Source organism: Neopelma chrysocephalum, unplaced genomic scaffold (genome assembly GCF_003984885.1).
Source record: "Neopelma chrysocephalum unplaced genomic scaffold, ASM398488v2 Primary Assembly neopelma1_24, whole genome shotgun sequence".
In the NCBI taxonomy this organism is placed as follows: Eukaryota; Metazoa; Chordata; class Aves; order Passeriformes; family Pipridae; genus Neopelma; species Neopelma chrysocephalum.
Window position 1 is genome coordinate 6,516,164 of NW_020897693.1, and position 144,179 is coordinate 6,660,342.

Consider the following 144,179-nt stretch of genomic DNA (forward strand, 5'->3'; position numbering starts at 1 on the left):
TTGGTCTGCTGTTACATGAATTCCTGTGTTTTACTGTGCATAAATACAAAGCAAACAAATCCACAAAGCTGTCCCATGCTCCAAAACCATAAGTTCGATAATCAGTACATTTAAAACATGGTTCTGAACTCTTCATTAATTCCAATACATAATATCAGAAGATGATAAAATTATGACTCTTTATTATTTTTAGATAATGAAATCTTACCTAAGAAGAAATCAAATTGCATCTAAATTGGCTTTGAACTAGTTTCAGTTCTTGTTTGCTAGTTGTGGCATTAAGGGAAAAGGAATAAAAGGAGCAGCTCATTTAGTAGGCAAAGAAATACATTAAAGTGTGTGTTGAGTAACCTGATTCCTGTGGCTTTTTATCTACTTTCTCTACTTCATTAATGTAACATGGACCAGAGAAAGTGCACCAAAGCCAAGTGCATGTGGCACTCAAGAGCAGATGGGTTCTGCTGCAGGCAGAGTCTAGCATATAATTCTAGAAATCTGTTTGCGGTTATTGGGAAGAGGCTGTGTTAAAGAATATCTTTTACTTCTCACTTCCTTTTCTTTCATACACATTTTCCCTCCAACGCTTACAGGAGAGAACAGAATTCTCAGTGAAAATATTACTAGTTTTCCATCATTTCATTAGAAATGAAACACTTGTTGCAGCAAGAAACACAATCCACAGGGACAAATTACAAAGGCAGAAAAGAGATCTTTTTAATGACTTACTGTTAACAGACTTCTCAAAGCAGTCAGAAAAGGCCCTTTTTCATCTGAGACAGTTTCTCGCCTGGTATGGGCAGCTTCTAAAGCTTCTGACATAAGATATGCAAACCTGAAGAATGATGGGGAGAGAGACAGCAGCAGATGGGAAAGGGAAAAGAAAAAAGGTAACAGTGATAGGAAGAGGGAAGAGAAAACGAAGAAACATAATGTAAGGAAGCAACTTTAATCACAAGGAAAAAAAAGAGCGAAAAAAGAAGAGGAATAAACATGGAAAAGGCTCCACATTGTGAATTCATACTAATAAATTTTATCAGAAGCTATGGAAACCATCCATACAGGTTAGCTTCATGCTGCATTCAGTTCATGTTTTACTCATGCCTTTCATTACTCTAGTCCTGACACCTGGTTCAATGGGTCGGGGCCAATGCTCCGTGCTGAGCACGGACAACCTTTGCCGTTTCCCATGGGGAGCACGCGGTTCCCCGCGGGCTGGCTGCACTCGGTCCGTGCGCGTTTCCAGGAGCGCCGGGAGCAGCCCCGGCTCCTCTCGCCCTGGGGTGAGGCGCAGCCTTAAACCGCACCCCACCGCGAAAGTCCCGGCTCCTGCTCAGACACCGGGACACGAATCATTTCCTGAATAATAGAATCATAGAATCAACCGGGTTGGAAAAGATCCTCGAGATCAAGTTCAGCCGTTGATCCAACACCGCCGTGGTTACTAGACCATGGCCCTAAGTGCCACATTCAGTCTCATCTGGTGAATCCATCACCTCTCTGGGCAGCCCATTCCAATGTCGGATTACCCTCTCTGTAAAAAATTTCTTCCTAATATCCAACCTAAACCTCCCCTGGCAGAGAAGCCCAGAAAGGCGGAAAAGTGGAAATAAACTCGAGGAGGCGGCGAGGTCAGCGGCGGCACAGGCGGGGAGGAGAAGGGAGAAGCGATAGCGGGGCCGCTCGGCTGCAGGGATGCAGCCGGCCCGGGGCTGCACAGCGAGGGGCGGTGTCCGGGGTGGGCGCTGGGGTAGGGTAGGGTAGGGTAGGGTAGGGTAGGGTAGGGCAGGGCCGGGGGGCGGAGGGCGGGCGGCTGATAAACCCCCAGTCCGCCCCGCCCGGAAGGGCGGGATGAGCTCCAGGCGCAGGTAGTGGCCGGAGCTCTGTGGGAAGCTGCAGCTGCCCTCCAGGGGTCCCGCATGGAGACCCGGCTCCTGCTCGGGGCGCTGCTGTGCGTCTGGCTGCCGTCGGGTGAGCTCCTGCCGGGCAGGGCGCGGGGATGGGGTGGGGTGGGATGGGATGGGAGAGAGGACAGGGCAGTCCTGGCCATCGCTAACTTACCGCCTTTGCCTTCCAGCCTTGTCTCCATGGGGCGCCTGGGCGCAGCTCCCTGCCGACGGGGATGTGCCGCTCCGCAGGTAAGAGCCGGCCAGGGCACAGCAGGGCTCCTTCCCCGCCGCCGTGATGCGCGGTGGGAGGGCCGGGCCGGGTGGGCTGCCCGGGCCGAGCCAACCCTGCCTTGTTCTCTGCCCGCAGCCGAGGCAGCGCCGGGGGACCTCGGACAGGAGAGGGCCTCTCCGCGGCGATGCAGGTATGGGGGGACAGCAGGGCGCTGTGATGGGGCGGCTGGCGGGCACGACGGGGCCGGGAGCTGCGGCACCTCCTCGGAGAGGCTGGGATGTGCAGCTTCCCTCCGAGGAGCCCCGGGAGGAGAGCATCGACCGAGATGCGACCAGGGCTGATGAGGTGATGCGGTGCCGTCGCTCATGGCCCCAGGTAGTGGCAGGTTTGCCCGGCGAGACCCCTCTGAGGGGGCAAGTGGCGTCGGATCGAGGGATGGCTGTGCTGGCTGTCATCAGGATAATGTGCATCTCAAATCTTGCTTGAATATATCTGTACATTACTGTGATACCATCAATATTTCTGGTAGCTGTTCTCTGTAATTCTTAAAGACTTGTCCTCGAATGTGTATTTTATCCCACTCACGAGGAGTGTCATTTATGAATGAAAGAAAACTTGGGGTTTGAAGTGTTTAAGCAGTCAGGGAAAACTGTGTGGTTGTATCTAGGGCTTCAGCTCCTTCAGAAAGTTGTTTGTTGTACGAAGCATCCTTGCTCGAGGGAAAGCTGAGGTCTGGTCTAGCTCATCCAGCAACAATTGCATTGTGGGAGCCTTTTTGCTTCTCAGTAAGAGTAAGTGACCTGGCAGTATCAGATCACTACAGCTCAGCACTCAGGTTTTTGGATGTGGTTTATCTTGGCAACTCGTCTATATCACTCATGGCACGTTGCTGAAATGTAATTAGGGTGTGTGGTTCCTGCTCCCTTGTTTGAGGGTGGGAAAAGGAAAGTTTGCTTTGTTGTCCTTGTTTGTGACTCCACAGAGGAGTTGCCTTTCTTTCTGCTTTCTTCCTGCTCTTTCTGGGAAAAGCTCAGCAAAGAAAAAAATGTCACATAACTGCAAACAGGTAATGAAATCAACCAGCAATAACAGCAAATGCTCATAGATTGAGGTTCTCCCCCTAAGAATTCAAGAAATAGCAATAGACTCTTTGTTTCCTTCTCTGTTAGCCTACTGAGCAGGAATCTTCAGTAAGAAATATCTTTAGATGACTGGAAAAAGAAAAAAGAACTATTGCAGTCTTGAGTAGAGTGACTGTACTTTTTATTTTAGAATGGAGTTTTTTGATAATGTTGTAGTGAGCAAATATGAAGCAGTGAGCTTACTAAAACTGGTAAATTTACTGATAGACTCTGAAGAGATTTTTAAATGTCTTGGTTTTAGCTGCTGATTTATTTATTCTTTCTGAAAGGAGTCTGGAATGGCAATTTATAACACCTCATCTACTACAATGTCCTTATCTCGGAACAGGAGACTTCACAATATGAAATGTGGACCATCCAGTAAGTTATTTATGTTTCCACATGAAATCTCTTGAACTTTATTTTCTGCATAATTTAATTATTTTTTAGAAAGAAAAAGCCCTAAAATAACTAATACAAGTCTTTGTGGTAAAGGAGGTCTGCTCTGATCAATCTTTAAGATCCATAGCAGTGGGATACTTTGTTATAGGGTTTAACATAGCTTTAAGTTTACACCTGGTTCTGGTTTGAAAGATTGTCTCTAACTGCAGTTTTTCTAATAAAAACCTTTTACTAGGGAAATCTGCTCTTGTAGTGATATACCTAAATAGGTGGATTGCTACTGGGTGCCATTAAATTGTCTGCCCTGTACCTCTCCTGTGCTTGGAGGTTTTTTGTTTGCTATGTTTTTGCTGAGGTGATCTATGGATGCTCTTCGTGTGTATAATCTGTGGGTTAGCAAGATAGGGTACCTTAGCCACCAGCTTGCAGTGGTGGGTATTTTCTTGAGGAATGTGTGTGTTGGTTTTTTGTTTCATCTTATTTTCACAAATGAAGTGGACAGGCTTAAAATATCTTTGCTGAAGGGTAAAGATCCTCTGTGTTAGCTTTACAGAAAGGTCCATGTCATGCTTGTTCTGTACAAGGAGAAGTATGAGGCAAAATAATTCCCAGTAATTTTAGTTAGTGGTGCGAAACCTCTAGTTTCTCTTCAGTTAGCCTGATGGATTGCATTGGATGTGGGACCTACCTGATAGTGAATAGTGTGGATTTGTACTCCACAGCTTTATAGCACAAAAGGCAAGATGTGTGGAATGGACTCATCAGTTGTGGTTAGGGTTGTGTCATCTTCAGAAGCTTTTAATATCTTTAATACACACTATTTTCAGAAGCTTTTGGGAAGTGTGCAGCTGGATGTGGAGGAACAGTGCAAAAGTTTAGAGAAGTGTAGTATTGCTCAAATAAGGACTATTACCTATGAACCTCTCTCCAGTATATGAAAAAGTCATATATGTTGCGTATGATAAAATTCCTTTACAAATATAGCAGTCTATACTAGTAAAACGTCCTCTCTTTTTGAGGGTTGCATTGGCTTACTGATCAAGAAGTACTTATGATTTCATTTTTTAAAAACTAAATAAAGCAGCTTACAAAGAGAAGATAAGTAAATCATGCTGAGAAATTTGCTGCCATAATAATAATTTGTTTCCCTGGGTTTATTTTTTTTCTAGTCAAAACTCCTTTAACGGGTCTAGTGGATTTCATTTTTTGCTTCAGAGCAACCAGCTGGGAAAAACCTTTTAAGATATGTTGTGTTGCTGTTCAAGTGTGCAATAAAACACACGTACATAAATCCTTTGCAAGGCTTCTATTAAAAAACTCTTGCAAAGGTTTATGTGCAAGTTTAGTGCCTCTTAAACAGCCCTAATACTTAAGAAAGGGGAGAAAAAAATTAGAACAAGGGAGAATGAAATGGGTAGAAAATTTCTCATGCTAACTCATTGCATGTCTAAGCTTCTGAAGGAGGATGCAGTTACAATGGCAAAAAATAGATTTCATTGCTCTCTGCAGACGTAATAGTACAGCCTTTTTGGTTTTTTCTAACTCATATTTCTATGAGGCAAAAACATTACGTGTGGATTTTCCATTTCTGATGTACTTGGTTTGGAAAGACAATGTTTTTGAAGACCTGCTTTAAAAGTTATTAATGATTGCCCGTACTTGAAGGCAAATAAAATTAGTCTTATTAAACTTTTTAAGCAGTGTAATACCCAGACCTGGGAGTTTCCTTTTTAAATTCCAGTAAACTCTGTGTGGGAAATGGAATGCATTGTTGTCTGTGTGTGAAAGACATATTGAAAAACAAAACAAAAGAATAACCTGATCTGCTTCATACAAGAGTTTCGATATCATGCTCCAAATACTTAGAAAAATAGTTTCATTTTGGCCTCTCCAATTTGAAGAGATGCAAGCTGCTATAAATCTGCCCATGGACTGGGATTTGCACCCATTTGAGGATATATGAAATAGTAAAGGGTTTTTTTTTTGTTAAAGAAACAACTCGCCAAACACTAAAAAGCAGAACAAGAAACAAATCCAAAAAAACCCCAAAACAGAACAGCAAGGTAGGCTGTCAGCTGCTCTCCCTGGCTTAGCAATGTCTCTAAGAAAATAATCTTTGAAATAAAACTATAGTAGTATGAAATATAAGTTCATTATAGTCACAGGCAATTCTTGTTGCAATAATATTTTTTCTTGCTTTCAGTAGCTCTATGGAGATAAACCAACATGTTCTATGTGGAATGAGTGCATGACTTGTGCAACAGATCTCTTTACCTTTGTGTAGTATTAGTCATCTGAAAGCAGTTCAGAAAGTGAGGTCATGTCTTATCTGTCAGTGAAACAAAAAGGTTGCTACAGCACAAACAAATGCCAAGAGATAAATTCTTGTGTTAGTTTCTTCTACCTAGGGAGCATGGCATTTAAAATGTTTATTGTAATAATTGGCAAAGCTAACACATAGTTTACATAGCTGTTAAACTTCTGACTTTTTTCTGCACAAATCAGTTTTTCATGTAAAATTAAAACAACAATAAATGAAGTTAAAAAACCAAACCCCAAACAGAAGACTGCAGAGCTAATATAAAGACAGGCAAAACAAATTATTTGTGGAAGTATTCAAACTACTGCTGAGAATTTATAATATGTTAAACACTTCAAATTTCTTGTGTTGAAATGCTGTAGCAGGCGTGAGTCACTGTTACTATAGAAGATACTTGTCCCTTAAAATGTGTGCTTGAAGACTGATTTGAGGACATGCACAAGAGCAGAACATCTGCAGCTAACTGGAAGGCTCTTGGGATTGAAGGGTTAAAATTGCATCCTACTCATTCACCTCAGAATCCCGAAGAAAATTTTAGATCCAGCGTGGCCCAGGGCTGTATTGCATCCTATAGAAGCATGTGCCATCTGCCTGCCATTGCAGGCAGATACTTTCACAGACTATGAAGTTGAAGGGCAAAAGATAATGCAAGAAATACTTGCTGTGTTATTTCTCCACAGTCAAAGGCAGCGGAAAGCTCTTAATGAAAGATTGCACCTAGAGAAAGTGTGTGATGGAAATTATGCAGAGTTACAAAATATAAAATTTGAAGAATGTTGACAGCAAAAATTTAAATATTCCATTTTAAGCATAACTTTACTTTTTTTTTATGTGTCACTGTACGTCTAACATAAGCTTCTTGAAAATTTTTATCCTGATCTGCTTTTCTTTTTCACTTTTCCATTTCAGAATAAAGATTAATTTTTAATTAATTGATCATTTTAGTACTTTTACCTTCAGACAAACCTCCCTCCTACACTTGCATGGAATTTTAAAAAATGTCATTTTTTTAAAGAATCCTGAAAAATATTTCTTTTTCTATTTTTGTCTATTTCTGTAAATGACTCTCTGGGGCTCTAAAACTGTTTGGGTCAAAGTTGATGTATAGGCACAATCGTATGAACTGAGGGCACAGGTTGGATCTTGTATTTACCTTACTTAAGTAAAACTTTATCACTTTCAGATCTCTAAATTAGTCTTTCATACTTAAACTTTTCTGTCCAAGTGAGTCTAGTAATCGATATCGTGGGAAGAAACCTGTCTCTATTGCTTTGCATTAAACTATTTTTTTTCATACCATGTCTTAAAAAACAGTAACAAAATACAGAATTTCAACACTAGTGAGTACTTAATGTTTTACAGAAAAATAACCTATAGGAAGGTCCACCTCAGCCACAGCTCTTCAAGAATTAGATGTGATGGTGATAATGGTGTATTACAGTGAGGTCAAAACTGAGTTGGAGCATCTGTATTCACATGATGGTTAAAGCAAAATCAACTATCTCAAAATTGATGTGCATGGTAATCTCAGTAGTCAGTTGTGTTCTTGAATGAAAGTGCAATAGATGTCTCTGATTTAGTATCTTAACTTTTGTGTGGAATACATATACATGCTTGCCTTGCAGTTAGATCTTTGTGCTCTGAGGGGTGAGACTGGTTCTTTAGTGACCGTATCTCACTTCATGCTGAAGGGCTTCACACCACATAAATTACTTTGAGCTGTACTTATTTTATTCTTCATAGACATTAGATCAGAAGAATAAATCATGGATAAGCAAGCCAGGACATAGAGTTCATTTGCAACTGAAATAAATTCAAGAGGTCTTAAGTACTCATTAGAGAAGAAGTAATGCAAGAAAGTAAAATAAACTGTGTGCACAATATCATAGATGCAATATATGTATCTATAATAATATTTCAAAATAAATGTGTATTTTGATGAAGATGCAAGATGGCTTTGAACAGTTATCCTGATGCTCCTAAAGCATGTCTCTTCAGAGAACACAAGAAGTAGTCGCTTGTGTGAAGGTGGACACTAATCTCCAGAAACCCTTGCAGTGAAGTGCAAACAGCCTAGATTACAGTCACACTTTTTCAGAGGCTCTGATAAATAATGGGTTTAAGGTTCAGCTACTGCTTCTAGAATGGCAGCACTGGCCTCAAGGCTCTTACTGCCTGAAGAATTTAAAAGGGGGATGAACTGAAAAGGAGGTTCATGCACCCAAGGGACTAATGTAACCCTATCTGCATATTGTGCAGCCTATTCAGTAATTACCAGATGGTTAGAATATTTAAGCTGTGAGAACAGAGAAGAACTCCAGCCTGTGTTACAAGGTGAACCCAAGTCTTTAGCCTGCTCAATAAAGAGGGAATTTGGGATGAGTAGCTTCATGACTGCAGTGGTCATATTCTGCAGGTTGTAGTGGCAACAGGTTAGAAATCCCTTAATTACCTACGTGAGTCAAATTGTATTACTTAGGTCTACCATTTTCTGCTAGAAAAGTCTCACAAGTTTTCAGTTTCAGATTCCAACCCAATGCACTCAACTGGCATAATGTCAAAGGGGAAAGAGGAGCTGAGAACTTTTTAGTAGGTGTCACTTTCAGGTAAATGAAAGCCACAATATTCTTCCATAACTTTTCCCAATTCTAGTTTTCATTTAGTCTTGATGTTTTTTTCCTTTTCTGCAGGTATTAAAATGTTTCTCACATCTCTGGGGCAGACATGACATAACCTTTCCATAAACTTTTCTATTTGACATGGTCATATGGATTAGCTTAGTTAGGGAGCTTATATTCTTTTAATGACAAAGATCAGAATTTGTTCCTGATATTCTAGGAAGTATTTCTGCATTAATTGAGTGGAGTTATATGATTAAAGGAGGCCACTTTGTTTGCAGTAGTAGGAGCACTAAATGTGATCTGAAACAATGCTGCTTTTCTCAGTACATGCCTAAGGATAACTATTATTTGCACACACAGCTCTTCTATGCAGTGTAAGGAAACATACTTTACAGTGATGTAAACGGATATAAAGAAATATAAGAGCTATGATTATCATATTTTCTTAGAATCTTACATACTCAGAAGAAAACTTCGTAAAGAAGAAAACACTCATCACTGAGTCATTTCACCTCCAATTCAGATTTGATTAACTTCCTTTCTCTCTAAAAGAGAGCCAGGGAGATCCTTCCTGATGACAACAAGGGCCCCCAGGCCAGCTGACTCTGTTCACAATCTGAATATACATGGCTTGAAGCAGGTTACCTGAGCCACACTTAGAGGGGAATCATTCAACCTGAAACATCAAAAGGGGGCTAACTTCCTCTACAGCCAAGAGGAACATGACTTGCAGTCTAATTGCGCATTATTGTAACTGGACAGGCAATAGGGCAGAATCTTAGAGAAGCAAAGAATGGAGACCTGAGCTCTGGTTACTCAAGTCTCACAATGCTCAAGATGAAAGAGCAGAATGTCTGCCACTCTTGACAAGAGGAACAAGGCTTTTGCATTATTGTCAAGATTGGTCACTGTGAGTATGTAAATGAGACTGCTCAGTCAGAGTGAGTAGGAACCTTTCTACATGCTGCTTGCATTAGTTTTTATTGAACTTGGGCTGGCCAGGCAGGGAAAGGAGCATTGCCTTTTGCTTTGTCTACCTGCTTTGTTCTTTTCAGCATGGCCTCTATTTTTTTTTCTTTTTTTTTTGGTGTATATATGGGGTGCATGTTGAAAACAAAGGTATCAAAATTAATTGTTTAGATATTTTTAAAGTCTTCAAATAACTAAGTAGTATTTATAAGGTGATTGCAAATGGAAATAGCACTAATAAAATGTTCTGTCAAATTTTGTCGGAACTTAGTAAGGATTCTGTAAACTTGTAACTGAAGAGAGTATTTTGTAAAAATCACGTGACTTTAAGTAGATGAACACTTGAGATTTTTTTCTTTAATTATATTTTGCTGTAATATTCTTGATGTCTTCCTCATTCTAACATTATGGTATTTAGCATGGCATAATGATAATGTCTTGAAATTGGAAGAGAGTAGGTTTAGATTAGATATTAAAATGAAATTCTTTACTGTGAGGATGGTGAGGCACTGCAACAGGTTGCCCAGGGAAGTTGTGGATGCCCCATCCCTGGAAGTCTTCAAGGCCAGGCTGCATGGGGCTTTGAGTGACCTGGTCTAGTGCAAGGTGTGCCTGCCCATGGCAGGGGGATTGGAATAGATGATCTTAAAGGTCCCTTCTAATGCAAACCATTCTATGGTTCTATGATTATTTTTCAAGAATGATGTGTTTATAAAGATAAAGAAAAGAAGACTGAGTCTTTAGTTTGTCTCTTCCTGAAACTGTTTCTTCTGAGCAACTTGTCTGCAACAAATGCAATCTCAGTTTGTGTTCTAAAGTGCAAAAATTACGTAATTATGTAATAGGCAATTATTAAAATTCAAATCCTTTCCTAAAAAAACTTTATAAGAACAAATATTAGCAAAATAAGTGAAGAGATCACAATTGTTAAAAAAAGATTCAAGCACAAAGTTTTAATTTAGTAGCAAGAAACTTTGTTTCTGCTTGTGCACATCTTTCCTTAAACTGTGAAAACTTGTTTGGTCATATTTTGATGGGGATCTTCCCAGGGAAAATAAAAAACCCAGCACCTCCCTGCCCCAAGCCCAAACATGTCAAGTTGCAAGTCAGGGATCTGTGTCTTTATGGATAGTGTTTGTGAAGCTGCAAGATAGAAGGAGGACAGGCAGGTGAAAGATATACAACTGGCATCTAAACATTCGTATTTCTAATGTATTGTATTTGCTCTTATCCTGGCAGAGCTTATCCATAGGGTGTTACTAGTATAAGTAAGGATATAGGCACTGTGCTTTTTTGTTGTGCAGTACTTGTTCACTTCATCTATTCATTGCTTAGGGGACTGAAAACATGTCAGACTAACAGCCAACCATTTTGATTTGGCTTCTCTACATATGTAATATATTTGCTAAACTGACTGTATGTTTTGAAGTGAAACTTTCACAGTATTTTTCCTTTTTGTGGAGGCCAGTTGGATTCTCCAGGGCCCTTTAATGCTAAGTCAGCATCTCCTGTCATTCATGTAGTGAATTTCCACTTTGGTGAAAGCACTGGTTCTTAAGAAAGAAAATTATCATAATTTATTTTTAATATGCCTTGGTTTTTTTCCACTCAGATTCACTTACATGTTTTAATGGAGGTGAGTGTGTCTACAGGGAGCTGTGCAACTGCAGTCGATTTAATGCAACTGGACCGAGATGCCAGACAGGTGTGTAAAAAGAGAAAACTAACTGCAATTCCGGGATTGTACTTGGGTTCCCACAGCTACAAGAATTACTACCCTCTGCCTAAAGGTTCTTTCGTGCTCTAACGTTTTTCCTTCCGATTCTTCTAAGTGATAATATTTCACAGTACGCCACATATACTGGGCCATGTCAACTAGAGTGTGAATTAAAAAAAACCCCAGTGCTATGTCTAAAGCGACTCTCCTTTTGTTAGTGTATAACACAGGTGCTGAAAGAGATCATATATGCAGAACATGGGGCCAGTATAATTTTGAAACTTTTGATGGACTCTATTATTATTTTTCTGGGAAATCTTCATACGCACTTGTGAGACATGCGGAAGCAGATGAACAGAGCTTTTCCATACAGGTAGGGAACCATGCTTCTACATTCCTTTTAAATGTTATTGGATGTGCTAATGATGTATTAATTTTAAGAGATTAAAAATCGCTTGAGATAATACTATGGGGTTGTAGAATGTAAGATAAATGTAATTCTTATGTTTTGTGGGCTGCCAGTTACCACAGCACAAAATGTAAACAACTGGAATAAAACTGATGTGTGTACTGCCAAAGCTTGCTTTGTTTGCACAAAGCTGTGAAAAGACCACAGCTATGAAAACATAACTCAGTTTTTTTGTGCTAGAGTGGGACCAAACTATTTGTTCACTGCTGAGTGTGGGATTGGGGGTATTAGTTGTATGACATGCAGATTGCAAAGAATTTGATTAAAAACTTGACTTTGACACTAGTGTTTTTATTTGGCAGGTGAATAATGATCCTGAATGCCATTCTTCTCCTTATTCCTGCAAAAGGTCCATTAGTTTATTCTTTTCTGGAGATGAACAGATAAAGATGAGCAGTGAAGTCACCTATAAAGGCTTTGGGTAATTCCAGTCATTTTCTGATGCTCTAGTTACATTAGAATTAATGTCATGGTAACATTTTGATAGCAAAGATGTAAACTTATTTGTTGGTAGCTTAAAAAAGTATCCAGACCACAAATGCAATAATTACTCCCCATCTACGGAGTAGTGTCTGAGGAAGGTGATAACTGAATTGGTGTTATATAGTATTAAGAAGTATAACCATTGACATTCATCCTTTGATTTTTGCTGTTATTTGCAACTTCATTTGGTTTAGTGGAGTTAGTCAATATTTACATCAGGAATTTTCAGATGCATGAGGCAGTCATTACATCAGCAAGTAATTTATTTTTAATGGTTATATTTTGTAATGTAATGTTATTTTTGATTCTGTGTCATTTCAGAGTACGATTACCTCATATTATTGGAAACTTACACATCCAGAAACTAGCTGGATACTTCCTAGTCAGGCACCAGTATGCCTTTACTCTGGCATGGGATGGTACATCTGCAGTATACATCAAAATGGCACCAGAGTACCTGGGCAAAACTCATGGACTGTGTGGAAACAATAATGCTATTCTGCAGGATGACCTTGAAACTAGTTATGGTGAGTATTTAAGATGCTTCCTGTTGTATAATGTGGGGGATTTTTTCAGGTGAAATAAATATTACTTTGCTTAGTTTTTAATTATAATGCTAATTGAATTTAAGATGAATAACTTTTGTAATGGAAAATACGATGTGGAAATACTTCTGTAAGGTGATACTGTTAGCGAAGAGGATCAGTTTTATTACAGTTGGGGCTGTGGGGAGGAATATCTTAAAAAAACTGTCTTGCTCAATTACCTGCAATGGCATTTGTACTTCAGTTTCTTGGGACCTGAAAGGTAAAATCTGATTTTAAATGTTTGCTGTTCTCTTAGCAATTTTTCAGCCTGTGGAAGCCTGAGATGTTGCTATTGGAAATAAATCAGTAATTACTAAATCAAATAAATGAAAACTGTCAAATCCTGTTTGATCTGGCATTTCATTTATGATAACACTGTCAGAATTAACTAGTGATCCTTCATTATTAACTTCAGACACTTCCAAGAGTCTTGGCTTTCAGTAAATACTGAGTGAAGACCTCAATAAAATAAACAGGGAAAGAAAAACAGGTCTCTTGAAAGGTATTTCAAGTTAGGCTATAAAAACTTCTGGAAATCATTGCTTTGGGCTGTTTAGCTCTTTGCTTCCCTTTAACATTAGGATATTTCTGTAGCGTACTACTCCAAAGCTCAGAGTAGATGTGCTGGGTTTCCTCTGTTGTTTGTGCATGCCACTCAGTTTCAGAAAGCACCAACCCTGCACTGTTGATAGTCATTACCCACACTGAATCCTTTGCTCACTAAATCAAATTGCTTATATTAATACCAAGGTCAATAGCTCGTTGCCCCAGAGACTTTCCTGCATACTCTCACCTTTCTCAGTGTCTCAGTCACATTAAACTGTGATTGTAGCACAAGTCTAAATACACTGCATATGAGCTTCATCCAGTTAGCTTGGGGAGCAGTTGCCATGAAGATATGGCAAGACATGCATTTGTGGGTAATCCAAGCAGTAATCAGTGTCACCACTTGTCCATGATGGATGATAGTATTAATGATTAGCTAGTTTCACTCTAGCATGGACATTTCTACCTATGTTAAGTGTCACACCCTACTTGGCTAATGCAGACAATCATTTTGAACTGTTGCAGTGACCTATGAATGCCTCATCTTTCTTGGTTTTACGCTCTCTGTTGGGAGTTTCATTTAAAATAGAAGCATAGACCCATATATATACAGTTTATTAAAGCTTTTTTTTTTTCTGATTGATGGACTAAGGGAGGCATGGCCTTCCTCACTTAAAGCCCTTCCTTGCCAAATAGCCTGAGTAAGCTGCCTTCTGCTATTCTAAAACCCTTTCTGTAGTTCCTTTTAAAAGTATTTTTTGCTTCTTGGAAGTACCAGATCGATTTCAGCTGTTTCATTTAGTAGTAAGAAGGGATGGGTGTTCTCTTCTTAATGTGTTTTGATTATTGAGATGTTTCCCTGGGAAATCCTATAGAGACGCTGTTATTCTTCCAAGTCACTGTGTGACTGTATGTGTGTGTCTTGTTTAGGAAAACTGACAGATGATGTAACTGAATTCGTAGAGAGTTGGCAGGAAAATCCTCCACAAGGAACACCCAACTGGGATAAATCTCTTCTCAATGAACCACCGTGCCTGACACAAACCCATGAATCTCTACAGGTTTGGATCAACACAAAAACATTACTACAATAGCTGGTGATTCTAATTAGAGCAAGAATTTGACTTAATGCTTTGAAGGAGACTGGAAATATTCAATCTCACTGGAAATATTCAAAGCTCTTTGGAGAGATGAATTAAAATGATTGCTGCAGCAGATCTTCTCTTGTCGTCCCATCCTGCCCCCCCTTTTCTTCTGTATTTCTTGATCTTTTCAAATATTATATTATCTGCATAGCAGCCAATAGAAGTGTTTGAAAATGAAGCTAAATTAGTGAAAAGTTGTAAAATAGGCTTATGTTCTAGAACTAGTTCCCATTCCTTCCCTTAGGAAGCATAGAAAGAAGCAGGGACACAAAACTAGAATGAGAGCACAGTTAATTTGTCAGTGTTTAAAAATGAATCATTGTTACTTTTGTCCATAACACTGAAGTAATTTTTCCTTCTAAGTAGTATTTTCAGGATATAACCCTTAAATGAAGTGCTTTGAAACTAAAGCTGATGACAAGCATGGTTTAGTTCTGTTGTCTTTTACTGTGTAATTTAATTAAAATGAAGACCTTTTCCAGGTTATTTTGGCTTAGTTGTAGTTCCCTTGGGGAAGGAATGTGTTTTACTACCACTGGTATGATACTGGTTATGGATACTCTGGCATGTAGAGCAATATGTTGCTAGACACTCCTTCTAGCTGGTGAGAGGAAAGTGATTCCTAGTCACAGATGTCTGTTCTGATTTTCCATAGTATTCTATTATATTCAGCTTATGTTTATTTTTTAAAAACTTCTCTTCACAACAGCTGTCTCTTTCATTTCAGAGGACATATGCTCTGTGCAATATCCTGTTACATCCCCCATTTAAACAATGTCATGAATATGTGAGTCCTCTTTCTTTTATGGCAAGCTGCACAAATGATCTTTGCATGTAAGTGAATGTTTTTGGGTAATAACAAAACTATTATAAAAAAGAAGTCCTTCTATCATGAGAATGAATTGTAAATGTTAACGGAACTGATTTGTATCTTTTTCTGCATATTTGTTTCTATCTGACATTATTATTTTGTCTTTGCTCACTTGTTCTAGTTTTACTGCAGTGGAACACTGTGGAGTTGTTCCTATTTTCTTTGGCATAAAGGGGACCAAAGTCAGGCCATGATATCTTCATAATTTGTTAATGTATCTCCCATGAATATGGCACCTGTTTTGATTCTGAGTGTGCAACATCCTTAGTATTAGTATAGTATTACTATAATGAAAAGTAATAGTGAAAAGGTCATTTTGGCATCTGGAAGCCATATGGTAATCCATTGTAAAGAGAAATTTGATTACTATTTGAACTTATGCTAACATATCACAACCTGCTATGCTCCTTGTCCAAGCAACTTTTACCAGTTAAATCAACAGGCAGGACAGAAGGTAATTTCCATTCGCAGTACCATGGTGACTCACTGGTGGAAATCTTACACTTTCTTGTGAGTTTTCTGCAGGGTGCTAGCCCTTTTGTAAAACTCAAGACCTTTATTCAAGTCTGTTTATACTGCTGTATGTCTGTCTTTCATGGATTTATTCAAGAAATTTGTGTGGGGTCTCAAATATATTGGTATTCATATTGATGATCTGTGGCAAAATGTCTAATCCATTAAAGACTTTTAACCTAGCCCAGCAGCACAGTACAGTTTTAAAGTAGGTTCAGACAAGATGGTTGTATGCAATGCAGGAGCATTCATGAGGTTATGATTGCATGTTTGAATGTAGGTAGAAAATAATATGTCAATTTTTGTTTGTGTAAGGTCAGCAGTTGATAATGCAACTTGGTGTCGAGCACTAACTGAATATGCCAGAGCGTGTGCCCAAGCAGGGAAGCCACTTCATGGATGGCGTGTGCACTTCGAGCAGTGTGGTACGTAGATGCTTTCGTACTTGCAAGTGCTGCTTATTAGCTGCATTTTGAAAAGGATGCTCTTCATAGTTTTACTTTATTGTCCTTCCTCCTATTTTGGATTCATATAGCTCTTAATGAAACTGTTGAGTGAATGAAACTCACGTCAAGGCTACATAAATGAGATGGGACTTCTCTTTCATGTGTATAAATTGTACGGAATATATTTAAAGTACTGAGCTTATTACAATGTGATTTAAGAGCCTTCTTACTAAATGAGATATTTTTAAAGATGATTAACCATTTTTATTTTCATAGAGCTACTCTTTCAAATGTCCAGATCTTCATGGCTTTCTGATATGTGTGTCATGAGTCTTAAAAATAAATTCAAATTACACTTGCGTAAGTGTTCGTTATATAAGTCACGTAAAGTAAGTTTGAAAGAGATTATCTAATTTGTTCACCTGCCTGTAACACAGGACCCAAACTGCTTTGTCATCCAGGACAGATTTCCCCAATGGTTCCAAAAATCTCTGTTCTGACTGTGATGGTCTGAGTGTCTGAATAGCTCTGCTGTGAGAAAATTTCTGAGTCTCCCTTGGTGTAATTTAAGATTATTCCTTCTTAAAGCACCTTTAATGGACAAAATGTGAATATATATAAATATGTATCAATTCTGCGAGTGTGTGTGTGTTATGAAAGCCATTTCTCTAGACAACAGATACTCAATTGACTTGCCAAAAAGTAAATACCTGAAAGGAACATGTGCAATCTATTGAAGCCCTGAGGCATTACCACAATACCTTTTCTCTACCTGTTTCTATTTTTTAGTCATTACCTGTACTGAACCCTTGACCTACAATGAATGCATCAACTGCTGTCCTGTTTCATGTCATCAGCAATCACAATGCATTGACAGTGAGCTTTCCTGTGTTGATGGATGTTACTGTCCAGATGGTAAGTTTTGCTTCTCCAATACGTATTGTTTAATTCCATATAACTTTGAGGTTGTTTTTCCCCAAGTTTACGTCTCTATACGGCCTGACTAGACTAAAGCATTCCCAGGAGCTCTTTATAAACGAAGTGCCAATGGTGTGTGGATGAATGACCTTATTTTCCTTAGTGACAACAACCCTTTCCTCCTCCTAACAAGTAGCAATGGATTTCAGCACAGATGCACATTCTAGCTGTACAGACCCACAATTTGAATGAAAAATGGTGTTTGCTCTCTTGTTACAGGACAACCATCCTCCTGATTGTGGTGGTTGCTACTTGGTTTTTGAGGAGAGGGAGGATTGTTTTGGTGGGTTGGGTTTTGATTTTTGTGTTTGTTTTGTTTGCTTGTGGTTTTTTGGTTTTTTTCTGCATTTTTTTTCCTGAATACTGCCTGCAAGGTTACAGAGCTTAGGAGAGCTCAAAAACATGCCGTAAGTAAAACTCATTTATATGGCCATAAACAGGTTTTCATACTGAGGTTCTTACACTGTTGTATGGTTCTGGCAAGTGATGTATTTACTGTGTGGCCTATAGCAAAACTTTACCCTCATCACCAAAATAGACCGTTGATGTCCAGTTTTCCTTTAGTTACTGCTTCTCTTGGGTACATAACTCTATATAAAAGAGGATAGAGGGAGTTATGCCATGGATCTTAAAAGTCATGCCTCTTATATATACCCTGATTATTTATAAGTTTAATCATCTTTATTATTTATTAATAATTTTACATTTTATGGGTTGTAAAGCCTTTTAGCTTCTGGGTCTCTAATAACAAAATAATAAACCAACCAGAAAACACCAAAGCAAAAACCTGTTTCAGTAAAATAAGGACCAAAGAGTACCTTAAAATGGGCAAAGATTTGTAAATGTGTTTAAAAAATAAACCAAAGGTACTCAAAGAAGTGTGGCTTGTGTATTTAGTTTTGGGGTTTCTTTGTGTGTGTGGTTTCCTTCCCCTCTCACCCAGTATTAAATATTTATTATTCATACTATATTTAGTGTATCTCAGGCAATTTAGTGATTTGATCCATGTAATATAATTTGTTAAATATAATTCAAATGCACTTTATTTTTGGTGACAATTACTAACTACTAGTCTAGAGTATATTAGCATACAAGACTATTTGTGTTGTTCTTGAATATACTTAGTAGTGCTCTGTCAGTCATTTGCAGGGATATTTCTCTTTTTTCTTGTTATTTTATTTATTCTAGGCTTAATTTATGAAAATGAATTGTGTGTCAAACCTATGGACTGTCCTTGTGACTACCATGGAAGTTTCTTTGAAATGGGTTCAGTGGTTTTTGAGGAATGTAATAACTGGTGAGTAGTTTTGCTTTTTATGCTGTGGACTTCATCCTTTTGTGGTCTTAAGACACAACTTCTTCAAGGCCTATTTCAGTTGGACATAACAAGCCTAACGTAAGCGTGACACTAAGCTGATGTTTTGAGAATTTCAAAGGTGATTTTATACATTTGAAAGAAAAATCGATAGGAAGAGAAAGTGCCTTTTATTGGATCACCTTTATTGAAGAAAATGGATGAGCTTGCAGATGCACATCCTTTTTTTTCCACAAGAATTCTATTTTTAAGTCATAGGATTCAAATTGCATGTGTTTTTTCTTCTCAGTTTTATTACTCCTTAACTTTTTTAATGGTTATTAAGGATCTAATAAGAAATTAAAGTGTTACTGGATGCATGGATGAAATTTCACCTTATTGTATCTTCATGACAAGTTCTTGCCATAGCTTTCAGGCATTCTAATGACTGTGATATCTCTGTTGTACCCTTTTGTAAGATGCAAGACACTTGGTGCTCATTTCACAGAGAAGGAATCCAGGAAGAACAACTGAGGGACAACTGTATGTAATTCACAAAATAAAAGTATGAAACCTTTTTGTTTTGATTTCAGCACCTGCACTGGAGGAAAGTGGATCTGTACAAATCTTACGTGTCCAGGTATGTGAAAGTCTTGAATACTTAACTTTTTGATAACTGAATTCTTCAGGTAAAATATTATGATATTTCACTACGTAATTTGCATTTTATTTCTATCTACATATAAATGCATCTACAGACTAAGTAGATTAAATATTAAAATGGTCTAAATAGCAGGCATCTGCCTTTCAGCTTAGTGCAGCCCATGCATCACCATAATGTCTCTGGTAGATGACACTACCTGGTCATTTATTTTCTTCAACCAAATTTTCCACTGCAACCCTCACTTGACATCATTATGGCAAGTTTAATTTATTTTATTCAGTATTCCTGGCTTATCAGCTAACAGTGGGAATGCTTAATGTTTCTGAAAATCGTTTTAAGAGCCACAAATCAAATACCCACAATGTAAGGATTACACATATTATTGCTTCTTTTTGGGGGAAGAGATGTTGAGGTATCCCGGCCAGGCATCAGGTACAAACCCCAATACAAAAGCAAGGATAAGGTTCAGCTCTTTAACTGTATTTCTAGTGCCTGGTTGTATTATGAATACAATTTCATGAATTATAGAATATTATCACAGTCTATAAACCCTACAGGAGTAATACCTGTTGAGAGTACACTGTCTTTGCTGCGTACTTAAATGCATTGCTTATTGTGTTTGTCAGCTGAATGCTCAGTTTCAGGAGACACACATTTCATGACCTTTGATGGGCGCAAATACACTTTCCAAGCTCCCTGCCAGTATATTCTAGCCAAGAGCCGTACATCTGGAGCATTTACCGTATCCTTGCAAAATGCTCCTTGTGGACAGGTAAGTCTTAGAATTTTCTTATAGTGTTTATATCTTGAAGGGTCTATTATTTGGTGAAAAAAGTATTAAAAAAAAAAAAGGCAAGCAAGCTACCTGCAACTGCATATAATAAATAGTAGCAAAAACTTTCTGTAATGATGTAGTTGGACAGCAACAGAGCAGAGAAAGTCTGTATGTAAATTCTCGTGTTTGCTTGGGATAATAGGAAAGATTATGCTAGTGTTCTGATTCACTGTTCACTGAGGTCATTCAATAGCATGTGGGGGTTCATGCAGTACACCCTGGATGATGACTTCGTTTCTTGAGCTTTCTGAGTACATCTTTTTGAACTTGCAGCCAGCACAAAGACTGCTGCTTATTACTGCTTGAAGGAAGAATGACTTCAGTATAGATTTCTCTTTTGTCTTTGTTCTTGCAACTTGAAATTTCCTTTTACTTATGTTGATATGAAAACATTTGGTTAGGTTTTTGGGCAGCTCTCTCAGATTTGTTTATATAAATGCATTTGTCTTACTGTTGCTAAGCTGGTAGCCTTTACAGTTGTTTTCAACCAAACATCCATGTGTGTGTAGGTAGCTGATACTAACAGTGCTACTAAAGGTGATATTAAGGGTGCTCCTACTTTATATTTGAAGGTTTCTGGTACTGTACACAGAAATTGCCAGATGTTTCATCTGCCTTATATCCAAGACCCATTTTCTTTCCTTTGTTGTGTATGTGAATTTCTGAGTGTGTATTATAAAGCTATGTGTAAGGTATGGAACACTGGTAAGATTTTTGACTGCATTTTCATTACAGTCTTGATAGGATGAGAAGCATAGTTGACTGAGAAGCATATGAGAAGCATATTTGACTGAGTTGAGCCATTTTCTGGAATCAGGCTTTTCTCACTGACTGAGTTCTACATGTGTTTGTAAGGGCAGAATTTGGCCCACATTTGTATTAGGGTCATGATGCCACTGTGGATGCCTACTTACTAAGTTGCTGGACTTGCAGTAGGGAAAAGATTTTGTATCTTGGCCAAATTTCTCTTCTGTCTCTAATGGTCTTCTGTAATGATTTTTACTTAGAAGCAACTGTACAGGTGTTTGAAGTGTATATCGCCTTAAACATAACATTGCTGTAATTCTAGACCACCTACTTACTATATGTTAGGCCTATATTGTTACATAATTCACATAAAATCAGATTTAGTGCTATTACTTTGTACTTCTGTGGAGGTAGCTACTTATGTTTCATTGTATCAGTTTTCTTTTGTGTTCTAAATAAATACATGATCCTGCAAGTCCTTTTACATTAATGATTGCAGTCACTCTTCTCTGCAGCTTATATTGTTCATGCACTAGAGATTTCCTTGGGAAGAAATGGTTATGTAAGTTGTCATGCTACACTTTCTAAAGGCACATTTCAGTAGTCGTTTTGTATTTCTGCACTAAATCCTACTTCTCTGTATGACAGAAAATACATTTAAGCAGAAAGAATTCTTATTAAAAGTGGCAGTGGCAAGTTTTTTTTATAATAGGAATTACGTATTTGCGATCCGGGTAAGAGATGGGAGACTGAGTGCAGGGAATCCCCTCATCTCAGTGATAAAAGTTGAAAGGCAAGAAAAATAGCTTAACTGGATAGAGACGAAATATATTTTACAACTAGATGATCCTCAAGTAAATGTCTCTTTTATGGTTCCTAGGAGAAATGTCTAAAGACACCAGGTGAGCTATGTGACAGGGCTTAGAAGTTACCACTGTTGAAAAAGTGGATTCCTGTGTTGCAAATACAGCTGCTTTAAAATGCTCTAATAGCCTTTAGCTCTTTGAGGTAGAAGCATTACAGTGGGGGCTGTGAAATGAGATCTTGGCAAGGACATGCACACTAAAAGAACTTCTAGACTTTAACCTCTGTGTGCATTGTTCTTTGGATTGGGAAGAATCTAGTGATCCTGCTAGTATTTCCTGTTTATGGGAAGATTGGGAGTGTTTCAAGATACAATATATTTGGTTAGTGTTACAGTTCCCCACTTCAAGTGCATATTTGACTTAGCTTGTTTTTATTTTAATAAGTTTAATTAGCTTCATTCTGGGCTAAATTTGGAATCCTGAGGATCTGATTAAGTTAGTATCATCTAGAAGAAAAAAAATAAAAATAAGAGCTTTGAAAAAAAACATAAACATAGCTGTAAATCTGTTCAGTCAGTGTCATGTTCTCAGAATTTTGCAAAGTCCAAGAAGCTTGAGAAAGGTGGTTGTATATAGTGTAGCTGTACTATATCATTGAAGAAAAGCAAAGGAAATCTCCAGAGAAACACTCTGGGCAACTCTTTCATCAAATGAGAGTTGAGACCTGAATGACTTCTTGCAGAAGCCCACAGTGAGGAACCTTCCAACCTGACCTGTTGAAAATTCCATCAATGAACAACAGAGGTCTGGAGCAAACACCTGCTGTGGTAATGTGCAGGATATGAATATGTATCTCATTCCTTGCGTTACAGAACAATTATTCTGTGTGCAAACCAGACAGAATTGTGCCTTTTGATTTAGTTGTTCTGGTTACTTTTTGCTGGGGAAAGTGAAAACTGAGTTAGTTGGCTTTCTGCAGCACTGGTGAGACTGCAAAGTGCTTTGTACTAACTCTTGCTTTCTTCTTCACCATGACTTAGCAACTCTGCTTAATGGTGTCTCTGTGTCAAAGTGGTTTGTAGGTGCAAAAACAAATTCTCTTGGCTTTTACTACCTATTGGGCTTCGTACTTCACATAGCCTTTAACAAAGGTAACCTAATCAGTCTCTGATAGGTATAGGCCTTTACAGAGGTTTGAGTGAAGCATTCTGGATGTTAACAGTCAGATGAGTGATCAGAGGATTATGTGATATGTTCCAGGGGTAACTTAGTTATCAGTGTACAAGTGGTAAGAGGGTAGTGAGAACAGTTTGTGTAGTATAAGGCAAGAATGTGGGTTTTTTTCAATGCAGCTATTTGAGTGTCTAATTATCAACTAGCTGGTACTACTTGGCAGAAGAGTGCTTTTCAGTTCCCCAGGCACCGTCCATTATCTTTTTTCCCATTTATAAAAATTAATGAATTGAAATGGGAAGCTAAAAGATTTGTAATGTGGAATCTCATATTTCTTGATGGTTTGAGATTTTATGTGCTTCTTTAAAAAAGCCTTATCACTCCCATCTTATTCAAGCAGATTAAAAAATGTGGAAAGAAAATACCTGGGGAGATTTTAGCTTTCTGAATCACAAAGAATCCAGTCATCTGAAGCCTTAGAGCTGGTGACATAAACAGTCATCAGGCAACAAGTTATTTGAAAACGATGTGAAATTTTGTTTAAGCACTTTTTGGAAGGAGAATCAGTCAAGTGATCAGCACAGCTTAACCTTACCTGAGTTTCAGGTGACAACCTCGCTGGCTTTGTAGTTTGTATGATGAGAAGGTCTTCTGAATATAGATTTTTTTTTTTTTTTGAAGTGTCTAGTGAGAGAAATGGCCATTTCTGTGAAAACACCTGCTGAAAGCTGGCAGGGGCAGTGCTGTGAAAGAAACAGTTCATTGGAACAGAGAACAATTGTCAGGCTGAATTTCTCCTTCAGTTTCAGCACGAAGGAATAATAAAGCTGCTGTTGATATCCTGTACTAATGTATATACTACGGAGGGTTGTTTTCTTGGCTCTGGTCTCCTATGCATGTCACCTGCCATTCTTTCATCTTCAGCTTCTTAAAAAGCCAACAGTGTCATCAATTTATAGCTGTTGTTTCTGAATGAAATGCACAAAAACCTAACTTTTTAAGTAAAGAGGCAAGACAGCAAGATACGCTACAAGGCTTGACTTCACAAGGCAGATGTCTGTCTTCACTGTCAGTCCAGGGGAGCTGGTTGAGCTGATGAAATATCTCTAGTTATTTTTATAATCTGCTGTTTTCATTTGCTAGTTTCATTTTATCATTTCAGCTGTTGGTGAAAGATCACTGTTGAATTAGTCTCTAGAGACAGGGAAATTCTGCATGTAGTTTCTGATCTTTGCATACTACTGTGTGTATTTATGTGTCCATGGTACTTGAAGAGCTGACAAATGATCTCTCTTTGCTAGTTCAGCATCTGTGAAATCCATGTGGTAGTGTTCAGAGATCCTTGCAGCACTAGTAATGGTTTTCATCAAGCAGGGCAACATTTGCCTTGTATTAGACAAGTCCCAGTGAAAGTCAGAGTTGAATAAAAGTGTAAATCTGTGAACTGAGCATCATAATCTCTTTGCTCTGTGAATGGTGCTATTCACTGTATAATTTTGCTGTTTGTGCAACTGTCCAAAGGTCATTTTAACTATATCTGTTTCAGTGCCTCTTTCAGCACTGAAGATTCTTAAAATTTCACAGTTTCGTCATCAGTTACGCCTTCACTGAAGGCAGTGGAGCTGAACAATGCAACCTCCTATACCTGTGCTGAACATTTCTGGACTGCAGCACCGTTCCAGATCCAATCAATGGGAAATTTTCTGCAGTGAGACCTAGACTGCTCTTTGACCAAGTCATTTCAGACATGTCTGTATATGTTCTGGTATATAAGACAGTTTGGGAATTGTGCTGAAATCGGTGTTAATAATAGAGATATTTTTGTTATGACATTATGAGATGTTGAAGATGCATAACTGAGATGAGAGTAAAATGAACAAATAATGTGACCAAAGTGACCAGACCCAATTTTTGTCATTGTTCTTGAATACCTGTTGAATGTTTACAGGGTCTTGCAGGGAAGGAGGCTGAACAGAAGAAACAGCAGTTGAGTGCTTTCCCATTTCATCTGTAGATGGCAGAGAATGGACAGTCTCTCAGCTTTATCCAGCTACACCAAGCCAGTGTAAATAAGCTGATGTCTCAGAAGCTATAGTAGAGAGATTTGAGTGTAGCAGGAGTGGCAGAAACCTAATTTTTTCCTAGAACAAGGAGAAAGTAAAATGTGGACTGGGATTATGATGTCTTTCAACATGAAGCAAGGTCAATTACAGAATGCTGACATGGTATAGTTCAAGTCATCTTTCAATCCACCTCTGTGCCTGATTCTCTGTGATAGAACATTTTTCTTTTTAAAAAATTAATTAGTGATCAGATTAATTCTTTTAAGAAAAATCTGTTAATCTACTGTGATTTGATAAACATGCTTTAACAAGCATTCTTCCCGCATTGGCATTGAGAGCCAAAGTACCTGTATTTACTCTGGAAGGTGGAAGTCCTGTCCTGGAAACTTTAATTGGATTGTCTACTGTTAGTCATCTGTCCAACTTGTTTCCAAGTTATTTGGTAAAAGTGTATTTGCTGCTGTGGCGTGTTGCAAGTATTCAATATTCAGTAGCCCTCAGACTTGTGCTGCTTTCCACATGTGATGTGATGTCTAGTCGAAGATGACTACAGTAACAGTTAAATAGTTTGGGACTTCACCAAGGTACCCATCAGTTTCAGTAGTTGACTGAGTGAAAAAAACCCCAACCTAAAAAACTTAGAATAAGTACACAATAAGTGACTTTTGTTTTGATGAAAGCAGTTAACTTGAATTCAATTCTTGGTCTTTAAGCTGCTCTGAAATTTCTTGCTGTAGGGCATGTAGCTTCTTTATGTTGTGAAACTTTTGCACATAAGTCTAAATATTTTTGCTTTTTAGAATTTCAGTCAATTAGCTGCTGTTGGTTCCACTGAAGAGAGTGGATGTAGAAATACCTAATAAGGATGATTTAGTTTTTTTTTTTTTTTAGTATGTTTTATCTGGACTACAGTGCAGTATTCCTTTTCATATCTGTATGTCATTTTGACTTAGAGAAGTGAAATGAAAATGAGAATAAGCATGGTAGTAAATGGTAGTAACAATAAACAAGTCAGGCCTGTTGGATATTGTGAAATTGTATGCTCCATGATGCTGCCTTTCTTTCACCAATATTCATCCATGGAGCTTATGAACATGCTCCACAACTCCTCAGAAATAATGAACTTAAATGCTGTTTTAAATAATGATTCACAAGATACTTCTGTCTTTCGTTATTGTTTGCCTTCAAAAGAATTTTGTATCTTAAATATGCTTTAAAAGAACCTGGGTGTATCAGAACACTTTAATGTACAGACTTGGATTTCAGTGCACTGCTCTACAGATAATGCAGCCTTGTTTGTGAGCAGTAACTCAGCCTCAGTGGGTCTTTAGTCAGGGGGTTCCATGAATTGCAGGTGTCTTGGTACTAAGCTATGTGAGAATTGTTTCCATTTCTCTTTACAAATCCCACTTTTGAGCTGTATTTGCATAGCAGGTTAGAGTTATTGTTAAAAATATATGGGAAATCATTCAAAATACTAAGTTTTCTTTCTTAGCTGTAAAGCTGTATATTTTACAAGTGCACTCTGCTAAGAAGCAAGGTATAACTTAAAACTTTCATTCCCCACTAAGTATACCTTTACTTGTTTGTTTTCCTCTTACTTGTAGAACCAGGATGGATCATGTATCCAATCAGTCAGCCTTATTCTTAAGCAGGATCCCAAGAGGCAAGTGACTCTGACTCATTCAGGAGATGTTTTGATATATGACCAATACAAAATTAACCTACCTTATGCAGATGGTAAGGAATGATATATAAGCATATAATTCTTATCAAACACTAAAGAATTATTTTATTGATGTTTGTTTACTGTCAATATTGCTAACATACTGAAGTTAAATGGCATGGTTTAGTATTAATGTTGTTAATTTTTTATTAATGTTTTGCCAATTAACTGCTGACATATTTTTTACATAATAGGAGTTGTACATTAGCTGTGTTGGGCTGGTGACTCTTAAGTTAAGACTGTGTTTGTTCTAACAAGTCCACATGCCACCCCTTACACTTGCAAGGTTGGTTAGTTCTTTTTTGAGGGGGAATTAGTTTCTCTGATTCTTGAACTCAATAATCTCTTTTCCCTTTTTGGTAAGCAGTTCAAGTAAATGTAGGTGAAAGGAGCCCTCTTGCCCCTTACAGATAAACTACAGATTTTCAGATCCAAAATTTATTTTGATCCTTTTTTTTTCTTTCAGTTTTTAAATCTTTCCCTCTCAAAGATATCAGTTATTCTACTTATGAATATGTGACTGTGTTCTGTGAGATTTAGCGTTAGCTTTAATGAGAGCTTTTTAATGAAATAATTAGTACATTTGATGTCTGCAAGACCTTGACTCTCTGTGAATTTCACAAAAATGTATAGGCTTTAATATAGGAAGAATGTGCCTGGTGTTAGGATTACTTTGTCTACAAGAAGTGGTCTGCAATGCTTGTATCTTTAAATTGATTTCATTTAGTTTACTTTCATGAACATTTCAGTGAACTCTGGATGCATTTTAAAAAAGTGGTGACTCTCACAAGTTTCTTATTTTCTTCTAAAAAGTTTGAATCAGTATAACCTTGCATGAAAAATCAATGATTAGGGGAAAATAGGGTCTTAATAAGAAAAAATGCAAGTCTAGATAAAAATTATATGAACCAAAACCAGTGAAATGACAAGAAACAAAATGTAAATTACAAACAGGTTTCCTTTGCCTTTCAACAATCTGTTTTTACTCACCAGAATTATTTGAAATACGGAAAGTGTCCTCTGTATTTCTGCAAGTAAAGACACACATTGGATTACAGATCCTGTACGACAGAGAAGGACTGAGGCTTTACCTTCAAGTGGATGAACGGTGGAAGGACGATACCACGGGCCTTTGTGGAACCTTCAATGGGAATACAGAGGATGATTTTTTGTATGAATAGCTGCAAGATTTCTATTTTCCAGTATATGAATGTCTACAGTTAGTAGTAGATCAAGTGTGTACTGAAGCTGAATGGATAGATAGCAAGAATAATCTATTTTGCAGTTTTCAGTTAGTGAGATGGATAGTAGGCTTGAGTTTGCTAACAGAAAATCTGCATGATATCAAGCCAGGTTTTGGTTAAAATATTTTAATATAAAAATACAGCAAAATATGTAGAGTGCTCAAGGGCTAATTTATCTGAAAGATTTTGTTCAAAATATGAAGTGACTTACATAAGGAACTTTCTGCCTTGCTGCAAGCCTCTCTTTTTCCAGCTCCTATTTTCTGTTGCAATTTCTAACCTGCTGCCTCTGACAGAGTCTCCATTGTTCAGTACCTGCAGGCCAGCAACAGGAATTGGCTGTTGCCTGAGCTTCTCTTTGTTGTGATGCAGTGAAAGGTGGTCAGAGCTGCCTGAGCACTATAGTCAAGATTACTGTTTGTCCAGCTTCTTTGCAACATATTTCTCAGAGATACTAGAGAGCAAATTTGCTTCTGAGGGATTAGAGCAGCCAGATAGAACTACGAGAAGAACGGGAATGTAGAGCATGACAGAATATTTCTTTTACCAGTATAGGAAAAGAAAGAATAGGAGAACTTTTTTCTCTCAAAACAGTTGGATTTTTTCTAAATCAAGAGTAATTGAAAAATGAGAAAACTTTCCGTTATAGTTCCCATTTGGAAACACATACACACACAAATGTGCCAGTGGAATTTTGAACAAATTCTATCTTACTGATTAATAAGTATTATCAGAATATTATTTATATCATCATGGCTAGGCTTCGCGAACAAAGATTTGGGAAGGGCTCTACCCACGTTTCTTGCAAGCGCGTTGGTGGCTAAAAAGGCCAATACGAGAAAGGCAAGTCTGGTTGCAAAAGACACAGCAGAAAGACTCCTTAGATGGTATATTCTGCAAGGCTCGATTCTTTCTGCGTTGTCTTTTCTCCTCAAGTGTGATCCTGCGTGCTTTCTCAAAAGCATCAGCAGCGTTATAAATGGTGTGTCTCCAGGTCTCCCGATTGGAGGCCAGAGTAGACCAGTTATGGTGATCAATATGCCCAAGGCTGAGTTGTTGCTTCAGGGAGTCCTTGTATCTTTTCTTTGGGGCTCCTCTCTTGCGGCAGCCAGTGGCAAGTTCACCATAAAGCAGGATCTTAGGGAGGCGGTGGTCCTTCATCCTAGAGACGTGCCCTGCCCAACGCAGCTGTGTTCTCAGCAACATGGCCTCAATACTTGTGATTGCTGCCTGTTCAAGAACAGATGTATTGGTCACATAATCTGACCAGTGGATGTTTAGGATTGTGCGGAGGCAGCGTTGATGGAAGCGTTCTAGAAGACGCAGGTGGTGGCGGTAGATGACCCATGATTCGGAGCCATATAAAAGAGTAGACAGCACTATGGCTCTGTAAACACTGATCTTGGTACTTTTCTTCAAGTGTTTATTTTGCCAGACTCTTTTATGAAGCTTTCCAAAAGCACTATATGCCTTCGCTAACCTGTTATCTATCTCCCCGTCAATCTTACCATCCGAGGAGATGAGGCTAGGAAATATATAGACAAAATCTCAATAAAGAGATTATTTACTTAAAACTACTTAAAATATTTCTTTTTGACAAGTAGTTTGGTAGTGTGTTTTTGATGACAGTCTTTGGATTGTTCTCATATAAGTGAGAAGTTGTTCGATAGTTTGGTATTTGCAGAAAAAAGTCCTTAAACTTGGGAAGTTATGAATTGTGCTGAGACATGACACAGACTATGGTGTACAGGACTTTTGATTTGTGTACAAAAAAACCTGATCCATGCCAGATTTGGGAGACTTGCCATAGACAGTAGTGTCTTTTGCAACACCTCCACAGCCAGCTGTTTTACCAGCAGAAATACTACTGGTTGTGTGCCTAAGGCACTCTTTTCCTTGGACTGAAACACCCCATATTTAAATGCACAGTTTTGATCATTCTCCCACAATATTACTGTGCCTTGGTTACTTTGATCACAGTCTTTATCATTCAGCTTCTATTGCCCCTCTAATTACCTGGGCCTCATGAGTGTCTGTTAAATTGCTTTTGCAGTTATATTTCTGAATGCTTATATTTCTTTCCCTTCCTCTTCCTTGCAGAGAGTAAAGAGCATGGAAATACAGCTATCCAGAAACAGACAGGAAAATATAGGTAGAGGATAGAGAAAAATGGATCAGATATCACTGAGGAAGCAAAAGTAGGAATAAGAGAGTGCAGACTGTCAGGACAGTGGTGTGCCTTCCTTCTCTCTTATAAAAATGGGACTTGGTCTATTTTGATCTTTCCTTCCGTATCTAACAGCTCTAGTTCACATCTTGCCTTTCCTTCCTGGGCCTTTGCCTGGAAAGAAAGAAGAGTCCTGAAGCTTAAGCTGACAGTGCTTTAGAGGAGAGAGCATGAGAATATGGAGCAGTACAAGGGGAGCTTTAATCGACATGGTAGAACTGAGACCATTCTGTACATTCATTGTATCTTTTCTGACTGAACTCTGTTTTGTAAAAGATCTCCAGTTGGAGTAACTGAAAGCACTCCAGAGCTGTTTGGAAACACGTGGAAGACTTCATCGGCGTGCATTGTTGTGCATGATAGTTCACAAATGGATCCCTGTGATATTCATCTGCAGGCAGGTGGGCAGTGAAGGCCAATTGTTATTGACAAATTACTTTCTACTTAGTACATCTGTGCCCATTTTCCTAGTTGGATCAGGTAAAGTAATAACCAGTCCTACCCACTGAAATAATTATTACTTACAGGTAGCATGTGCTAAGTTCAATCCCCTAAGAAATCGTACTGTGTATTGTTTAAGGATTTTGGGATACTTGCAGAGGCACTTGAAATACCCCCTTTTTATTTCTGGTTTTCAGTTATGCTTCATTAAGTTAGACACGCATTAAAGGTTGATAGTATATCTAGTATTGGTGATGCTGCTAGTTAAGATGGAAACTAAAAACTATTACAGCATTCACTTTTGAAAATACTGAAAAATTAAATACTTGATTTAGTTGTCTACTATTGAAGAGGATGAGTAGGAGAAAAATGCTGATGCACTGACAGTCTTTAGACTCAGCTAAAAGGGTCCAGTTGGGGAAATATGCTAGTGGCTGATGCCATGAGGACCACAGATGGTCACTAAGTCATCCTTTAATAATGATGAACTTCGTAGATCGTCAGTTATGTCCATTTCACAGTTCCTACCACATCTTGTCTTCGTCTCTACACACTTGTTGAAACATAAAGGTAAAATGTTAAGAGTTTACCTGTACTTTCAGCAGTGCTAGGGAATCATCGTGCTTTTGCTACAACAGCATCTGTCTTTTGAGTAGTTATACAATAGGCAGTATTAAGAAGCTGTATTCTTTGTAACAGGATTGGATGTGAATGTAGAAAGAATTAGCCTGTATAGGAAGTCAGAAATTCTGGAAAAGGGATTTTGAAGTCCTGGTTAATACATTATGTCTTTTTGGTGGTAAATTTATCTCTTTATTGGTATGCTAATATAGCATATTATTTATTTTTACCACTATTGCACAACTATTTAATTCATTCAGAATTGAGATATTCAGGTGAGTGCTGTGTTTGGAGCTTCTTACACAGCTGTTTGATACTGCTCTTGCTCTCCTGTGTGACAAGCCAGCAGCTCTGGTTCTGGGTGCAGCCTATGCAACTGAAGCAATGGGTAATAGATTATTCTTTAAAATACTGACCTATTGAAATATTTATTGGAAATAACTTAAGCTAAAGTGATGAACTTAAGCTAAAGTGATATGTAATGAAATGTGTGTTCATCAAAGGCACTGGTTAGTTTAAGCACCTCTTGCCTAACTCACCTCCCTGAATCAGTTTAAAGGTAGAAGACTTGACTGTAGGCACTGTCTGTGTATTGTAAAGTTTTCTGAATACCTTAAAATCATACCAAGAACAAGCTCAATACTATGAGCAGCTAACTTTTTTTTTCTGCTGTACGGTTGTATAGATATCAAAGATAAAAAGATTACATGGCAGAAGTATATAACCATGACCAGTTGCATTGTATAGAAAACACTTTTTGTTCCAAGTCTTTTTAAACTCCTTCACTGAAACAGTGTTTAATCTGTTATTTGTGTAGCCTCTTATGCAGCGGAAGCTTGTAGCATCCTTACGAAAGATCTTTTTGCTCCATGCTACCCCTATTTGAGTCCTGTTCCCTATTTTGAGCAGTGCAGAAGAGACACTTGCAAATGTGGACAGACTTGTTTTTGCTCTGCTCTGGCCCATTACGCTCATCATTGCCGAAGGTTCGGAGTTGTAATAGATTTCAGAGGAGCTGTCCCAGAGTGTGGTGAGTTTCCTTTCACTTCTAGCCTTAAATAGTTACTGTTGGAGGGCTTTAGAATGAATTTGGAAAATAAAATTAAATTAATATAATCTTTTAAATGAAAAGAGTATTAATCCCAGCATGATCTTTTGCACACAGGACAAGGTTCTTTTTTGTCAGGACAGAATTTAGTATCAGTGTTCTTAGAGAATTGCTCCTTTACGGTTTACTTTCTTTAATTCTTGATTTGTGAAACGTTGCAAAGATTTTATTTTTAAGTAGTTGGAGGGCTTCTAATGTGCACAGAATTAAAAATATGCCTGAATCTCTTATGCCATTGCGTATCTCATACCATGTAGATATTATTCATGAGCTGCATATATAGATTTGTTTGTTTCCTCATAGGTGCTAGGTTTATCTAATTCTTTAAATGAATGAGGTGAAAAATTATGGCGATGTATTTAGCAGTTTTAGTTGGATTACTGCCAACTCCCTGCTGTCTGACAGTCTGTCTTAGCTTATACTCTTACTGTCAGATGCTGAAATACACAGAGTGCTTAAGTGTGTTGAAAATTGGTATTGTTGATGTGTAGTTTAAAATGAATAGAAGAATATAAATGTCGTAAAGGTAGCTGAAGGTGACATCTTTTATCTGCTTTATAAAGCCTCACAAGTAGAGGAGTGGGATAATATTATTAAGTTTTTTCGTTTATATTAACCTCTAGTGATGCAAAAGATATTGATAGGACATGTAGTGCCCTCACGTACATTTTTTAAAAATTATAGAATTGGAAACCCTATAAAACAACCCGAAACTGGTAGCCCTGATGTTTCAGTAGGTTTGGCTCTATTAACAAGGCTTTTCTAAGGAACATTCAAGAATTTAAGATCTAGTAGTTGTTGTCACATCCTTACATCACATCACAACATTATCCATGTATTGCATGATAAAGACGATTTAGGAAAGTTGGTCCAGTTTAAGTTTCTGTATGTATATCTGAAAAACTGGCTTGCTTGCATTCATTTTGGCATGAATGGCTATGTCCACTATGACTGAATGAGTCATTCGAACCATTTGATTTTTTTACTTTTCTAGAAGCAAGTATAGTTTTCCTGTAATATATTCTAAAATTCATGCTTCTAGGGTTTAAAATATGTGAATCTTTTTAGTATTTCAAGAACTTCAGATTTTTTTTTCTAGTAGCGTAGGAGACATATATATATAGATAAATAAAGATATATAAAAGAAATTTTAAGATGGTGGTGTGCAACATCTGCAAAGTACATACATTTTATGTATTGCTTTCAATGTTTTATTTAAGATGCTCTGGGTTTCCAAAAGCCCATGCACAAGGGCCAAGCATTTTCAGAGTTAAGAGGCAAAAAGGCCTCAGTTGTTCGGTTTCCCCAGTGTAAATCTGGATTAACTGCACAGGCTCATCGCACTTGTTATTACTGTGGATTTACATCTTTGTAGTTTACACCACATAGTGCCAAGATAGCAATTTTAGTGGAATTTAATGTGATTGGGAATGAAAGAATGGAGATGTTTATCAGAAAAGTGTTGGGAGGTCCTTGAGTCTCTTGCACCGTAATTTGAGAGACTTGTTTCATTTGGACAGCTCTTTCATGTGAAGATACAAAGGAGTACAGTACTTGTGTATCTACCTGTGGCAGAACCTGCCAAGCACTGTCTGTGCCAGAGACATGCAGCAGTGATTGTGTTGAAGGCTGTGCTTGTCCCTCTGGAATGTATTTGAATTCCAAGACTGAACGGTGTGTACAGAGGTAGGTAAAGTTGTGGTTCTGATAGTCACACTCACTCTTTTAGACCACTGCATTTGCAAGTCAGAGTGAAAAGCTGATAAACATGTAATGTTGTAGATGACATGCATCTGTAAACTTGTCAGGGTCTTAGAATGATACAGAACTGATGTCTATGTTGATAAAAAATAGCTCCTCTATAATATGGACACTTGTCCAACATCATCAACACTAGTTGTTACATATTGTCTGGGTTTTGGTATATGAAAAATAGGAAGCATAAGGTTCTACTTTCTTACTGATTCGGTTTGGATGTGCTTGAGTTATATGGCAGTATTGAGACCAATTACTTGTTTTTTAAAAAAACCCAACCAACTGCAAAATGCCCAGCCAACCAAAAAAAAACCTCACCAAAAGCAATGAAGCAACTGATTGAAATTTGAACAGCAGTTACATCAGTGGGATTTTTTTTTTCTTTCTTCAGTTTGGGTTAATCAGTTTCATGTTTTTCTCTACTCCAGGAATGAATGCCCATGTTATTTTCAAGGAATTGACTATCCCCCTGGAGAAATTGTTATGACGTCTTTAGGTAAATGGTAAGATACAAACTGTGTTTTCTCATGACTAAATGGTGTCACTTTAAGAGTTCTGTCAAATCATTCTGGCTAGCATGCTGGGTTTTGTTCTTTTGGTATTTTTTTTAATGAAACACACGGAGTAAAGGTACACCTGTTTTCTATGCATATTTGACAGAGGTTCTTTAGAACTTAACTAAAAGCAGAACAGGACAAATAATGTTTGTGATGGATATCACAAGTATTATCAGCATAATACTTCGGTTTGTCATATAGACCATATAAGAGATTGGTATTGTCGGACACCTCTTGCAATAGGGGCACTTAAACACATACACTCGTTTTCGCTTATGTCATCAGTCCATAAATACTGATCATTGTAAGTCTATATCTTGATCATCAACTTGGCTCATTTTTACCTTAGGGCAGATTTCCTGGAGAGTGTCAGGCAGCCCATTCTGCATATGGGGCTGTGCAAAGGCTGGATGCAGTGTTGCCTTTGGTACTGCTTTGCCTGTCGCCTGGGTTATACTGTAGAGTCCTTGAGAACTTTCCCTGCAGGGCTTCGGGGTCCAAACACAACTCCAAATGTATTCACAGAATGGCTGTGGCACATGCAGAATTTGATTCTGAATCTGCTGACTAGCTGTAAGGACACTGGGGATGTCTTAGCCATTGCAAAGAATGGAAGAATAGTGCTGGAGTTCATGGGCTCAGGTTCTCTAGTGAAGCACAGGACATGAAATGAAGCCAGTACTGCTTGTTTTCCCTGACAACGAGTTGCAACCAGAGCTACTACCATTTTGTAAAAGTACTGGACCATTTTGGCTTGGATTAGACAGGAGCAGTCAGTGTTAGGTTTCTCGGTGCTTCCCTGCATAGAGTATCTTGTTAGGGTTGACTTTTCTGCAGTTTTGAACTGTTTCATGTAGGGGGAAAAATGTTTTGTCTGTTCCTATCTGTGTGGTATTGTGCCTATGCGAGTGGGTAAACATGCTACAACTTTATGATAGAGTAACTGAAAATTTTTATTTTGAATATTTGATTAGCTTGGAATTGTTTGAAATTTTTTAGGTTCTGATTATGAACTGTAGTTCCAGATGGTTCTGATAATAGCCGCAGTAGGCTGTGATTTCAGATTCCTATCATTTTGCTGAAGCAAAATTACTTTGAGACAGCTGAGGATGAAATTTAGCAATTGCTTCACTGTTTCCTTCTGTGAGCCAGTAACACTAAAGTAATTGAAACATTCATTTTGTTATAAATGAGATGGAAATCCATGATCTTGTCAGATATTTGCTGGTAGATACCTGTTTGTGATTCATGCTAGGAGTGGTTGAGAGAAGAACAAGTTACCAATCTGCTGTTACTATGTTGTGCTTGGGTAAAAGTCACTCTAATACAAAATATTATTGCAGTCACAATAACTTGTGATTGTATTATAGTCAACATTGGGGTTTTGCCTTCAACTGTGGGATAACTTAAGAACTGTTGGTGTCATCAAGATTTTCACCTGAACTTGTAACTTGCTTTATAGCAGAGTTCTATGTTCATGGTGAGAAAAATGGAGTGTTAAGAATGTTCATACATGAGTACATACCCACAGTTTGCTGTAACCTATGCATATGTGTGTTTAGGGTTTGGTTTTGTTGCTATTGCTCCTTGCATTTTTATTTTAGAGAATGACAATTTTTTTAATTTCATGGTTTGGTTTATTATTACTGCATTGATATTTAGGGAGCAGTATAGTGGTATATTCCTGTATGTATTCTTTTGTCAGGCCAGCTATCTTAACTCATAATAACATTATATATAAAGCAAAAGTTTGAAGTGTAACTGATATTCTTCATGTGTTAAAGCAATGCACACTTTATCCACCATTCTAATGTTCAATGCAAACATTTATACGGTTACTTTTTAGTGACTTATACTGCATGCTTCATTATTAAATAGAAAACATTAGTATTTCAGATCTTCCCGGCTCTCATTATATCTCTGTATATTTTTATTGCAGCCATTGCAGTGATGGAGTAATGAATTGTGATAACAACGTAATAGGTGAGTGAAGAGAGAGGAAAAAGATACTTCAAGTCCAATGAATACATATTCTCCAATCTCTGTGGAACCTCTTGTCTGTAGTAGAAGATTGTGCAATGTGTACAAATTAATAACTTCCAGGAGAGGATCCATAATTTAGGAATTATATGGCTGTGTATTTGAAAACAAGGCTGGTGCAAAGCAGCAGTATAACTGTTCAAAATGCTGTTAAATCTGAGCAACTTTTTTCCCCAGTGCTTTCAAATATTATTTATTTAATTTTTTTTGATTGCTAATGCAGATAAGCTTAGCTGCATAATAAACAGCAGACTTTCAGTAGAGCAAACAAAGATTAGCTTTGCCCCATAAAACACGAGTGTAGGAATTGAATACTGGCATATCCTCAGTCTAAATTTATTGCACACGCTTACAGAATACAAAATTGTAGCTATGAAGACCAATGTGTTTGTCAATTTTTCCCGCAGCACACAACTGCCCAGTTGGACAGATTTATATTAACTGCACAAGTAATCCACAAGTTGATCCTGAACTCAGCAGAGAGAGAACTTGTGAAAATCAGCTGCTAAACCTCACTTTCTCAGCACACCTTCCTTGTGTGTCAGGTTGTGTCTGCCCACCGGGGTGAGTACAGACAGATGTGCATCTTTTGGTGCACAAACATAAATGACTACCTTCAATAGTGATTGAGTAATTAATTCTGCTGAGGTTTTCTACTCAGCAGAATTCTACTTGGAGAATGTGAATTGTCAAAGGGTGAGCATCCAACTTGTGAAGACACCGTGATTTTGTCAGTTGAAGTCATAATAAATGCTAAACCAAGAGGCAAGTGGAGCCAAAGGTCTAATACTTCACAATAATAAAGCCAGAATAGCAAAATGGCAATGAAATAATGTGATTCAATCCTTGTAGTGCAGCAGAACTGTTTACATATTTTTTTCAGTTATCTAAGCTCTTATTTTATTATTTTGCTGACAGAAACGTGTTTCTTCATTTATAGGCATAATTTTCAATATTCTCTCCCTCAAAAGGATCTTTAAAGTTTTGGGAATTTACATTGATAATACGCAGATGAACTTTTGTTGTGTTTTGAAATTAAACACTGTATTGTTGAGAGATTTTTGAGTATAAAAATAACAGTGTGTTTAAGTTATGCTGGTTTTGATGGGATTTAGTTTCTTGAGCACATAGCTTGAAGGTTTTGAGTATTATCACTTTAAAATTATTGTTTATACCTTGTGAGCCACCTCAAAACAAAGAGTAAAAGCCAGAACCTCACTTGATCTGGGTTGAAATAGCTCAGTTGAAGTCTGTGGACTCGTACTGATTGATGTGTAGATATTTCTATGTCATGATTAAAGGTTGCTACTCAGAATTCTTCAAAACCAGTGGCTACCTACAGCAGCGCTATATGACTGACAACTCAGATCATATAAACCTTTTATTCTCTGTTATTTTACTGTGCATAACCTCTGAGGCTGTGAACTATTCTGCTGCTTCCTGGTGTAAGTTAGTTCTGGAATTTAAACAATTAAAAATATTTTTAGTGTTGGAAGGCTCACTGTCAAGTGTTAGTGATCCCAAAGCTCTGATAATATGGCTGTATATTTAAAGGAGGCAGAGTTTTATGATTTCCTAGGAACAAAAATAGAAAATGAAAAAGTTTCATCTTTACTTTGACAAACTGAATTCTGTTCTCTTAAGGCTGTACGCTACCTGTAAAGATACTCATATAGACTTTTTTGGGTTTTTTGGGGGGAATGGGGGAAACACAAGGAGAGGTTTGTTTGGTTTTCAAAATTTTATCCTCAGTGCTTAAGGTAGAACTAGGAAACAGTGTTAGGAGCCTAGGATTTGAACTAGAGTTTGAACTAGAATCTGTACTGAAGAAGTAGAAATTACAAAGTTATTTGCAAGCTTGTCAAAACTGATGTCTTTTAAATATTCAGCTCTAGTGGTCTGATATTGCTGGTATATTTATGTTTTTATTTGAGATTACTTTAGGAAAAATTGAGATAGTCCTGAAAGTGCGTGTTTTTAGGTGTACTTTTGGAAACATGAGAGACTTCTGCTATGCCTTAACCACGCAGGTTTTTTATTTAGACAACGAATCCTAATGGTTTAGGAATTTTAATAATAGTTGCTTTTGGATAGCATCTGTTAGAACTGAATAGCCCTAACATTTTAAGTCAGTCACTGAATTCACACTCCAGTGATTTGTACTGCAGATTGACCACATTAGAGTCAGAGCAATACAGTAAGGTAAATCTAAATTGTTGGAAGTGAAAGATAGATGAAATACCATTGCTTTCACACAGTACCTTATCCCGTGTTGATAACAGTTCAAGTAGTGCAGAATTCAAATGCACTGTGAATTTGTGCAACTTTAAAATCACCTTTCTAGGCAATCAGTTCTTGCTGGTGAAATATAAAACTGAGGTGAAACAGCCACAGAATTTCTTTGATCTTAATGTTAGTTTTTTACCTGAAATAATTAATCTTAGTCCTTTATTCATGCTTTTGCTCCTTTTTGAGATCTTTTATCTGTTTATCTTGATTCATTACCTGTAAGCTAAACAGACTTAAGTAGTAATGAAATCAGTTTAATGTATTTGATTAGGTAAACTAATGAAATCAGTGAAATGAAGTGAATATGTCACAGTTAAGAAACCTGTATTGGAAACTACATTTTTTCATGAGGAAGGCCCTTTCTGATCTGTTTAGTGGGCTGATTATTCTTCAGTGATACCATGAAAGGTACTTAACACAAAGAGAAGCAAAGAACCTCTTTTTACAGAAAAGATGTTAGAATTTCAAGACAATATTTTTATTTTGCAGTCTTATTTTTCTAGTGTCTGGAGTCTGAAATATTCCTTCAAGTACTTCACTATTTCTAGCATTCCTTCTTTCTTGTGCTCAGAATACATTCTAATGGTCCTTGCATAAGGTGGAGATTAAATATAAAATAAGTAGATCACAGGGAAAAGTAGCAGTTGTCTCCAAGTGTGCTTCATTTGTCCTTCTTTTTAGTCTGTAGTGAGTAAATCAGATGCAACTAACCATGCTTAAGTAAATATTTAAATTCACAGGAGATCATTCTATCGGTTACAGTTCTTATGGTATAAAAATTATGATTATACACTTTCCCTCTGTTTTAGAAGTTGTTGAGGTTACTTTCTAATCTTGGTCTACCCTGCTTTGCTTGACATATTTAATGGTTTTTAAGATTTTATTTGTTTTTTCTCACTGTTTTTCATCTGTCACTATTTAGATGGAAATTTCCTATATTTCTGTGCTGCATTTCAGAAAAATAATTAATACTCTGTTTACAGCACAGTTCATAACCTTTCAAGTTCAATCTTTGAATTACATTTTCTGCTTCTGGGTTGCTATGACTCAAGTGATTTTGCCCTCCTTAACTATACACAACGTGCATGATTTGACATGAAGACAGAATCTATAATCAGACTGCAGAAGAAACAAAGAGCAAAGACAGAGTGAAAGAAAAAGAGAGGAAAACCAGTAGTATCTTCCTATATTTCTGCATACTATGTGATGTTTGCCACAAATGGACGTGTGCTGGTTGATACCCTTCCTTTTCCATGGTCTCCACTCAGATCAGTAATGATCTCTGAAACAACCAGCTTCTGTGCGTTGTTCCTTATAGCCTGCTCTTAGTGTTGCTGCCGAGAAAAAGTCATTTTCCTGAAGGAATTAATTGTGTTTTCTCACTTCCCCCACTGACGTCATTTTACCCTCTGAGTGCAGCATGAATTGGATTTAACTGATCTATACTTCATAAAGTGTACAGTATAGAATCTGTACTGTAGATACAATGTGTATAGTTTTGGGGGGGTATTATAACAGCTGGAGTCAATGACCTTAGAGATCATTTCTAACCTAAATGATTCTATGGTTCTAAGAGGAGCCCTGTCGGCTTTTTGAAGACAGATGCTTTTATTTGGACTGTGTCACGTGAATTGTTCTGTGATATACATTAGTATGTATTTTAGATCATCTTATCCATACACATTTCCATTAACTGAAATATTTAGTAATTTCCATTTATATTTTACATTAATGCCACCTTGTTGGAAAAAACAAGAGACCCTCCAGCCCCTAAATATGAATGATAAATAAGAATTCTGAGAGTTATGTCAATAACTTGCACTACAAATTGTCCCAGATGCAGAGTAATGTTTTCTGTTACTTCTGTTGCATCTACCTATTAGATCTTCCTTATTTTTTCCCTTTTGTGGTTCTATTCCCTCTATAAGCTATGTTAATTAAACCATCTGCTTACAATTAACCTAAAAAGAGGAGTCTCTGCTAACTTCTCAGTATTTTGAAGCAAAGGAAATTGTTGTCATGATTAACTTCGTTTGAACTTTAAATCATAGCCAAGCTTCTCTTCCTAATCACGGTTATAAAACTGGCTGTAATTTTCTCCTTGTTTCAATGACTTTTTTCCCCCATCAATGTTAGTAGTGCAAGGCAATAAAAAATGAATTCTCAGCTGGCTACTAGTAGTGATTATCTGTCACTTAATTTCTCACAGCTCAGCAACATCCAATACCCAACTTGATATTTTATGGAGTGTCAACAGGCTTACAAAGAAAGCAACATCATTACCAATTATTCATTACAATTACCAAGAACAGATATTTTGTGATCACAATTCAAAGTATGAAAGGAACACTTATATACTATTTTGAAATAGTGTGCTCCGTTTTTCCAAGGATGTATATTTATTTATATGGTCTGTGAGCCTGCTTGAACCTCAAGAATACTAGACAGAATTGCTGTATCAAAGTTTTCTTTTTTTTCCCTCTCCACTATATTCTTTAATTGCCTATAACTGTGAGAGCCACCTTTTTAAGCAGCATCTCTTAAAATTTTTTTTCTTATGTATATTTTGGAAAAACGAAACCAATCCCTCTATCCCAGAAAAACATTTCATTTTATCAACTTTACACCCACGGATTTCTGCAGATGTGGCTTGTGGTTAACAGTTCACAAAATGGGAAAAGTTAACAGGGATTTGTATTTTCTTGATGCCAAACTGTGTGCAATTTATGCAATGTTTTCTTTCCAAAAAGTTCAGTGTTGGCACACTGAGTTACAGTCATTAAGACTGAAATCTGTGGGACCAGATTTTGATTCTAGTGTTCCAGTGTCTGCCTCAGTTTCTCTTCTGAATTAGTGGTGTGGAGTTACAAGGCAACAGTCTCTGGTGTGGTGGGACAACACTACCTCTGCAGACAACTGTTATCACTTATGGCAGAGAATATTATCTTTTGTGCTGAAACTGGACTCTACTAGATTTGGGGTAATTTAACATAATAAGAATTTTTCTCTGTTCCTTTTTTCATCACTTATTGCTCTCACAAAACAAAACTATGAAAAGATAGTAAATTCAAGGCTGTAGTATCCTGTAATTGCAATGAAGTTTTGTAACTAAGGAATATCATGCCAGATTTTCTTTCCAAACATCTCTAAATTATCACAGTATTTCTGTGATGGTGTACTGTATCAAATAACACATAAGGAGCTTTGGAAGGTTTTCTCAAAAAACCCCCAACAACTCATCACTTTCTAATTTTCACAAAGAAAACAATGAATTTTTTCATCTTATAAACATGCCAATGGACAAACCAACCTAGTAATGGGGTAAGAATGCAGTTGAGTTTCAAATATTTTAGAAAACTATCTTTATTGAAGTAATTATGTTGACTGTGTTATGTCTTAAAATATGTCTCTGTAGATGAAATCAAAGTCCTGTGCTTTTGGTGTGTGTTTAATATCCTTTTTCAAAAGGCCTACTCCTCCTCAGTTTAAACTCAGAATTTATTGCTTTTGGTATAAAATAGAAAGTGTGTTCTGTTCAAACCTCTCTTCTGGATGGCCCTGTTGTTGCTATCAGGCTAAATATTTTTAATATTTTGCTTCATCTGTTTTAGGCAGTGTTTTGGAGAGGTCTGTCAGGAAGATTTAATGTTTTCCAGGCAAATCCCTCCATGGATACCATCATAGCTATGCACTCCACTATTTCCTCAGGAAAATACAATTCTGTTACAAAGAATACATCAACATTCCTGTATTTGGGTGCTTCAGTATTCACACTGAATCTTATGCTGTTTTCCATTTCTGATGGCTGTACAACCACAGGATGCTAAAGGTGCTGGATTGGAGCTCATTTCCAAAGAATACACCTGTTGCAGTGCCATCACAAGACAACCCTGTTCTTTTCCATCCTCTCCTTCTCGCCGGACTTGCAGCTTTCTTTGATACATTTCAGTGTTCCTTATTTCCTCTTTCAATACTTCCAAAACCCTCTTGGTTACTTACTTTCTAGTTTACGCTATCTGCAAACAAATCTCTAGGTTTTTTTTCTGTACTTGTATTCAATTAACAGTGAAACTTCACCAGCATAATTCAGATTCTTGAGCACCTTCTGTCTTCTGACTTATTTTTAAGAGAAGCACTAAACTCTGTCATTGCTTTGAAAGGAATACTTCTGTTACCTTTGTAGTTACTTTATGAAATTATTTTTATTACAAAAATGTGTTATTTATCTAAACTTGTTAATTAAATCAAAAAAATGTTATACTAAAATACCATTAGTGTATTTCACTTCTTGTGAGTTTCTTTGAGAGGAGTAGAGGATTTTAAATCAGTCAAGCCATCTTTTTGGAGTTTGTTTTGTTTAATTTTTAATTTCCACTAAAATTTAAGCAGATACTTGATCTGATTGTTAAAAAAAAAGAGATGATGTTATTTACTGTCAATGATAAGTAAGTCCATTGTCCCACCACCTCTGGTTAAATCATCTTTGTTGAAAACTACTTCAGCTATATAACTTAATTCTGTCATCTGACACATAAGTTACCATCTTCTTTTACTGTGGATTCAGAATTTGGAGTCAAGGAATATAGTTTGATCTGTATCTGCAAATATACATTGATTCTCCCAGAAACATAATTAATAAAAATAGGTCCATGTCTCCGCCCAGAGCATGCAATTCGTTTCAGAAGAACTGGTGCTGACAGAGTAGGAAGAGCTTGTAGTATCCTCTTGGCCATTCACATACAGCAATTTTTGGTATCTCAGTTTCCCCTGGAGTCCTGCCTTACATGATTTTTAGCACTGAATTGTACTCACAGCATTCTTAAAGGAAATTAGGATGAAACACAGGATGTTGCATTGAAACCCATACCCATATTTTATGCAGCTCTAAGTATAACATAATTTTGCTCTTTTCTGTCTACAACAATCAGTAGCTGTGTGAAGGCAGAAACTTCTTTCTGTTTGAGGATACTTTGGAGGAAGCACAGGCAATGAAAAAGCCAAATTTCAGGTGCCTGTGTGGGAAAGGTTGCAGAATATGGGAAGCTGGAGGAATCCGTCATCTACTTCTTGCTCTTGTTTTTCTTACTCTCGCGTACCTTTGGTCTTTAAGCTGCTGCTGCCATTTCTGTTTATGGCCTGCTCTGCTTAGCACCAGTATGGTGCTGATGGTACAGCTGATTGCAGGGGAGTTTCCCAATCCAGGAGGAAGCTGCACAAGTGCAGCATCAGTTAAAGCATCAAAATCAGTCATGAACATTGAAGGATATAGCAAGGATACTAAAAGGCTTCCAAACATTCTACGAAATTACTTAATATTTTGGTATAATAAGCTAGGAGAAAGGGGAAGAAGAGGTGGACTATAAAGAGCTCCCCAACAAGAAAGAAAACACTCCACTGGATTATAGTAACTCTCCCTGTCTAGACAATGAGTGAACAACAGTTAAGCCTTTAGGTGCTATGATAACGTTCCTACACATCTGCTTTTCTTGCAAAATTTGTTCATCTTTTTTTCTGGTTAGGCAAGTCAGGGGTGGTGGTGGAATTCTGGTGTTAGAAATGGCTTATTTCATTCTTTTTTACTTCCCTTAAACTCTTATTACAGACGTTTGTAGGCAGATTTGTGAAACTGTCAGAGAGCAAATTTGTTGTTGGGGCAAAAGTACTCGTGGCTGCAAAAATCAGTTGACAGTAGGCTGCTGCCTGAGAGAGGGGAAGGAGCTCGTGCAATACATAACCTGTTGAGAACTGCTCTGCTGGAAACTGGGAGAGAGTTATTTTTTTTTTGTGTTCTGGTCCAGATCTCTGTGCTTTGCAGAAGCAAAGAAGGGTTTTGTGATTCACAGGTGACGTGTTGCTTCTAATGATGCCAATAATTATTTCCAAGACTATTTACATATTTTTGTGTATGTGAGTGAAGAAAACTACAGGTAACAATGAGATAATAATGGAAGTGAACATTCAGCGTGGTGAAGTGTGATAGCTGTCCTTGTGTCTTTGCAGTAAGTATAACCATCAAGAAAAATTTCAAATACTTCAAAGAGAAGCTGTGCAAGGCCTCTCTGTAGGGTATTTGTGGTGAATTCTTAGATCACTGAAATCTATCCATTTGCTTGGCTTTACAAGAGAGAGAGCTGTTATCACTTTTTCTTTTAATCCAGTGTAATAACATGAGGGAAAAACTGCATTTAGTGTTACCTTGTCAGTGTGATCTCTTTGTGTCTGAATGTGCCCTCTTCAGTTCTGGGGAGCTTTTCAGTCTCACAGTTGATTGTCTCCAAGTGACACAATACTTGAAATAAGTATGGGTTACAAAGAACAATTTACATACCCTGGAGGAAAAAGAACAGTTTTTAAGTTTAATGGGGGAGGGGGTTTATGATCTGTGTGTTCCCATTAAGAAGCACTACAGAGTTGTAAATTTCTGTCTGATAAATAAGACACTGAAGAGGAGTCTAAGTCATAGTATCCGAAATACCAGTTCATTAATATGAGTAAGTAAAATATTCCATGATAAGATCTTTTCCTTTAAGATACCAGGGAAACAAAACAGTATCGTCATCCTGTTTGTCACACGTGTTCCTCACACCTACGATTTCTTGCCCATGGTGCAGCATCTTGCCCAAATTACAGTTCTACACGTCAGAAACACCAAATCTGTGTTCTTAAGAAAACTGTTAGGAACACAGGCAAACCTGTATGAAACTTAAATTACTACAGAAATGTACTGGAATTCTAAACACACCTTGGAAAAAAAAATCTTATCAACCCGACAGCACTGTTTTCAGGGACTGTTTATTTCTCAATACAAATACATTTCAAATGTTAGAAACAAGGATAATCATAGATTGCACGGTGCCTGTAAGGAATCCTTTTACTATGTCACTGGCATGTTAGTTGTTCCAGCTGATTATGTTATATCAAGCGGGATCCTGCATAGGATCAAAAGGAGCTGGAGCCACAGCAGTTGGAGTGAAAGACGCTGCTGCCGCTTGTCAAGAGTTTGTTTCACAACTGTCATTTGGCAGATTGATTTAAGATAACAGGTGTTCTTTTATCGGTTGTTGAACCTTTAGGTCCTATACTGGTATCTTTTTGCCTATCCAGTAGCATTACAATATTTATTTTTTTTTATAGAAGAAACACAACTTTCTTGGGTTCAGTGAAAATATAGTTTTTTAATAAAATAATTCAATACTTCTGGTGTATTTCCTAATATTTGTAGAATCCACTTGAGGTCTCTCTTTAACTTTCATACTCACGTATTTCAGATTTTCTGGTTATTATTAAAAGCTACAAACATTTTACTTTAAAATTTAGACCAGTTGCTTTATTTAGTCTTGCTGGGCAAGAATTCCTCTGTTCTTTCTCTATTAAAGCAATCTTTTTAACAGTTGTGGGTTGTTTTTTTTTCTTTTAAATCTGTTACTCTAGGAGTTGTGATTATAAGCAAAAATTTATAGCATTAGTCTTGAACTGTAAATAGCTGTGCATATGATTATCTATGTTCAATGAAAATCTCCTTTAAAGACTAGGAGGATATTTCTGCCAATAAAATGAAGTATATTTGTAATTGCTTCCATGAAGGTGCCTGTCATACAGAAATACATACTCAATTTCATGCAACCAGGATAGCTCTTTTGATATTGATTGAATTATTCACAGAGCAAGCTACAGGAAAACTATGCAGCAAATTAAAACCCTTTAAATTAGGTAGAGAAAAGAAGAGAACCAGAAGAAGTCCTCGTTTAAAAATTCTTAGACTAAATAAGCCACCGATTTTTGATATTAAGAGCATATACCACTAGAACAAAGGGCCATGATGGCTCCCATATCTCATGAGTGATCTCTTTGCTTAAGTTAAATACAAGTTAATTGGCTGATTTACAAGAAATTTGGAGAAATTTAGAGGATTTCTAGAAATTCTTAGTTTCCCTGAACTTAAAATTTTTGTTAATGAATCAAGTCTTCACAGGGTTAGTGATTGAAGTGCTAGAGCCCAAAGTGCTGGTACTTAGTAAAGAGAACATATTCAGGTACCTGTGAAAGGAATGTATCAAATTGCTCATACATAATTAGTAATAAAATTGTGCCTTTTCAATTTCAGAAGTTTTAAAATATTATTTGCTTTTCACTAATAATAATGCTAGTGATTTGAAGATTGTATCTAGATTGTATCTAGATAGCATCTATACTGCTGCTGAATTTGCATTTTTGTTCTTTTTTTGACAGTCTTGTTAAACATGGGGAAGTGTGCTTGGATGCAGATGAATGTCCATGTTCATGGAAAGGAAAGGAATATTTTCCGGGTGACAAAGTAATTTCTTCCTGTCATACCTGGTAAGCAGAGGTCTCTTTAAGTGATTATTTCATTTTAGTTATTTTTTTGTAGATTGATTTTTCCTTCATGTGTTTTAATCATAAATTTCACGGCAGATTATGGTAAATCATCTACTTTGATTTTGTATTTACATTTCTTCAAAGAGGTATTAAAATGACATTGGATTAGCGTTTGTTGTTTCAGCGAGCTTTTACATAACAAAATAATAGCTATTTGGGATTTTCTTTTAAAAAAAGCTTGATTTAGAAAAAAGTTTGGGTTTTTTTGTTGTCAAGGTCGTCTAAACTAATATTCAATGGCTAGTGTTCCTAAAGTAGAGGAAAAGTACTTATATAACACCTTAGTGACACTTGTTAGAGCTTCTTCTTTATTAATTTTCGTATTTAGCATTGAATCTGAGCAGTCTAGCAACCCAAATATAACCCTGTAGCCATAAGTGTACACCCACTACAATGATAATTTAAGGAGAGTACTGAGCAACATTGTGTACTGAGCATGGTAGCAGACAAATTGATTGCTAATTTTGCATATGTGGATAACTGATGAATCAATTGGCTTTAAAAGGAGGTGTTCCAATAGGCAAGGTTTGATAGGATCACTCAAATACATGCAGAAACCTATTCCTTTTACTATCCAGTGTTGTAAATGCAGCATATAGGTACAGCTATGTTACCCTGTGAAGTTTTCTTGAGCACTCAGTAGAATGTGTTACATTACCATTTTAATAAGCTTTACAAGAGTGTGACAATATTCCACATCTGCATGATCCTGAAACAAACTTTTTTCTTAATGGTCCCCATCTGTTTTCTTCTCTGACCACAGCTGAATGTTGCAAGCTGGCACTGAGCAGTGCTATTTGTCTTACCAGAGCCTCAGAAAAATCAGCTGTCAAGCACAGAGGTACTGAGGTAGTGGTGTAGCCTCCAGATTCTCTCCAGAGCAGTTCCTTCCTTTTGTCCCTTTCTTGTAGCTCACCAGGAACATGTAACTGGGGTCACCTGGTGAACTGCTGCTCCTGGCCTGCACAGCTTAGTGTAGCCTGGCACAGTGAAGGCTTCTCCAGTCAGCACTAGTCACTGCCTTGTCTGGATGTCGTTGCCCCCTCCAGCCTTGTGCTGACTGCCTACCTCTGCCTCTCGTCAGGTCCTCAGTATCTGCTCTAGAAGAGATTTGTAGCCCTTTGGTCGACTGGTGAAGCGACTTACAAGCCATCTCCACTGGGCAGGCAGGTAAAGCGACCGGGTTATTCACCCCCTTATTTCCAAAGGCCTCTCCATTTGGACCTAGTGTGGGATTGCTTGCATCAGAAAGAGTTTATTAGATCCCATTTAATCTGTATGAGACTTCACCAAAGGCAGCTGCAGTGCAGGCAGAAAGACACTGGATATTTAGCTTTCTCTCTTTTTTTTTCTCAGGCCAGGCTCATTAATTCATGTACAGATCTTTAAGGCTGTCATGGTTTTTCTAGTTTTCCATGTCCAGAAGCAAAGATAGATTAAGTGATAATAGCTTTTGGCAATCAGTTGTCTTCTGACAGATGGGAGTCTGCGACAAGCTCTGCTTCATACAAAGCATATGAAGTCTTTGAGTCTACTGTATGTGTGTGCAGGGGTGCATCTGATATGTTAAAGGAAATGTTCAAAGCATGAGAATACTTCTGTGCAAACAAACCCACTTAGGCACTCATAGCAGTTATAATTTAGTGTTTTTTAGTGCAGAGAATTAGTGTACATTGATATTAAATATAATCTTACTCATATATGATATAGTATTAAAAACATAACTATTAATCTGATTTATCTATTGAACAGTAAAATGGCAAATAAAATAATTTCTTAAGTTGGCAAAACTACCAGTGAAGTGCCAGGAACTTTCAGCTCAAGCTCTGGGTTCTTACTGAACTGTGGTTCTAGGTTTTCCATTTTTTGTTTTAGTGCAAGTGCCTGAAATTTTTTGCATGTGCTGTCAAGGTTCTAACACAAAAGGTTCTAATGCTGAGGGTATCACAGCATTTTGGTGCTGTGCTGTGCAAGGTAAGATGGGTGATGCAGTGCTGGTTTGCTGTCATATGTTGAGACCACTGAGCATCTGTTGGTTAGTGTCCATGGGCTGCTGAATTGGGCCTTCTGTTCTTAAACAAATACTTCTTGGAAATATGTTTTTTTAAAAAGCTCATCGAAGTTTGGAAGATGCTGATAGTTCTGCTTTTCTGAGTAGGGCTCTCTAGATTCTAATAGCTAAATGTTAGTTCACTTAGTATGAAACAAGCCTGGTGCAGAGGACTTTGAAGACATTGTGTACCTCCTAATCCCTCCCTTCTGACTGTAAACATGTTAAGACTCCTGGAAAAAGGAAAGTATGAAAAGGAGCTCCCTCCTCTTTACATGTTAAGAAATGTTTCCGCATGAGTCCTTAACAGATCGGCATGTGGAGGAGGATTTGAATAAGCCAAGAGTAAAATTAAAATCTAATGTCTCACAGAGAACATGAGAAGCAGCACTTAGTCTTTCAGTCCAAATATAATTCCTTCCGTCTGCCTCTCTTGATCAGCTTGATTAGGTTCCTGCCTTAGGTGCTGCTTTGAGGTGACTAGGGTTAGCTGGGCGAGCCCTGCTGCTATCTCGTTGTGCTTTGGTACAGCAAACACTTCTTGTCATACTTTTAACTTATTTTAGCCATGTACTTAGTGTATTTATATATGTACCTATGCAAAACACAAGTGCTGGGGCCAAATCAATGATGGGATAAGCAGAGTCTTCAAAAATCTGGACAAAGATTGCATGTTGCTGCAAGTTGCCTGATAAGGGAACAGGAGGAAGACGATATTAGTAGTTGGAGCTGCTCAGATTTTCTAGATATTTGCTGCTATTTTGAAAACAGTGGTGTTCTGACCCTATGATAGCAATATGAACAGAAAAGGAAAAATTATAATGACAAAAAGTTATACTGAGAAAAAACTTCATACTGCTTGGTACTTCAGTATATGAGATGCCAAATGTTAGCAATTTATCCAGTATTTCCGTAAGTCAGATTAATACTTTAGGTGTAAAATATGAAACGTTCATTTAATGAGGAAATTAAAAATCTATTTTTTTTAAAAGTAAACTTAGATACCATAATTACATCTCCTGCTGTATTTAGTTTAACCTGTATTTATAAATATACCTGTAGTAAAGCTGTATCGGGGCTCCAGCTCTGCTGTCTTTATCAAGAGAAGTTTTTTAAGTATCCAGGTCATTTAGAAACATAAAAATAACATTTTAAAGATTACTTATGGGTACAGGAAATAAAATTATATCCACTATTTATAAAACTTATGTAGTTTCTGAAAATGTAATTTAGATTGCAAGAGGGTGATGCAGAAAGAGGTATAATATCCAATGCTGCAAAGCCTCTTAAAAAGCAAAGGGAATTCAGGAAAGTCTGAACAATAACTTAGTATATGTGTGATGAAAGCCCTTTGATGCTTAAGGTGGCCATAGACAGAACTTGAACTATTCTGGAAGCCCCTGAGATGTTAGGCTACAGTTTGGGGGTGACAATATGTAGACATCAGGAAAAAAAATAAATCCAACAGCCCAAAACATGGTTCTTTCAAGGAATCTAAAAACCAAAATAATGCTACTGAAATGTTTCCTCTGTAATTCTGTGAAATTCTCATTCAAGCAGAGAATGCATAAAGACTGGAGTAACAGGACATGTTATTTTTTGATTCTAAGATTCAACTTGTATAGAAAAAAGTGTTCAGTGAAAACCTGACAAAGAAAGCTTTGTCCTTGTGGCATGTTATTGATGTGCCAGTAGAAGATAAATTGTATTACTTTGGGTGATATTTTTTTTTCTTGTTTTGATGTCTATATTTTCTGGAGCCTATAAATTCTAGCAGAATAAGAAGCATAGACAGTATGAGTTCAATATGTACATTTTTTTTTCCAGAGAATCAGTTTATGTATGTTGCTTTTGGACAAGGTTTCAAAATGCTTCTGTCCACACTCATCACACTTGCATGGCTTTTATTTTTTTACTTCTCAGTGTAATAGCTGTAATAATTTTTCTGGGCTTGCAGCTGATATTACTGTTATTGGTCATACATTTTTCAGCATTTGCCAGCATGGATCATTTCAGTGCACCTTCCACCCTTGCCCATCAATGTGTACTGCGTACGGGGACCGGCATTACAGAACGTTTGATGGACTAACTTTTGACTTCGTTGGAACTTGTAAGGTTTACCTAGTTAAGGTGAGATTTTTTTGGTAAAGCCTCTCTAAAACTGGATTTAAAACTATCTCTTAAAATCTACCATTCTGCTTATTTCCTATCTGTACATTCTATTGGGTCCTACATACTGGTTTTTTCATTTTTGATGTTGTCTAGAATTTGAATCATACATAGTATAATAAATATACACTGAGGTTTCTGCTAATTGAACTTTGTATATATACATATTTATATTAGTATATTTAAAATTGGTCCTTTCGTTTTTTTTTTTTTCAGGGTACTTCTTCAACCAGTCTTTCTGTTATTATAGAGAATATTGACTGCTTTAGTACTGGAATCATTTGCAGAAAAAACATTTTCATTAATGTTGGAAAATCTTTTTTAGTATTTGATGATGAGACAGGAAATCCAGTAAGTTTCAGTTTTTACCACTGATCAGAAAGTAGTGTATGTACTTCTATGGGTGTTTCTTCCTTTCATTACCAAAAACACTGTGCCACTTCAGTAGCAAAGGTGTAAATATCTTTACTGTGAATGCTGATCATATCTGTATTTTTCAATGGAAATATTAAACAAAATCTTGTCTGTATTTGACAAAAGTGTTAGTTGAGATATTGTAGCTCTTTTGTTTAGACTTGATTCCTGTTTAATAGCTTAGGAAAAATCCAGATGTTTTGAAGTCAGTGGGAATTTTAAGTCCACTAGAACTAAGAGTTTAGTCTGCTCTGGAATGTATAAGAGGAATATTTTATACAGTTAAAAAAAACCCCAAATTACAGCCCCTGGTATACTCTATAGCCTGAATGTAATTTTTATTTTGGCCAAACTGCAAATTCTATTGCTGCAAGCATTTAGTATTTCTAGTAATTTTAGTATAAATGGTACTATTTACAGTTTATAGACTGACTATTTAAAGGAAGTTGAATCTCTCTGTTTGAGATATTGTGTAGTTAAACCAGACATCTTAGTCCATGCTACAAATAAATTGGAATCTGATTGTTATTGGATGGAGAGATGAAAGCTTTATGTAAATAAGATTGTAATCTATGGACATGTTTGGACTGTTCCTTATTTCAGGACGTTCTTCCATGTGTCTTTATTACCTATCCATAGTAGAAAAAAAGGCAGGTGGCTGAGACTGAATTAGGTATAGTTGAGTGGAAAATCATAATCAGGAACCTTAAAACTACTCTTATACCTCCCAGATGAACCATTAACATTTTAATTTTCACTCTGATTGCCGTTACCCATCCTGTAAATTTGATAATCAACTTTTAAAATAGGGAAGTCATAAAAATACAATACAGTTCACAATCAAAATCCAGACCCCTTTTGCTTGAGCATTTGTCCCTGTGTGGCCTTCTATCTGCTTTTGGACCTACGTCTGAGAACCATGTAGTTCATTTTATTTAGGCATTTCATTTCCTGTCAAGTGAACATGAAGACATTGCTTCCATTATAAGTTCCTTTGTCTTATTTTGAACAGAGCTTATCTAGTTACATAGACCACGTACAAAAAATGCAGTTATGGAAAGCTGGGTTTTTCACTGTTGTTCATTTTCCTGATGAACATATCACCATTCTTTGGGATCAGAGAACAACAGTTCATGTCCAGATGGGTCATCAGTGGCAGGTAGGTGAAAGTCAATGCTCTTATTGCCATTTCTTTGAGGTGTTTATGTAAATCTCATTAAATAAGACATATCATTATACAGAGAATAGAAAATGTGTCAGAAATCAAGGAGAGAAACATTCAAACTACCTTGTCAATTACAATATTTATTCTCATTTATATTTTTTTTTTTTAGTTACTCTTACCATATAGCTGCTGTAACAACAGAAACAAATATCTCTGGGGAAAAATTCTCCTTCAGTACTCATTCCTTACATGACTGGAGCAGGTGTTATTTTGCTGAAGCAAAAGAAAAGCACGTAACTGGCTAACAGCTCACTTCTCTGAACAAAAAATCATCTCCTTTCTCAAAGGCTTGGAGATACATAGTTGAAAGGGAATAATACTGGCATTGTCAAAATAAAATATTCTCCATAGCTTTATTATCACGAAAAACTGAATTGTTTTGGGTGAAATTTAGCTAAAGAAGGGTCAAAACCTGACAAATTTATAATTAAATAACTGCAAACAAAAGTTCTGAAAGTTGTTATGGATGGTAGTATTTTGTCGTGTGAAAATGTTTTTATATATGTATATGTGTGTGTGTGTATTTTTTTTCCCCCAGGGTGAATTGACTGGATTATGTGGAAATTTTGATTTGAAGACAGTAAACGAATTGAGGACTCCAGATAATTTTGAATTAACAAACTCCCAAGAGTTTGGAAACAGCTGGACAGCTGTAGAGGTACATAGTAAATAAAATGTGTTTGTGTGTATATGTGTCATATAATTTATCTAGAATGAAATCAGAAATTCATTCCTGGAAGTATCAGTCAGGCAGCAATGCAAATGACAATATCAGGAGTTGTTACAGATGCCATAATCTGTTAAGGAAAAGAAAATAATCACCTTTTTTTGCCTTGACAGTGCAATAGTGTAGAGAAAAATGCTGTACAATATTCTGAACATTTTTGAATACATTTGAACAGTAAAGTAGTAATTTTTTTGCTTAATAGAAGAGTTGTGGGTTCACTTTAGACTGTGTTGTCAGTTTAGCTGATCTTTCATATCTGGGAAATATTTAACTGTGCAGACCTAACAATGGAAAGAAAAGAATTCTTTCCATATGCTGTAAAGTTAAAAACTGAATTTTTTTTTTAATGTCACATGTCTAGTGGTGTTCACAGAAATGTCCCTTCCTAGTAGTTAGAGAAAAAATATCTGATTTCTGACGCTTCTATTGTGCATTGTCCAAGTGACCCTTGTTATTTATGTAAGCGAGACTGTTCAGGTGTAAGGACTGCAGGTTGGGACTGCCTGGCAACTCTGGTTAGACCTATATGTACAAGTGTGTTTTTCTGTTGCTTTCAGATAAACAAAATGTTTTTTTAGCTTGTGTAATTTTCCTTTTCTTCAGATTAGCATCACCTTTTAATTCTATATCTTAGTCCTGCTTTAGTTTCATAAGCAATACATTTGTTTCATGGTTTACATCTCTTAAAAAAACCGCAGAAGAACTATGCTTTGCAAGTTCAAACACAAAGTAGTTACGAAAAAGGTTTCTCACCTTAATTTTGCTTTCTGGTTAAGTGTGTTGACAGCTCTGACATTCGAAATCCATGCAGTTTGAATCCCCTTAGAGAACCATTTGCCAAGAAGGAATGTGGAATACTATTAAGTGAAGCATTTGAAGCTTGCCATCCAGTGGTGAGTCGTGGTCATGTATAGAAACAAGTGAAGGCGAACATGTCAGTAGAGAAAAATGTTACTTTTAAACTTGAAGCACTTCAAATCTTCATCTTGTCTTCCGTTTCATAATCATTTTGACTAACAAAAGAGAACACAAAGAAGGTCTAACCCATACCTATTCTGATTCTAAAATGTGAATGTTTAACTGGGCTGTCTGCACTTAGCTGATGTAGACAGGAAGTGACTTTGGCACCAGTTTAGTCTTCTACAATATGGGTAGTCCTAGTAGTCTCCTTTGTAATTAATGCAGACAAAAATACACCCATTTTGAGGTGTTTTGTTTTTTTTTTATTACAAGCATTATTTGCCTTATTTTCCTCAAATGTATTATATAGCACACACATTTTTCACACAAATGTAAATAAATTGACATTTATGTAGGCAGTATCAGATGTGAAGAACTCATTCCTAGGAAAAAAAAGGGCATATATCTTCTCACTCAGGCAACCACCTAAGGCAGTAAATGAGCCACTCAACATGTTGTGGCAGTCAATCATCTCATGTTCACTTGGAGCATGTGGGAGAAGCTCTTTTCCAGTGGTAGGTCTTACATGTAAAATTACACATCCCAAGATGTTCAGGTATTGAGACTGCGTGCATGGCTTAAAAGTTTGAAAATACTGTAATGGCAAAATGACAAATTCTCTTGTGAGATTGTCTGATAATATGAAGAGAATGAACCACTCTCACATGAAGAGTTGTCCATCTACTGTATTATTTCTTACATTTTATGTGTGTCTAACTTTCTCAACACTTCTGAGGTTTATTGATTAGTGATCAGCTTAGAAAGTCTTATTTCGTAAGTTTCTCTATAGTTTATTAGGGCTTAAATATTACAAAACCATGCAAAACACAAGCTCACATCAACATGTTAGCGTGCCTGTTCTTAATGGGTTATTGATTTAATTCTGTTATTAAGTGCTGGACAAGATGTGTTCTAATAAACCTTTCTTCTTGTCTTTCAGGAAGCACTTAAAGTAAATGTTTATTGCTTCAAAGTTTGATGTATTAACTTCTGAAAGAGTCATAGCTTTGTATCAAGGTGTTGGTTGGCAGTGTCTATATGAGTATTTTTGATAAGTGATATTTTCGTTTCCAGATTGACGTCACCTGGTTTTATTCCAACTGCTTGACAGATACGTGTGGTTGTAACCAAGGAGGTGACTGTGAGTGTTTCTGTACAAGTGTATCAGCATATGCCCATCAGTGCTGCCAGCATGGAGTTGCAGTAGACTGGAGGTCCCCTAGAGTGTGTCGTAAGTTTACTTAAACCAGCATTGCCCATGGCTGCTACTGCCTGCATGCATGAGAGACAGACCTGAAAAATCAATCACATCAGAGTACCTGGGCCATGAATTGAATGACTAAGCCACACTGGTAGGAAGATGAGTTGGTACCTCTCACTCTGATTTCATTTTGGTGGATTATGTTCTTGCTGTATTTGTGAGCAGTACTTTTCTGTTTTTAATTCCTAGCCCTATGATGTGAAAGGAAAAGTAATGGGAGGTCTATATTAGGGTACAGCATGCATCCCCCAAACCAAAGGTACAAAGTTAACAGCTCAAGCTGTTTCTGTTTTCAGCAGGACTTTACTTCTCATTAAGGTCTAGGAAACACAGCTGCCTTACTAGAGGCCCCAGATCAAGTGTGAAATATAAAGGTCTTCTGAAGAAAAACAGTAGGTTATAAGCATGACCTTACTATCCTTATCCAACAATGCTTACAAGTTGTAAAACAATCTAAGGCCTTTTTCTATATAGTGGAAATGCCTAATATGAGACAATCATTTCCCCAAAAATGTGATAAAAAAGGACAGGATATAAAGAATGGGAGGAAACAAGCAGTTTTCTAACTTTGCAGTTGCACAGAGAGAGTATGCAGCTTGCTCAGTCACACAGCAAATTGGCCACAGAGTGAATGGATTACTCTTAAATTTTGATAGAAAAGGTTTGTGTGTTTTAGTGAGAGCATGGAAAAACAACGAAGCTCAGTCTTAGCCACTAGAGGTCACAAAAAGACAACTCTATGTATGTAAGCTTAGTATTTTCTGCTAGGAAGCAATGCTTTCTTTATATCAGTGTAGTTTAAATTAGTATTTAACCTAAAGCAATGAAGTAAATATTTGGCAATAATTTTTTAATAAATCTTTGTGTATGATCTAATTTGGTCAAGCTTTTGGCTTACATCTTAATTGTAAAGGGTAATAGAAAACCAGTTTATCTGCAGAATGCCTATTAACTGCATTTATTTTCTTTTTTTTAGCATATGATTGTGAATATTTCAACAAAGGTAAGTCCTAAAGGAGTTGATAAAATGTCACTAAAATCTTTGGTTTCTTTATATAAATCTTAGAACTTTGTATAAAAATAATTGTGTTAATGAAAACACTTGTGAATGTTTTATTTTTTATATAGCCGAGATCCTGTTTTACTGGTTTATTTTTCTTTTTCAAAGGCTTTTAATGTCATAATTTTTTTTTTTTTTATTCCTGGACCTTTCCCAACAGCATATGTTTAGCTAATTTTCTTTGCAGTGATGGACCATGATTAAACAACTAAATCATAAAGTAATTAATAGACTATTCAACTAAATAGTACTAGGGGCACTACTTGCTTAAGACATAATGCAGTTCAAAGCTAATCTCCAGTGGGTCTGTTAAATCACTGATGATCTCCTGTGCAGCCTCCAGAGGGAGGTAGCTGTTAAGGTGTGACAACTTTTTGTCTCCAAACGGGGAATAACTCTCCATTTAGGTATGTCTGGCCTAGCCTTAAGTTCCTAAGCAGCAAGCATTGCTGCTGCATAGGGTGGCTCTCAGCAAGGGGTGCAAAACTTCTACAAGGTGCTGGAGTAAACCTTGAATCCACACTGGCTGCTGTACTGCCCTGTTAGCACTGGAATCCATCTTCAGACTATTTTAAAGTTACATTGCCAGTGTCTGCATAGTTAGACGTGGCATGCAAGCCAGCCTGATGTGAGGAATGGTCAGGACTCCTGCTATTTATTCTAGAACTCTTTTTATCAAGCTCATGTAGAAGCCTATCTATCCACATGGTTTGTGGTATTTTGGTCTTCTTTTAAAAAGACTCAATATTGCAGCAGCTCACCCCCAGAAACATCTCAGAGAGGGACCAAGTTTAAATTAGAAGAGACCTGTGCAGTTTTCCAGGCCCAAACAATATGGCCAAGAAATCTGCATTTTCTTGTACACTGACTGCTGAAAAGATTTTGAGTGGGGTCAAATTGCTAATGCATGGGAATTTCATCTAGATCACTATCTAAGCCTCTAAATTAATTTAAATAAAGGAGAGTTGAACATAAGAGGTGATTGAAGTTTTACATTTCATGTTTGGTTTGTTTTTTTTGTTTTGTTTTGTTTTATAAATGAAATACATCTAGTCTGATACTAGATGATCTTAGTGCAGTTTTAACATTGAAAGTACAGCGCCTCTAACATCTATGATAATCGTCAAGCTAGATGATAACACATACTTTTAAGGTGTGTTATTAGTTTTGTTTGTTACTGAACTCTCACTGATAGAAATTAGTTGAAAGAGTGGAGAGTTTGTGCATGTGACCAACTTTGTAATAAGCATGTTTATCATATACTTCTTACTTTGTATCTTGTTTGCTAATCCAACTTATCAGTATTCAACATACGATGTTTCAGAGCTGCCAGTGGGGGAAAAAACCCATCTCCATGCTGAAGGTTTACTTGTCTACCTCACTTATAGCATTACCTAGAATTACTTAGTTTTGGAGAGAGGAAGGTTAAGGCATTGTCTTAGACCAGAGTGATGTTTTCTCTGTGTAACTTTGTCATGAATCCAGAGTGACATAGTTCCAGTCTTGCTAGGAAGCAGAACCTATTGTCTTTGGAAAGGGAGAATTCTCAGCTGGTGGCTGTGGTCTCTCAGGTTTTGGATGGGCCTGAGATATGAGATTAAAGATATAATAATATTTCTAGAACACTGGATGTTTTAAGTAATAATTTTAAAAATGTTTTTCAACTCCCTGTGCTGAAGGTGACGAGGTATCATTGTACACGTTTAAGTGAGCATGGACTTCTGTCCTAACAGGTTACTTTTTTAAAGCTTTAGAATCTAAAACTCTCGATGTAGTGCAGCCTCCTTAGGATTTCAAAATTCTTAATAAATTTTAAGGTTAGTGAGAACAAGAATATGAAGGCAGGCTGAAAATTGCAGTCCAAACTTTTAACGTCTTTGAACAGATTTTAAAGGTCAATGGTATTAGCTGTGACTATCAGCTGAGAAGTTCTGGGACACTTGTGTCTCAGATATATGCTTACCTGGCTCGTGAGTAAAATTGTAATGAGGTGAATTGCTAAGGTGTGGTCTAAAATGCCTGATTTTAACAGAGAACTGTAGTTTCAAACATTCAAAAATAAACTTTAACATATTTTTCTGCAGTGAAATTGGAACTAAATGAGAAGGTGTGACATTTTAAGATTTGTGAAATCATAACTTTGCATGCTTTTGACATTTTTTACTTGTAGGTAAAATAGGACCATTCCTTTGCTTATTATGCCAATTTCTTCCTGTCTTACTTCCCAGTGGTTATGTTTATGTCTCCACTGTTTGATACTTGATGACAACAAACTTTTATTCCCTGCAAAATGCCTCACACATTAGACACTAATAAAATAGATTTTAAAGAATAGTAAGAGGCATATAATCAGTTTGACCATACAAATAAACAATTTAGAGGGATCCTAGGGGGGGTCTACAGACATACTATTTACTTCTTAGTCAAATAACGGAGGGGTCAGCTAACTTTATTAAAGTAACTATGAAACCAAAGCAGATGAGAGGGGCGAGAAAGAAAAACTAATCTTGAGTCTTGAAAATTGAAGGTAGGTATTCTTGACAGTTTTCAGAACAGGTATTTTCTAAGAGAGTTTGACTTTATTCTGACTGTCATTATAGTTTAGTCCATGGCACCTAGAGCTATTTTCAGAGTGGTGAGATGTGTTTTTCATTATGTGCTCTGTCCTAATGTTTAGAGCTCAAGCATTTATGACACTTGACATGAAAGATAATTGTTTTTCTCTCAACAGCTCTGGGAAAGGGCCCGTACAAGCTGGTCAGCTATTTGGATGGAAAATTTCTGATGGCAGTGAAATCGATGGATGGTGTTGTTTTCCCAGTGAGAGAAGAAGATACTCTTCCTGGACATGCAGTGAGCTTTATGTTGACTTCAGGACTTTATAAACCCAAAGCACATGGTAAAGTCACAGTAACCTAGCATCTTAGTAAGACAGAGCAAATTCTGCCCTTGAATACGAGCTTATGTTTAAGAATAGACCTGGGTCAAAAAAATCTTTTCTTTATCTGCCAGCTGAATGTGCACTCAGTGTCTGCCAAAATTTTCATTTGGTTGGTTTTAGTTGGATGATCACAGCTTTGTAAACAGATACCTTTAGTTGAAAAGCAAGAGCCTCCCCCAACCTTGAGAAGCATCAAACTGGTATTGTAGCCCAGTGCTCCAGATATGTGTTGCTCCCTTTACCTCTCTTCTGCCAAAACTGGGACATGGGAAAGAATGGGAGAGAAATGTTGCAAGAAAAGTGCTCCCTACTTCACTCGCTCTGCCACCATTGCTCATTGTCTGCCCGCTTGTACAGAGATGCCCACTGGCACTTACCTGTGCTTTGTAAGGCTGATACTACAAATTTGTGTCCTTCAGGTCCTGACTTAGGTTTCCCCTCAGGGAGCATGGTGCTTATTCAGCAGACAAAAGATGTCTTGCACACCTTCAGACAGGTGGAGAAAACTTAAAAGAGTATATTCAGCATTTGTGGCATTAATTAATTAATGGCTAGAGTCTTCTGCATACACAACTTTAATACACACAGCACTTGAGTCTCAATAGAATTTTACTGCCCAGAGTCCCCAGATCAGCTCTTTGGACAGCCTGAAGGACCATCTTTGTGTAAGCAAAGGAGGGATATGGATCAGTTGAAAAAATGACAAGCATTTGATTACTAATACTGCTGTCTGTAGAACTGATACAAGAACTCATGTAACAGAATATCTAGGGCCAGATTTCTTTTATTAGTCATAGTTTTGAGGCACTTGTGCATTGCATTCAATTTATGTTTGGAAAGGGAAGGTCAGTTGTACTGCTCTATTCCCATATAAAAATCTCCTGCTCAAAATTTAACCTGGCAAATAGAATTTGTGCTTTATAGTCCAATTTGAACAAATGGAATTTCATCATTTGGTCATGGAGGAGTTTGTATGATCAATATGATATATCATTCATAGAAAATTCTTGATTCTTTAGTGCCTCAGCAAAATGCAGGGCTTCTCTCAGTTTCAGGCCATTCGTGGACATTGGAGAGTATTGGACGTTGATGCACTGATTGGTAACATAGCAGGTGTTAAAAATCATGCTGACTGTCCATTGTTACTTCTCTAATAGATTCTTGGTCCAGACAAATAATAAAAACACATTCACTAGTGCTGCTAGGTTTTTCAGATTAATTGAAGTTCAAATCCTCAGAAAACAAGGTGGTCTTCCAGAAGTGTTATGCCAGAATGTGATAATGTGTCCTTTTAATAGAAATATTTGTTTTCTATGCATTCTTTTTTTCTTTTTTTTTTTTGAGTAATGTTGCCCAGTCCTAGAGTGTTAATTGATTTTACAGTACTTTAATGACTGTATTCAAGAGAATAGCAGAGTTTACAGCAAAATAGAATGAAGTAATTCTGTGAGCAACAGATGCCTGTAACAGGCTCAAAGTCTGCTGCTCTGCAATTGGTTGTACAGAGGCTGCTTGAAATCAGCAGTGCTGTTTGCAGGATAAGGTATCATGAGGGGACATTTGCCAGAAAACAGACTTTGCTGGGACATTTTTAGAGGAAGGGGTAGGGACCTGAATGCAAAATATGTTTTCGTAATTTGTTTTTAATGAAACGCTGAGCTCTTAAGCTATAAATTCCTGATGGCAAATGTTACTTGTAAAGCTAGTCAAATGAAGTTTAAATTTTTATTAAATAAATGGTTTAGCAAAGACTGTAAATTAAGTTCTGCTTGACTGCAGGGCTATATTCCTTTATCCTGGTGTGGGCAAATGTCTTAATCTCCTTGTATTCCTCTTGAAATCTGTAGAGTATTTAGAAAAGTAAATATCCTTCACAATCTAGCACTCTGAAATCCATACATAGTGTATTTGCTTACAAGATTCAGGCTGTTTTCACTGGAAAGGCCCAAGTCAGTTTTCATTCCTCACACTACTAATATCAGTAGTGGTACATCAGAATGAGCTTAGTTTATTATGCATATATCAACAAGTAAATGAGTTCTGTGTATTTTATTTTGTTTTTCAGATTCCAACTTGATTTCATTTGAAACAGCTGAGAGACCAAACTATTTTCTTCATTTGGTCTCCAATAATACTCTTGTTCTTTCTAAATGGAAAAAAACTGAAGAGTTTCACAACAGGTCTACATTTGTCATTCACAAGAATACATGGCTTTCAGGATACAGTTCCTTTGAGTCATTTGCAAAACCAGGATATTTCATCCACATTTCATCCTCTTCAGTTGAGCTTTTGAAGTACCATCATTCAGAGGAATTCAGACTGTCAACCCTTTTTAAACTTGTAGGTAGGTGATTAAAATTTAATATTATGAGCAGCAGTTTGCTCCCTGTGAAAATCCAGCCTAAATGGTGTTGATATTTTTGGAGGTTATGAGATTACTTACTTCTCCCCTACCTCACAGGGACCTGTGGGTACTCTGTGATGTGCAGGGTCAAAATCTAAAAAGGTTCTAAAATCCCTGAGCGTTGTAATGAAGATGAGATTCTGTTTTCTTGTGAAAAGCCAGTAAATAGCTTGACATACAGTTGGTTTTGTTTGTTTGTTTGTTTTGTTTTGCCAGCTGGTTTTGGAAATACATATCCTGGTGTATAGTTTGTGGGCAATACTGGCCATGTAGATGGTAACAAAATTCTTAAGGAGTAGAAAATTTGTGCTCATGAATAATCAATTAACGAAGGGAATAGAAAAGAATGGAATGGATCTCTAAAAGTTAAGGTCTGTGGATGACGTTTTCTCCTCCTCTCCTTTTGCCTGCTGCCAAGAGAGAGATTTCTGTACAGTGCATTCTCATTCCATGCTTTATGGCCTCCTCAGAAGTCATGTTTCCCGTGAAAAACACCTTGACTTTTATCCACTACCCACTCCGAGATGCTCTGCCTTTTGGGATGTTAACCCCTAGTATTTGAGTCATCATCTAGTTGGAGGTATTCACCTTTTCTTGAGGATCTAGATGTCCATTTCCCTGATGTTTCTTGAGCAGCTACAGCTCTTGAATACAAACCGCAGACTGCTGTGAGAGTGTTTCCACCTATTTGAGAGATTGCCATTCCCATAATAGTTCCATTCCACTGAGACTTTAGGATGAGAAATGAAGGAGATACTCACTCCTAGGAGCATTCATAGGAGCTGGCTGCAGAAGTTGCTCCTACACGAACTGATAAAGAAAACACATTAAAAAAAACTATTTATCAATCAAGATCTTTCTGTTTTAGATTATTAAGGAAAAGAAATAATTGGAATAACTGTCTTTACGTATTCCTAAACACTTGGGAACCATGTGCTGACATGAAGGTGGCCTTAGCGGTCAAGAAAAAGATGCAAGAAGTTATATAGGCCTATAAAAGAAAGCAGAACAGATTATCCAAGAAACCACTGTTTGCTTTAGCTTCTGCTTGCCTTGATGTATCAGATACATCAGACGTATTCATATCACTTTATGAAATTCAGTGACAACCACTACTTGCTGAATCCACTGGCTATTGTGTGGTATATAAACTTCCAAGATCACTGCAAGTGTTTATTTTTATGTTCTAAAGCTTTTTATTGTGCTTTAGTTTTAAATGGATTAGCAATTTGTTTATTTGGGTAACAGGAGTATTTTAATAAGTATTCCTGGCAATACCATTTTTAAAAATTATCTCTTCATTCTCTGACACTGAAATTGTTTTACGAACAAAGAAAGAAAATGAAATATTGTATCAAATGAAGCATGGCCTGGCCGTGTTTTACAGCGACCATGTTGAATCTTGGCACAGACAAACCTGAAGCAGCCTCTGACTTCTATGATAGAAGAGGCCAACTGTATGCCTCGTGGAGCTTCTTGTTATCAAAACATTGAATTAAAGTGTTAATGCTGTCATTGTGAATCTGCTGGTGTTTTGCACTACATTATGCTGACAGCCTAATGCAGCTGTTGACTGGCACACTCCAACTTCAGAAAAATGACAGATTTTGTCATTGCCAAATGCCTGTTGCCTCTTGACAAATGCTTGTAATCGCAGAGCTGTTGAGGTTTTTGGACAGCAGAATTATAGAGCTAATGCTATTACCAGGATGTTCATACAACATTTCAAGCAAGGAACTTTTTTTGGACATAACAAAAATATCTCCTCGGTCTTTTATCTTTGAGGTAGGAATGAAGAACGTTAAAACATGTTCCAATTCTCAGTGGTCGTCCATTAACACAGAATGGTATGTCTTTTCAAGTGTGAAGTCTTTACCCTCCAGTCATTGTACCAAAAAATCCTGTCTATGCCAATGGAAAACTAAAACAATTTACCTCAGCAAGTAGGATCAGATCAAATGATCAAGAGGTATTTCATTAATCGCCACATCCGAGGGCTTGGGTTTCAGAGTTTTATAAGCAGAGAAACATAGGGCTCGAATCTTTCTCCAGTGTACTTTCACAAGGGCCAGGCTGCTGATGTAGGGTAATTACATGGTCTAAAAATACAGCAGCATTTGTTTAAGTTAATGGAAAAGTTACACCAGCTCCAGAGTGCGCAGGCAAAAGCATATTGAGTTTCCTGCTGACTATTGTAAATGCTTTACATATTAGATCAGAAACTCTGGAACAGCTATTCCTGCGGAATCACAGGATAAATATCGGGAGCAGAATAATAGGCCCAGTAAATCCCCTTGGCCAGAAAGTTCCTCATGAGACTTCTTCATGCTGTGACGCACATTCAAAAGGAAGAATTTTAAATGACCTGATCACCACAGCAATAGATGCATATCTGTTTAAAGTCAGCTGACGAGTCACTTTTTCCAGTTTCATCACGATAAATATTGTCGCATTGGAATACTTTGGCTATAAATTGCACTATATAATAGCACATGGGCTAAGGCTGCAAAGTGTTTTCCATGAGAAGTCACTTCAGCTTTTAAATTGAGTTATGTTCGTTATACTTAGATTTGTCTGCTGTCCTGTTCCCACAAACATTTGAGGAAATTGAGTTGATAACTGAATTTTAATATCTAGCCTATACTTACTCACAAGAAAATACATTTTTGCATTCTATTCAGGAATTTTTACTGGCAAATGGGTTGGTATGCATTCAGTCAAAAGAAAGATGGCACTTGGCCTACCAGATGGACAAGCACAGAGGTGTCATGTAAGAGTGATCAATTCACATTTGAAATTGTTGGGGAATCAGTGTATGTAGGGAATTGATGATCTTTTTATGGATGTAGCTGCAGTCATGTGCTCAAGCTAGTTACCTTTTATCTTTCATATAATTATCACCCCTTTAAGATCACTATGGGTTATTTTTGTGTATGTTATAAAAATGTGACTTGCCCTATACAAATTTTGCAACAAAGTTCTTAGTAATGTTAGTTATGTGCTTTAATAGCTAACTCGCTGTAAACATACAGCCTGTTTTAGAGAGTTTTCAGCTAAAATTAAAAGCTCAAGATACAGGCACACTGTTTGATACAGAGCATTTTTGGTTCCTTTTAATGTTAGTATCTTAATTAACTGGATCACATTTGGGAACACAATACAAAACTGAAAATTTAATAAATTTTAATGAAAAACCTTTTTTTTTTTGCAAAACTATCTTTCCACCTTAAGCCAGATTTATACATAATAACATTGACTGTTTTAACTTCAACTTACTCTTATCCTGTTCCATGAGTAGAATTAATTTTCTAGAATGTCCTGTTTTACTCATAATGAGTTGCTGTTGAGTTTAACTTGAGCTCATGTGCTTTGTTGGCCCAAAAGATCATGACATGGGCCCTGGGACTGGATAATGCTGAGCAACTGCTGTTGAACCTGCAAATCCAGGGTGTGTCACTGAGCACATCTGCTTGGTAGCTCACAGAATCAGACTGAGGTTACTGTAGAAAAACGTTTTACCCCCCATTTTCAACTGCATAGGAGGAGATTAAACAGTTAACATTGTAATAGTAAACTGAACCGTAAGTATTTGAGAGGTAGATAATTACACTTTTCTTTCACTGATGTTTTGGCTGGGCACGAAGTTTAGTTTTTCCAATGATATTTGCTTACATTTCTTGTTGAAGAAACTTAGAAGTCATGAGCAGAGTTTGCTGGTAGTTTGTGTACGTTAAGTGGGTAGATAGGATTTCATGTTTCTAAACTTGTAACTGAGGAGATAGGCAATCTAAGTTACTAAGCAGAGTTTTGCTACCGTTATAAATAGAACTAATTCTGAAGCAATTTTTGTACCTATTAAATTTTTTTGGAGTTTGGGGGAAAGCTAGCAAAACAGAAAAAAGTATCAGGTAAGAGTGAAGATCCAAGTAGTTAATTTTTTTCATTATTTTTTAAACCCTGTTTTTATATACAGCCTTTTATTAACATTAGAACGTTTCAACTTTTAGGGTTTACTCTTAAGTAAATTGCCATTTTTGGGGGCATAATCTGCAATTAATCATAATATACAGATTCTAACAATGGCAAATTTTGTGAGGTAAAATCATAGAAAAGCAAGACGGTCTGGACTTGTGAACTTCAGGAATTGTCAACACCAAAAAAGTGGCCAAGCTACTAAGAAAGGTGGTTGTGACTCAACAGAATACCACAGTCTGTCAGTGATAAAAAATTAAAATTCTTCATTAAATGGTAACAACTGTTCTTGTTGTCACAGTATTACTTTTGAAAAAAAATCCTTAGTTACAGGGAAGAAAATGCTTCTCTTATGTCCAAGAAAGTGAGAAAGCAATGGAATTGGGGAATATCTTTTAATATATCGTCTTTGGCAGTGCATATACCTGCATTCATACAAAAGCTTTCTGCAGTACTATAGTATGTTGATATGCTCAGCTCCTGTTAGGTAGGAGAACTGTGGGCTCAGTTGGTGTGTCAACTGCAGCAACTGCCACCCAGGACATAATTCACCATTTTGTAAAGGATTTGCTGTGTCACCAAACAGAAGACACATGCTGGTAGACTTCACTAGGAGACACATGGATATTTTCAAATGCCATGACGAATCCTTTTGAGGAACACATGCCTGATATCAGAAGCTTGATTCATTGTCTGTAAACTGTGTATCATTCTTTTGTTGTGACTGAACTTTACTGTTGCATAGGGTACAGTAATCTCGTATTAATGATTGCTGGAGGGGGAATTTAAGTATTAAAAAAATGGGAAGCATGTGGTGGAGGTGGCTGATTAGCATCCTGGCTAGCCTAAAGAATTCATGCCATGACACTGGCAAAATTCAGAGTTTCTGTGCTGTGGTGGTTTCAGTCATGGGAATTGCAGTATTGTAGTAACAAAGCTGAGGCTGGTCTGATATGGAAGGTAATGTCTAAAATCAATACAGAGACTGAAAGGAATATTTCCCTTAGTTTAGGGAGACAGGTGCTTGAATGGCTTTAAAGCACATTGTTACTGCTTTTCCTTATACGTTAGAGATTAAATGATTGTGGGTATTGGGGTCACAGTTAATATACAGATTACTGAGAAAAGCAAAATAACCTATATTTTAGCTAGGTACTTTATTTTTCTCTTTGCTTATTCTTGATTTCATGTTAGTTCAGACCATGGCTCTGTGCCTCTTTCTCCTCCTCTGCATTTTCTGTCTAATCTCTACTTCATCTTAACTTTTTAAGCAGGAACTGCATCCTCATAGAATCATAGAATATCCTGAGTTGGAAGGGACGTGGACACACAAGGGTCATCCAAGTCCTACTCCTGGTCCTTCACAGGACAACCCCAAGAATCACACCATGTGCCTGAAAGCATTGTCCAAACACTTGAACTCTGTCAGGCTTGGTGCTGTGACCACTTCCCTGGGGAGCCTGTTCCAGTGCCCAGCCACCCTCTGGGGGAAGAACCTTTTCCCTATATTTAACATAAATGTCTTCTGACACAGCTTCAGACCATTCCCTTGGATCCTGTCACTGGTCACCGCAGAGAAGAGATCAGTGCCTGCCCCTCCTCTTCCCCTCACAATGAGGTCTCTCCACAGTCTCCTCTTCTCCAGGCTGAACAGACCAAGTGCCCTCAGCCACTCCTCACACAGCTTCCCCTCAAGGCCCTTCACCATCTTCATTGCCCTCCTTTGGACACTTTCTAATCATATATTGTGGTCTTAAGGTTAGGCCGTACCAGTGCAGAGTAGAGGTTGTTTTCATGCTGTGTTTTTTGTTTTGTTTTGTTTTACAGTGGCTTGTGCAGTCATTGTTAGGTCCTTGGGATGCTTAGGCATTTCAGAAGTGATGTTTACAGTAGTAAAAACTTTAAATATGATAAATGACTGAAGTTCTCCTAATGCTTGAAAGGCATTTTCTAATAATTCATAACAAAGCACAGATTTCACTATACCTCATGGGTTTACTGAGACATACTGAAAACTTTCAGAGATAATGGAAAACAATGCAATATTTTCAACTCTTGCTGTGGGGATTTGGTGTGCTCTGTAATGTAATTTATATACTAATACATGCTAATACATCTTGGACTGGCATACTCAATTCTCTAAGATCCCTTGACTGGAAAACAAAATGTCAGCTGGTTCTACAGCTCTTTGAAAGCAATTTTTATGATCAGGTTTGTGAATTCATCTGTTGTCCATAGTTCTTTCTGGAGAAGTAAGGGCAAAATTTGCAGACAAGCATGACTTCATTCTTGACTCAAAGCAGTGTTTATGAACCGCTCAACAAATGCTATGCCTTTATGTAGAAATTCGCCCTAATTCCTACCAAGGCATGCAACACCACCAAACTCTGTGAACTTAATCTGTAAAAAAGCTTGAGGAAAGCATGGCTATCATTTCATAAAGTTTATTTGGAGAATGGGAGATGGTATGTTAATCCCAGCACTTAAAGTGTTAATTCACGATCACTGTTCTGCTAAATTGAGAAACTATCATTCTTCTTTGGGTTACAGTATGTCCTCTGCAAAGCTTGTACCTTTATTGTGTTTCAGACTTATTCTGTGGTTAATGGTGAGTTTTGTGGCAAGAGTTAAAAGTTGTGGATTGGTCTCTGCACTTAATCTAGGGTAGACTGATGAATGAGATTTCCTGGATTCCACTAGGCTTTACTGTTATTGCTGGTTGTTACTATTGTTGGTGATTGCCTCTGCCAGCAGGTCTCTAATGTATTCTGCCTTTCTGTCATGTATCTTCTTTTGTTCTTAAACCTTATCGCTCTGACCAGTCAGTGCGTACGAAACCCTATACATCAGTCAGAAAAATGTATGGAAATAATTCCTTAATTCCTCCAGTAGATTTTAAGTAACTAAAATTGATTTCAGTAGAAGGGGTCACAGAAGAATTCGGTGACATGTACTTAATTTCTTATGGGAACATAAATTCATAAAAGCATTTGTTACTGTCATAAGAATAATGTTTTTAAAAGCGATGACAAGTTACGTCTGCAGATAAAGTGAGATGTAAAAGGGGTAACACTAGATGGCAACATACACATCCTTTTGTCTGAGTTTGACTTATATTTTTAAGACAATTATTTGTATTTTAAAAGAAGACATTAATGGTTAATAATGATAGAGAGATAATTAATTGTAAGTACAGATGTCCCTAAATTTCAGGAAGAACAATTTCTTAAGATCTTCACAGAAAAATGGACTGTCTTCAAGAAGATGTAAAAGAACTACTTTCTTTGTATCTCAGTCAGGCAAAGATCAGCAAAACTTAAAAGAAAAAATACTTTAAAAGATCAAAAATGGAAACTCTTTCTAAGCAGTTAGCATTTTCTTTCTGGTGATTAATGTAATTAAGAGCAGTTATTCTTTGTAGGGTCTGAACAACATTACTCTAAGCTCAGGTTTACCAGTTCAGAGGAGACCCATATATCATGATGGTGTCTTCTGGAGGCATAAATGTAGGGAAGGGTCACTGCCCTGCCCTACTGCTACTAGAAGGAGCTGGGGTGGGCTGTCACAGTTCAGGTACTGAAGTCCAGATATATTGTGTAAATCTTGCAGGTGCTGGAAGAGCACTGGCCTAATGTAGTATTGTGTGGGAAACTGTTCTGCAGGCAGAAGGGGAGGGCTGGAGTGAAAAAGAAAGTGTGATAGTGCATTTGAACATAAAAGTGTGTGTCACCCACATGATGATTGCCATAAATTTGTTCCTCTCAGATTTTACACTCTGTTTCTTCTTTACATTAATTTTGTAAAGTTTCTGCATAATTTAGTAAGTACTAAAAGTATAACTGATCTTTATTTCTGTTTATTCTTACTTTGAAGTTTAACTCTTCCTCTATCTGAACTTGTACTTTGGGTTCTCATTATGTGACTTGGAAATCTTTCAGTAAGCACCATCTGCACAGATGCTCTGAAGTCAGGTTGGGGTGGTTTTTTGTTGTATTTTGGTTGAGTTAGGTTTGGGATTTTTTTTTTTAATTTGCCATAGAGTTTAATTACTGGTACCAGTTTCATTTACTGGTACTGGTATTTTGTGTGGTGCAGTATATGTTTTAAGCTTTGCAAGACTACGTGTTTCATCTTAAGTGAGTTGCTTTGTTCATTATGGAAGCAGTTAGAATTTCCGATTCAGAATATTTTGAGGTTTTGAATGAATTTCTCTTGGAGTGGCTATCTTGTATGGCTTTTGAGAAGATCAGCTGTTAAGATATACTGCTTTAAAGAGCCTTAGTTGGCATAATTTCTGATTACTTTGAAATGGTGTTTTGTTTTGGCTTTTAAAATACAATTGTATTGTACAAGTTATGTATACCTTTGTGTTATATCAGCAAATTTTACACATGAAGTAAGCAATTGTTATGATAGCCTATGCTATAAAGTGTATCAGTGCATCCAAATAGTGCTTTTAGTGTTGATTCTAATAGCAATAATTGTACAGAAGCATCATAATCTTAATTTTACACTTTGTTTGAATAACCAAACATATAGTTTTGTTGATATAGTTTTAAAACTTAAAAGCAACAGCTCTAACTTGTCTGGTTTTAATTTTCCTATGGTTGTAATATACAGTAAATGTGGCTAATTCAATGATTTTTTTTTTTATTCTGTAAACTGTAAAACACACTGTAGAGCAAGCATACTCTAATATATGCTGCGTAAATGTAAACTGATTTTCTATTTTAAAAACTTTAGTAGTTAAAAATATTACCAATTTTATTTGTAGAGGAAACAGGTAGAAATAGTAGCAGACTTAGAGCTGCAGTGAATGTAAAACATGTCTCTTAGGGATACGTATCTCTGTGTGTTTCTAGAAATATATAACAGATCTTTGTTGGTTTTCAGATGTCAAATTTAAATTTCTGTCCCGTTCTACTTGTGAATGGCATTATGATGCCTGTACAAGCCCTTGTTTCAAGACATGTAGAGACCCTTTTGGAAAAAACTGTCAAACAGTACCAAAGTAAGTATCTGTATTTTTATGGAAAAGTGTGTAATTTGGGCAGTATACTTTAGCAGGTTAGTAGGAATATAAGTGACCAGATATAGGCTTAGTATATCAGGACTGTGTTCTTGTGTAAGGAGGTAAGGCAAAGAGAAAAGAAATAGAATAAAACCTGCTGGTGCAGCTACATAAAAGTGACATTTCCGTCGTTAGTGTACCATCAGATTGTGGAATGACTAGTATATTTGTATGTATACAGCCTGGGGGTGGTATTAATAAAGAAAGGTTATTACAAGTTTGTTTCAAATAGTTGTGCCCCTACATTTCCATTATCTCATAGCAACAGCCATATCTGTACTTGCTTTTTGTTCCCAGTTGGAATTTTTGATAAGCCTGATAAAACTGGCATTTGGATTTTCGCGTATAAAAATGTTTGGTGTCTCTTAAGCAATAGTATTCACTACTGAACCTGTGACTGTTAATTTCAAAGGCTGAGTATCACAGAGTTTATGCTTTAGCTTAGGTCTGAGTGAGAATGGAAGTCATGGCAATGACATTTTGAAGGAGTACACTGAGGTGAACCAGACATACTTTAAATATAAATTCCATTTTTCTAAAATTAAATTCTCAATCCGGAAGATACTGTTCATCTAGTTAATAATAACTGTTTTTCTTTTAGAGTGGAAGGATGTATCCCTGCCTGCCCTCTCAATATGTTGCTGGATGAAATCACTCAAAGATGCGTGTATTTTGAAGACTGTATGTCTGAAAAAATGATATATTTTATGTATTATACTTAGCTTATTAATTTCTTAGTTCTTTACTCATAATTTCAAATATCAGTGCCTTAGTTACGTGAATCTTGAGCTCACTAAACATACACTTTTGTTAAAATAATTTCATTCGTCAAAAATATGAGACAAATTTTAAACTAAGAAAGGTGTTCTTGCTTCAAAACATTTCAGTAACATTATATTTCAAGCAAATGATTGAATGAATTTATTTTTTAATTTTTCTACGAGCTTTAGAAGTTTAAAGGCAATTGAAGAGATCGGTTCTATGAGTTAACCTGTAACTAAGCTAACTTCATCACTATAATTATTCATAAATTTCAGACTGTTTTCTTGTGTCTGATTTCAGGCATTGAACCTGCAGATGATATTCCACCTTTGCCTCCCAGCATTCAAACACCAGCAGTTCAACACATAACATCAAGTGCAAGTTTGGCATCGATCAGTGAAGTGTTAACTTCGTTTCATGTACCTGAAGCAAAGGACGTGGAAACAACACTTGCTGCAAAATTGCAGCTTACTGCAACTACAGGGAAAACTGAATTTTCAGCTGTTACATCTAGTACAACACTTCCAACAATAAGTTTATCATCAAACATTTCATCACAGTCAACAGAAATGACATCTGGGGGAAGCACTACAGCAATATCTGGGACAACAAAATCTAGTGTAAGCTTGTTTGCTTCTGTTGACACTTCTCCTGTGTTTCCATCAGCTGTCAGTTCAGAAACTTCCACAAAGATACAAGTGATCAGTAGTGGTTCCACTAAACTATTGAGGGCCACAGAACCTCAGACACTAACTGCTACATATGCAGTGACTACAAGCACAGAATCAGAAAGCAAACCAATTGCTACTTCTATTTTTACTGGGACACCGCTCATACTTAGAACAACAGAAATGCCAGTCAAAACTAAAACAGTGGAAATATCAGAAATAGCCATAAGAACACTTCCCACAAAAGAAGCACAAGTGAAGCCAGAAGGAGTTATAAGGTTTACACCCAGTTCATTTGAATCAATAACAGATAAAACTACTGCCTATGTGCCACAGTTTTCCAGATCACCACCTCTGGATGTGCCTTCATATACAACACCAGTAAACTTAACAGGAACTTTGGAAGGGACAAAAATCAGCGTAGAACAGTCTTTTAGCACAGTAACTAATGTTACAGTAACATCAGTTTCTCCTATGCTCACTACTTCATCTTTATTAAAACCAGTGTCTTCAGCAACAGCTGTTTTAACCAAGGAAACTGTGAAGACAACATTTTCACCAACATCTATGCCATCTATTTCATTAGGAAAGGCAACTATAGAACCTCCTTTTGTAATGGTTCAGCACCTGACTGGTACTCCAGAGGTACCTTTCACTACAACTCTAGGTCCAAAGAAGACAACTGTACAAACTCAAGAGAGATCATCAGAAACAACTTTATCATTTGCAACTCATAAAAAGGAAATTCCCAAAACAACATCTCATGTGGAGCATACATCAGGTTCCTATTTCCCTCCATATTCGCTATACCCTAGTTCTACAACTGAAAAATTTTTCACTCTTTCTACAAAAAGACCTTCAGTATCTGTTCCTACTCCTGCTTCTCCAGCTTCAGGTGAATTTAAAAAAACATTTAAAACTGTTTCGACTACAGGTTACCCCTCATACACAGTTCTAAATACAACACAGTTCCTGACTACATTATACACGAAGTATCCTGTTGTGGCTGAGACTATCAGAGTGACACCTTTGTCTGTTAAGGAAACATCCAGAATAACATCCCCTCCTGAATTAGCAGCAAAGACAACTTTGTTTTCTGGAAAAGCATCTACTGAATACAAGTCAACTCTGGTTTCAAGTACAGCGAAGACAAGCACTTCAGCATATTCAGGTAGTGTTACCACATCAGAAATGAAAACCAAAGAAACCACCACAGTTCCTTTTGTAGCTACAGAAAGAGAATCATCTCAAAGAACATCCGTCACTGGATCTCCACTTGCTCTCCTTAGTGGGACTGAAACCACATTCTTGACAACACAGCCTGATAAATCAGAAGTGGAAAGTATTACTACCATCTCTACTAGAAAGCCATCTGCCTTGACTTTTTCACCATCAAGTTCTCTAATCCCTTTAAACATTTCTCTTCCTTCACTACCCTCAGATGGAAAAGAAATATCTCTGACAACTCTCAGTCCCATGCATACATCCCATGAAACAATCTCTTTGTACCCAAGAACAACGATAGAAAAATCTATGTTAACAACAAAGACCTCTCCAGTCCTGACTTTCTCTATTTTATCCACTATAACACAACAATCAAGTCTAGTAACAACGGTATCACCAAGCAAAGCCATTTTGAATATCACTAATGCCACAATCTCCCCATCCTCTGAATTGAGCAGCCAGCTCACAACAACCACAAAAGTAATGACAGGCAAAGAAAAACCCTCTCTGTCCCCTTCCGTTGTACTTCCAGTAACAAAGTCTTCTTACACTTTCTCTGCCTCTCAGTATCTAGGAGATAAATCAGTTTCTTCACCTTTAACACAACGGATACCAGAAGTAACAACCAGACCAAAATATTCAATAGAAACTAAAACAGTTTCTACAGCACTGAAACCTGCAGTCCAAAGTATAACAGATACAGTGAAACTTACAGCAGCTGCAGCTCAGCCATCCCTGCCCCCATCTTCAGCAGGCCCCTTCTCTTGGCAGACATCTTCAGTACAGACCACAAAGACCATGGTTATACCACATTTTTCTACTCAGAAGATTATGGAACTTGATCATCGGACTTCTGAACCTTCCCTGATGAGCCAGAGCATTACCCCAGTTTACCAATATCCTGCAGAAACACTAACAAAATCCACCGATCAGCCACAACATGTCTTTAGCACGACTGAAGCTACAGCAAAACTGCCTTCCTTATACCCCTTAATGACCTCGCTACCAGAGGGCATTCATTCAAGTATATTGCCTTCCTCAGTAGGTCCTACAAAAGTTATTTTACCAACTGAAAAATATTTGCATTTAACTGATTCGGTCACGCAGCCACATGAATTGAGAACTTCTGTTTTGCAGTCTACAGTCCCAACTAGAACAACAGCTGACTTTATTTTTGGCACCAAAATTCCCTCTTTCTCACCAAAAGTGCTTGCAACTTCCTCTTCTTTAACAACAATTAAAAAGGAGCCATTTCCTTCATTTTCCACACAAAAGGCAGCTACGGATCTAAAATTCACACACCAGGCCTTGTTTTCTGAATCACTTGATTCAAGACAAACACTTGAAACAACCTCATCTTCACCAGGTCCTAAGTCAACCTCTTCAATGGTTTTGTTACCAGAAACAACAGAAATTCCCATTGTGATGGGGGGTGGGCCATCCACATCAACAAGCAAAAGCGATACAGAGAAAACTGCAGTGTTACCTAAGCAGGTCACACCTTCAGCCACCACCTTCAGTTCCACGTTTGTAGCAAGTACAGCTGCAGCTTCAGCCTCTTCAATGATAAGCAGTGCTGGGCAAAATCTTAGTATTGCATCAGCAATTTTAGGCAAAGCAGAAGCGGTCACAGAACCCATCACAAGTGCTATGAAGCCCACTTCTGTTACTTCAGAAGCAACAGGAGCTGTGCCCCTTGACACAGTAAAATCTGAAGAGCCACAATTACCAACACAAGTCCAACCTGTTCTTACTCAGGGTGTTACTGTTACCCCAGAAACACCTCAGACATTTTACTCTCCATATTTCACAAACAAAACTTCAGTTCTGTCTACTATACATTCATCTCCTGAATCAAAACCATTTTCTTCTACAGCTGCATCATCAGTCAGTACTACTCAAAGTTCAAAACCTGAAATATCATCTGAGATGCAAACACCTTCTGTGAGTTCACTGCTAATGATACCTGATCATCCAAATGACACAACAGCTCCATCAGTTTCCTCATTTGCCTATTTATCTACCAAACCACTTCGTGACTTGACTATAACACTTTCTGATGGACTGGCAACAGCTGAAGCCGTGTCAAGAGTCACAGCATCACCTTTTATGGTGCCTCAAGAAACAGCAACTCTTCAAACTTGTACAGTGAGTAGCTATAAGTATTTATCTGTCTGTTTTGGAATATGTCTTTTACACACCAATTAAAAAAAATTGTGAGCCATACCTTGATCTTTAGAATTTAAAATATCTGTATCAAGCAGGAAGCCCAATTATGTTATCAATTACATCTGAAATCTTGGATGATTTCATTGCGCAAAATGTTTTTTTTTCTAAATGCTATACTGTACTCAGTTTTGTTCCTCAGTTTGCTGAGGTGTGACTGTTACAAGAGTTTTTTGGCAAAAATGGTGCTTTTATATACTTTTGTCATGTCACTCTCCTTAAAATATATCTTTCCAGAGATCCCTGTTATTATGCCTGCTTGTGCCCTTCCGTATTTTTCCTTTTCAACTTTTTTCAAAGTAAAGTTAAAAATTCAGTAGTGCTGTTCTCACCTTTACAACAGGACAGCAGTGTTAATGTGTCCTCAGAATGGTCATGTTTTCAACATGCTCTTCACTTGTAGCTTCTATGAGTGTCATAGGGATCAACAGGTATTCTGTACCTGAAGAATGTGAACCCCTTTTTTAAACAAAAACTTCACAATATTGTGATACTAGATTGATAAGAATGGTAACCTGTGTCTTTTATTAAATGTGCCTTAGCCAATCACAGAGAATGAGTGCATAAAACACATTTGCTTGGATGGACAACTGATCCAAGTTAATAAGTCCCAGAACTGCCCATACAATGCAACTCAACCCAGCTGTGGACTTTTAGGATTTGCCACTCAAGTGAATGGTGACAAATGCTGCCCAAAGTGGGAATGTGCATGTAAGTTTTAATTATGTACCTTTGAAGTGAATTCAGGTAACAATTTAATGCATGTGTAAGAAGGCTAAGAACTGACACTTCTGTACCATAGCATAGAAATAGAAGATGCACACTGTAGGGGTTACTCATTGTCTAATGGAAGTTATAATTCTAGTTGTACATCCAGGGAAATTAAATCAAAATGCTCTTTTAATTTAGGATATTCCTCTTACTCAACTTTAGGTATCTGCAGTAAATATGTCCAAGTCTGACTTAGACCCATCTTGTCATTGGTCTAATCAGGGGACACTTAATCAATATAGTCAGTGGATTCTTTGGTTCATTTTATATCTACTTGAGGATGAGAAGATTCCCCAGACTGTTATCTCTGTTAGCAGTTTGGGGATTCTGTACAGTAGTCACTCCCATCAGTTACCTGGAATTGGGGAGAAGGAATCCAAACCTTGAAGACAGTTTGATTTAGTACATAATAGCAAGGAAAGTATGCAGAGATAAGCAATTGGAGTTTCCAGTTGTGCTCTAAAGTTTGAAAGAACTTGGAGTAGAACTCCAAGCCCTTTGAAACACAAAAGCTTTAGCAATGAGACTGGGAAATAGAAACTTTCCACCTTAGGAACAAGATGAGAAGGGAACTAAGGATCTGGTGGGAACTACTGTCATTCATGATTTTTCCTAATTTAGCATTTGTGAAAGTTGCAAACCCTTGCTGGCAAGATCTGTAAGGATAACTGCAGAAGTCTGCAAGTTGTCCCCCTGAGATATGCAGGATTTGACTCTGCTGTCCATTTACAGAGATGAAACAGTATCAAATATAGCTGAAAATATGTGTTGCATATATGAAACTCTAGTAAGCTAATCTTCTAAAATTCATTTGTTTATCTTCATATTTTGTAATATTTACTGAAATTCTAAAATAAGTTAGAAAAAAATTTACTGGTTTTTTTCCCTCAGGTCGTTGCACCATTTTCTCTGATCTGAGCATTGTAACCTATGATGGAAATCATTTGGCTTTATTCAAAGAAGCATCCTACATTGTTAGTCAAACTCAAGATGAAACTATAACCATCCATGTCCTTGACTGTAGAATGGTAACTAACATTTATCAGCTAACAGAAGGTGTTTGGTACTACTAGTAAGATATATCTTAAAAGCAAGAGCATAGTAATACTACAGAGTTGTGGTTGTTATTCACTTCTGTGCAATATCTATGAATTGTACTTGCATTTTACAACACTCACAGTTTGTATAACACTTTATCACCTGACTGCATATGCATAGTTGCTTCTGAGACAGCTGGAAGATGAGAAGTAGATCCATGTTATTTTATTGTATGTGCAATAGAGACAAGGTGGTGAGAGATTAAGTGGATACGCAGCACCAGTCACTTCTGTGAGTGCTGTCACCTAACAAATACCACCATAGTTGGTATTTATCACCAGTGTATTTCAATGCATGATTTTTACCTATGTTCATGTGGAGATATGCACACTGAAAACAGCAATCTTCAGAGCCATAAAAGACTGTAGGAATGCCAGACCGAATTGGATCACCCTGTGCATTCTGAGTCTCTGACATGGGAGGAAGGGAGAAACCCTAGTGGGCATCCTGTCTAATGGGTAGTGTGGATTGGCTTCTGTCATGAAAAGTTAATTTCTTATGAGCCTTTACAAAACTCTTTAAATTCCAGTCTCTTCCATGAAAGCTAGGTAATTTTGTTATCCATATAAATGTCCATTACAAAGTTTGGTCCCAAGTAGCACCTTATGGAAGTTAATTTCAAGAGTTCAGTATGATTGATTTGAAAAAGATGTGTTTATGACTTTCAGATTTGCTTTCCTGTTGCATTCAGTACTTTCTGGTTTGTTCAGTGCCTTTTAGCTCAGGAATTATGCATGTATTTCTGATCCATTACTTCTGTACTGTACATATATCACAGAGATACATCATTCCCAGTCTCATTCTTGCTCACCTTCAGGCAGGGAGTTCATATTCTTTGGTGTCCAAACAACTAGTCCACTGATTTTCTTTCCCCTGAAAACCTGTATTTCTGTTGTAATTGTATCAATTGTATAAATTGATTGTATCATACAATCAAAAGATTGTATGATACAGTACAGTTGCTGAAAACAAGGGGTTCACAGTAGTTTCCTTGTTTATTTTACAAGAATGCTGTCCAGATAAACTTTGTAGTCCTGACTTGAAGCTGTAATCAGTAATGGATTTCCTTTCTTAATAATATATCCCCCAAAAATCCTTAATTTCCCAGTGCCTAAAAAGGGTAAGCAGCTAACATGGAAAGACTTTGCACATCATGACTATGGTTAATGTATTTTTGCTTTCTCCACAGAGTAATTCAAATTCAACTTCTTTGTGCCTGGCAACGTTGAATCTAACCTATGTATCAAACCAAATTATTATCAATCGTTTAAGTAGAAAAGTAAGTATTATGAAGCTTTTTCTTTTTCTTTTAGATAACATCTTACTTCTGTAATCAACTGCCTTCTCACATGCATACTGAGGATTAATATAGAACAAAAAAGGTCATATAACTTGTTGATTTCGTAATTTAGTAAACTCCTACTAAATTCAGAGAGCCAAACTGTCATATAAGGACAGTTACTGAGGTAAGTCACAGAGTAAGGCACATAAACTCTTAGTCCCTTTGGTGCCTATATTACCTTTGTTGAGGAGAGCCTGACTTCTTTTGAAATTGGTTATGATTTAGATTTCTAAGCTGCTGAGAATCTGGCCTTAGTTCTTCTACCCGACAATTAACCTCTCTTCTGCCTGTCTTTTAGATAACAGTAAATTCAAGATCTGCTTGGCCTACTGTTAGAAAATATGGGTACAAAGTTGAAGATTCAGGCTTCAAGTATGCGGTTGAGACCCCATCAAAAATCAGAATTCAGTGGTTTCACAATACAGGTGTGATGATTATTGAGTTTAATAGTAGCAGAGAACCAAGCACTTTGGGACTATGTGGTAAGTATAGACTAGTGTAAGCAATAAAGGCATTCAGGTGCTTTGCTAGGGAGACACATTTTCCTAATTATATAAAATATTTATTGCAGGATCTGTCCCAAAAGAGTTATTGCAGATCATTGCAAAGTTTAAGATACTATTAAAATGAGTCTATTATTAATTTTTTTTAGTTCTATCCCTGTAATCACTTTTTGCCCCTAGTGTTGCTCCTGTCTGTAACCTGTTTGAATCCCAGACGTGATTGCTGTAACCAAATCCAAATAAATAAGACAGGTATAAGTCCATAATGTCAAATAGGTCCTTTACAGGTATAGCATTTGATATCCATCTGATAGGAAGTGATATGTGCTATTTTCAGTTTCTAAAGGTCAGGTTTCTCAGGAAATGTTAACTTGAGAGAACTAATCTTTGTTTATCTGTTGGAGGAAATAGTTCAGAGGGAATTTCTTAATAGTAACAGGTTAAATAAACATCATGTTGCACTCTGTTAGGTCAGTTCAATAGTTTTGCCTACTTTTTTTCTTTCTAAAAAGCATAACCTTGAATAAGCTATGGGTGTTATAGCCTTTGCAAGCATGTATTTGTTGATGTAAATCCCCACTGTGTTAGCTGAATCTGTAAATTTATCTGCTGTAAATTGGAGCTGGAAAATGGGATTAAAGAGATCATATAATTGCAGTGGATATCTTTCCAGTTTCAGAAAGGGCAAATGCCTGGAGCTCAGTATCAAATACCAGCGATAGCTCAGTCCAGTTTCAAGTCCTGAAGACAGTAAAGTGCTTCTCACAAAGTTTGAATTCGTGCCATTTTGAAATTGGATTATTATCTGTAATTTGCCCTAACTTTTGTTTTCAGAACCGTTCTTGCTCTCTTTGTCTAGTTGTTATTGTGATTAGATCAAACAGAAACAAGAAAGTAAAGACTGTGGTTTTTTTAGTAAGCCTGATTCAAGTTATCCAGAAAGTTTCTTTTGCCTTTATGTGTTTGATTACTGTGATAGGGAGCACTGAGAACACTATATTCCTGGTTTACAAGGCATTTTGACTAGAGGACAACACATTTCTGTGGATGATGTTGCAAGTACAACTTCTTCAGAGAATGTGCTGTGTATTTCTGATATTCCTCTCTGACTGGGATTCTCTGCGTAGGTCTGCCTGCACTGTGCTGTCTGGTGCAACTTACAGAGCCTGCTTTAAGTGAGCTTCTTGTGGTGCATCTTTTCAGGCTAAATTAGTCTACCCTGATCTCCTATGCTTTCTGTGTAATTCTGCTACTTGTATTTGACCTTTCTCAGATGTCTTTCAGCTGAACTGCAGTATTGGTAGATACTGATTTCTCAGCTTCATGGAAATGCTAAACCTCAAGACACTATTGCAGTTTTGTGGTACAATCCTCCCTTGGAAGGATTCATGTCAGAGACAACAGTGTGTTTTATAGTACAAGGGTTGGCCAAATGTGGCAGCTGGTGAAGAGCTGGTAGGGGAGAGGAGGGGTTTGGGAAGGGAACATTGACATCTCTACAGCAAAACTGGTGAAAGAGAGTACAAGAATGTCAGTTTTAGCTGTAACCAGATCCTGCCAAGACAAATGTGAAGCCTTAGTTTTGCTGTGTTAAATCTCCTTGTCAGTGTATAAGAGAAGTGAAAAAAGATATCCCTGACATGACAGCAATCCTTTGAAGTCTTTCAAAACCATCAAGTACTTCCTATCTGTGTTGCAGATAGGAACCTCAAAAGGTTCAACCAGAAACATTTTTTATCAGATAAAGGTTACAGTTTGAAAAGCTGTTTTACTCTTTGAATGCCTGTTGCTGTATCTCTGATTGTCAATGACTTGCTCTTGTCATAAGGGATTGTGAAAAATGGTAAAACAGACCAGTTCTTTAGAAAAGAGTGAAATCCACAAATAGTTTTTGAACAGATAAAGATTTAGGATTGTGTTTGTGGAGACTTCAGAAAAAAACATTCTAAAAGTCTGATATAAAAGTCTCAGAAACTGATTAGGAAGAAAGAACTGGGGTCTCATCCATCATTCTGCTTTTCTTCTACCTGCTATCTTTTAAAGGACCTTCTGAGGAGGCTACTGTAATATTTGGATGTTCTGTGTTGACCAAACTCACCCTCCATGTTACATTGCTTCTTTTGCTCCAAAGTGTTTCAAAACTGCCAGCTATCTTAGCTAAAACGGGGGGGTGGGGGGAAAGGTGATACTGCCTTCTGAGAAGCAAATATAGAAAAGTTGGATTTTTTTTTTCTCCTACTGAGTGGTAATATAGATATACCTGGAAGTGCCAAAAGCTGCACTTCTATGGTAGCTCTTCAGCCAACAGATGCTTAAGATTGCTCAGAAGCATAAGTAGAATGATACAGTATGAAATACTGTATGATACAGTATGATACAGTCTGAATACAGTATTAGATAAGCATCTTTGCATTTTATGGGAGTTCCCTTTTCTTACAACATTTACAGTTTTAATTTGTTGCTATACACAGAGGTACTTTGTAACCTTTTTTAAAATAGATTTTTGTTTAGTGCCTGTGCAACTGAGGGGTGAAGTTTTGTGCCATAGCTGGGCTTTCTGAACAGCTCTTTGATATGCAATAGATTTCCACTCATAGATGCATCTTTACTTTTGTTTTTCTTAATTTTTCTGAAATTTGTGTGTTTTGATCCTACCAAAGGCTTTCTACATCTGTTGTAGGTTGCGATACTGTTATGTTGTATAAGATTTTATAAAGCTATTTACTTGTTTGAATATACCACTTCAAATATTCTTCAGAATGAACCACATGGTGTTAACCTTTCTTTTCCTTCTGGTGATTCACAGGGTTTTGTGATAGAACCTTGGAAAACGACTTGATGCTACCCAACAGGACAGTTTTAAGCAAAAGCAGTTCACCATCGACTTTTATAGACAGCTGGCAAGTGCCAGACACATTAAAGTATGCTGGAGAAGACAGGCATCAGGAAACTAATTGCTCACTCACAGACTGCTCAGAGTGCTTAAGAATGGTGTTGAACCAGACCTTCAGCAGCTGTCATCCTTATGTATGTTAACTATTTCGAAGCTTACACTTTGAGAGAGCTGCAGTTCAGATATAATCTTGCATACTTGATAATTTCATTAATGTGAGACTGCATGTAAACACATCTATTGAATGAGATGTATACTTTATCTTGTATCTACAGTTGCAAGGTAGAACTAATTGAAGAGTATGGCAGCTTGATAGGAGAGTTGCAGTTAGCAATAACACTTTCAGAACTTCATCTGTTAGTTTTGAAACAACACCTAATTCAAAAACCAGTCTCAGCTAATTCAACTGTATCAATAAGACGTAGAGAAAAGTAAAAGAAAATAGTTTTAGAATCTAATTAATCCTTAAGCCTTCAGCAATTTAACAAGTCCCAAATTGCAATACGTAATCTGAGAACCTGCATTCTCAAAGGCTCTAGAGACACAGTTCCAGCTCAGAGATGTGAAAGGGTAGAACAGATCCTATAAAGCAAGCCTAAGGCAAATAACAAACTCACAGTGTGCAAATAAATTATTTGTGATCATATGAGTGCATTACCATTTGACCTTTTGTATATTGTTGAGTTTGATAAAGAGGAAGCCAAAACCAGGTAAAAATATAGAGGCAAGGAAGAACAAAGAACAAGTAATTTTGCCTTCTATCGGAAAAACTGTATTACCTCTTACTTTGTCACTTATAAGAGATGAAACTGAGGAATATAAGGATGGCAACATTCAGAAAGTCTTACTTTTAAATACTAGTAGATTGCCTCTGTACACTAATGAAGGCTTACTATAAACCAAGAACTTTTGGCTTCATTGTTTGTAGCTGGCACTTTAAAAGGTCAGTCTTCTTCCCACCCAGCATAGTCTCTATGAAGGCGCCATATCTTTTTTTTTTCTTTGTTAGGTTCCACCTGAGCTGTTCTGTGATATATGGGTTCAAGACACTGAGTACATTCGAAATCCATGCGTTTCCCTAGCTGCCTATGTGGCAATGTGCAACAAATTTAATATTTGTATAGAATGGAGGAGCTCTGATTACTGCCGTAAGTATTCTGCATATGTGTGCACCTCTAGTGCTCACAGAGACAAAACTTGCCTAGTACCAGAGTTACTGTAAGTTGAAAATGCCAGTTGAGTCTTCGTGTACTTTGGAATTATTATTGAGATAAGAAATTTAGCACTTTTTACTATACACTCCAAACAGCATTCAGAAGGAATCAGGACCATTATAGCCATTTCAAAGATGGAAAAGGTAAACTGAAGAACCTTGCTCACAAGTCCACCTCTGGTTTATTATGTACATTTATGCGGAAGTTAAATCTTCTCTCTTGCAATGTAGTGTTTGTTTCTCAGTCACTTCCCAGGGATAAAAACAAAACACAACAGAATTGGTTGCGGAAAGGAGAAAGCCACAAAAAAATAAGTTATGAACAGTATTACTGATCTGTGTAGTATTTGCAAAGGTTTTTGAAGTTTGAATTATTTTGTGTCAACACTGTTGACATGGTTTGATATCTCTACTGCCAAAAAGCAAACCGAGGCCTGATGAAAATGTTACTACAAGAAGAGAAGTAAAAGTGCTTGAAAATACCTTTTGATTGAATTTGTCATGTAGAAGGTAACTGGTTTGTATTGGTGTGTCAGGTTGGTAGATCTGACTGAATTGGCAAGCACAGGAAGTTGACAAGACAATCAGTAATTTCTTCTCTTAGGTATTGCCTCATGTGATTACAACTTCAGAATGTGTGATTTGTTTATTTCCTTTCTAGCCTTCCCCTGCTCAGAAAACTTCTCATATCAGCCTTGTATAGCTGCCTGTGAGGTTCCAGATAGTTGTCAGAATAATGAGGTTGCTTCTCTGGATTCAGACTCCTGCTCAGTGTTGACAGAAGGCTGTGTGTGTGCTGGAGGGACCATCCTTCACCGAACTCATACTGCTGTCTGTATTCCTGAAGAAAAATGTGGTATATTTGGATGTGATTTTCTTCTTTATTATCTGCAAGTTGGTGGTCAGATACTTCATTATTAATAAGTTGAGTTCTGGTTTGGTGTTGTGTGGGTTTTGCATATGTCATTCAGTTGAGGATTCTAGACATTCAGCAAACATTAACTGTGCAGGTGAGCAAGCAGGGAATGTCTTTGTGATATATAATTTTGCTCACCTCTCAGCTGAAGAGCGCTCTTCAAAATGGAAGTCTTTGTTTATGCATTCTAGTATTCTAAGCGTGTTAGTTTTGGCCTCCTTTTTACCTAAGCCCTTTGCCAAGGGTCCAGCCTTTCAATACTAAATGGCATTCAAAAGTTATGCAGCAACAGTTAATTATACATTTTGAATAATACATGTATATGTCCTATATTCTTTCTGCCAGCATTCACGTTTATTATAATTCTGCCTCAGCACACCAAATAGCAAACCAATGCCTAACAACACAAACCTTAAAGATGTAGATTTATTAAGATTTATTATAATAAATCAGACTACATAAAGCACCGTAAATTAGTAATAGTTTTGATATGTGTGAAATATAAAAGTATTTTGTGTGGAGATACAAAACAAAGTGGAGGCCCAGATCTTCTGGAGGATACTGAGTGTCTTGCTTTCCCACAGGAACTCAGTCTCAGCCTGTCTTCTCTTTCGCTTTCTTGTGATGGAAATGGGTGAAACCTTTAAAATTTAGATTTTTAGACTTCATAGAAAATGGTGGTCAAAATTTGAAGTAAAAAAGGATTACTTCTGTTTTCTGTTGTCCTGATCTAGCTTGTACAGACAGCTCAGGAACACCTCACGCAGTGGGTGAGATCTGGAACACTTCTTTGAGTGGATGCTGTATGCAAAAATGTGTTGACAGTGAGACTATTATTCCAGTGGAGTACAACTGTTCAGATACCCACAATTTAGACTGTCAGCGATTTGCAGAAGTGACCTTGCATGTTCCTGGTGATCAGACATGTTGTCCTCAGAAGATCTGTAGTAAGTATTCCTTAGTGATTATGAATACTGCCACTGAAATATGCAGATATCTTTACTCTGTGGTTGGGTTTTTTTTCCCATTACATATCTTACTTTTGAAGCAAGTGGAAATGACTTTGTTTTGAATTAACAGATTACATAGAAAATTGTAGAAACTTTTTACTGTTTGACTCAATATCCAGTAGGTTTTGGGGCAGAGGCAGAGGTACAGATGAGGGTTAAGAGGACTAAAAGAACACTATGTTTATTTGGATATGAATTGTGTTTCTGTCAGCTGTAAAGGTTACTGTTTTATTTTTAACATCTGAATACAAGCAAAAGATATGGGTAATTCTGAGAAAAAGTGTTCTGGTGATTGTTTGTCAAATTTATGAAGTGAGCAGTAAAAAATGATAGAAAAGTGGATTTTTTTCTTTTAATCCTTACTTAGCTTAGAAAGCCCATCTTCAAAAAGAAATTTCATTTCCCATGTTTTGATCACCTGATATGATGCAGTGAGTTTTCCACAGAATTTTATTTTTTCAATTCTCACTAAACTCTAGTTTAGTGTTGCCTCCATGGAGAGTGCTGCAAATGATGGACATTTCTTAATATTGCCTTGGGATTTTTTGTTAGTTCATTGTGATTTCATATGCATGTTGTTATTTGGAGATTTAGGGTATCTAACTGCACATACTGCTTGTCACTGATCTACTTGACTTAAAAATGCATAGTTTAGAAGGTAGTTGTTATTTTTTTTTCTTTCCCTGTATGTAACAGTTTGTAATCAGAGTCTCTGTGAACACCTAATCCCTGAGTGTAATGCCTTGGAAAAGTTGGTCACTTACTACAGTGAAGAATCCTGTTGTCCCAGCTACGTTTGTGGTAGGTTTCTTTTCAAAAGGTAAAAAAGTCCACCCTGTAAAAGACATTCAGTAAACTAAATAGATCAACTTGGATGCACAAAGGTAGTTAGTGTAGATACCATTGCTAGTATGGCCATTTACAAAATTTGCTTTAGTCTAAAAGCTTGGGGTTGGTCTGTGCCTCAGTTTGAGCAGATATGATGGAGTCTTGTGTTTACTGATAAGGCAAGAATGTCTTTGCTCTCTTGTGATACAAGGTAGAATTTTTTTCTGAAGCAGCTTGTAGTATCTCTCTGCTCTGCACTGCCTGTCTTAGGAATATAGCATAACAAAGGAGGAATTCTGAGCTTCATATAAGGAAATACATTTGTTGTACTTTTTTCAGAATGTGATCCAGAAAAATGTGAACCAATGGAGGAGATACCAAGCTGCCAGGATGATCAAACACTAATTGCTGCTCGGGTGGAGAATACCTGCTGCATTTCCTATATATGTGGTACAGTAGCCTGACTGGTTGACATTATAAGTGTGTTTTTGCATATGCAATGTTATTTATTATTACCTTGCAAATTAAGGCTCCTTGTACCTCCTTTAGCTCTCCTGACCTAGTAAGGCTTGAAAGTGGTTAAAACAATGGGCATTAATTTTACAAAACATAAGAAATGGCAACAACCATGAAAAGTCACAGAACGCCTCTGTGCAACTGAATAGTATTCATGGGTTATGCAGAGGAGTGGTGGTGGAGTCCACGGATGAGGAATGAAGGAATTCAGGGCTTTTGAGAGGCTGTCCATGTACAGGGTGTGAATTAGCTGCATGAATATTTTGTCTGAAAGAAGGCTGAAAGAAGACTGCTTTTACTCCCTATATTCTGCTGTATCAGCCATGGTCCATCTTAATCAATGATAAATATGCCAAATGAGAGTAATATGCAAAGTTATTAAGTTCTTTTGGGTTTTGACCTTTAATGACTTAATTCAATAATAAAATTGCACTTTTGGCATTAGTATAAGAGCCCCGATATTACTAAACAGTTGTCTTCTGCATAGTAATGTGATAATCAGGTTTTTTTAAGTTTATCTTTGCACAGATATCTGTGATTCAAAGGCCCAGTTGCCTTGATTAGCACTTCCATGTGCAAAAATTTGGACATTAATAAAAAAGTGAATTACATTTCTGTTATTTACAATAATCAGGGGATTACTTTGATCATGTGGTAGCAATGTGCTGTGTTTGGCTCTTCTCACTGTCTGCAGAGCATCCTTCTGACTCTTTTTTGATATAATGAGTCTTTATACTGTACATGTTGAAAAGTACATGTTGTGGTTTTCATATGTGTTCAAGTGGGAAGATAACACTGGGATCACAGGAGATGCCCTTTAATTGGGATCAAAGATTCCAGAAAACAACAGTGCGAGCTAGTAGGAGAGAAAACCTAGCAAAATTTTTCATAGCAAAAAAAGGAGGGAAAATCATGTTTGGTCACAATGTATTCATTCTTTACAGGAGGGGACAAAGGAAAAGGCAAGCTGCACTGTGAATTAACCTCTTGTATAGGGACTATAAGGAATGAATGCAGAGTACCTCTGTTCTCTTCCATATGGGTCTGTGATAAACTTATGGGAATGTTTTGTAGGCAGTAGTAAAATTTCTTCCTATGTTTTAGATTTAAATAATTGTTTTTTTCAGCATGCGCGGCTTGCTCTGATCAAATACCCAAATGTCAAGAAGGAGAAGTTCTTATTGTGGATGGTAACACTACTGACAGGTGTTGCCCTATGTACCAATGTAGTAAGTTTTGACTTGATTTTGATATTCTAAATAATAGAGAGTATGTCAAATTTTGTAGTGTGGAGGTTCAGTGCCAGAAGTTGTGGATTGGAAATACTGCTTTCCTTGTGCATATAAGCATGCTATCATCTTTAGTCCTGAACAAATAATCTTTACTTTTAAAACTTTGTGTGTAAAGCATCATCTGAATATCTCTATTATGGAGAAAAATGAGTAAATTCAGGCCCCAAATTTAGGATATTTAAAAACTATTTAAATATTTGCTTAGAGTATTTGTACTCCGTGCTACCATCACCTGATATCTAAAAATTACATTTCTATTGTAAGTCTTTTTGAATAAGATGTTTTCTAAAGGTATTTATTATAAGTAATTTATTATATCTTGATTCATATTTCTATTCATCAAAACATGACAACCTTGCATTTATTGAACTTTCTTTTCTTTATTTTTAGTTTGTGAAATACATCGTTGTCCTGAATTCAGATGTATGCTGGGCATGTCTTTGGTAGAAGTGTGGAGCCCAGAGAAGTGCTGCCCCTTTCGGACATGTGGTAAAGTCACTGATTTTCATTGTTGTTGCCTTAGACAATAAGATATTGAAAACAGCTTTGGTCTCTTGGTTTTGAGTCTGGTTTCAGCCAGCTATACCGCTGTGATCTGCTCATGGACAAATGATGTAGCAAAGTCATTTCACAGCACAGAACTTCCTAATCTGCCTGTTTTGATTTTTCTTGCTTCAAAAGGTTGAATAGCATCTTGTAGAATTTGCGGTCCAAACTGGGTGATTTATCATCTTGAAAATGTTGTAGGAGTTTGTATTGGGTTTGCATGGCAAGGTTTTGGTGGGGGTGGGGGCTTCAGAGGTGGGTTCTGTGAGGAGCTGCCAAAAGCTTCCCCCATGTCCAATACAGCCAATGCCAGCTGGCTCCAAACTGGACCCACTGCTGGCCAAGGCTGAGCCCACCAGCGATGGTGGTAGCACCTCTGGCACGGTGTATTTAAGAAGGGGGAAAAGTTGCTACATGACAGCAACTGCAGCCAAAGAGAAGAGTGAGAGAAAGAGATATGTGATAGAAACAGTCCTGCAGGCACCAAGGTCAGTGCAGAAGGAGGGGGAGGAGGTGTTCCAGGTGCTGGAGCAGAGATTCCCCTGCAGCCCGTGGTCCAGACCATGGTGGTGAGGCAGCTGTGCCCCTGTAGCCCATGCAGGCCCATGGGAATGCACAGATCCACCTGCAGCCTGTGGAGGACCCTATGCTGGAGCTGGTGGATCCCTGAGGAGGTTGTGACCCCATGGGCAGCCGGTGCTGGAGTAGGCTCCTGGCAGGACCTGTAGACCCATGGAGAGAGGAGTTCATGCTGGAGCAGGTTTGCTGGCAGGACTTGTGGACCCCATCAGGGACCCACACTGGAGCAGCCTGTTCCTGAAGGACTGCACCCCATGGAAGGGACCCATGCTGGAGCAGTTTGTGAAGAACTGCAGCCCGTGGGAAGGACTCTCACTGGAGAAGTTCATGGAGAACTGTCTCCCATGGGAGGGGCCCCATGCTGGAGCAGGGGAAGAAAGTGAGGAGTTCTTCCCCTCTAATGACAGAGACGATATGTAGTGAAATCACTGCAACCCCCATTCCTCATCTCCCTACACAGCAGGCAGGGAGGAGGTAGAAAAAATTAGAAGTTAAGTTAAGCACAGGAAGAAGGGAGTGATGATGGGAAGGTGTTTTTAAAATCTAGGTTTATTTATCATTGTCCTATCCTGATTTAGTTGGTAATAAATTCAGTTCATTTCCCCAAGGTGAGTCTGGTTTGCCCATGATGGTATTTGGTGAGTGGTCTCTCCCTGCCCTTATCTTGACCCATGAGCCTTTTGATATATTTTCTCTCCCCTGTGTATTTGAGAAGGGGAGTGATAGGGCAGCTTTGGTGGGCACCTGGCATCTAGCCAGGGTCAACCCACCACAGTTAGTCAATTATTTCTGTCTATCAGAAAAATAAGTTAGGTTCACAGGTCAGGAGTTTACCAGTTTACGACTGTAGCATATATATCATACGTCTTTATGATGCCTTAAACACAATTCTCAATTGCTTTATATTGATTGTAATGATTGTCACCACTGCAAGGAGGCCAGCAGCTAGAATGGCCATCATTTTTTTAATGTGTTCAGGTGAACTGCAGTTGATACTCTGCTGTCATTGTTGTAGTGAGTAAAGGGGGTCAGAGAAGCTGCTATTAGTTTTCAGAATGGCATAGACATCAAACATAATTCTGAACTCCCCAGGTGGGTATATTTCAAGAACCTCTTCAGTGACGACTTTTAAATCTGGAATTTCTGTTCTCTCTGATGGTCTGTTTTACACAAAGGGCATATAACTTGCTAAACTACTGTTTCTGTTATTGTATTTTGTTTTAGAGTGTGCATGTGAAACAATCCCCAAACCTCAGTGCAAACTGGTATGAAATTTATCTTCTTTGTCAGTATTCTTTTATTAATTTCTTAATAAATCTGTTTATCAGCATCTTACTAATAGTTTTATCAGTGAAATATGAAATGCCACATCATTCTGTGGGGTTTTTTTTTAATTGCTTCATAATAAGATATATCCATTTTTAAGAAGCCAGTTTAGTTTGAATACCTTGTAGAATAACATGATTGTACAGCATTGGTATTTCTGGAGTTTATTACCATATCCTTCCCCAGAGTATTAGTAGAGTGGAACTGCCTTTGTGCGCCCAAGGATAAAATTTTTATTTTAAAGTGTTAGAACTAAATACTTTAGTGCATCAGTGTTTTGTTAATACCATTTGTTGTGGTGAATATGTTAACATTTATCATGCTCTTAGACTGCTGACTAAGCAGAACCTTTAAACTGTATTTCATTGTGTATTTCATTGTATTTCATTTTCTGCATTAAAAAAGTGCTTATTAGCATTCCTGGGCTAGATTCCCAGTTAGTACTAGGTGTGCTTGGATTTTGCTTGTCACTGTTGTATCCAGAAAATAATATTACTGCAGGAATAATTTATAAAAATTATAATTTTGAGTCCTAGGAAGAAATTGGAAAGAGTACCCATTTTTTTAATAGAGAAAATTCAATATGGTTTGTAAGGTGAGATTGTTGTTAGTACTTTCATTTCTTAGATGAAGAAACTTGGGCATGAGGAATCAGAACTTGCATAAACATAGGAGAAAAATCTTACTGTGCCTACATAGAAACAATAAAAGGCAAAATTAAAAAGTGCATCTGTGCTATTGTGATACTGTTTACATCCATTAAGTTATGCTCTGAAACAATACAATCCACACTGTGTGGAGACTTTTGTACAAAGGCAGGCCATTGCATTTCATTGTTGACCAGGAGCAAGAGATACTGCTACCCAAGTTCTGAAGAAAAGTTGTTTAAAAGAAAAAGATCATACAGATAAGAAAACACTGTCATTTCATTTTTTTTTCTACTTTTGTCCTCTTAGGGGCAGAAACTTCAGATAGATGAACAGTTTCAGAACAGTACAGAAAATATCTGTAACTGTGTGAAGTACAAATGTGGTAAGTCAGAAAACAATTTAATTCAAAGAAATACCCTTTCAAGTGCTAAGGTAAATTAAGAATCAGGTGTTCACTTTGAACATGGCACCAAGGAGAAAAGAATTAACTGACAGAATTCAGAAATAGTGAAAGAAAAGGCAAGAAAATAGGACCCCTCACTAAATATTTGGTTAATTGTGGCCTGTCCTTGTATTCTGTTAGTTCCTGCAACAAGAAGTTTGTGCAGGGAAATAGCAGACAGTTTTAGGATAGTTGAGTGGTGTTGGCTAAGCAGCCTGCATTTTCCTGAGCTGGAGCAAGGACTCCAGCAAGAAACTAGAACACACACACAATGTCCATATATAGAAAAGTCCCACGAATCCTTATGAGACTACTCAGGAGCTGGTAGACATGCTTACACACTTCACAAGATCAGGAATAGCATTCAGCACCATGTGAATTCATCTTAAAGCATGCCAAATAGTGTCTGAGAAAACTTGGAGAAAAAATAATTCCTGTGGGGCACCCAGTTGGCCAAGAGAGTTGGGATTGTCCTTGCTTAGATTTCTACAATAAAGATATATACTTCTGACCTAATTATCCTCTATGCCCTCAGTAATCAGTGGGGAGAAATAGACATTATCCTGAAGTAGTCTTAGGAAACAAAACAGTTGAAGAAGCCTGCACTGTCATTGGGGTGGTGCAGGTAATAGAATATTATGTGCTTATTTAGATTTCATGCATGGTTATATTTGAAATAATTTGGTGATTATAGGGAAGCATTAGACGATTAACAATTCATGTTTGAGCATGTGACCCATAATTCTTAATGAGGTAGAGCAGCTTTTTCCATTCCAGCTTTATTATTTGAAACATTTTTAATGGAGTTTTCATACCAAGCTGATTGTCCTGACCATGTTGTTTGTGTTTTCCTTTAGTGAGAGACAAAGTTTGCCTGAGTAATGAGAGAGGTGTGCTGCTTCCTGGACAGAGAATCGTGGAACACAGTGCAGATGGCATTTGCCACATTTCTTATTGTACAAATGTGATTGATCCCTCCACTAAATACTACCGAATAAACACATCTTCGATAGACTGTGCTGTCAAGTGCAAAGCTGTAAGAAATTCAGAAATTTAGACATGTTTATTGTAACTGATGGTCTTAATTATATTGTGATGGGTTTTGTTGAGCAGATTACAGTCACAGGAACAAGTGGGAAAGAGTAACCAGGAGATCTCCCTCTAATGATGTGCTACCACACTTCTAATAGAAGTTTATAAAAGTCTCACTCCCTTCACTGTTTTCTCCCCTATGTACATCTTGTACAAACTAATGTGTATAGAAACTGCCTCCTTGGGTTAATAGCATACTGCCTCCTGCAGAACTTCAGCTGCATTATGAGCAAACTGGTACAAATTCCTGGCAGACATTAGCTCAATAGGAGTAGAGAAGAGGGTAACTATAAATAGAATAAGAATTCTAAAAGTTGTGAAAACAGCTTTATAAAATAAGCAAATGTTACATTGTCTTTTTACAAAATATGATACATTACCATAGGAATATTATATAGATGTGTAAAAAGTCAAAATTTCAGTGGTTGTTGAAGTAAGCTGTCACTTACATTTGAAAAATGGTAGATAGACCAGTTCATTCTCTCAGTTGGAACTTCTCCCCATTTACTTCAGTTGAGAACAAAGGTATTTCATGAAAGCTTCATGAATGTACAGTGTGTATGAATGTAAGCTATGCAGTTTTGAAAGTTATTTTAAAAATATCCCTAAAATCAGATACCTAAAAAACCCCCTGCCTGTTACAATAATAAAATGTTGAGTTGCAAAATAGTCTCATACAAGGAGTAATCTATTTGATTTTGGCAGAACCAAGTCTATCAGCCTCCAAAAGATTTAACAACTTGCTGTGGTAGCTGCAAGAACTTGTCTTGTCTCCACACTTTCAGCAATGGCACAGTTTCCAGTTTTAAGGTGAGTTTATACATGTTTTATTCCCTCAAAATATTTAGAATTAAACAAAAAAAAATTCTGAAATACTGTATGCATGTTGCCATATAAAATTTGCAAAAAAGAGCTTTATTTGGCCAAATACTAGGAGTAGTTTTGCGCGTACACAACATTAATTTCTTGGAGAGTCAACCATACAGCTGTCAATAAAAGTGTAAGGGATTTTTATATATATATCAGAGAATTATCATGAACTCAACTATTTTAGAACCTGCTTAACATTATGTATTTGGTGGACTTTCAAATCTGTTACTTAAACAGAACTTTAACATGCATCTGAATTGCATTTTGCTGTATTACTGTTGATTCATGCAAGATCACATTCAGTGAAACTGTTTTATGCATACTTGCAATACTATTTTTGCTGAGTTGCCCAGTAAAATTTCTGTTTTACAATTTTTGACAGCCTGGTGCTGTTTGGATTTCAAACTGCATCAGATATGAATGCACTAACACAGCAATAGGACCAGTTCTGGTTTCCTCTGCAGTTGGCTGCCCACCCTTTAATGAAACTGAATGTGTAAAGGTCAGTGTACAATACATTGTTTGCATTCCAGCTGTGGTTTATGTTGGTGTGAAAAGATTAACACTAACAATAAATGTTTTTTACCTCAAGAAGGGAGAAATTATATATTCTCGCAATGCCTGCATTTTTGCCTGGCCATTTAAAGGTAAAAAGTTATAACCATACACATATAATGTGCCACCAGTCTTCCCAGTTACGCAGCTGGAGTCACGTCTTCTTATTCTCAGAATTCATTTATTTTTATTTTTTTAATAGAGGCTTGTAATGTCAAACTAGTCTTCATACAGCTGTGTGAACTTGGATGCTTTTCTGAGGTGGATGTGTCCTTTCTAACTGATTTTCTGTGTATGAAAACGGATCCAGTATCAAACTGATTTGATTCAGCACAATGGTCAAAAACATAGAGGAAAGGGAAAGATTGTCTGAATATCAGGAACAATTTTTAAGTACTGACACATAAAGTTTTATGGACTAGTTTTGGAGCAAGAAGAAAAGTTCTATTTGAATTTGCAAAATGAGATTAGATTAAGTGCCAGGAAATGTAGACAGGGAGTGATCTCGCCCTCTGTAATTCTACATTTACATGTGGATGGGAAGACTTTCCTTGATGAACGATGTCACAGAAGCAGGGAAGAGTCCTGAAGGAACTGGGTGGCTGTAGTTCTTCCTTGCAGATAACAATGGGTTGGTTCTGCAGAGAGTCTGTTACATAGCTGATGAAAGGCTTTTTGCTGTTCTAGGCAAACTAAAAAGTTACGGTGGAGAGAGAGATTAGCATGGCTTTAGATACTGAGTTGGATGTCAAAAATTGAACTCTCCTTCAATGTAATCCTGAGAAAGCTTTTAATATAGCTGTAGGTATTCTTCCCACAGTATTCTGGGGACTGCTTATTGCTCAGCATTAAGACATGAATCTCCACTATGGGAAGTCAGTGGCTTCCCATTCAGATGAGATTTCTTCCTGCTCTGAAGTCAGATTCAGGTTTTTGGGATTGTCAGTATACCCTCTACAAGAGGTCAGGGTTTTACTCTATTAACACGTGATGGAGTCAGACTTAACACAGTCACTCCCTTTCCAAATGGGGGAGCTATTTTGATAGCTGGTGATGTGTGGTGGCATTTGTGAAAGCTGCCTGTGCGAAAACAGTAAAGTCAGATCATTTACAGCCATACCTTCGTCCATTCACCAGAATGCTGCATTTGCCTGAATAATGATGTAGAGCTTTATCTGGAAGATATTTCTAATAGTTGAGATATATGGGAATGAATGTTTGAAAAAATCAAGGTTTTTTTCCCCTTTATTTCTCTCTTGGTCAGGTTGGAGGCTACGTTGTGCCATTCTTAGAAGGATGCTGCAAAACATGTAAGTGATTAATGATACTGCCTGCCTCACAAGTCTCTCTAATTTGTTGTTATGTTAGAAATAAGGTGGATTCTTTCCACTTGATTCACTGATCTCAAAGGCTGTGCTTTTCCCAGTTTTACTCATGTGAATAACACTGAAACTAGTGGAGTTAAATCAAAAGAAAATACTTTACCATTGATGCTACTACTCCACTGACAGTGATTCTGGCTGGCCAAGTCACTAAAATTCATGCCCTTTATTTTGTAATTCTCATGTAAAACTCCTCAAAATATTAGTTACTGCATTTAGTATAATAAAAGGTACTGTGTTTTAGAAGGCAACTTAAAACATGCTTCATCTACATAAATATCTTCATATTTGGTAAAAATGAAGATTGATCCAAGTAGTTTATAAGTTAATTTTGTAAATAATAAACAGATTGTAATATAGAAATTAGTAGACATAATTCAGAAACCTTCAGGCAGTACCTTTTAAAAGATTTTACAATTATTAAAAGGATCCCCCCTTACCTGATTACTAGTATATGGTTTGGACATCTGTGAGAGCTAATAAAGATTCTCTGGGAAAAAAAAAAACCAAAACAGAGTAAAAATTCTCTAAGGAATAGGTTCCAAATATACTATTTCTTCATAGAAATAGGGAGTTAGGTACATTTTATTTTCTTAGCACAGTGGTACACAGCTGAAACGTTTTGGTTGATTTAGTGAAGAACTTAACCTGAGGGAGACACCTAACCAGATTAATTTAAACTCAAATACTTGAAGCTAACACTGTTAAAAGCAATTGAAAGGAGATTTTTATACTGGGCAGTATCATGCTATCTTTAAAAACATGCAAAATTCTGACTCAATCTGCTTAAGTGACCGAAATAGTGACCTAAAAGTGTGGGAGAAAGATGGAGAAAAGTGCAGGTATTTCTTGCTGGGTGGGATGGAACTTGCACAGTCATGACTACCAGATCTGGATATATGTTGCCAACAGGGAGGTACCTTTTGGTGTGATTCATCTGTATTACGTTTGGTACTAAAAACTTGATTGAAACTGTGAAAGATTTATCTGGGGAGTTTGTTATGCTCCCACTGTAAGGGAATGGTAATATCTCTTCATGTTTTTTCACTCTGGTGGACCTGTGTTTCAAGCACTTTTCCTAGTTCCATGACTGATTCTCCATAGGCTCTCTGACATCAGTTTTTATCTGACATTACCCTTCAATGCCCTGGCAGGCAAATAAGCCACTTCTGAAAGATTTAGTAAGACAGTTAAACATCCATTAAGCTACTTTTCAGCAGGGCAGAAGATCTTGCTACTATGCTTAGAGAAACATCATAATCACCTCCTTAATTATTAAATTATTGATCTGTGGCATGCATAACAAAGTAAAATTATACCCTTGAAAAACCCAGTGACTTTTGAGACGCATTTACAGGTAGATTCCTAGAGTTTTGATTTCATACCTGTTGGTAGACAACACAGTAATTCTATGAGTCATGTAAGTTCATTCTGACTCCAGACAAATCTACTGTCATGAGAGCTGTCAGTTGTAGTTGTGTTGAGACATTTTATGAGAAGGATTATTGGGGTTTTTTTGTTTTCTTCTGAAGTACTTTACCATTAGAAACAATTGTGATTTTTGTTTTCAGTTTTAATTGCTATTTGAAAATTAAGACCCAGGAGTTCCATCAAAACCTGGAGAGGTATTGCAAATGCTGCTGAGAGGAAATTATACTATTTCTTTGTTGTAGCCCCAAAGGGCACATTAAATTCAGGATAGCAGACTGGCTAAGTTATACCAATGTAGATCAGATCTTCCTGGTTTTCACATGAGGCTTAGCAATGCAAGTAATGCCTGGACATGGTCCTGAGCTGCTGGCAAAATGAACCCTGCTTAAGCAAGGAGGAACCAGATGTCCCTTCCAACCTCAGCCATTCTGTGATCCTGCAGTATACAAACATTTTAAAGTTGAATTCTGTTTTCAAATATGCCAAAATCTCGTAATTCCCAAATGTTTTCATACTATAGGTAATCCTCTGTAACATGTGCTCTGTTCAATGTGTAATATTCTTACCAGGTTCTTCAGTGTCAGTGTTCCTCCCATTCCCTGTTAGCCCAGTCACTCCTACAGCCTATGCTGGCTGTCACACAGGTACATTTTCCTCAAATAGGTAGGACCAACCCAAACAGCATCATTGTTGATTTCCAACAATGTACTCCCTGCTAGGATCATCAGACCTCACATTACCCAATAATGCCAAAAGCTGCAGTGTAGTGTAACTGCTCATGGTTCAGAGTGGCTCACATTTTTGTTTTGATTTGTTTTTCATTGTGCACTGTGTGGGCGGTGCATTGTTGTTAGCCAACAATGTACTGTTGGTAGTAAGCACTTGCGTAGTCTTTAGCTTGCTGCATGTGTAAAATTGCTGTGTTTGAAAAAGTAAACTAATTCTATCATGTTTACAGTGCTGTAGAACATAGAGAATAATAGCTTTGCTTGTTAAAGCTTTACTTTGTAAGCAGCATTTTTGCAGGTGATATATCATTCAGGTTTGCTTTGTGCCATATACAGTAGAAGCAAATAATTTCTTTCCCATCCATAGTTAGGACAGTATACTGAAAATAGCAATACAGTGTTGGCTCCATGAAAATTGGAGATTATCTTTGTTCTTTTTCATAGAGCATGTTAATTCTTTGAATTGTGACACATTATGAATGCATTTGTTTTGGCACTTATTTTGTGAAAACAACTCTATATTTCTCTCAGAGAAATTATGTTGACTCTAATTCTGTACGTTACTGAGTGACACATCCTACATTAAATTACGCTTCTGACTCTAGGACTACTAAACTGAAATCTATATTTCTCTTTCATACTGGTGTCACTTTAAGTGACAACAGTGCTATGAGTCAACCCAAAAACCAAGCAAGGATTTTCAACCATACGGACAGTGAAAAAAAATCTATAATAAAACAAGTATAAAACGCTCTCATGTTTTGTAAGGTTGTTCATGGAAAAGTATATTGTGTTGCAAAGCTCATAAAAAGCCACTGGACATTAATGTACATGCATGGAAATACATTATATATTTATTTTTTATGGGATATGATGTACTTTCACTGTAGCCTGGGTGAAGTCATAGTCACAGCTGCACTGAATTCTCCACCCTAAACCATGTATAATGTAAAAGAAGACAGAACCGTGAAAAGAACTGTGAAAAACATGAAATAACGGTGAGTTTTTTATTTTCAAGAACAATTTATTTTTTCTTTGTTTCTCAATTTACTTTTTCACTAAGCAAATATAATTCAACAGCAGCCAAGCAGTAGCCAACCATTTATGTTTGCAGGTTTTTATTTGTTTCCAAGAAGATTTACTGATGTAGTTTCTCTCATATTCTAGAAAACTCTATTGTGTCTAGAAACAGTAAGAGGCTTAGATAATTTAAGAAAAAAAAAAAAAAGACAACAAAACCACCAACCAACCAAAAAAAAAAAAAGAACAAAAAATTGTTTCTCTTTGAGAAGCAGTATTATGGGTTTGACAGTGATTAGAGCAGGGAACTGGATACTGCTCATAAAGATGTGATAAAACTGTGTCCCAGTTCAGTACTGGTCAAACTGATGAATCCTTTATTGCCCTTGCTTTTCTGGAGCTAACAGTATTCACCTTTTGTCAACATCCTTGGGTTTCTTGACTGAAAGAAAACACATCTCTGTAAGTGGAGAGTCATGGGGGACTGCATCAAGATGCATAAAATCTGATGTGAAACAGTGGAAGCTGTTATATTAAAATGAGCTGTTCCTTTCTCCTACAGATCTGCAGTATGATGTGGTTTCTCCAGCATAGAGAGGGTCATCCTAAGAAGATACTGTGCTTCCTGATCTCTTACAACTGAACTTTGTACTGAACATCTTTGTCTTTCTTCAAATATTCAGGATTCCCTTCTTCAATGAAGCTTAACTCCGTATTTAATTCTGTGATTTCTTGTTATCTTTTTTGTTTTATTCATGTACTTTGTAAATACTTCTATGAGAAAAATTGTGGAAATAACGTTAATGGAAATGCAAATAAAAAATTTCATTTGTTCACTGGTGTTCTTTTATTTAATAAAAACATAATAAAACCAAAGGTAAAGCCCCCTGAAGCCCTGTTCTTCATTAGATTCTGCTGTTGGGTATTAATTTTAAAGTTTGTTTATACCACTGGAATGCAATTGCTGCTATTAAAGTTTGTTGCAGGTATTTAATAGAAAATGCACTTCATGCCTTATTAACAGGTCTTCTCACAGCAGTGAGATCAGTTTTGCAAAATTTTTTGAACACAGTGGACTTACTCTTAAAAAATTCTGAATGAAGAACGAACCTTTTATAATTGTTATTAAAGATATAATGAGATGGATACCTTAATGCATGAAATAGAATGGTTTTAAGAGTGATTCAATATATATCTAATGGGTATCTTCTTCTTTGTGTCTCTTGACCCAGTAAAATGTTCAGAAATGTTCTTGTCTCTGAAATGTTTAGAATTTTGAGCTGATATTTTTTGATCTATGACCATTTTGCAGGTAAGGAAGATGGAAAATTCTGTAAGAAGGTGACTGTTAGGATGACTATCCGCAAGAACGACTGCAGGAGTAACACACCAGTAAGTAGATAACTATCACAATTTCTTTTCATAGAAGGGAAAAAATACGAGAAATAAAATGGAGGAAAAAAGGAACTCAAATTCCACAAGGCTATTGTCTTCATCTCTGTCACAGAGACAGAGATTTCTGTTTCATAGAGCTGTTTTAATGTTTCCCTACATTCTCAGCAATCATCTTCTCAAATAATAAAAAGGAGGCTGTTACTTCTGCTTTTGTATGCATCTAGGTGCATGTTGATTTAGTGCAAATCCAAAGTCTGATTTCACCCTATAATGCAATTATTATATGCAAATTAACTTCAATATAACTGAATCTTGCCACTGGTATTCTACAGTTAAAATGGCTGCAGATGTGTGTAATTTTCCATCTGCCTGGGGAAAGTATTTAATTGCCAACTTCATGAAGAAAGGAATCTTGGGTCCTGAAAGCTTTTTTTAGACAGCAGCATGAACATACTGTAAAATGTGAAGGAAGAATGAGGCACTATCGAAGGATTTACTGTTGAAGGACACCAGCAATGTCCTGCTGGGCAGTAAGACTGTGAGCAGCAGCAAGGGTGCAGACAGACGTCTCATGTGAGATGTGTAAGAGCGCCTGGAAAAGCTGTAATAAAAGAGTGTAGGGAAACAGCTGTAACCTCTAAAATGACTCTGAGAGTACATTTTGTAGAGTAAGCTGTTGAGCAGCCAGGAGATTTAGTCTCAGTGTCTCATTGAACAGAAACACTAATCTTAACTATTAAATATGAAAAAATTATTCCGTTTCTATTTCTCTTACAGTCTGTATTACAGATTTGGTGTCATTAGTAGTAATTCCTCTTGGCTTTCCAAAGGGTTGGTTCTTTTATTCCTCCTTACTGATACCAGTACAGCAACACTGCATCAGTGTATCACTGAAATGAATACTGCAGGGAGTTGGAGACAGAACATTTGGTGCTATGTTCAAGCCAAGGTTGTTATGAATACTTTAAAATTCAAAACCAGAATTGTTTCTTTGTGTCTGTTAATAGCCAAAACCTGTTACTGAAATGGACAGAAAAGTCATCATTGATATCAGTAAGATAAAAATTGAGACCTATCTGGGCAATGTACTTCAGGGCTTATTTTCAGATGTAGTGGGATTTCATAAGGGGCTAGAGGAAATACCTCCAAATTTTTCATTGCTTTGCCATTGGATTTGGGATGCCTTATGTTTTTGGACTTCCTTGAGAACTCCTAACTAGCTGCTTCAGTTTGCTTATTATTCGTCATGTTTGTTACCAGGTGAACATTGTTTCATGTGACGGGAAGTGCCCTTCTGCAAGCATTTACAACTACAACATCAACACGTATGCAAGGTTCTGCAAATGCTGCAGGGAGCTCGGGCTGCAGAGACGGACTGTGCAATTGTACTGCACCAGTAACTCAACCTGGGTCAGCTATTCAATCCAAGAGCCCACAGATTGTTCTTGCCAATGGTCTTAAAAAAAAAAAACATAAAAGGAAAGAAAACAGAAAGCCCAGCTGTTCCCAGCATAAGATGATTTTAATAGTTTATCTCTTAAAAATAAAATAGCCAATCCACTGAATTTCACCAGTTGAATGCAAAAGAGAGCACAAATACTTTTGGACTCTCCTAAATTCCTGAAAAATGGCTTTGCATCATTTATGTTGTGATTTGTCTTCATTTTCATTCACAGGGATTGTTTTAAGGGTTCTTGTGATATGTGCCAACTTAAAAGATGATTTACATTAGTGACACTTCCAGAGAAAGAACGCCATCTCTTTTGTTCTGGAAGGCTGGCCCACTCTTTGTCAAGCACCCATTCCTGTTTTAAATCATTGACAACTTACCTGACAGTAGGTCACTATTTTGAATGCATTGCAATTGTGCAAATACATTCAGAGTCTATTAAGAAAAATTGTTTGGACAAAATTAGAAGAATTTTCAGTTTAAATCATATTCCTGTTGCTAAGTAGAGCATGTATAAGAAATTCATGTAAAGATTTTTTTTTTTTTTAATCTGGGAAACATTATCAATACTGATAACTATGTAATATTCCCTGGTAATAATTTCAGTTTTTTCTAGTGTATTTTATATTGCAGTGAAAAGCATTATGGCAAGCATGTATTTTATGGAACAGATCGGCTGATTTTAGGTTATCTAGGTTAGTCATTAGTAGTTAACTTTATCTTTCTGCTAAACAATATGACATAAACTGAAAATGCACAGATTTAAAAAATGAAAACCATTTTACATTCCTTTGTATAGCTATACCTTAAATGAAAACTTTCAGCTTATGAAATGAACCATACTTAAATTGTTTCTTTAGGAGAGTGAACGTTGTTTAACACTAACTTTAAAGATGTGAAAGTTCATTAGGAAAAAGAAAATGAGGATTATGTATCTGTCTCAAAGAAAAACAAAGTTCAAAATCTTTGTCACCTATATAGTAGAATGTAACTTCTTATGGCAAGTGCTTGAAACTGAAAATGTACAATTGTAAGGTTTGAAATTTCAAAAGCAATTTTGCTTATGAATTTGAAATATTAACGTTATTTTTTCTCCTCTAAGCTAATGTTATTGTTCTGTTCTTTTTCAAAAAATGCCACTGAGATTCAGCAAAAATTCAATAGCTTTCATTTTGTAGATTAAAACTGTAGATAGCATGCGGTGGTACACCTGAGATCTTTTAGTAGAAAATAGATCTCAGCATGACATCTTTAAAAGCTGCGTGTCTGCAGTTAATCCAAAGAAAAATCAATCATGTGAACATTTTTGATATTAATTTTGTATACTGTACATTTCATTCTTACAATATCTAATAAACAACAGGAAGTAATTTTGTTACAATTAATTTTTCTATAATTGTTCAAGCAATTTACTGTCATGTGATGCAATATACAGTGTTTACTCTTTTTTTTTTTTTGCAGTGCACGTAAGTAGTTTTAGGGTTTGCTGCTATCACTAATATTAATGATCTAATACTACAGCATGAAGGATGTAGTACTACAGCAGGAGGAAGACCTGCATAGGGGGTTTTGAAAATCTACATATTTTTCTGATTCCATTACCACTTTCATTCTCAGAAGTGCAAAATTCAATTATGTCATTTGATTAAAAACAAAAATTGGAAAACTGTTGTTCATGGAAGTGTAACAATGCATATCTGACATTGTCAGATAGACTGTCCCGGGAAAAAGAGGGTGAGGGGGAAAGAAGATAAATTTCTGCACGTTCCCTTTGCACATTTTTTTCCTAAACTGACCCTCAGGGTTGACTGCAATCAGTAGACAGTGTTTTGAGTGGGCATTTTGTTACAATATAGTTGTTGTGTAGTGATGATCACCCTTCAGTAGGTAGGGCCCAATAAGTCTTAAGTTCTAACTTGTAGGTGCAGTCCCTACCCACTTCAGAGGACGTGTTCCTTGTCAAAGTCATCTTCTACATAGCAAGAAAGGACAGGATTTGGGAAGAGTGCATCCTTTGGAAAACCAGAAAAAAAAAGTGCTGTTTACGAGACATTGAACAGAGCTAAACCCTTAAACCCAAGTGCCTAAAATTCAAGCTTTGGCATTTGCAAAGGTGAAGTTCAGCCTCCCTTAGTTCACCAGCTGGCACATGCCTTCCTAGAGGGTAGGAATTAATAAAAAGAGCTGTTTCTTTTGCCCTTGACCAAGACAGTATTTGCTGTGAAGTGCCAGCTGCCATGAAGGACAGAATTAGAGCAGGAATTAGGCCAACCACCATGCTTCCCTCAGCTGCAGCATGGTCCCTCCTCATGCCACTTGAGCAAAGAATTCATTGTTTCCAGCAGCTCAAGGCAGTAACTCTGAAAACCATTCAAGATGGAAACTTTCAGCTCCTGGTTGAAGAGCAAAATTAGTACTGGTAGTGAGAGTAGAAAGCAGCCTGTGCTGTATGCAGTAACTGCAATCAAACACTGCTGCTGCTTCTACTTCAGGAGTAAAATAATAAGCACCATGTCAAGTCCCTACTTCTGATTTTCTAAACTTTAGGCTTATGCTGAGAGAAACAAGGGGAAAGATTCAAACTGCCTACGGCTTGATAGGGGAAGCTACTTTTATCCCCGCCTCTGTGCTAAATTCCTCTACATGTCCTTAACCTGTCTGTGTTTGTTCAAAGCCACCCAGGCCCTTATCGTGTATTTACCTTGCCCTGCATTTGCAGAAAGCAGCTCAGCTGGAAAAAGATTGTGCCTTATTTGTAATTCCACATCTTTGGAAACCAAAGGGATCTCAGTGAGGGTTTCATCTGGCCCTTCCATGCTGGAGGTACTGGGACTGTTAACAGTGACTGAGTCCTAAAACAAGTTTATATTCTTTCTACTGTCTTTTGCTTGGAACTGACCTTCTTGAAACTGAGGCCTCTTACATTTCTTTGCAAGTCTCAGAACTTTACTCCACCCGTGGACAGGGCAATGTTCTCCACACGTGTTCGCATACATGGAGTTTCTCCCCAAAAGTGATTCCTAATGTAGGTGTAGAAACATCACAGGCTTGTATCTTGTTAAATCTAGGATTTAAAACCTTTCTAATGCTGGGTTTTTTTCCCCATCTTTGAATAAAATGTTTAGTATATGAATATGAAAACATTGCTTGTTTGTTATGGTGCTGATTGCTCGTTGTCATCTCCTTTAAAAAACACTTTATTTGCATTACCTCAAGCAAACTTACCCAGCCTTTATTCACAGGAAAATATAAGCAATTTGGCAGCTGAAGTCTTGAGTATTATGTATGTTGGCCCTTAAGAAAGGCCTTTAAAAAGAAATGTAATTATATCAATTGTGCTATCTAAATGCTCACTGTCTGGCTTATTAGTACATGATGTAGATTCAGGATAACAGTCTCTTGAGTAATGTTTCCTCTAATTAGTGATAGTGCTGCCTGGTGGTTTAGTAAGTTAATCTGAAATATTGGCATCTGCTGGTCTGCAGTTTAATGAGAACCATTAGTCACAAGTTAACTTACACCCCCTCAGACAGCTCTCAAGTATGCAGTCCATGAACTCAGATCAAAATCATTCAAAAAATTTTGCCCTCACTCTTATCTCTGCCCACACCATCATCTCTCTCCCCAGTGCAAGCGGCTATGAATAATTAAAATGAGGTAACAGCTGCTATGCAGATGGTGATTTTTTTGGAAAAAGCCCCTCTTAGTGTGATGAAGACATCTAACCTCTTTAGAAATAGTACCTGACAAATTGCCATCAGGTGTCCTTTCTCTGTGGACTTTTGACCAAGGCTTTGACTATGTCAGCTCACATTAGCTGTTTAAAACATCGATAACTGAATTAACTCAGGTGGCCAGGCTTCATCCATCACCAAAGAAAGGTATGTGCATCCAAAGAGTGACTCATCTCATTCTAAAATAAATGTCTAAGATCAATGTGGTGAATCATCCTCCAGATGTATCATCTTTCTTTTTCACTGTGGAGAGAACTTGGATGGCAAGATGTGGTTAGGCACCTTGCTTTTGGGTTATTAAAATTAGCTGGAATTAAATTCACCTTTAATGGTTAAAAATATCTCAACAGGCTCAAAGTCAGCTGCTCTGATAGCGATTATGGCATGTCTTATCTGACCACTTTATATGAGGTGATTAATATGATTTGCATGAAGCTGAATGAGATGTAATTTGTCTTGCATGTTTTTTCCTTGTGTCCTAAAGTATACTTACTTTGCATGACAGCTATAAAACTATCCCTGTATCTCTAGAGCTGAAGACAGACATCGTCATCACCCAAATCTTCAAGATGGAAAGTACAACTGAATTTGCAAAGATGGGATGTGTTTATTTCCATGACAATGTGCTATATTAGCTGGTAAGGTGAGTGAATATTTCTGTTTTATAGATGTTTTATTGTGTAGATGTTGGCTTGAGTCTTGCAAGTGATTTGTGATCTTGCTTTCTAAGCTTTTAGTGTCCAAGATCTTTAAAGTAATACAATTCTTCAGGAAATGATGAAACCCATATATGAAATATCTTTGTGTTTTAGCTCTTTAGATTGTCTGGAGTTGAGTTTAGGGCAGCAGAGAGGTTTTTCAATTCACAGGCCTTTCCTGACTGTTTTCTATACGATTGCTCAGGGGCAGATTCTGACCTCAATTTCTCTACTTGAAAAGACATCAGATTTGGTGGGTTTTTTTTTCCTCAGGAGTGATATCAGTTCATGAATTGAATATGGGAGATTTGTCCAACGTGTACCTTGTGTAGTCAGTTATTGGGAAAAAATATAGCAGAGCACTTTAATAACATTTCTTTTTGATTAAAAATTCAGAAGTCTAATCTTAAGCGTGAAATATGTAAGACAGAATAGCTGGAGTTATGCCTAATGCCAAGGCCATGCCTGTTCTTGATCTCTGTGCTTAATCCCTCAACTGTCTTTTCTGGGCCATATTCCTTATTGAACTTCACATTTATTTTATTAAATAGGGGAAAGGCAGAAAAGGACCATCTGAGAAGAGGGCATGCAACTGCCTAATAGGCTTGATCTCTAACCTGGCTCTGTGCAGGGTGGTGTCCTTTGACTGTAAGACAGGAGCATCCCTAATAACATGGTTTTCATTTCCTAGCAGGAGAAGACAGTGCTATATTTTCTTCCTCCCCACGACCACCAAAGAACCACTTTGCCCAAGCAAAGCTATTTCAGTGAGAGGCAGAAGAAATTAGCTGTATAAAAATTAACCACTGAAGTTAAGTGCTCTTGTTAAATGTTGCTGGAGTGATCAGGGGTTCCCAGGTAACCCAGTCTGTAGCACACAAAGATCGGGGTTTTGTATGAGAATGGTAGCTTGTATATCCCAGCATTCTGCTTCTGACCTCTTGTTCCCGAGGAAACTGCAAAAAGGGGGAAATTTTATATTAGTGTTTTTGGAATAAAATAAGTGATTTAGAGTTTTACTTTGTGAAACCTCATTTTTAGGCAAATACACCTATGGGCTGTCCAACACTGTAATAGCAAAGTCTCCCACGTCTTATGAATCATAAAAACCCCTTTCAGTTATCTTTGGTGGCAATTGATTTCGCAGGCCAGTTGGGTGCTGTGAGGAAACACACGGTTTCACAGTTAGGTGGGTTTCAGTTCGCAGGAGGGGAATGGGCCCTGGCTATTGGTACCATTTATTGTTTGCACAGGTTCACCACAACCCTTTCTAGGGCCACGTTGTTTGCGAGCACCAAGAGTGTACTGGAAGCAGATTTTGCTGTTGCAGTGTTGATGCTGTTTGGTAAATAGCTTCCCCTCACCACTACTTGTTTCAGGCTCTACAGCTAGACATCCTCTTGGCCTTTCCCTATGCTATTGTTTAAAATAGTGGTTGTTTAAAAGCATTTTTCCACTACCGGTGTGACAGTATTACAGTAGTTCCACCTGGGGCAGGACCAGCCCTGTGGAAAAAGGAGGACAAGTTCAAATTGTACTCCTGCTTATATATTTTCCTGGAATTCCAAGTATGAAAACTTTTTAGAAGAAGGCCTAACAAAAGGGTTGGCTTAAAATATAAATAAATGCCTATTGTATCTACTTGGGACAACTTTGAATAGAAAAAACTTTTGGTTAAAATCCCTAAAATATTACAAATGTTTTTCTGGAAACCTCCTTATTTTCAAATATTCTGTTGAAATGCCAGTATTTTAGATCCTGACTCTCATCCTTTCATTTCTGCTCTGGAAGAGGCATAGAAAGGAGACGAGGGATGAGATTTTTAATGACAACATTTAGAAATTTTTCTCTTCAAATTGGACTGGCAAGCCCAATTCTCCTGAAGTTGTTACACAGAGGGAAGTGGGACTTAATACCTGAGGGGACCTATTGTGAATTTTGGCTTTAGAGGGGTGGGGGGAAAGAGCCCCTCCCTGGATAATGAATGGAAACCACCATATTCTGTGGTTACACTGATGGCAACGGGCTTGGGTTCAGCCCTTGGTGTAGTATTAGTACAGGTTTTCCACATGTGCCCCTCTGTCTGTGTGTTTTGTGGTGATGCCTCAATAAGGTCAGAGCAAGCTGAAGATTGCTGCTGTTTTTCCCAGCAAATGCCTATGGGATGTTTGATGAAACATTCTGGCTCCGTAAATTCTTTCAGTTTGGGATGTGTTGTCCATGCTTTCTCAGGGCTGCGGTTTGGGACTTGTCTTTAGGCAGTGAGGGAGATGTAGCTGCTGCACAAGACCACAAAGTTCATTCTATGTTGCAGCTTGGCCATGAAACTTTGGGCTGTCCACCAAAATAAAGAGTTGTAGGCCAGAGTTAATGCAAGGATTTCTGTGTTGTTACAGTATTAGGAACTGGTACATACTTTTCTTTTAAATTACAAGAAATATTCTGCAAGCCTGTATTTAATGGTAAAAAAATTACAAATACTGTTCTGCTTAAAAAATAAAGTTTTATGACTTTTAAATTATTATTATTATATTTTTAATGGTAATTGCTCTCCTATCTTCTTCTTTCTTGTGGGACTAAAGGAGAAGTGTGGGGTCTTCAGATAGCTCTAATAATGGAGTCTTATAATTACCTATAATCGACATGAAATGAAAGAAAATATAACCTAGTGCCCTATAAGTACTTTACTTAAGCTGATTTCTGGAAGGAAATTCTCAGCACTATTGCACACTTGTTTCTCAGCTCCATGACCAGAGCACAAGGGGGAGGGAAAACAGCATTTTTAGCTTTAGATTTGGCCATATTGTAGCACTTCCAAATCTTCTGTCAACACTGGTGTGACGTTGCATTCATTAAAAAATGCACGACCTTTTTAAATATCCATCTGTTATATAAATAAAAATAATGCAGCCCTATATTTTTAAGGTATGCTAATCCTGCATAGCCATGGTCTAATTATCAAATGATTTCATGCTACCCTGGTGGCAGGCAACATCCAGACCACTGAACACTTGCTATGGATCTCTCATTAAATCCCTCTTGCACAGTTTCATTCATAAATTTACCATGGCTTTTAAAACAAAATAGTTTGATGCTTATACAACAATATCAAATAAGAGCAGTATCTTTCCAGAAAGCAGCAACATTTTTCAGATACTCCACTTCATGCATGACTGGGTAATTGGTGGCAAACTCCATTATTGCTGCCTTTTACCTTGAGTGGAAGCCATGCCGCTGGTTGTGGTCAGACAAGGTTCCCTGGGTGTAACCTGTCCATACCTTTGTGGAGCTTGAATATTCTACTCTCTACACCAAGCTTCATTTTGATAATAGTTGGGTATCAACATTCCTGATCCACACCCTGCTCCATTCTGACTACGTTGGAGCACAGAGGTGCTAGGGTGCTCATGGCTCTTGCCTTCTCTGATGTTCTTCCAGCACTGCCCTGTGTCTGCTCCCAAGGGAGATATGGTGTCTTGGAGCTTTGGAAACATGTCATATTAAGCTTGGAGAGCCAAAATCCAAAGAAATTGTGGTTTTGTTGGTTTTGTTGTTAATTTAGCTTTGAAAAGGCTTGGAAAGTTACTTGGTGGAAATGTTTGCTTATTTCCTTATGGCAATTTTTAACCTTTGTGTTCAGTGCAAAGGGCTGATTCCCAAGTGACCATGCGATTAACTCCATTAAAAATGGAATTATTAAAACCAGAATTGAAGTATTTGTCCAGATTTACTCTAGACTGCAATTTATCCTAAACAACTTCATGCCATTTTACAAGGCAAGTTTTGCAACTTAACAAGACATTTTCCTTTTGTCTTGTGACTTGGAGTAATCTGGTAATATCACTTTCTCTGGGCTTGCACCACCCTCCACGGTGTGTCTTTTAAAGCAATATGTACCCCATAGATCTATTTCCCTTGATTTGTCAAAGCACTTCTTGGGCAGAATTGAACAGAATTTTTTCTACCTCTGTGTGAGAGCTGGTAGAGAGCCAGTTAGTTGGATCCAAGTCATGGTGGGGAAAAAGAGCCTCTGACTCACAGCGGGCAGATCAAAGCATCCTCAGCAGATTTGCAGATGAAACTAAGCTGACACACCTGAAGGACAGGATGCCATCCAGAGGGACCCGCGCAAGCTCGAGAAGTGGACGCATGGGAGTTTTATGCAGTTTAACAAGACCAGGTGCAAGGTCCTGCACATGGGTCAGGGCGACACCTGGTTTCAATCCAGGCTGGGGTATGAACAGATCGAGAGCAGCCCTGCCGAGAAGGACTTGGGGGTGGTGGTGGATGAGAGGTTTGACATGAGCTGGCAACATGAGCTCACAGCCCAGAAACCCAACCATATCCTGGGCTACATCAAAAGCAGTGTGACCAGCAGGTCAAGGGAGGTGCTTCTGCCCCTCTACTCTGCTGCCGTGAGACCCTACATCAAGTGCTGCATCCAGCTCTGGGGTCACCAGCACAGGAAGGACATGGACCTGTTGGAGCGAGTCCAGTGGAGGCCACCAAGATGATTAGAGGGATGGAGCACCTCTCCTACGAGGAAAGGCTGAGAGAATTGGGATTGTTCAGCCCGGAGAAGAGAAGGCTTTGGGGTGACCTAATTGCAGCCTTCCAGTACCTAAAGGGAACCTACAAGAAATATGGAGAGAGACTATTTCCAAGGGCATGTAGTGACAGGACAAGGGGGAATTCCTTCAAACTGAGAGTAAGTTTAGATTAGATATTATAAAGAAATTCTTTGCTGTGAGGGTGGTGAGGCACTGGAAGAGGTTGCCCAGGGAAGTTGTGGATGTCTTCAAGGCCAGGCTGGAGGGGTCTCTGAGCAACCTGGTCCAGTGAAAGCCATCCCTGTCCATGGCAGGGGTGTTGGAATGAGATGATCTTTAAAGTCCCTTCTAACCCAAACCATTCTGTGTTTCTGTGATTCACTGATGATAGCAAACAGCACCAGTGTGCAGGTAGCTGGGGACTGCTGGGGAGGGGGGACATAGAGAGAGATGCCTTGTGATTGTGCATTTGGATTAATTTCCCATCCTTGCTGCATTTTTTTCCTTTTCCTTGATGAAAGTTTTGTCACTTCCAGTACTTCCATATTCTAGTTCAAATCACCTTGCACAGCTCAAAATATTTTTATCAGCCTTTTATCTTTGCCCCAAACTGCTTCAAATAAGAATGAGAAAGTACCGCAGGAGTGATTTGCACCAATGTTCTCTGTCTTCCTGCTAGAGTTTAATGAATGAATTTCCCTCTTCTCCGGCACAGCTAATTCTGATTAAAGAATTTGTAATAAGCTGGACTTTTCAGTGAGTTGTGTGCTTACTCACTGACCTACATGTCTTGCTCATTGCTTACAGAGCTTGTTTTTGTTACCAGGTCATTCGAAGTTCAAAGCAGTTGAAGATCTTTGCAGCATATTCCTTAAGATACTGCTATTCTTTGTGTAGATAAATCCTTATCCAGAGCAATTGAGAAATATCTGTTGGAAGTGGAATTTGAGCAAAATTTCTTCTAAACCATTTGAATAGAAGGTGCCTGGGGACTGTCAGGCTACCAACCTGTGCTAGCATTCACACCACTTCCTGGTTTTCATGCTGCAAGCCATGTGTCCCCATGGCTGGACTGCCACTGTCAGCAGAGGTTAGAAGAGCACAGACAAGGCAGAGTGACACGTTGGGGCATCACACACACACATATTTAAAATGGGTATATTTTCTAATCATGTTTTATTTAATCTCCTTTGTGGGTCATCTGAAAGCTGTGGAAATACAGATGGTAACAAAAAAGCCCTAAATAATCAGAGCAGCTTGTCTTATCACTGCCAGCTTTCTCTGTTTCTGTCTGCCACAAGCCTGCCTCTTTCCTTCTTCTTCTTCTCAGATGGTTTGTTTTCTTCATGGCCCAGTTGACATGTATGAGGTACAGGATGGTGGAGTGTGGCTGAGCTGGGATTGCCTGAACAGGGGCATGTGGAAATAACTGTGTCTGAGCAAACTGGGTGAATTTTTACAGGCTAAAGTGACCATCTTTGCACTCAGGCTGGTCCTTTCCATGTTTCTCTTCCAAAGATTGTAAGTACCAGAAACTCCCAGGCAGATGACTCCACAGACAGATATATATTCTAATTAGGCAGACAAGCAAATAACTTTCAGCTGAGAACTTCAGTAGCACACATTGCAAACTAATGGAGGATTGTGTCCATTACGGAAAACTTCTATCCAAATTATTTGCTTGTCTAAACTGTAAACTTCCAAAATAAATATTTTTATGAGGGAGGGTTATGGGTAAATTGTTCGGGGGGTGGGGTGCTTCCACCATCTCTAGCAAATAATAATGTATGGAGAATTAATGCATGTGCAGCTGAAATGTGTTACGTGCTCTCCAAGGAGGTAAGTTGTGGTGGGAGGGAGGAACAGGAATAAGTGCCAGCATCTGTGGTCAAGTTAGCCTTGTACTTCCAAGAAACAGGTAACTGAAAACAGGAAAACTGAAAAATAAATTTCAATTATTTGATGTTCTGGTTGTACTTGAAATGTATGTACACTATGTATAATCTATGTGTGTATATCATATACATGCATGCAGTGGTAATGTGGTACTGGTGGCCAATAAACAGCACCCAGTGGTCACGGATGTTTTGTCTTTGTACCTGAAGACTCCATTAAAACACCATTCATTGCATATATGTGTGCTTGTGCAAGTAGGTAAAATCAGATATTGCCATCTAATATGTGTAGTAATAGTGTTTTTTATTCAAAGCATTGGTTACTAATTGGATTTTCAGTTCACTGACTTGTCACATTGCTGCTGAGTTCAAGATGTTAAGAATATTTTCCAAATGGCCAAATCTCATATTTAAAATTCTAATGTATTTTACATAACATAAGAGGTTTTTAGTACCAGAAAAATTCCATTTTCCTCAGTCCAGTTTCAGGTTCCTAACCTGATTTTCTGGGCTTAATCCTCTTCCTGTTGAAATCAGTAAGTACATTGTAATATAATGATTCACGTTCAAGGTTCAACCATAGAAAATTAAGGCTACATGCTGATTTTACTGCCATTGTTGAAAGATGATCTCTTAAAATGTGTAAAAGCACAATAAACTGTTTAACTCTTTCAGTCCTATTTTTCTTTCTTAAGAGAATCTAAACACTTAAAAAATGGATCTTTGGTTTAGACCTAATGAAGACAAAGAGATAAAAGCTGAGAGATGCTATTTAGATAGGAATACCTTTTGTGGTTTCAAATGTGGGTCAGTCACTGGACAATATGGAGCTTGACATAAGATGCCAGGAAAACTGTAGTTTACTTTGTCCACCTTTCTTGATGCTTGACTGTCATTTTTTATTTGCCATGTGAAAAATGATGATGCTTTAGAAAACACCAACATTTGCTCTAATATCTGTTGGTGAAAAGACATCCAACTTGAGATGGTTTTGTTCCTTATTTGCATACAAACTGCAGTCAGTTTAGTAGCACTTATCTTTCCTTAACTAATGAAGGTTAAGCAAGACTGAAAGGATGTAAAAAGCAAGTGGAGCATGTTTTATTGTTTTAACACAGAAAATTATAATTAGCACTATGGAAGTATGGGCTTTGATTTGTTTAACTCTTTGATGGCTGTGGAAAAGCTGCCCAAGTCAATCTGTCTTGCTGAAATGTACTGGATGTGCTGTGAAACACCCTGTGAGAGCTTGGGTTGCCCTGTTGTCATTGAACAGCCCGGCAGCATCTCGTGTGCTCTGCACGAAGGTCCCCTGGTTAGGAGGGGGCTGACTGATGCTGGTACCAGTGATGGACCTGCATCTCAAAAGGTCAGTGTTTCAAAATGGGCTTTGGAGTATGCTTCAGGCTGTCTTCAAATGGGTTTTCTGGAAGTTTCAAGTGCTACCTTTTCTGCTTTGCTGCATCACACAGATGCAATAACCACAAGGATATCAGAAAGGTGAATTCTGCCCTTGGCTGCCCCAGTTGAAGGGGAGGGGGGCTCCACCTCAGGGCTCTGCCCCCTGTGGGTACGCATGTAAAGAGTCTCTATCACTGCTTTCCAGCAGAGCTGTTTGTGAAGGTCATAAACATCCTGATGTCGTGTGGCTCCTTCCTGGGAATAAAACTCAATATACATTCTATAGCTTCTGCTTCTTAAATATGAAACTGCCTGTAATGGAATAAATGCACCTAAAGCATGAACTTCAGGCTCTTTGGCATCCCAATCGAACAACTATTTTCTTTTTAACTCCAAAATTTCTAGGAAAGAAAAAAAATAAAATTAATCTACATCTCTCTTCCCTCTTCCTCACCCCAGCAGACTTTCTTAGGAAGGAAATTTCCATTAGGTTTCCAGTCTCATTCAGGCACAGTGATTTCCCCTCAGCTGCTGAAGTCTCATCTCCCTTTCTGGTTTGGATGGAGGAAATGCTATGTTCTTTTCCTTTTTCTTGAAGGAGTGTGAGGGCATTCCGTCTTTTGGGACCCTGTATGGAAACACAGTTATCTGGTAATGGGAGTCTGTGCCAACTGTTTGGGGAGCCCTTTCTTGTACAGGAGGACAGGGAGACTGAGGCTGTGACAGAATGAGAGATGTGCTTGCTTCCTAGCACAAAGGCTTGTGGAAAACTGTGGACTGATCAACGAATATTTCTAGCATGAGCGTAAACATGAGTGCAGTATCCAGAAAAACTTAGTCTGAAAATATATGGTAAAAAGTAGGTTTTTTTAGGTGTCCCTATTGATTCCAGTTCAACGTACCCATTATAAGATAAGATACTAGCTTTCTTTTTTTGTGAATTGTCTGATCCACTAGGAAAGGACTCCCAGATTGCACATCTTTCCACCCCATACCCAGGTGCTGGTTTGTATTAAATCAGTGAGGATTGGACTTTTTTTTCCTGTGGAAAAGCAATGTCTGATCCATGTTAGACCAATGAAACTTCACTGAGGAGAAAAAGGCTTAAAAAGGTAAAAGGCAGAATAGATTCAGCTTGGTCTCCTTGTAGATGTGCTCTACTGGTAGAAGAATGGAGCTGGCAGTTTTGGCAAAGGTGGTGGGTATGTGTGCTCCAAGTCAGGAGATACCAGTGTTCCATACTTCCCAGTAAAATGGAAACTGTTACAAAAAAATGCTAACAGGGCTGGCAGCTCCCAGTGTCTTGGACTTCTCTAAATGCTGAAGTAGAAGCAGTGATGAGAAAAGTTGCAAGATTTTTCTCTAGCTCATATGGTTACAAAGGAGTACTAGTACAAATGTGGCTTGGTTTGGCGTTGGTTGTTTTTTGGGGTTTGGTTTTGGTTTGGTTTGGAGTTTTTTTGAGAGACAAAGAAATGATCTGGCCTTCTTGTTTTTGGATTAGTTTTTGTAGTCTCTCAAGAGATTTGTATGTAGCCTACAGACACTGCAGACAGCCGCAGATGCTGAGAGGGAGGACTTTGTGGTGAAATGAAAACAGGCTGACAATCTAATGTCAGAGGCACCACTGACATTTTATTTTCAAATATGTCTTCCAGTTCCCAAGTTACTACTATACCAAAGAGCAGTGGTTTATGCTTCCTTCTTTAACAGATAGTGATTCTGGCTTGTTTGGTAACAGTGGAAGGAAGATTGTTCCAGAGAGATGGTGTTGATACTTTGCTTTCTGGACTAGAGCAAACTGACTTATTTTTAGACTGGTCTTGATGTGGTGTAAGCTGCCAGTATACTTCAGGAATTTGTGTTGCATAGTTTTCCCAGCAATATCTAACCTTTGATTTCTAGAAGTGTAATACAATATACATCCTAGATAAAAGCATCACAGTGATAATGCCACTTGGAATCAGAGTGAAAGTTTTGGAACAAATGGAAACACTTCTTAGAAAGATGCTACAGCTTGTACTTGCAAAAGCTTTGATGAATTACTATGTAGTGATATCCTTACTTTTATTAGATAAGATCTTGAAACTATGAGTTGTATGTAAATAAATCAAAGTTGTTCCTACTGAGATTTACGAATGGAGGAGTGGCCTAAAAATTAAATACAAGATTATCTGGATGTACAGTGTTTGGCTCTGCACAGAACAGTCAACATATTGCCAAATCACATCATGCCATTGAACATGGAGGCTCATGAGTATTTTTATCAGGGCAGCTTATGATTTAGAATGGTGAAATCCACTTTGGATGGCTTTTTTTCCATTTGTAAGAAGCTAAGTAAGTTTGGTTCTGTTGGTTTGGTTTTGGTTTTTTGATTTTTTGTGTTTAATGGAATCTGTTATTAAGTTTTGCCTTGACAGCTGGAATCTGATTTCTAAGTTTTATGAGGATATTGCCAGTGTGCTTTCTGCATGTAAAAAATGTCTTCCTAAACATGTCCTGTATTTGCCTCTCTGTTGATATCTATTTACGAGATTCTAGATGTCTTGGAAAATAAAAAATCTGACTGACTAATATGCACGCTAAGAGGGATGCCTCAGATATGAACTTATGTTCAATTTTGCAGCTTGTAGAAATTTTGGGTGACAATTTTGGATCAACCTGGGTGAAAGCTCTAAAAGGTTTTTAGAATTGCCATCAAGCTAGCACTGCCAGATGAGGTCAGGGCCTTGGGTTCATGGTACCTTCTGCCATTTTGGCAGGTCCCGTGCCTGATGCAAATTGATTTAGTACCTTGGAACTGCACTGAAAGGTAACTGCACCTTGTTGAGTGCTCAGCTATGTGCTGAAGCCTTGAGGTAGCTGGTTAACTGCCAGTGACCAGAGAATACTTCCATCAGGCCTATTAAACTTGACGAATGGTGTGTTTGGTGGAGCATTGCTGCAGCTGGACAGCAGAGCTTAATGAAGCAGTAGTTCTTAAAAATTATTTTGAGGAGCAGTTACAGGTCACAGTGGTTTTTACTTGTGTTTTTTTTCTTTTATTTGCACACTGTCTCTTATGGTCCAGGTTTTTGATTCACATGTGTTTCCAAACTACTTAATTGGTATCCAGTTGATGAGTTGGAGAATGCATGAGATTTCCACTTAAGTCCTGTTTGAAGTTAGACTGAAGATACATTTTTTAGTTGCACAAATGTTTGCATCATTGACGCTAAAACAGAGGACTCTTTGTGGAGGGTCCCATTAAGCTCCATTTCTGTTCTTTTAATTCTTGTTTTATCTTCATTACTTTTAGATAGATGTTTTGTAAAATGAGTGTGTTTGTGCATGTGTTAAATATGTCAGCTTCTCATCTATTGTGATGCTTTAAATAGAGAAGAACTTTGAGGGGAGTGAGCCAGGACCTTTGCTGTTGAAAATGGACAGGGCTGTTTGCAGTAGCAGAGAATTTGCTGCGGTGTCAAAGTGCAGGAACTGGGTTTAGAGAAGGAGTGAAAAGGTAGTAAATGGATTTCAGACAGAGGGAGGCTAAATGGTTTTACATGAAGCAAATGTAAAAAGCCTCTTTACATTGAAAATTTTTGCATTAATGGAAAATATAAAATAAAAGTAGAAGACTAAAGATACTGATTTTAAATAGCCAGAATACTGTTATGTCTTGAAGGTCCATATAGCTGCGTTTTCATTATTACTTAGACTTGTGAAAAGTTGATAGTCTCATTGGACCTGTATCAACATCTTTCTCTTTTCCTTTCCCTTGACTGGTTCTTCACCTGATGCTGAACAGCAAGTAGTCAGCTGATGATGGTGCTCACTGCCTACACTTAGGTTTATTTCTGTAGTTGTAGTGTTTCTGGAGTGATACTTACAAATTGAGAGATGGAAATGTTTCTTTAGATTGTCTTTGGTTTTAATGATGCTCCTTCAGTTCCTGAAGGATGCCAAGATAATTATGCTGAGAGCCAAGACTGATGCTTGGCATAATTACTATGGAGATTGCTCAATAAGGGTGGTGGAAGGCCTCAGAGAGCTTACTGTAGCAGGATCCAAAAAGGGGAGTGTGGGAAAGGGGGGCTGGAGTCCTCAGTCTCACGTGCCTGCAGTTCCAAGAGGTGTACGTTGTCCCCTAAGGGCAGGTAGCTCGTAGAAGGTGTAATTCATGAGGGAAAACTATAAAAGAAGTATTCAAGGAAACCACCTTGTGAGTCTAAATGGATGAACCTTCCAAAAAAATTATTACCAGAAAGAAGTGACTAGTGATATCAAAATTGTTTATAAACAAGTTTATAAACACTGAGTTTATAAACACTTCTGGTAAATAAGAGGTTAATAACTCTGTTTATAGTAAGAAAAGACCCCTGCCCTAGGATACACACACTTCACTGTACCCAGATAATCCCTGGAGCAAGGAGGTTTAAGGTAATTTGTGGTGCAGCTGTCCTTTTCTGGAACATGAGCAAATTCTCCTGCACATGGTCAGCTGCAAGAACAAATGTCTATAGCAAATGAAAAAACAAGATGTTCAACCGCAGCCTTCTGCACTTCCAAGAGGGGCACGTGAGCTGGGCTATTCCTCCTGCCTGAATCAAACTCCACAGCACGAAAGGGTTTAGTGTGCGGCTTATGGCCAAGTGGAAGCAACGTGTCAGCGGTGAGGGAGGAATGCTGGTGATGGAAACCCAAGTGATTGACATACAGTGGCCATAAAGTCATAGTAAATCTATTGTTTTGCCAGAAGGAAGCAGGATTAGAAAATGTATAATCATTACAATCCCTTCACTATACAGCATCAAGTGACGGTTGCTCTCCTAGTGCTGGTGTGGCTCATACTTGGCTTAATCCCAACAAAGTCTGTACTTGGGTGAAATTTTCATATGCTCCATGTGGTTCAAGCTGTAGTAATTAGTATATTTTAGCCAAGAAATACCTCTATGGCACTGCAGAATTTAGCTCAGTAGTTTTAAGAAGATACTTTCTCTGTTGAGTTGCTGCAGACACCCACCAGTGGCAAGTTTAAAAATTATGATCTGGGAACTGATTCTCAATTAAACTATATACAAAAATCTAACTAATCAAGAGAAGAAGGAGCCACATCTCTGGAATAAATGTCTTTTATCTACAAAGAAGTAAAAGTAAAAGTAGAAAAGAATGTCCTTAACAACTAGAGGCCAAACTTGCTCCTGATCTAACAGAGCTGAAGGAAAAAGTTGCATTTCGCAGAAGTCTGAGTGGCCTGAAGATGGTTGAGGGGTAAATAGTACATGCAATCACACCTTCAGTTTCTTACTGACAAACAAAACAGTGGAGATACCCAAGCCTGTTGCATTTTTAAAAAACACCTCTTCAAAAATGCAAAACATCTTCTGTATTTGCATTACATGTTGCCCTAAGCGTATTATTTTAGATTTCTGCCATTTCACTTGCCTTGCGGGATAAACCAAGTCTGTTTTACTCTCTTTGCATAGGATGCCCAAATGTCATGCAGAGGTCTTCATCAGCACAAATCACTCTTCTTCCTCCCAAGCAGACACAATGGAGAGAAACCCTCAAAGATTTTCCTATCCAGTCTCTAAATCAGTTTCAGAGGTTTTCCCATGAAATAAATGAAAATATTTGGTGAAATATTAGAGAAAATACATGCTGGATATAATAGAAATTAATGCTTCTCACAGTAGTTCACACTCGCTACGTTGTCATACAGCATTTGACCTGACCAGTGCCATCCCACCATGACTTCTTGCTGCTTTATCTACTGAAGCTGTCTTGATGATGGGTTTATATTGTAACACAGTGTCTTTTGTGATTAAACTGTGGCCCATTTTCTTTCTGAATGCTGGTAATATTAAGAGGATAGAATATGCCCCTGCATGCACTATTGCTGAGGTGGGAGACTACCTGCCTTATCTGTGTCAGAGAAGGGAAATGGGAAGTCCATACTGGCCAAAGTATGAGTTTTACTTTTGATGCTCAAGAGCAGCAAATGTTCTTTGTTCCTAGGGAGATACAGACTTTATGAGAGGATATGACGTGCTTTCTCTACTAGTGTTTATAGTAGAGGGGAAAGGAACTTCCTAATTCCTTTCAGGTTTACATTATATTCAGAGCTAACTGTGAAATGGAATTGGCTACCTAAGGAGTGCACCTACTAGTGTACTAGCTGATGTGGGACTGGGAACATGCTACTGGAATACAGCCTGCAGCTGCTCAGAGAATGCCTGATGATGATGATTCGATCTTCTTTGCTAAAAACGGTGGAGAAGTTTGATAAACCACAGGCTTTAAACAAAAAAAGTGGCATATTATATATATGTGGTGAAATTACTTCATAGCTACTTCTTCTTTTTTTTATTTAACAGGAACATTTTTAGCTAGAAGACCAAATCCATAAGTCTCTGGTGTGTGATTATGGCTACCCTGAGCTGTACATAGGAGGGCTTTCTGTTGAATGTGGCCAGTACTTACCCTCTGCATAAGCAATTTAGGGCTGTCACAGATCCTGTGAAGACTGAAAATACTGTGTTTTTGCATAGGATTTTAAGAGTTTGGAAAATCACACTCTCAGTTTACAGTGAAAAAAAATTAATTAAACTTTCTGTTAAGGAAAACTTTGAGTAAGTTATTAAAGCCTTCTGTTTTAGGAAAAAACCTCCAAAATGTTTATACTTGAGTTTACCTTTTTCTATTCATACTGTCTGGATCAGTAACACTGGAAATTCCCATATACTTTCGAAGTAAAATTAGATACTCCTCCTTCTTAGGAACAAGATATTTTGATGTGAATTAAGTTTAAGCATCTTAACACCATTCTGTGTTGTCAGATTTACTTTTTTCCCAAAAGCCTTGACTTTAAAATATCCATGAGTTAAAATAGGAGATAGACAAGATGGAGTTTTTTGAATGAATTTTAGCAACAGTTGGGCTTTTTCCTGGAGTGAAAAGCTGATAACATGAGCAGTGCATGACATGGACCTTCTGAAGTGATGTATGCATTGTTTTGGGTTTTTATGGGGTGGGAATACATGTCTGGAAGATAAAGTTGCAGTATCTCAGCCACTTGATTTAGGATAGAGCTTGATTTTGCATTAAATGGTTGTGATCATGTATCTTAGACTGAAAAACAAAGAAAAACTGAAAGATAAACTTCAAAACTGTCATTCACAGTTTGGGATAAGGAACTTCCTTAATATTTACTTAAAGGGCACACAGAGCAAATCCTTTGTTTAAACTTGGTTATATTGGATGTATACCAGCATAAATCTGGACCTGGGTTTTTGGAGAAGTCACTTGACTTCTCCCCTTTGACCTCTCTTTAAAATGGAGTCAGGGTTACCTGCTCCACTAAGAAATGCCAAAATGGCAGGGGCTATTGAGATCCTTGACTGGAAAGTGGAAGGGAAGAATCAGGCTTTAAATTAATTATTCTGAGAGGCACGAAAGCCCTGAATGAGTGAAATGGCAGAAAAGCAGAGAGGGGGAACTGGAAGTAACCATAATTCATCCCTGGGTTTTTCAGGCAGCTAAGCACTGCTGAGGTGATGCCAGGAAGGGTTAACTGAGCAGCAGCTGGCCACCAGCGCTTGGTCCTTATCTCACTCTTATCCTCTGCTATTAACTGGCCACAATTACAGACCATATCGGTTACTGCCATCTGTTTTTTCATGAGGCGTTGGTCGGATTGCAGCCAACAAAGGGGATTAGGGGGAGAAAGGCAGAAATGACAAAACGCCTCTGCGGCGCTGGGGCGCTGTGCTGGGGTCCCGCGTGCGGCTGGTGCCTGCCACCATCCCCGACAGCTGCGCAGAATTAAGCGTAAAGATAAACTGTGAAGGCAGTTTCAAAGCTGCTGCAAAGGAAATGCATTTCTGCCTGCAGTTGTAATGCAGGGGTTGTGCAGAGAGAATTAAAGTGTGAAGCGAAGGTGGTCAGCGGTGGGGTGTGTTTCGGGTGACTTTTAGCTTCTGGTGTGGGTTGATACCGATGGGGTCAAAGTCCCTCAGCCACAAGCAAACAGCAATTAAAAGATGGATATTGGGTATGTTGAATAAGAGGGGAAAACAGCCTCAGACTGTTGATTGAGATACCTCTTCAACGCTTATTTCTGCAGTAAAAATCGCCATCTGGGCTCTCGCTAAAAGCAAAGGCGTGCAAATCGGGGAGCGCTTCAGTTGCCAAAGAGTGTGACCGGGGAAGGCAGCATAATTCAGTCCTGATTACCAGTCCTTTTAGAAGAAATAAGACTTTTGACAAATATTAATTGACTGCAATGTTATTTTTCTAAACTTCCCAAATGTTAGACCATCCTGCAGTAATGCGAGAAAGGAAAAGTTTTCAGAGTGATACCAGGGATTCAAGAATCATTACAGCTCAACAGCTGTACTTTGATTCCAAATTTTACTAAGACCAGATTAATTAAATTATTCCAAAGTATGTAATACTGCCAAAATAAGGCTCTTTGGTTTTTATTATTTTGGGTAAATTAAATTAAGGATAATACAGATTTTAATGTTGGAAAATTAATTCTTAACTAATATTTAATATGCTTTCTTAATTTTTAATTAATACATGATAGTCAATATTCTAAGGATTAACATCAATATAGGAACAAATCTAATTACTTGTAACAGTTAAAGAAATAACTAGAGGTGCCTTGTACTTGGAAAGCTACTCCTTTCCCTCTTTCTGTTCCTGATAAACTTGAGTAACAAATGGAAGAGGGCAAAATCACATTGTTATGCCTTTTGGCTTTTTCATTATTTCAGGTCAGTTGATGCTTTTTGGATCAGGGACTGATGAGGCACTGATGCCCTTAATGTGATCTGTGCTCTAGATTTGGGTGGAATGGGATAAGTTTCGGTTGTGGGGTTTATTTTCCACTGTAAATGCCTGCAGTTTTACTTACTGTTGGGAATAAGATGCTCATGTATGAAAAGTAAATTTAACCTGATGTTGCAAGTCAGTGGTGTTGAGATGTAACTACCTTCGTGTTCTGTATTTAAGTAAGGATAGATCCCTATTGTAATACTGTGTATTAGCAAATACTGAGACTTGCCTGCTTGCAATATTTTAAACTGAAGGATGTAATAATCTTCTAGGCCTTCACATCAGCTTTCCTTCTTGCTGCTATACTAGTCCAGGTAATTGCTGAAATAACGTGTTTATTTTTATGTTGTTGAATTATATTATTACTGTATGCCCAAATAGGATGTAAAGTAGCTCAACATTCATATAAAAATGTTCAGGTACGCTGAGAGTAACCTTTTACACCTACGTGCATAAGTGAAAGCCAATGTTGTTGAACTCTCCGGTCCCTTGAGACTCAAGGTTAATCTGTCAACACAAGTCATAATGTAATGATAATATTTTCCACCTGTTCAAATCAACTTATTAATTTTAAAACTTTGTACCTTCATTTCTTGACTATTTATGTAGAAATACTAGTGTGCCCTTCACTTACTAAAAAGCACACAGAGGAATATTGGCACCATATCCCTTTAGCTCCTGGAATACATATATCTCTGTCAGAATTTCTTTCAGCATGATTAAAAGATGCAAAAAGCTTTGCACAGAAAGTTATACTATGTACACAAGCACGTGTCTCAGTCTTCTGTTGTATCCAAGTCAAACTCTTCAAACATTTTTTTATATTCACCTATTTGATGGTTGCTCTCTTTATATGCCTCCAGCTATGCAAGACCTTGCATTCCAGAGCTTTGTTGCACACTGGAAATCTAAAACTCATGAATGCAAGACAGAACATGACTATGTGATGGTTCATGGTCTGCTTGACAGTAATAAAAAATAAAAGCTGTCTGCTCCTTCAGTTCTTTACTAGAACTTTCACTTAGAAAAGGCAGAAATAAAGAAAAAAACAGTTTGTGGAAAGAGACAGGGGTATACACTTAGTTGACTCAGGTATAAGAAGTAAAGTCGAAAAAATTACGTTGAATAATTTTAAGTCCCTTCTTATTTGTGTTTGCATGTCCAGTTAAGTAACCTCTACATAGATTTGAGTAAAGGGTTTAGTACCATTGCAGGTAGTCAGTGAAGACAGCACTTGAAAACTTTTACCTCTTGGAGCTATGTTAGGCACTCTTGGGCCTAAGTTGGCTACCTATGTCACCCAACTTGTCACCTGTGATCTCCAGGGCTATGTTTTAATCTTTGTGCCAAATTAAATTTTTTCAGAAACTTAGGGATGAAAAATATCAATGACTTTTGCCTGAAGCTTGTAATTCTCTCTGTTCATTTTATAAATGTTTGCTAAATGCCATAGATTTTGCACCTGTTTAATTTATTCTTCCTTATGAAAAAAAGCACTAGTTTTAATTTCTGTGTTATCTTCTAAGTTATGCAAAGAGCTCACACCCAAAACGTTTATATATCCACACCATGGCAAATATCAATTATATAGATATTTCTTGGCCTTCGCTTCGGTCCAGCAAAAATGATAACTCACAGAGAAAAATCACAGAATATGCTAGTAATTGGTGCAGCTTGACAGATAGATCTTCTTGGTTTGGGTTTTTGGAAGATGTTTGCTGTTGGAAAGACTTGGTCGTGTTTGTGGTACATTTCTGGGGGTTCAGAGGTGACTGCCTTGGCTGCAGCACAGCTGTCTTTTTGGGGTGTAGGAGTGGCCTTCCTTGGCAGATGATGCCCCAGAGTCTTTAGGGTTTACACTGGGGGGACACCTGTGGAGCGGGAGAGTAGAGGTCGAGTCATGGCAGTGTTGTTTTGGCTGTCAGGACAGCAGGTTTTGCCCTCCCCCCAAGGCAGAGCAGGGTGGATATAAAGATCCAGCATTGTCCAGCGAACCCCCGATGAGCAGGGAATAAAAAGCAGCTGGTGGTCCCTGTCACAGGGAGCCAGGCTGAGCCATCGGTGCTCACTGGGCAGGGGGCAGAACTAATTGATGCCCGCGCTGCTCCATGGGTGGCAGCATCTCACAGCCGAGGGCTTACAGTTGGCGTGGCAGGGTGGAAATGATTTGTGAGTGACTAGAGAGTTCAGGGGTGGAAGTGATTTGTGAGTGACTAGAGAGTTCATGGCTATCACCGCTCTCCCTAAAGAGATGTTTTGTAACTTAATGTTGTGTATGGGGGGCTGCAGCTCCTCCAGTGACTCTGCCCAGGGTGTGATGGCAATGTGTGGAGGAAATCAGTAGTGGTGAATTTGTGGTATGGCCTCATTCATTTATTATTTATCTGTTGTGTTCCCCCCGTCCCGTAGCAAGAGAGGAGTAAATTTTCTTATAGTGAAATCAAACCACGGAAGGTGCTATGGACCTGAACACAGTCTGTACTACCATAGTAGTACATATGAGTGGTGGGGAGAGGTATATTTGGGGGAGGAAAAGGGGAGCTGAAATAATGTTCTTTTTTTGCTTTTCCTGGGAAGGCACACAGGGCAGCACTGGTCACGGGTGAAACTGTTCTTACCATCAGCCTTGTGCAGGAGCTGCAGCCTTGGAGTGGACATAGAGTTGGGCAACTGCTGCAGGGGTCCATGTGGGCCAGGGAGAAGACATCCATGTTTAATGAGCCATTCAGTGTTAGCCAGCCTCCTTTAGGTGTAAGGAGAGGAGTACTTTCACATATTTCATGGACCACGAAATATGATCTCTCCTCATCTCAGTGAAGATATCTGGTTACTTTCTCCAGAAGATGACATGGACTGGTGTTGTACTTTGCAATATAGATGGGGCTGAGCGTGACTCCCCCTCCCCACCTTCATAAATGTTTAATGCCTCTTGACTAGGGGGAGTCACTTCTAGAATGCAGAAGATGTGTGATTTTAGGCTGAAACCAATGGATTTATTTCCAATTTATCCTGTAGGCATGGAGGCACTCCAGACTGTGTTTCCTGGTGGTAGGCAAAAGAAACCTCATTTATTTTCTTATCTTTCAAAACACTTTTTCATGATCCTTTTGATATTTAAAGCAATCTTTGATTTAAAAAATACATTCAGTTTGTTTATAAATATTACTACATTGCTGAGGACATCAGACTGCAACATATCTAAAATCTCTCAGTACTGGAAAAATGAATGTACACTTGTGAAACCTAATGGTAAAAATATAGTATAATAGAATAACTTCACCTTAAGTTTGTCTTTTAAAAGTCTTCTCAAATGTTTATAAATGATCTTAAACAATAGAAGCAGCAGTTTGAATTCAATATGAAAGCTGAAACTGGGTTTCAAACTGAGTCTCACGTGGATTCCTTTTTAATGTTCTCTCATAATTAACTTTCCCCTTGAGGAAGAAAGTGAATGTTCCTTTATCCCCATTTTTGATTTTTTTGATTTTTTTTCTGAAATACTAGTACCAACTAATATGATGAATATATTTCATAAAACTGACCTCAGCTTGAGACCTGGAAATTATGTGGCTTTTAGGAAATCCCTGCAAAGGTTAAGCAATTTCTTTGGTTAGAAGCTAGTTTTTCTGTTTTGTGGTGTGTTTTGGTTTGGAGTTGTTTATTGCTGTCATAGTGAACAGTAGTGCTATGTTAATTACATTGCAATACTAGGCAGTTTCTTCAGATTCAGAGTCAAATGCAGGGATTGTGGAGGGGGACTAATTGGGGGCAGTATGGAGTCTGCCCCGGGACACTGTTTTTGCATGAGTCTAGTTGGGCACGTGAGTGCAAGGATGGACCAGATGCATAAGTAATTCAAGCGTTTTATTAATCCCATTTTACAGCTATTTAGATGGTCAAGTTGCTATATAGAAAGAAGAGTAAATCCTTGCTGAAATAAAAATAACTCTTAACAATGAAGCCTGAAAAAGAAAATGTTTTCAATGAGTGTTGACAGCTTCAAGACTTTGAAGTATAAGTTCATCCTTACCCATAACAGAGAAGAGAGTATAAATTAGACTAATCAAATCTAGTGCCCCTTGTTCTGTGGAAAAATTAGCAACTGAAGGCTTTCAATCCAAAAGGATTTAGGTAAATCAAAGCTTAACTCAAATAAATGTATATATAAAAGAAAAATGCTGTTAGAACCATTGCCTTCCAACAGGGCAAAAGGCTTCACCTGTATATCCCTAGTAAATATTGCCAATCAAATAAAAGTAGGCTATGGTTTCTATTCTAGTTGCCAGCAGGGCCTTGCATTATCTTTTGTGGTAAGAGTACCTAAAATTTTGTGACTTCTCCAATTTTCTCATATTTGTTTTCTGCCTTGTGCTGTATGGCTGCAGCATAGGTAACCAGTGGTATCTGGCACTGATCCTGATCACATGGGCTGTATTCAACACTGCTTTTGAGACTACCTGCCTCTGATAATATAGCACATGGCATTTCTATGTGGTTTATGGGAAATTATATTTGTAAACATGATGGTGTTTTTTTCATGGACTGACTCATCGCATGCTCTTGGCTTGATGTGCTGGGATGAAGTGATAAAGTTAAGGAGAAGGACAAGGGGTGGTGGTTTTGAACTGAAAGAGAGTGATTTCAGACTAGATATAAAGAATTTTTTTTTACCACAAGAGTGATGAAACACTGAAACAGGTTGCCAGAGAGGTGCTAGATGCCCCATCCCTGGAAACATTCAAGGTCGGGTTGAATGGGGCTCTGAGCAAGCTGATTTAATTGAAAATGTCCCTGCTTATTGCAGTGGTGTTGGGCTAGATGACCTTTAATAGTCCCTTCCAAACAAAATGACTCTATGAGGTAGCAGGTCCAACATGTGGATGAAAAGAATTCCCTTCACATACTTCATCATATCTTCAAACACTTCTATTTCTAGGTATTAACAAGAAAACAGACAATGATATGAACCCTAAAACAGTTCCTAACAACTGCCGTATTTGTAAATTCTTAAGAATCCCCTCTGCACTTGCTTATTGCATGCTCCATGAATGGTACAGACCAAGGCATTTCAGAAGGTCTGAGCAAAATGAATGTGGCAGTGGTGCTGCATGAGGAGCTGATGCCTGACAGGGTGAAGTCTTTGCTCTGCAGCAAGGCTTCACAGTGGAACCTCATGTGTAAGTACCGGGCTGAAAACAATTCATGGCAACCTTCACCCCTTGAAGGAAAGATATGAAACAACAATGAGAAGCTGCTATTTTTTTTCTTGAATTAATTAAAACTTCAGATGGTAAAGCTTTCATTACATGTATAAGCCCCCCTGAACGGATCCAAAAAGCTGTTGTTCCAGATTTAGCAATTCAAGGAGCAGTTAACACACAACATGTTGAAAACTTTATGTTGTGTATTTTGTTGGGGTTTTTAGCTAAAGTGGTGGTTTATCTCATTCAGCTGCTTGGCATGGATACAGATAAGATAAAATAAAATACAGACTTAAAAAGCACAGAAGATCCTGGTTTTATTGGGCCTATCCTACATTTTTGGTTAGAAAAAACCCTTTGCAGGACCAGAGGAGAAACTGTATAAAACCCATTTGGCTGTAGAGTGCTCTTCTGGTTCATGACAATGCAGCTTCACCCAAGGATTGCTGTAGTGTGCCATTAAGGTGAGTTTTATCCAACTGTGTGTGCTATCAATGTTACCAGGTGCTCCACAGGTGTGTTCTGTGCTTCAGGCCAGTACAGTGATGCCCTAAGGGCCCTTAAAGCCTTCACTGAACAAATCTTCCCAGATGGAGAGAAGGATCCTATTGTGGCTCTTAGCAAAATCATTGTCAAGTTAACATTGCAAATAATTAAAATGTTATTTATTTCAATTTAGATAATTTCTTAGTTAAACATGCAGCCGAATTAAATATAAGCTAAGCAGGACTCCTTTAAAAGCTTTGTCTTCTTCCCATTACCAGAGAACTGGTGAACAACAGAAACAGATTCTAAAAGGGTTTTTCACCATTTCCTGGGTTTTTAGATCTTGGCCTGGTTGTGCTTACAGTGACAAGACTCTAGAGGTTTTCTAATTATGGAGTTGGCATAGTAAATTATTTCTGTGATCCATTTGCAAGGATGTTACGAAACAAAACACAAGTAGAAAGCTGGGGTGTAGCCTTCAGAAGGACAAGGAAATGGTTAAAGAAATCCTACCTATTAAAGGAGATTGTGATTCCCTATGCATTCTTGAAAAGCAGAAACTATTTTATATAAATAAATAAATAAATTAAAAAAAAGCCCCAGACCAAACAGAATCCAAAATTATGAGTGTAAGATTTAGTGGGGCCAGCAGTTGCTCTTTTAAAAGATGTGTGGAGTTGAAGCATTTGCTTGCCCAGACAAGTAAAGTGCTGGGGATCTGCTAGCATTAGATAAGTTGCCACTAATACCATTATTTATAGTGTAGTACAAGCAAAGTGACTTACTCCAACAGACACTGCATAGGTGGGTAATATTTTTACACTCTGATGTTTCAGTGGCAAGTAACCAAAGAGGACTCGCATTAGTCATGGTGTGAGCAGCTAAAAAAAAAATCCTTCATCTCTTTCCTCTATTTCATCACTTATATAAGCAACACATTTCTGTGGATAAAGTTATAGTTTTTTCCTTCTAAAGATGTCACATAACTTTCAAAGAGCCCAGTGTTCAGTTTAACAGCTGCTCTTGCTTTTTTAAAACAGGGCTTCTTCATTTGTACAAAATGTAAGGGAAATATGTCTGTATCGCATCTGGCAAAGTAGTCCCCTGACCTCTTACTGGATAGGTAGGTGCCACCAGTATTTAGGTATACTTTGGAGCTTGCTTTATGCTTTGAAGAAGGGCTTTCTCCTTTGTGATCATTTTGAAGAACACTTATTCATTGTTCCTCCATTAAGTGTTGTAAGTTTGAAAGTCCCAAAAATACAGCACACAGCACATAGACAGAAAAATCACCAGTTACCCTTGTGCCAAACCTTTGCCTTTGGAGCTGTGCACTCGGCTTTTCTGCTGGCAGGATTTTTGCATTTGCCTTTGACACCTGAGTATGGTGCAGAGAGTAAATGCTGGGCATTAGAGGAATGAGGTGCTTGCAGGTTCAGGCTTTGATCACTTACAAGAGGGAAATGGGAGGAAATGGCAAACAAGCCAAAAAGTTTTTAAAAGCTCACCATGGTGTGCCACTGCCCTAAACCTGGCTTTAAGTTATGCCTTGGCCGTTGTCAGTAACAGTGACAAATGTTGCTATTTTCGTGAGTGGGATAGCAAAATACCTCAACTCATTACAGTAATATTTAGAAAAATCCTTTGTCACTGTTTATTGCTTGTATTTCTGCCTTTCTGGATTATTTCCAAGAAGAATGCAAGTTTTAAACGGAGATATTTTGGATTTGAATAAGACAGGCCATGTTATATGTGTGTAGTAACTTTTTTCACATCTTCATCTAAGTGTGCAAATATTTTAGCAATGTGGAGTTACAACAGTGTTTTTGTCCTCTGCCACTGACTTTCTGAACAGGTCTTCTGACTCTCTTCAGAGTGTTAGATATCATCTAAGCTTTTCAAAAGAGGAATAAGCACCCCAGAAAGTGATGTTCCTAATATAATTTTCAGATCTGTTCTTCCACTAGTTCATAACTCAGGTTCTAAATGGGAGTGAAAGTCTTCTCTGTACTGATATATGGGAGTAGCTTTCCCTCTTATTCTGAATTGTACTTGAACATCTTTGCCAAATATCTGTTGAACCATGGCGATGTCACTGTTTCTTGATGATGTGCCAAAATTTGTCTGGTACACCTTTTTTTACATATGTGTAAAAAATATTATTTACATATTCTTATTTTTAAGATGAGGAATGTTATAATGCAAAGATACAATTCAGCAAAATGATCTTTGCATCTTATGGCTAGGGCTGTGCTTAAGAGCAAATGCTCAGCTGGTGTCTTGCTACAGTTCTGCATTTTTTAGTGGATTTCTGACAACTTACCCCAGTGAAGGGCCTGCCCTTTCCTCCACAACTATCGAGTTACATTGACCAAGCATTCCACTTGCAACAGAAAAGTGCAGCAAATTATGATTGGTAACATCAGCTGAATACCAGCTCTGAAAAAAGCCTCAATTATATTTTTATATGACTTATTTACAGTGAGTTAGAAATGCTTTTAATCAGGTATTTTACTATACTCATCAAGAAAATTAGTAGGCTAGTGTAAAGCTTGCTTACACTATTAAGCAAGGGCTGAGTGTACCAATAACTCATGACATGGGGAGCTAATATTATGTATTAAATCAGGAAGAATGATCCAAGAAGCTGGAGAAAAGGATCAGGTGTAAAAAAATTCCTCAAACCCAAAACCAACCAATCCAACAAACACACCCAACCTGATTTTTTGCCTTACCCGAGATAGTGTCTTCCTAAAGCTTGTGGCACAGGCAAAGCATACAGGAGCTTAGGGCAGAGGTGCCTCTCTGGCTTTGCTCCAGGGAAAAGGGGTCCTTTGGGTGTCTGGACCTTAATCACCTCCTTTTTGGCTGACTGTCTCTGCCTTCAGACACCACACTCTCCAGCCTCTGTGGAAACGTTATTGATGAGGGGGTTAAACGTCTGTTGTTTTGGGGCACTTGAGTGCTGGGTTTGTCACGATTAAGCAAATAACTTTTTTCTTCTTGGTCCTGGTGTGCCTAACCTGGGCTGCTCTTGATTGCACTGTCTGTGGCTTTCTTGGGGAGGGGAAGATTATTAGTGGAGAACTCAGCAGATAAAAGTTTTAAGCATTTCATGGTACAGGGTTTTTTCACTGCTTAAATGGGGTGATGAACATAGTATGAAGAACAATTATGGATCATATTCTTCCTTTCTCTATGTTTTTAGTGGAGTTTAACTTCTTCAGATGAAATCCTGTATGCTTCAGCTTTTGACTAAAGCCAAATCAATGGGACTCCTTGGTCCTAGTTTTTGTACTAGGAAGGGAAGGCCTGTTCTACAGGTATTTGTGACAGAAATTACAGAAAATTGTGTCATTTTCTCCTTAGTGTCTCCTCTGCCTTTTATAAACTGTCTGGCAGTGCTGCCAACTACCTTCGAGCAATAGATAAAACTGTGTGTGACTGTTGCTGTGGGTAGACGTATTTTGTTTCATTTTTTTAATAGGAAGTTGTAAGATACAGAATTTTTACTGGCTTACAACGTGAGAACAATTTCCAGAGCTCAGTTTATAAGCCTCTGGAAGGGTTTTGCAATGGCTTTTTTTTTTTTTTTCTTAGGGAGGTTTAGGTATTTCAGCTATGATAGGACTGAATTTCATGCTCCTCTAGTATCAGACATTATTACTTAAAATAGTTCCACCCCACTGTGGGCTGAGCCAGCTTCCCGTACGCTGCAGTGGACAGCAGCTCACCGGGAGAAGGGCAGTGCAGAGACATGCCAGAGCTGCTCAGGAAAAATCCACTCAAACAGCCATCTGCAGATGAAAGTTAGGGATTACTCACCGGAAAGATCAGTTGTTTAACCTTTAATAGCAGCTCTGGTGGGGTCTTTGACAAAGAAAGCCCTTTGCTTTCTACCAACCTTTCCTGACTAGTTATTTCTGGCCAAAGCAGCCTCTGATAAGAATTTGAGTTGTTCCTTTAAGTTTTTCCTTAAATACTTCACAGTCATCATAGAATGGCTTGGGTTGGAAGGGACCTTAATGATCATCTAGTTCCAACACCCTTGCCATGGGCAGGGACACTTTTTGCCAGACCAAGGTTGCTCAGAGACTCATCCAGCCTGGCCTTGAACACTGCCATGGATGGGGCATCCACAACTTCTCTGGGCAACCTGTTCCAGTGCCTCATAATAACTGAATTGTTTACCTTCATAGTAAAGAATTTCTCCCTAACATCTAATCTAAACCTACTCTCTTTCAGTTCGAAGCCATTCCCCACCTTGTTCTGTCACCACATGCTCTTGTAAAAAGTCCCTCTCCTTCTTTCCTTACTGGAATTATTTACAAATGGCAGACCTAAGGCTTTACAGGCAGATATAAAACCTGCTCTCTCCCTAGAATTATCAGGGAAGGCTTAAGGAGCACGTCCACATTTATAAACTGTGGAAAACTCCATCACTCTGCCTCTTGAGATGAACATAATGTATAAACAATGTTTGTTAGATGTTTGCAAGATGGTCACGCATTGTGGGAGAAGGTATATCAAACACCTTTGGTATTTCAATACCTTTTGGTATCAAAAAGAAAATAAATAGTCCCAGTCCAAGATCACTTTCAGGCATGGGAACTGAAGTCTCTCAGGAAGTTTTGAAACATTAAAACATACGAATATAAAAATCTGTCTGAAGAAGGATTATCATAAAAAGCTCACTTTCTGTGGAAGTTGGATAAAGGCAGGGGTTTGCATTTGGCAAAAGTTATCCAGGCTCAGAGCAGTGTGTGTGGCAAGCAGTTAAAAGGAATCAACCTGTTTCAAGATGACCACTTGGCCAGTGTTGCACATGATGCATTATCCCTCTCTGGGCAGATATATCCTCCTCTTCAGTGAGTATTTTTCCACTAAAACAGACACAGCCCCATCTTATTGTCAAACGAAGACTGGAAAGGATGATGAGTGCTGCCCCAAAGCTAATGCACTCAAGGCTTATTTCAGGAATATAGACTGGAGCTGGGATAACAGCAGTGGCAGTGGCAGCCAGTGATGGGGAGCACCTTGTGATGCCAATGTATACCCAAGGAGTGCACATAAAAAGATAAGACCATTAAAAGAAAAAGCAATGTAGCTATAAACCTGCACTGTGAAGAAATCATTGTAGAAAGATTGTATCTGATTTAATTATATATACTTGGTTGGATGAAAATGTCTTAAAAAATATGTAAATCTCCATATAGTTGAGAGTCAAGCTGCAAATATGAATACACTCATTACTGTAAACAGCTACATCTATTTTTTTTTTTGCACTTTAATGACTCAACTAAAGTTCCAGGTCTGAATTTGCTACAATTTTTTTCTGCAGAAATGCATAAAAGGATTTAATTTGTTCTTAAATAGAACTTATCTAGTTTTCAGTCTAATATATATGACTTTTGCTGCTGTAGTCTCTATCAAAGATCAAGGCACCATTCCTGTAAGTGCTAAAGAGGTTGCTAAGAGGCAACCTCTTGCAGAGGCCTTACTGTGTCAAGGTGGTTGTTGCAAATGAAAGACAGCCCACTGTTTCCTCCTCCCCACCAAAACCCCAGCCAAGACAATGTACTATTGACAGGTAACTTCAGAGGAGTAAACAAATTGGCTATTTCACCTGTGCCAGTGCTGATGCCTTAGCTGCTGTGAAATGGAGGGGAAGAATAATTTATTTAATTTCAAATATGCCTTTGGTGTTGACTTCAAGTCCATGTGCTCCATGGTGGAGCATCAGAGGTTTCACACTGACTCTCCGTAGCACGCTTTCTGTATTGCGTACTCCTACTTTTGTTAAATGAATCTGACTCTTGTCTTTGAGAGTCTTTCTTGAGTTTTTAATTTGGTGCAAGGGCTGTGAGTTCTATGTTGCTGTTAAAGGAGTTGTTTTTGGAGTATTTAGCCAAACTCAAGTAGAATTAAAATAAGTATTCCAGTGATAGAGTTGGTCTCTTAAGCACAGTGTGCCTGGCACCAAGAATATCAGCTGTGACACTGCTTCTGTCTAATTCTTCATACTGCCCTTTTGACATGTAACTTTTTCTGTACCAGTCTTTGAGGATGGAAAAACAAAGCTTTGTTGTGAAGGTGACTGCACGACTACATAGAGTAGTGGTTTCAGCATGCTGCTGGCTGGCTGAGCGAAGGGAGAAAACCTTCAAGTAATGTTTGCTGCTGTGGTTGGTGACATTATCAAATTTCCCAGTGCAAATACCTTTGAGAGGAGCAAGCCTTCAGTTTTGTTTCTTAAGATCATTTAATGAGTCATTATTTACTTTTGTCACATAGCAATGTGGGACTTGATTTCTGGGAAAAAAAGTGTAACTCTGCCAAGATTGTTGGTGAACAGAAGCAGCATATTTACCATAACAAAGTTTCAGCTCATCACATGGGAAGTTTCCAGATATAACTTTCATTGTGATTTCATATTTTCCACTACGTTCCTGAGGGACAGCAGCTCCTTTCAGATAAGGTCTGCTCAGTAATGAGCTTGAAAGCTGTTTCTGCTTGGAAAAGGGAAATCCATTAAGAACACAGGAGAAGTACCATAAAAAGTCAGGACATAAAGCTGGGAGCAATTTGGTTTGGGTTATGACAGCTGGATTTTAGGATGGTCAGATGTACAGTCTGTGCATTGGTGCCCCCCTGCCACAGGGTGGGACACGGTGAGGTCCCAGATTGTGGCTTTGGGTTTTAGTTTCACTACAACCCTTTAAGCCAAGTAGTTTCAAAGGTCTGTGTTGCTGCTGTCCTGATGGGGTTTGGAGAGTAGTGGGGGACGAAGCTTGCTTTTGCTTGCTTTAATCTTCACTGGTCTGTTTCCACACAGGGTGGGTTTTGTTTTGGGGTTTTGGTTTTCGTTTTTTTAAGCTGAATGACAAAGCACATGAGCTAAGCAAGTTTATAAGGTGTTTTCCAGCTTAATGAAAGTAAGGTGGATCATATTGTGCCCAGTCAAGCCCTGGAGTGATAGGGGTCAAATGTTCCTGTTGTTGTAGTCACACCATGCATCAGATCAAAAGGAGACCCATCTATCTTCCCTGGCAAGAGTAATTTCTAACCTTCAGAAGGTGTCCTTGCAAGCTTGCAGTGCCAGAGCTATAGGAGAAATAGGCAAAGGAAGAAGCAATAAGTTTTGTCCAGATTAGCCTGGACAGTTTACTACAGTGATTTAGGAAGAAGTAGGGAACAATTTTTGACACAGGGCTAGTACGTGAGGTTTGCCTCTGCATCCTTCTTGGCCATGAACTTAGTAGGAACTGCACACATCCAAACCAGCTATTTTGCATGACTGCAGTGCCAGGTCCCCATCTGTCATAAGTATAGGCAGCTTCAGCAAACCTACTGTGATTTATGCCAGTCAGGGACTTGGCCAAGGTGTCAGGCTAAAGCACTGATAGGAGGAAGTCTCTCTGACTTTTATTTCCAAAGACTCTAATTTCAGCAGCACCACATCCATGTTAGGGCTGCCTCTTTCTTCCCCCTCCCCCCTCCTCTCCTGCTGACCTTGTACATTTTTGTTTGTGCTTTGCAATTGCATCAAACTGGATCAAAGCAGAGGTGTTGGGTTTTAGTTTGCTTTGGTGGGTTTGCTTAACATTTGTTTGTTTGGTCAGGGTTTGTTGTTGTTGTTGGTCAGGGTTTTTTTTGTCCCTGACTTTCTTTTCCTTTTGAATGTCAACTGCAGTGGAAATATAAGTAGTTTTGGCTTGACTCCTGAGGTGTGAAGTGACAAGTAGCCTATTCTTAGGATGTCTTTCTCTTAATCAAAATATATTATAGACACCTTGCAGCACAAGACTACGAGAAACTTGCAGCACCTTTCCTTAAAACAGATCTCGTCAAGCAGTCAGCAATCTTGTATGTGTGTCTCCTCAGTTCTCAAACTGCTTGGTTACTAGTTGCAGGTGACCCATGGAATCAGCTCTATTAGCCATTACCATTAGGGCTGTACAAAGCCTTACATTGCAAATATGAATCACTTTTCATGAAGTGAGACTGCTAAAATTTGCAAACCGGAAAGCAAAGAAGGAACTTTGATTCTTGCTATGCTTAAAGAGATGCTTCTCAGGCAAAGACTACAATTCATAAGTGTCATCATGAAATCTTGACTATTTGCCCAAATCCAATTTTCAATCAGGAAGTTTGTGATGAGTAGAGTTAAGCTCTAATCATGCAAAGCATAGGAAAGTATGTGAGAATACCCACCTTTTATGGCATGGCATTTGTTGGCACTATCAGCTTGGTTGTAGCAGACAAGATTAAAGGATTAGTAAGTAAGCCAGATACTGAACTGCTGCTGCTAAAGTCGTGATTTGCCAGTATATTGATTACAGAGGATTTTTAAAGCCTTCAGAACAATGTCCTGTATCCTTATTTCTGTGTTAGCTTGTAACTGTATATCTTTAATAAAGTGGAGAGCTTATTTCATAAGAGATGTGAGGTGTCCTATTGCCAAGATGTAATCAGTTTGGTTCATTTCTTTAGCTGTCTATTTGGATTTGGTTATTTTTCTTTTTTTCCTGTGAAGTTCGCTGTGAAAGTGAACCAGACTTTTTACAATGTTGATATGAGTAGGGTAGTCCATGCTGAAGTCTGGTCTTATACTGGAACAAGAGCAAACTTCAGTCTCCTTTGGAGGATGCTGGCCATATAATACCGTATGCCAGCCATTCAATTTCTTTTCTGGAAGACATTTCAGAACAAAACCCTAAGGCTTGTTCTCTGAATCCCTGCTTAATGTATTTTTCCCCCTATGTCAGAATATATTGTAATTACTTCCACAACAGAAGAATTGAGCATTTTTTAAAAATTAGCAATATAAACGTAAGGAATTGAATGTTAAGCTCCTAACTTTCCTTTTTGTGCAAGGCTGCACTCGGTAGGATGCTTTTCCACAAGGCTCTCAGTCTGGGCTGGTTTTGTCATAGCATCAAACTGGTAGGAAATGCTTCTGATGGATTGAGGTAGCATGAAGGTAGACTGGAGTGGGACCCAGGCAAGAAGGAAATCCAGGGAAACTGCTCCATCAAGTGTTGAAAGGTAAAACTGGCACTACAATACGCTAAAAGGTCTTCCTTGGGCCAGAAGAAAGTTGCTCTACGTGTGTCTTACACAGGTGAAACATGCGAAATCCCTACTGATCTTCATAGGGACAGATTCCACTTTGAGCTGCGTAACATTTTATGGGATGGCCTTCATTTTAACTTGATGTTTACACCCTTAAATATATCCACTGCAGTGGCCAGTTGAAGGCTGATGTTTCTTTCTTCTCCAACAGTTCTAATGAAAGCAAATGTTTTGAATATATGAAAATCACATTCAAATGCATGCTTTAAAAGTAAAGCTTTACTTGCTTTCCTTCAAAATGCAACAATAAGACTTGTAAGATTTGTAGGGAGATAAAAGTAAATATTCATTTAATCTTGAATTTTAAGAGTCTATTTAATTATTCCATTAACTGGTGAAAGATATAAAGGCTGGTCTGCATGTACAAATGTCACTGAAATAATTTTTAGGCTTAGATATTGCAGGCTTTCTTGCTTTCATCATGGAAATTTGAACCTTCCTGACCCAAACCTATAAATTACTTATTCATTTAGAATATCCGCATTGCTCACTGCTTAGAAGAAGTTTATCATCTACATGTAGACATTGATTCTTATGTTATATTTTTTCCCAAAACGGATCCACTCTTACATAGGTACTTGAATCAAAGGTAGATTTTACCTAAAGCTCTTGGCTTCCAGGGCTTTCTATTGAGAAACTACGCTGAAATGTTATTGAAATCTCGTAAGAGAATAAAAAAATTTTAAAAATCCTTGTTGGAAAAGCCAACTAGGAATTGCACAGGAATAATGTAATATGATCTGATTTTCATGCAAATGCAGTGCTATGAATAATTGCATTTTTAAAAAAGGAGATAAGAGCTTTTAAATGTCAGATCTTCAAAATGTCATCGCTGTTTAAATTTAAAAGCCATTGCTGACAGAGTTGTTTTTTGGGGTTTTTTAGATGGGTGACAGAAAATACGTAAATGGTTTCTTCTAGTATTTTTACTTAAGACCATTGAGCTTTCACCTGCTTCTGCCCCTTTTCTGGGGGCTGTCCTGGAACTTGTTTTATCAAGTCGTCACTGGTACCTTCAGGAACCCAAAAACTTCATACAATCATGGAGTCATTTAGATTGGAAAAGACCTTAAAGATCAAAGAGTACAACCGTAACTGTACAGATTTATCGCCTCCACCCCAAAACGCTGAAGGAGGCTGGGGGAGTGTACAAAAGCTAAAAATTTTCTTGAAAGCCTCAGAAACAGGTGCTTAATATTCACATTGCCAACTGCCCAGCAGAGGATTGGAGCTGAACAGCCCTCTGGCCACGTCCAGTAGCTGCTGCTCATCATTGCTTTGGCTTTTTGGCTAACGACAGAGCTCAGAAAAATGTGCAGTTAGGAAAAAAAATCTTTAATTCTGAATTTAGCTAGGATTATTTAATTTAAAAATTGTGGATTCTTAAGCTTTGTAATTGACTTAGATGACAGTATGACATTTATCTTGCCTAATGCTCGATACCTACAAACTGCATCTAAGCAAGCTTGTGGTCAGTGTAGAGAAAAAGCATTTTTAGGTGCAGTCCAGGTGGCACATGTTAGTCACCTGCCTTAGATATTGCTGGGGGCCTGATCTGTGCTGAATAAAAAGCAGGTGTAGACATCTCCCCCTCATGTATATATGTTTATTTTGTAAATAACTCCAGTACAGGCACATCCAGCCATCCCATGCAAGTCGCTAAGGGGAGCAGGTACAAATCAGGGTGTGCTCCCTCCTCACTCTTGAATCCTATTTGCAAATAATTATGAACAATATATTTTATAAATAATTTTCGTGAAAATATTGCTGAATCCAAGCTTTTCTCATAAATATGAGTTAAAACCACTGTATGAGAACAACCCAATCTGAGAAGCACTGTGTATTTCTGTACATGTTTACCAACACCTAAAGTCTTCTCTGAATTTTGATTTGGCAGGAGAATAATTATTTTATAGAGAAATAAATCACAACCAACCCTACCTTGTTTCAGAAAAGGCTTGGAGGATGAGTTTCCAGCTTAGGACCTACTGCCTTCAGTGAGGTGCAAAAAACGTACATTGGATGGCTTCAGGTGCCTCCCTGAACTGTTTGGGTTTTTGTGGAATTTGCCAACATGGCTGAAAACCAGCCTGAAAGAGAGAGTGGTAATTGCTGGAAAACCTGTCAGCAGAGAGTAAAGAAAAGGAGGATGAGTCAGTGCAGAGTGATACTGTTTTTCATCTAAAATCCCAAAAACCCCCTCCACTACTGTGCAGAGGAACAGGTGTAACCACAAGCTTTCCCGGCTCCCTTCCCTAGCCCAAGCTAATTTAGGTTTCTAAGCCTATGGAATGAGTTCAACATGATGGAGCCAAAATTTATGAAAAAATATCCATGTTAATATAGGCTGTAAAATAAATGCAAACGAAAGTTGAAGTAAAACAGCTTTTATTCACATGAAAAAATAAACCTCTTAGCTCTGATAATCAATTAAAATATTATAGAATCAAGCAATCACAGATGTAGAAGCTTATCCTTCTTAAAGTCATTATAAATCACATCCTTTCCTAAATCTCTCTATTCCCTCTTATTGCTTACATTATAATCCCTGTCCGGGTATCGTTTTCATTGCTAAACATACTGTTTGCCAGTCAGTTTATTAAGGTTTGTCTTGATAGTGCCAAAACAAATGCTCTTTTTCAAAGATAAAAGGAAGGCTAATATTAAAATAATAACTTCACCTCTTGGCTTGCAGAGCCTAATTATTGAAGAAATTGGCACGTGAAATCTCTGAGGTGACAGGGAATTAGTGTGTCAATAGAAGCCTGCTTTGAAGTTGACCCACACTGTTCTTGGTGGTGTTGGGTATACCCTGCCTCTTTCAATATGATGTAGGGAAAGAACACTATTTCGGGTGGGAAACAGCTAACAATAAAACTTTTCTTCACTGTTTTTAATTAATTAAAAGCTGTATTAAAAAAGATGGGACATGTAGGAGACATGAAAAGAAAAAGCAGAGAGAACAGTTATAGACTTGAGACTGTAGTGACAGGACAAGTGGTAATGGCTTTAAACTGAAAGAGAGTAGGTTAGATTAGATATTAGAAAGAAGTTCTCTACTGTGAGGGTGGTGAGGCACTGGAACAGGTTGCCCAGTGAACCTGTGGGTGCCCCATCCCTGGCAGAGTTCAAGGCCAGGTTGGATGGGTCTCTGAGCAACCCGATCTAGTGGAAGATGTCCCTGCCCATGGCAAGGGTGTTGGAATGAAATGATCTTAAAGGTCCCTTCCAACCCAGACCATTCTGTGGTTCTCTGATGACTGATAAGAAGAGCAAAGAAGCTTTAAAGAGCCTGGGACAATTAAAGAAAATTGTAACTATTGGGTTTGTACAGGAGGGGTTGTTTGGTGACATCAGGCAATGATGTCAGTAAAGTGCTCTGAGTACTGAGAGTGCAACAGGGCGGGAAATCATTGTGTAATATAGCAAGGAGTGCTGTAAGCTACTGCTACAAAAGCAAACATTTGTATTACGCCTGAAACTCTTTTCAGTTGACTTTAAGCCTGGGGGAAGCATGAATCTAACAGCTTAACAATCCTGCAGATTTGTATGCAAAGGCTACTATGAACAAGCAGGGCTACTAAAACATGACCTAAACACAAGCCTGAGAACAGAGGAAATAAAAATGAAATGTATTTTGTTTTTCTATAGTTTAGTTGGTGGCAGGCAAACCCAGAGCCAAGGAAAGCTGACAAGGATGTACTTGTGCCAGTGCTCAGTGGCCTGAGAACTGGGAGAGAGAACCTTCTATTAAGTGGGAAGGCTTTCAAATCCTTAGCACTCCATACCATTTCAGTTTGAAATTCTCAAGTTTCAAGAGGGTCTGATGAAATAAAATATAACTAATATGTCATCCAAATATGTACTTGATATATATAAGTATACAAAATCTTATTGCAAAAAGAACAAGAGAAGCCATGTCCCCTCTTAGAATGGGTAAGACTATTTAAAATAAAAAATAGAAATGGCTACAGTTCATGGCAAGCAGTTAATGGACCACTATGGCTGGACATGCACGGGTATCAGAAAAAAATGGAAGTCTAGTCTCTAGCAGACCAAAAGATTAAGAAAATTGAGATGAAGAAATAGGTTAAGATGAGGTAGCGTAGGGGAAACATGTAAAAAATAAAAAAAGTATCTGTCAGTTAAGAGCAGTCACAGAATCACACAGAATCACAGAATATGCTGAGTTGGAAGGGACCCAAAAGGATCATCGAGTCCAACTCTTATCCCTGCACAGGACCATCCCCAAGAGTCACACCATGTGCCTGAGAGTATCATCCAAAAGCTTCTTGAACTCTGTCAGCCTTGGTGCTGTGACCACTTCCCTGGGGAGCCTCTTCCAGTGCCCAACCTCCCTGGGTGAAGAACTTCTTTCTAATATCCAGCCTAAACTGCCCCTGACACAACTTCAGGGTGAACCCTTGGGTTCACCTGATCACCATAGAGAAGAGATCAGTGCCTACCCCCCTCTTCCCCTCACAAGGAAGTTGTAATTGCAATGAGGACTCCCCTCAGTCTCCTCTTCTCCAGGCTGAACAGACCAAGTGACCTCAGCTGCTCCTCATATGGCTTCCCCTCAAGGCCCTTCACCATCTTTGTTGCCCTCCTTTGGACACTCTCTAATAGCTTAATATCTTTCTTATATTGCAGTGCCTGAAACTGCCACAATATTCAAGGTGAGGCCGCCACAGTGCAGAGCAGAGCAGGACAATCCTCTCCCTTGACCAGCTGGAGATGCTGTGCCTGATGCCCCCCAGGACACGGTTGGCAGGCAAGTGTCTTCCTATGGAGTTGCATTTCACTTTTGATTATATATGTTCTTTGATGTTCACAACTTCCCTTAAAGATATAGTCAGAAGAAGCAATTGATGGTTCCTAGGTTTGGTCCTGGAATTGTAAAGGTGACCTGAGTGGTGTTATTTCAATTTACAAAAGCTGGTAGTCTGGATATGGAGACAGGTGTCTCCATAACTCTATAAAGATTTACAATAGCTCAGAGAAAGAGCAATATTAAAGTAGAGTGAAAAGGTTGAGCTTATTGTTTACAGTAACTGTACTGATTTTGGTGTCATTCTTTCAAATTTGTCTCTAAGAATAAGCCGTCTGTTAGGGTTTATCAGTGGGGAACTACTGATTTTGCTGAGGGGAAGGATTCTTTAATTTAGAAAAACTTATTTTCTTTCCTATGACTAAACATGGAATCTAAGAGTTACCATCAGATTTGAAAACTTGGATTTGCATTATGGAACTTGGAGAATAATGCAAGATCCTGGACATCAGGAGGAATTTCTTCACTGAAAGGTTGTCTGGCACTGGAATGGGCTGCCCAGGGAGATGGTGGGGTCACCATCCCTGGAGATGTTCAAGAAATGACTGGTGTGGCACTTAATGCCATGGTCTAGTTGACAAGGTGGTGATCAGCCTAAGGCTGGACTTAATGATCTCAGAGGTATTTTTCAAACTAAATCTGTGATTCTGTGATCCCTGTAGCGCTCATAACAGTGTCCCAAGGCTCTCTTCTGCTTTGGAAATGTCACCCAGAAGTGATTGGACACTCTATACTCAGTGCAGAGGGCTGAGGTTCCTTTTTTTGAGTACTCATCACATTAGTTACATAAAAATCTAATTTTTAAAGAAATGTGACTGGTGGGAAGACTTGTTTTCAAATTAATCATCAGATAATTGGTGCAGAGTTATATTTTGTGACTACTGCTGACGAGTTACGGCAAGACCAGAGTTTCCCTGACATATTGGTTGAGTGTTTCTGGCAGTCCTCTTAATAAAACTCACTTTTTATTAAATTCCTAGTCTCTGAATGTGACAAATTCCTATATCAAAGTTGATGGGACTCCAACAACTCCTAACTACAACCCTGCCTTGAGGCAGGAAGTGAGCTATAAATCTTCAGCTACTTCAGGACCAGGATGAATTGGCTGTGAAGTTTTGTATGAAAAGACACCTTAAGTTAGTCCATTTGT

At 37.9% G+C, this 144,179-nt stretch overlaps 1 protein-coding gene across 1 annotated transcript; it reads left to right on the forward strand.

Moving 5' to 3' along the window:
• Nucleotides 1-1,916: 1,916 nt before the first annotated feature.
• On the forward strand, nucleotides 1,917-102,373 carry OTOG (otogelin). The gene is made up of 57 exons (XM_027674206.1): nucleotides 1,917-1,968; nucleotides 2,075-2,135; nucleotides 2,254-2,308; nucleotides 3,530-3,620; nucleotides 11,164-11,256; nucleotides 11,487-11,641; nucleotides 12,040-12,158; nucleotides 12,542-12,747; nucleotides 14,284-14,414; nucleotides 15,226-15,332; nucleotides 16,198-16,307; nucleotides 17,118-17,243; nucleotides 18,495-18,603; nucleotides 19,194-19,240; nucleotides 19,891-20,036; nucleotides 26,496-26,628; nucleotides 27,608-27,785; nucleotides 30,362-30,486; nucleotides 31,965-32,177; nucleotides 33,776-33,941; nucleotides 34,439-34,513; nucleotides 36,507-36,550; nucleotides 37,015-37,171; nucleotides 47,126-47,233; nucleotides 51,335-51,473; nucleotides 51,729-51,863; nucleotides 52,939-53,085; nucleotides 53,690-53,809; nucleotides 54,655-54,771; nucleotides 55,913-56,069; nucleotides 57,076-57,102; nucleotides 59,891-60,058; nucleotides 62,166-62,444; nucleotides 71,370-71,487; nucleotides 72,149-72,228; nucleotides 72,610-74,467; nucleotides 74,720-76,349; nucleotides 76,970-77,138; nucleotides 78,090-78,226; nucleotides 79,486-79,575; nucleotides 79,937-80,120; nucleotides 82,948-83,168; nucleotides 84,044-84,182; nucleotides 84,909-85,103; nucleotides 85,898-86,110; nucleotides 86,870-86,974; nucleotides 87,341-87,451; nucleotides 88,645-88,746; nucleotides 89,200-89,298; nucleotides 91,159-91,199; nucleotides 92,217-92,292; nucleotides 93,210-93,388; nucleotides 94,150-94,254; nucleotides 94,697-94,816; nucleotides 96,134-96,179; nucleotides 100,743-100,822; nucleotides 102,086-102,373. Exons 1-57 carry the CDS (start codon nucleotides 1,917-1,919, stop codon nucleotides 102,284-102,286), a joined length of 10,395 nt encoding a protein of 3,464 aa, XP_027530007.1. The 3' UTR covers nucleotides 102,287-102,373.
• Nucleotides 102,374-144,179: the final 41,806 nt, after the last annotated feature.

What these genes read in the sequence shown, in the direction of transcription:
- OTOG (XM_027674206.1), top strand. Translation starts at nt 1,917, where the DNA reads ATGGAGACCCGGCTCCTGCTCGGGGCGCTGCTGTGCGTCTGGCTGCCG. An exon ending in TGATATTCATCTGCAGGCAG is followed by an intron (nt 30,487 to 31,964) that starts GTGGGCAGTGAA and finishes TTATTTGTGTAG; the next exon opens with CCTCTTATGCAGCGGAAGCT. An exon ending in TTGCCCTATGTACCAATGTA is followed by an intron (nt 88,747 to 89,199) that starts GTAAGTTTTGAC and finishes CTTTATTTTTAG; the next exon opens with TTTGTGAAATACATCGTTGT.